The sequence below is a fragment of the Pipistrellus kuhlii genome, unplaced genomic scaffold, assembly GCF_014108245.1.
Source record: "Pipistrellus kuhlii isolate mPipKuh1 unplaced genomic scaffold, mPipKuh1.p scaffold_m20_p_2, whole genome shotgun sequence".
Classification (NCBI taxonomy): domain Eukaryota; kingdom Metazoa; phylum Chordata; class Mammalia; order Chiroptera; family Vespertilionidae; genus Pipistrellus; species Pipistrellus kuhlii.
The window spans coordinates 171,636,674-171,779,735 of NW_023425515.1; the positions used below are offsets into that span (position 1 = coordinate 171,636,674).

The following is a 143,062-nucleotide window of genomic DNA, read 5'->3' on the forward strand; positions in this document are numbered from 1 at the left end:
CTCTCTTCCTCTCTGTAAAAAAATCAATTAAAATATATTTTTTAAAAAAAGAATAGAGGCTGTTGAAGGAACTAAGAGGGGACATTTAATTCTACGGTGTCTGCTTTGTTTCCCACTGTATCCAGGGCCTCACATAATGGCAGGCACATAGTGGATGCTCAGGACAGTTTGGCAGAGGAGGTGTTCAGGACAGTCTTGAAGGGGGTGTTAAAACTTCACTGGGAAAACACATTGGTGAGGGAACATAGTCTAGGAGAGGGAGATGCTCATGAGAAGGCCTAGTGGAGGGAAGGAGCTGGAATTGCTGGGGCTCAATATGGCTGAAGGAGGGCGTGTATGGAGGAATGGCAAGCAATGAGTCAATAAATAGGCAGGGCTCAGGTCATGAGGCCCTGTGTGTCTTGTTAAGGAACCTCAGATTTATACCAAGAGCACTGGGAAATGATTGAAGAGATTAGCAGAGAGAGGACATGATCTGATTTGTATTTCAGAAGTGTGGCTTCTGTTTGGGAGGGGTCTCTGGGCCTGATGGGGTTCCTCCCTGTCTGAGGAAACAAGTCTTCATTTTTAGGACTTAGTGATGGTTCAGCAAGGGACTCCTGACTTGTCCTGTGTCCTGATTTATGGGTGCTTTGCCCTCAGCTGTACACTGGGTTACAGCTAATCTGTTCTTCCTACTGAAGGTACTGAAATTTATACATGATTTACATTTGTATAATCTGGAACGAATTCAGGGATAGACTGCATGCTAACTTGCAATCTTTTTATGCTTTTTTGTTTGTTTGTTTGTTTTTGGTTGTCAATGATGTTTAATTTAAATATATTCCTTTGTGGGTCTTAACTAACTGGACATTCCACTGTATCACTGTTAATTTATCTGTGATGTCATGATGGTGGCAGCCCATAGACTGGTTAGCCCCAGAATCTCAATGGTTCCAGAAAGTTCTCTAGCTAAAGATCGGTGCTGTATCTGTTGGGCAATGTTGACGATCTCACCAAAAGTGATGTTTCCACTGTGCTAAATATTAGTTTGTTTTTCTTCTTTCTGTCTCTTGGCAGTTCCTTGAGGGCTTTGATAATTGGGGCAGAGGCAGAAGGCACTATCCCAATCTGGGCCTGTCTGCAGTGCGTGGTTAGTTTCACTGTAATCTTTAGACCCTTCCAATCACTGGTTGCTTTGGTGATGTCATTACCAAACTTTTTTTTGGAGACAGGCCTGGGGGACCAGTCTTGGGGGCCACAACTTCCCCCCTGGTTTACCTCAGGTGTATGACTTTGATCTCCTTGGGTGGCATGGTGTGGGGGGGCGCGACTGGTCAGATGAACCCAGATTCAGGAGGATCAAAGAAAGTTTCCCCTAAGCCTCCACCAAGTCAGAAGCCCAAAAGTTAAAAGCTGTGCTTTCTTATGTAAGAGAGAAAGCGATGGAGTTGTAGATGTGACACCAGGATTCTACGGAGTTCTGGATGTGCCTTGGGAGTTTGTGCTCTGGAACTGGGGGGATGTGGACATGGATACTTTAAGGGACTCAGTTTCCAGCTCCTCAAATCCCAGAGGCACTCCTTCCTAAAAACAGTCTGCTTGTTTGGATTCTTTTAAATTTTCCCTTTCAGTTCTGCTTCCGTTGTACGTGGTGGGAATGGCACCAGGGGTCTGACTAGTAGGGTCAGACCAAACCTGGGTTCAGCAACCTCGGTACTTGGGTTCTGGCTAGGAAAGAATTCAGAGCAAGACCCAAACTGTGAGTGAACATTTATTGGGTAAATCTCAGAGGTAGAAATAATTCCTAGAGGAAATGGGTGCAGAAAACAAGTTATGGAGGCAAAAGAAGAGCCCTGGGAGCTTGGGAGCGGAAGCCAATGGTAACGTGCCTGGAGGGAGAGGGGAAGGAAAGGGAAAGGCACTGGTTCCTCCGTCCTAGGTTTGAAGGGCGGAGATTGTAGGGGAGGTCCCAGGAAAGATCTCAGGAGGACATTCAGTAGCTTTCCAGGTGTGTCCATTTAGGGTTGTAGTCTCCCTGATTGATTGGCCCGCACCAGGGCAGGGGGTCTTTACTGCAGCTGGTCCTGTCAGCTGTGGCTGGTTTTGTTGCTTATCTGGGCCTGGAGCTGAACTACAACGTGAGGCGTAGATGCTATCTGTAGGGAGGAAAGGTCAGGGTGTCCAAACCACATGACCAGCAATCTGCTAGTGGAGGAAAAGTCACCCTGGGGGTGAGGTCCTCACCTGCTATTGGTTGCCTGTTGCTAGGTTCCTGGGGCTTTCCACCTGGTGACCTGCTGTACCCATCATCCTTGCTCTGCTCCCGTCTGCCCAACGGCCTACAATCATGCCATTGTTTCCCTTCTCTGGCTTTACTAGATCCTTCCTGGATCTTTTTATGGTGAGTTGCTTGGGGATATAAAAACCAAAAGTATAACTGGGGAATGCTCAGTTCCAGGGAGAGCAAGGAGAGAGAGAGAGAGAGAGAGAGAGAGAGAGAGAGAGAGAGAGAGAGAGAGAGAGAGAGAGAAATATCAGGTAAAATAAACAGAAGGGATGGTGTCTTACTACAGACTCTTAGTGGTTATTTAAAAAAATACTGTTTTTAATGCTAATTATGGGCCAGACACTGTTCAAAAGGCTTTACAAATTAATAAAATCATTTAATACTCATACCAGTTTAAAAAATGCTTTTTTAATGCTAATTATGTGCCAGACATTGTTTGAAAGGCTTTACAAATTAATAAAAACCATTTAATTTTCATACCAGCTCTATACAGTAGATATGTATTATCTTTCTTTTAAAAAAATATATTTTATTGATTTTTTACAGAGAGGAAGAGAGAGGGATAGAGAGCTAGAAACATCGATGAGAGAGAATCATCGATCAGCTGCCTCCTGCACGCCCCCTACTGGCGATGTGCTCGCAACCAAGACACATGCCCTTGACCGGAATTGAACCTGGGACCCTTCAGTCCGCAGGCCGACGCTCTATCCACTGAGCCAAACCGGTTATGGCTGAATTATCTTTCTTTTACAGATGAGGTTCCCAAGGCACCCAGAGGTTTAAAAAGTTGCCCAAGGTCATAGAGCTCTTTAGTGGCAAAATCAGCGCTTGAAACCTTATAGCATTTGTGCACTGCACGGTTATGCTACTCTAAACGTAAGCGCTTTAGCCGAAACCGGTTTGGCTCAGTGGTAGAGCGTCGGTCTGCGGACTGAAAGGTCCCAGGTTCGATTCCGGTCAAGGGCATTTACCTGGGCTGCGGGAACATCCAAGAGGCAGCTGGTCGATGTTTCTCTCTCATCGACATTTCTAGCTCTCTATATCTCTCCCTTCCTCTCTGTAAAAAATCAATAAAATATATTAAAAAAAAATAAACGTAAGCGCTTTAGCTCTTTATCTGCGTATTGTAAAATTAGAATTGGGACCTGAGCCCGTTGTCATGGGGATGCAAATGAACTCATTTATAGAAATTTTAAAAAAATGAAGGTGGATTGTCTTACAAGCAGAAAATTATGCTCGTTTGGCTGATTGATTTGACAGTGAGGACTGGCTTTGACAGTTGGATTACATGGTAGACAAGTTCCATAAATTGAACGTGCTAAATCTGTAGCTCCGAGATATGGATGAGAATATACCTAAAGCATGCCTCTAATGAAGACTGTGCCCGAAGATTCCATCTTGGGACCTGTTTTTACTTGTGAAAAGTAATGTTAGTTATTAACTTAAAAACGAGAGGGTCATAGCTTTTTTAACATTGTTATGGGGACTCATGAGCAAACATCGGAGAACTTCTGGAGTGAGGCACATTATGAACATCACTAGCCATGTGTGTCGTGGTGTGCACAAGGATTCTGCTGAGGTGAGGTGACATGTCTTATCCATGGGTGCACAGGGGCGGAGTTAGAACAAGAACCCGGGTTTTCTGAGTGCTGTAGTTCCAGTGCTCTTTCTATTATTATTCCGCATTTCCTTCACTCTTCATTTACTTGCTGGTTTATTAGGGAAGACTTCTTAGGGAGGTGCTGTTGGTTATGGAAGAGCTAGCCTTGTGTGAATGTGTTGGGGTGGGTGGGAGGCGTAGAGAAAGGGTTAGGTAGAGGAAACAGCCAGTGCAAAGACCCTCAGGCAGCAGAGAGCGAGCGTGGGGTGTTCCTGGGATGGAAAGGCACAGAGATGTTGGGGGAGGGTGATAGAATTCCACAAGGAAGGCAGGAGCTGGGTCATGCAGGACCTTATCAGCCATAGAAAGGATATTGTTTTTATCTTGAAGACAATGGGAAACCATTGAAGGATTTTAAGCAGAGAGTTGCTATATTTTGATTTGAGGTTGTGTGTGTGTGTGTGTGTGTGTGTGTGTGTGTGTGTGTTTTAAAATATGTTTTCATGGATTTCAGAAATGAAGGAAGAGAAACATCAATGATGAAAGGGTATCATTGGCTGGCTGGCTGCCTCCTGCACCTTCTGCACTGGGGATGGAGCCTGAAACCTGGGCATGTGTCCTGGCTGGGAATCGAACCAGGACCTCCTGTTTCATAGGTTGACGTTCAACCACTGAGCCATGCCAGCCAGGCATGCTTTTATTTTGTTATGTTTTGTTTTGAAGGGGGGCAGGAGTGGGAACCCAGATGAAGACTAACTACAATCTATTTTATGGAGGGTTACAAAGATGAAGGATGTTAATGGGAAGGCAGAATGGTATGGGATGTCATTCTGTCTTCTAGTTCTGATGAGATGTGTTGGTAGCTATTGTATGATAAATCATGCCAACATTTAGTAGCTTAAAACAACAAACATTTTATTTTGTCACTAGAGGCCTAGTACACAAATTTGTGCACACGTGGGGTTTGGCCGGGCCCCACTAGGGGCAGATCTGGGCTGGGCCTGTCAGGAGGAGGAGATGGTGGGAGGTTAGCCGGCTGGCCCACCCTGATTGGGGCCCGATCAGGGCTGTGCGGCTTGGGGGAGAGAAGAGGGGTGGTGGGCTAGCTGGCCCTGTCCCCAAATGGGGTGGGAGGGCTGATTGGGGGTCAGTGGCTGGGGGAGGGACTGTGGAAGGTTGGTTGGCCAGCCAGTCCTACCCCAATGGGGTTGGGGGGGGGAAGGGGCTTCAGCTGATTGGGGTGGTGGGGGACAATCGGGGGTGGGTCCAGCCAGGGGGAGGGGCTGCGGGAGATTGCCCAGCGGCCCCACTCCTCGATCAGTTGGTTTGCTGCCCACAGTGGGCGTCATAGCGATCGTTTGCTCTGGTCATTAGGGTGTTCCGATTGCTGGCTTTTAATATATATATATATATATATAGATTATTCTGTGGGTCTAGAATTTGAGCAGAGCTCAGCTGAGTAGTCCTTCTCCATGTGGTGTCAGCTGGGGTCAATAACTTGGTTGGACAGATGGTTCTCAAATTATGATGGTTTGACTCATGATTTTTTGACTTTATAATGGTGAGAAAGTGATGTGCATTCAGTAGGAACTGTACTTAGAATTTTGATTTCCCCCCCCAGGCTAGAATATTAATATGCAGGAAGATTCTCTCTTGTGATACTGGGCAGTGGCAGTGAGATGAGATTGCCCAATTGTAGGCTAATGTAAGTGTTTGAGCACATTTAAGGTAGGCTAGGCTAAGCTATGATGTTTGGTAGGCGAGGTGTGTTAAATGCACTTTCAACTTGTGATATTTTCAACTTATGATGGATTTGTCATAAGTCAAAGAGTATGTGAATTCCGTTGGTGGATGAACTGGCTGGAAGGCCCATGATGGCTTAGCTAGGAGATCTGGCACATTGGTGCTCTTCTACATGGCATCTTTTCATGTGAATAGCGGGGGCTTCCTCACAGCGCGGTGCCTCAGGGTAGTCAGTCTTTCTTACATGGTATCAGGCTTCACAGAGGGAGCGTTCCAAGAGGAACACAAGTGGGGGCTGCAGATCTCTAAAGGCCTGACCTTGAGGTACCAGCACGGCTTCCACCATACATTACTGGTCAAAACCAGTCACAGAGCACACCCTGCCTCTTAGTGGGAGGAATGACAAATAACAGGCTCCGTCTTTACCACACAGGTTTTCTGGGAATGAATAACCATAACCATCCTGATCATGCTGACCCACTAGTGAATGCATGCATCACTAGTTATCTAACTGTGCTACACCTAAGACTCTCTGGAGGGTTGTTGGAAAAGTATGTATCCTGTTTCCCCGAAAATAAGACAGTGTCTTCTATTAATTTTTGCTCCCAAAGATGCGCTAGGTCTTATTTTTAGGGGATGTCTTATTTTTCCATGAAGAAGAATACGGTACACATTTATTGTTAAATGAAAATAAAGGAAATTTATTACCTGTATACGGTACGGTAGTACGATAGTTGTCAAGACAAACTGTGAATCCTACAGTATCAAGAATTTACTCATTTATTCAATGACAATCATGTCATCATCTTCTGGAACATCATCATAACAATCCAATTCCTAGTGAATTTCTTGTGACTCCATTTCTTTCAGAATCAGTGGACCAAATTTCTCATGTTTAGCCTAGGGGGGGCCTTATTTTCGGGGGGATGCCTTATATTTCACTGAGAAGGAAACCTGTAAGTAGGTCTTATTTTTGGAGGATGTCTTATTTTCAGGGAAACATGGTAGATTCCTGAGACCTGGGCCCAGACCCTCTGAATCCAAATCTCTGGGGCAGGAACTTTTAGTCTTGGCTGCCCATTAAAAAATACCAGTGCCCCAGGTCCTAGCTCCAGAGGCTCTGATTCCATCGATCTGCACTGAGCTCAGGCATCAATCCTTTGTAGTTTCCTCAGGCAATTCTGACGTGTAGCCAGGGTTAAGAGCCACTGCCCTAGGAAAGGAACCAGCCAGCTTCACGTGACATCTTCAGATGATTCTGATGTAGATGGCCAACGATAGGGTGACCAGCTGTCCTCAATTTGCTCAAGCCCCACATTCCAGGAAATCCATCGTCCCATGCATACCAGCATAGTTGATCACTATCGATGGGCCGCTGTTTAAGAAATGTTGCAGCCCTAACCGGTTTGGCTCAGTGGCTAGAGAGTCAGACTGTGGACTGAAAGGTCCCGGGTTCGATTCCGGTCAAGGGCATGGACCTACATCTTTTGTAGGGGGTGTGCAGGAGGCAGTTGATCAATGTTTCTCTCTCATCGATGTTTCTAACTCTCTATCCCTCTCCCTCTCTGTAAAAAGTCAATAAAATCTATTACACATAAAAAAAAAAAAAGAAAAAAGAAACATTATAGATGAGGCAGTGAAAGCCTTTTTGAAAAATACCTACAATTATCCAATAGAAGCTATGATTCTACCTTCTTACTTTAGAGACTGATATAGTGTCATAATGCTATAAAATAGCTCCTTGAGTTAAGGAGGAGATGGCGAAGGGTCAGGGTTTTCCTTCAGCTCTGTGCTCTGGTGTGCTAAGTCTGTTAAACTCGTTAAATAGTGTGTCCATCTTTGGGAATTCTTCCAGTGTCCATGAGGCAGCTTTGAGAACCTGACCACCATCAACAAGGACCATGTGTTGAGGATATTATAACATACTAGGGGCCCAGTGCACAAATTCGTGCACCTTGAACTGTGGGCCATGAGGCTGTAGTAAGCACAGGGGCAGGTCTCGACCCATCCTTCGTGCCCTCACCTGGCCCCTCCCACTGCACCCCCAGGCCCTGTCTGCTGGCCCCAATGGCCTCAGAACAGGGGGAGACGAAGAAGCCCTAAGGGGTGATCAGGGCTGGCAGCTGCTGCTTGCATCCACTGATGGCGCCGAGTGATAGAGACCGGTGCTGGGCACCAGCAGCAGGTGTGAGCAGCGGCTCTGGTGCTGGCTGCAGGTGCAAGAAGGGCCGGTACCCACTGCAGGTGCAAGTGGGGTTGGTGCCGGCAACAGGTGCAAGCGCCAGGTGGGACTGTGGTGCACAGGAGCAAAGAATTTTCAGTAACCACTAGAGGCTTGCCCGATGATAGCACCTGGTGCCCTGCCTTAGTCTGGCGTCCTGGCTCACCTGCTCTACCATCCCTCCACAACTGACACCTGCCATGTTCTGCATTCTGCCATTTGCTGCCAATGCCCACCATGCTCTACACATGTGGCTCTTCCCCCTCCCCCCCAGTGGTCAGTGCATGTAATAGTAACCGGTTATTTGGTTGTCCCGCCTTCAATCTATTTGCATATTAGGGTTTTATATATATAGATAAGATGAAGTTCTGTGTTTCTACACCAGTGTGTACTTTTATTACTATTTTCCATAGTATAATAGGGTACAAAAGCATATGTAATATCTTAAATAGCTCTGTGGGAAGGCATTGGGATGTAGCGAAGAGCCCAGGATTTGGCCTCAGAAAAATGGACTAGTGCCACAGCTTTGCTGTGACTTGGTATGTAAGTATGGATGCCTCTTTTTGCCGTATTTGTTCATCTGTAAAATGGGAATAATAATGATGTCTTTTTCATAGGGCCACTGGGAGCATCCATTAAATAGTATACATGGCTGGGCAGCTCAGTTGGTTAGAATGTCATCCTGATACGCCAGGATTGTGGGTTCAATCCCTGGTTGGGGCACATACAAGAAACAACCAATGAAGGCATAAATAAGTGGAACAACAAATCGATGTTTCCCTTTCCCTCCCTCTCTCTTTCACTCCCTCCCTCTCTCCCCTTTGGTTTCTTTCACTTTAAAATCAACCAATAAAAAGAAAATAGTAGAAATGAAAGTGATTCTGTAGACTGGGAAGAGAAGGTATTGTGATTTTCTTAGAATGGGAGGGAAACACAAAAGCACTATTCTGCTGTCAGGTCTTGCATATGACCAAGGCCCTGGCCCCCCCACCCTGAGCCACCGCCCCAGCGGAGGGAGTCCAAGGCAGAAGCTGTGCCATGCAGCGGGCATGCAGAGACCTTAGGAAGCAGAGGGTCCTTACCTGAGCTGACCTCATAATCGAGCCAAGGGTGCTTTGCTTCAGGAAGAAGGAAAACTTTTGGAAAAGAGGGTATTTTTTGTTTTTAAACCTTTTGCCTATTTATTCCAAGTGTATCCTCAGAGATGTAGCAAAAAGAAACAACCACAGCCACAAACCCATAATATTGAAAAGCGGGTTCTTACTTTCTGTAGCTAAAAAAAGCACTCTTTCAGGCTATAACCACAGAGATTGCTGCAGGCTTCTGGAACTGGCATAAGAGTGGTTTGCAGTGTGATGAAGGAGGCTGTTAACCTTTGTGGTCCAGAAGCTCAATACGTGGCCTCTCCAATTACTTACATTGCCTAGCAACACCACCAAAAGTCTGCACACCAGGCCCAGCTGGGGCAGCAGTTGGGTATACCCAGCCCAGCCTGTTGCCCAGCCTCCTGGGCTCCCCGGCCACATGAAGGCAGCACTCATCCTTGCCAGGGGCCTGCCTGGTACCAAAGAATGGGTGGGGCCAGCTGTAAAAAAACACAATTCAGATATTTAGAACTGACTTGTGTGCAGCGAGGAAAGCAGCACAAGCTCACAATCAAAACTCCCTTCGGCCACAGAAGAGTGGTCTAACGTGGTGGCCTTGCCAGTGCCCTTCTGGGCGAGGTGAAGACGGGAAGGTGAGCCTGACTCAGTCCTTTGGGTTCCAGAGAGACCAATCTTTTCCTTTCCTGGATGCCTGTCTCCATGTTGACTCCCTGTGGCAGCAATGGGAGTGGTGGGGATTCCCAGCCCCATCCTCAGGGCTGGTGACCAGCCAGTTCTGTGGCTCCCATTTGGGAACTCCCAGGGTCTAGTCTGGTTCAGTTTGAGAAGCTGGAGGAAGAAGAGAGAAGGTAGAGGGAAGGTTGGGATGGAAATAAAATAAAGATGTACACCTCTTTCACGCTAGGTGTATAGAGATCACACAGTAGAGGAACACCCGGGGTCTTTGGAGTCATACTCCCTGGGCTCCTCTGCCAGCCCTCCCCTCACGGGGTCCATGACCTTGTTCAAGCTTTCTGGAAGCCTGAGTTATGTTATCCATAAAATGGAGATGTTATTATCCTGCTGTACCAGGTGTTGGGAAAATGATTGAAGAGAACGCTCATGAAGCGTTGAGTGTGGAACCCGGCACATGGTTAGTGCTCATGAATGTGACAACTGTTCTTTCATTTGATTCTGAAGATAATCCTGTGAGATCCCGAGGGGAGAGAGGAGCTCTGTGTTACAGCTGAGGAAACTGAGGCCAGGGAAATCGAGTGTGGATGCTGGGAGTAGAACTCAGTTTTTTTTTTGTTTTTTTTTGAATATATTTTATGGCTTTTTTTTTTACAGAGAGGAAGGGAGAGGGATAGAGAGTTAAAAACATCTATCCTGCACACCTCCTGCACACCTCCTATTGGGGATGTGCCTGCAACCAAGGTACCTGGGACTTTTCAGTCCGCAAGCCGACGATCTATTCACTGAGCCAAACCGGTTAGGGCGAACTCAGGTCTTTACAGTGCCAGGTACAAGGAACAGTGCTCCTCAGAGACAGGACACAAACCCTTTGAAGCCATTCCAGCATGGTGGCTCCGCAGGTCTCCTCTGACAGCCCAGTGATGGCAGAAGGATAATGTGGTGGGGGTGGGGGTGCAGTGTGTTCGCGCAGAGGAGAAGGGGATGAGAGATGCTTCTCAACACACAGTGATACAAGATTCTTAGTTAATGTGGTGTGGAAAAAATTCCTCTTCCCCTTCTTCCCTCCTCTACCCTTCCTTCCTTCCCTTCCTTTCTCCTTTCCTTCTTCCACCCTTCTCTCTAGTATTCTTTTCAATAAATGTTTTATTTATTTTAGAATAATCTTAGATTTACAGAAAGTTTTCAGAGAGTTTCTGTTTCCCCTTTACTCAGATACAGGTATTTTCTGAACACTTCCTGTCCACCAGGAACTTTTTGGGCAGGAGGAATACAGCAATAAAACCATCTCTTCCAGGGTATGTGCCATGGAGTGGGCCATAGCGAGCCTTAGTTTATGGTTCTCAGAGGTGCTGCTGCCTCCACTTCTCTGGTATACTTGTCAGGGATCTACTCGTACTCAATCTGTTAAATTAGTTTCTTCAGGGCAGGGCCCAGGAATCTGTATGACCAATGAACGTCTGAGGGGATTCTAGAACAGCCAGTGTGGGGAACTACCTGTCTGGGGCAGACTGCTCACTGTGCACATGAGAGAACTGTTGCTTAGAGCTGAGAAGGGACTTTCTCTAGGCTACACCGCTGGGAAGTGGCAGTGGCTAGACCAGAAAACAGGTCACCCGGTTCTGAGCTTTCCTTACTCTATGTCTCCTCAATACGGAATAAGACATGAATTTAACTTGCCCCAGATAGTTTAGGAGAGTTTCTCGGCTATTCAGGTGTATTAATTAGGTTCTTGGTTGTAAGGGAAAGAAACCGATTCTTGTCTGATTGCACCAGTAAGTGAGTTTTATTGAAAGCACATTGGATAGTAAAAGAAAAAAAAATTTCTCTATTCTTACTCACACTTCTGACACCAAACGTGTGAGTTTTCCACACCAAGTTATCTGACACTAACTACCCCATAGAGAGGTGAAGGACTCAGTCCCCTAAGATTCTCCCCACTTCAGATGCCAATTCCAAGTCTGGGCCCCCAGTACTTCTGACCAATTGACTGTAAATTGGGGTTTCTCTGACGCCTCTCCAGGTTCACTAATTTGCTCATAGAACAGCTCATAGAACTTAAGGCGAGGGCTTTGCTTTCTTTTACCAGTTTACTGTAAAGGATACAACTCAGGAGCAGCTTCATCGGAAAGATGCACAGGGTGAGGTGTATGAGAAGGGACACGAGGCTCCCACCCTCTCTCTGGATGCACCACCCTCCCGGCACCTTGATGTGTTCGCCTACATGGAAGCTCTCTGAACCCCTTTGTTGAGGGTTTGTTTTTTTAAAATAATTATATATATATATAATTATATATATATATACATATACACACATGTGTATGTATATAATTATATATATGTATATGTATATATATTTATATATATGTATGAGTATATATATATATATATATATATATATATATATATATTATTGATTTTTCACAGAGAGGAAGAGAGAGGGATAGAGAGTTAGAAACATCGATGAGAGAGTAACATCGACCAGCTGCCTCCTGCATAGCACCTACTGGAGATGTGCCCGCAACCCAGATACATGCCCTTGACCGGAATCGAACTCGGGACCCTTGAGTCTGCAGACTGACGCTCTATCTATTGAGCCAAACCGGTTTTGGCTTGTTGAGGGTTTTTATGGAGGTTCCATTACATAGGCATGGTTGATTAAATTTTGACCATTGGTGATTAAACTCAATCATTAGCCTGTTTCCCTTCTCCAGAGCTTGGGGTTGAAAGTCACAATTTTCTTTTCTTTAAAAAAAAAAAAATACATATTTTATTGATTTTTTACAGAGAGGGACAGAGAATTAGAAACATCGATGAGAATCATTGATCAGCTGCCTCTTGCACACCCTAGGCAGGCGTCTTCAAACTATGGCCCGCGGGCCACATGCGGCCCGCAGAGGAGTCTGATCCGGCCCGCCAGGTTTTTTGGGCAGTGAGCGCAGCCGAGGTGTTACAGTAGGAATTAGTAGTTCATATAGTCCGGCCCTCCAGCTCTCTGAGGGACCGTGATCTGGCCCCCACTTTAAAAAGTTTGAGGACCCCTGCGGCCTAGGGGATGTGCCTGCAACTAAGGTACATGCCTTTGACCGGAATCGAACCTGTGACCTTTCAGTCCACAGGCTGACTATCCACTGAGCCAAACCGGTTTGGGCAAAGTCCCAACTTTCTAATCATATAATTGTTTCCCCTGGCAATCAGCCCCCAATCCTCCTAGAGTCACTTTATTAGTGTAAACTCAGGTAAGGTTGAAAGGGGCTTATAATAACAAAAATGTTCCTCTCACCTCTAACACTTTGAAAATTCCAAAGGCGGAGATGAAGACCAACTATATACATTTCTTAGTATACCATAATATTACAGGAAAATTACAGAAATCACAAGGTTTGGGAAATAAGCAGAAACGAAGGGAAATCAGGCACCTGGAACTCTACAAAGATCCCATCACAGAGCCACGTAGGTGAGGACAGCCTCAGTGTTGCTGCTGTGCTCTCTGCTGCAGCCTGTGGGTTGGATGCTGGAGGCCACGTTGACCCCATTAGCAAGGCTGGACAGCGAATACTGCCGCCACCCAGGACAGTCCACCGCTGTGAAGAATTCCCCCATTCCCAGCTCTGGCCTAAAAAATCCCAAGCAAAAGCAGCTGATGGGGCATGTGCCTTCGTCTTAGCTGCTTAGGGACCTGGAAAAGTGAGTCTTTTTAACCTGCGCTTCTGTAATGGGAAGCGGTCCCTGCTGCCCACCAAGATTTAGGAGATGAGGAATTCTCTAAGAAAAGTAACAAATGATCACTACACAAGTGTTACTACAGGAGTACACTGCAAGTCCTCCACATTTGCAGATGCATCGCAGTTTTTGTAGTTCATTAGCTACTCTCAGAAGGCCCATTGTGAGTGAGTGTGGATTGCAAGACTGGTTATATCTGGGCCAGTCAATTACTAGTTAGTGAACTAGGCCTCCTGTTCCACCTTGATGTCTCATGTGATGTGACTTCACTATTCTCTACTAGTGATAGCCTTCATGTAACCTGCATGGGGTGACTAAAATCTTTGCTTCTTGTTGCAGGAGTAGAAAAGACTCAGGAAAATAAATCAGTTAATAGTGCCAGTGATAAGCATGAAAACAAGTGAAGAAGCCCAAGAATAATTTTTTTTTTTTTTTTTTTTTTTTTTTTGCCACAAAGAGAAGTTCTGGATAAACTGGCAAGGAATGTCAGGTTCAGGGGTGTGCAGGATCTCTGATAATCTGAGATCTACCAGGTGTGTCACATAGATGCAAGGAAAAATGCACTGGCCAGTGGCTACAGTGAGTGAGTTTGTCAGCCAGTGCAGAAACTGCCCTTTGAGAGAGACTAAACCTCGTGAAAAATGAAAAGATGTACCATTAGCTAACCAAGTTTCCTTTTTAATTTATTTTAATTTTAATTTTTAAATATATTTTATCGATTTTTTACAGAGAGGAAGGGAAAGGGATAGAGAGTTAGAAACATCAATGAGAGAGAAACAGATCAACTGCCTCCTGCATACCCCCCACTGGGGATGTGTTCTCAACCCAGGTACATGCCCTTGACCAGAATCGAACCCAGGACCTTTCAGTCCTAAGGCCGACGCTCTATCCACTGAGCCAAACTGGTTTTGGCACCTTTTTTATTTTCTTCTTTGGGACATCGGGTGCAAAGCATTGAACATGGTTAATACTCCTCACACAATGAACTTTATAAATAAACGTTTCTTTTGCATTTATGGAATCAATTAAGTCTGAAATGGAATCACTTAAAACTTTCTGGCTATAACTTACAACGTGATTTTGGGAGGCACTCTATGAGATTTAGTGAATGAGGACACCCGAAGGGTCTTTGGAAAAATTCCTTGTTGATGTCAAGGGCCTCCTGGGTAGATCTCCTTATGCACATTTATATTTCCACAGATTCTAAAAAAGGGCAGACAGCTATTCTGGGTGAAGGAGCACAGCCCTGCTCTTTCCAGTCCTTGGCCAACACACTGACTCAGGGATTCCCACACAAGCAGTGCAGCTGCCAGAGAAGGCCGGGAAGTACGGGGGTTCTTTTCACTCTTTCGCTCTGAAGAGTACCAGTTGGCCGTGAAAGGAAGGCCTCTGGTTTTGGGGCACATTTTTAACCAGAAGGCTGTAAGTCCTCCAGAGACATTCTTTGTAATGTCGATGTAAAAACTTGTCCAAACCTGTAGATAATTTTTCTGAGTTTATTTGAGCCAAAATGATGACAATTTCTGGGAAGCCAGAGGTTTAATCTCTCTCAAAGGGCAGTTTCTGCACTGGCTGACAATGAGTTGAGAAAATGCTCCAGAGAATGGCAATTTTGTAGCTTATTGTATGCCTTAGAATCAAAGGGGGAGACAGAAGAGGTTTAAGATAATATACAGGCTCACTGAAAGGTAGAGATAGATTTTTGACAAGGAAGCTACAGGCCTAGGACATGTCTAGAGTCATGACCCACTTTTAGTTCGGCATTTTTATGTTCAGATCATCCTATGTGGTTACATTCAATCTCTGAATTTATAAGGTCCACCATACAGGTGTCTCCTGAGCTTGTCAGGCTTAGTATGTGGCTTTTTTGTTGTTGTTGTCTACATTAACAGTCTACCCCAGTTGTTTCCTACTGGTAGGATGACAATATTTTGATCTGAGTATATCTGTGTGTGAGATTTCATATATACATATTATTTCTTTCTATCTATCTATCTATCTATCTATCATCTATCTAAAAGGTTAAGCGACCGTCTGACTGGTAGCTACCCTGTTTCCCTGAAAATAAGACAATGTCTTATATTAATTTTTGCTCCCAAAGATGCGCTAGGTCTTATTTTCAGGGGATGTCTTATTTTTTCATGAAGAAGAATACGGTACACATTTATTGTTAAATGAAAATAAAGGAAATTTATTACCTGTATACGGTACGGTAGTACGGTAGTTGTCAACACAAACCAGACAAACTGAATCCTACAGTATCAAGAATTTACTCATTTATTCAATGACAACCATGTCATCATCTTCTGGAACATCATCATAACAATCCAATTCCTGAATCTCCTGGTGAATTTCTTGTGACTCCATTTCTTTCAGAATCAGTGGACCAAATTTCTCATGTTTAGCCTAGGGGGGGCCTTATTTTCGGGGGATGCCTTATATTTCACTCAGAAGAAAACCTGTAAGTAGGTCTTATTTTCGGAGGATGTCTTATTTTCGGGGAAACACGGTATTATGTACAATGATCACCAGACTCTGTATTATGTACAATGATCACCAGGGGCAGATGCTCCAACCAGTAGCTATGTCGCTCACTGACCACCAGGGGGCAGCTGCTTAATACAGGAGCTGCCAGGTTATGGTGATTTGGCAGCAGCAACTCTTGGGTAATGATGCACCTGGAACCAGAGAGGAGGGAGCACGATTCTGGGGTGGGTCACCTGAGAACCACTCTCTTGCAATTGGGGACCTTTTGGGGGATGTTGGACAGCCAATTTTGGCCAATTTCCTACAGACCAGGCCGAGGGACCCCACCTGCGCTGCCGGAGGGACCTTGCTCATTCTGCAGACGACCTTCAAGCCTTGGCCACCCCAGGTGCGGCCGGTTGGAGGGACCGCGGGAGGTTGGCTCCAGAGTGTGTCTGGCCCATCTCGCCCAGTCCCACCCTGCCGGCCACTTTCTAATTAATTTCCTTTCAATATGCATAAATCCGTGCACTGGGGCACGGGGTGTGTGTGTGTGTGTGTGTGTGTGTGTGTGTGAATTAAAAGCCTTAGTGACTGTTATGGCATAACAACCAAATGACTGGTCGCTATGATGAGCAATGACCACCAGGGGGAAGAGGCTCAATGCGGGAGCTCCCACAGGGGGAGCACCGCTCAGCCAGAAGCAGGGCTCACAGCTGGCTAGCACAGTGGTGGTGGCAGGAGCCTCTCCTGCCTCCACAGCAGCACTAAGAAGCAGCGAGCTAAGTGGTAAGGAGCGAGGGGTCCTGGATATCCCTTGAATGCTCCTGGACTGCGAGAGGGTTCAGGCAGGGTTGAGGGGCCCTCCCCCACCCTCCCACAGTGCATGGATTTCATGCACTGGGACTCTAGTACATATGTCTTATCTAATAAAGAGGGAATATGCAAATTGACTGTCACACCATCACAAAAGCTGGCGGTGCCCCACAGTAGAGGTGGAGTTTCCATAACACAAGATAGCTACGCCCACAGCAGAGGCGGGGTGTCCATAACACAAGATGGCTGCACCCACAGCAGAGGCCGAGTTCCCCTAATGAGCCTTAAGCAGCATTCAGCAGGGACCTGAGGTTGCGTGGAGTTAGGCCGGGGCAGGGGACCTGAGCCTGTGCCCCCCACCCAGAGGGGCTTGATGGGGGATCTCAGGCCATATCCCCTCTTGGTGGGACTTGATGGGGGTGAGGCTGGCCAGGACTAGATCTCACCCAATGGGGGTGGGGCTAGCTGGGTTTGGGTTTTGCATGATTTTGAGGCTCCACAGGTGGGCGGGGACTTGATTCTGGGTCCTGTAGCCCGCCCCAGACTCTGACAAGAGGAAGATTTTCACATGGATTTTCTGATACTCTCTATTACTGATACTCTCTGATACTTCTATTATAGAGAAAGGGCAAATAGCATTATTAAAATATTTCCTCTAATCCCTTTTTAATGTGCACAAATTTTGTGATATATCGAGATATATATATATATATATATATATATATATATATATATATATATATATATATATATATATATATTTTTTTTAGAAGCTTGGTGCATGAATTTGTGCATGGGTGGGGTCTGGCCAGCCTGACCAGGGGGAGGGGACATGGGTGGACTGCCTGCTGGTTGAACTCCTGGTTGAGGGGATAATTTGCATATTAGCCTTTTATTATATAGGATATACACTGAGTGGCCAGATTACTATTCATTCAGAGATCATAATAATCTGCCACTCAGTGTGTGTATGTTTGTGTGTGTGTATCAACACATTTTAAAAAAATGTTTATTGATTATAGAGAGGAAGGAAGGGGAGAGATAGAGAGAAATATTAACTGCATGTCCTGACTGGGAATTGAACTGGTGACCTCTTGGTTCATGGGTTAATGCTCAACCACTGAGCTATTTCATATAAGAATGTATTTCATCAGCTAGGCTGATTTCATATTTTTAAATCTTATTTTTATTTATTTTCAACTAGAGCTGACACTCATTACTGTTTTATATTTGCTTTGGGCATACAGCATAGTGGTTAGACATTTATATAATTTACAAAGTGATCCTCCTTGAGGTATGTGTGTGATGAATGGATCAGTCTTTTTCATTGTTGCCAGTCTGATTAGTCATGTTTCCAAGGTGGTGAATTGTGCTGAGAAATTCAGGTGTGGGAGCAGAAGGTAAACAGGAGTGGGAAGGAAAGCATGACAGGAAGCAGCACCTGTGAGCACCCAGATGTTGGAGATAAGATGAAGCAGGGTGCTCCTGTTCTCAGGGAGCAGGCACAGACAGGTATGAAAGTCAGAGCGTGACAGTGATTGTCTGAGAAGACAGGCAAAAACAAAATGTCGCAATCACTACCCATGCGCTCACCTGTTGCTAGAGCCTAAATTAGCTAGAATGATAGAGCAGGTCCTTTACTGTAGATGCCAAGGAAGAAGGCGGACAGACACACACCGAGTCTTGGTGAAACTGAATGGGTCAGGTATCTTTGCCGTCCAGGGAATATATTTCAGTAAAATACCTAAAATGGTGGGCTTGAAGTTGTGAAATGTCTGGAAAGTTTGGAAACCAGGAGAAAAGAGGAAATTGGGGAGGAGGGAATGTAATTCTCATTTTTCTAGCTCCTTTTATAGATATACAGTTGTATTGTTAACAACAGAGAATTTTATTTCCTCATAACGTGATCGTGTATGGTGCTTAAGTTGACAATGGAACTTGTTAGTACAATGTGAATCACCCTTAACTGAACCAATTTTTAAAATGCTTTGACATGTGTGGTTGATAGATGTGACAGTCCCCAACATCGTGCCTGATACCAGTTGATATTCATTAAATGACTTTTAATTCTGAATCAGAAACCTGAAAACAAAAGCAAGATGAAACTAAGAGATTGCTCAGATTAACTAGACGAAACTGAGGTCAGGTATGCATTGTGCGTGACTGGGGCCCTGAGACACATTACCCTCATGGCAAAGCTATCGGTTGACTTGAAAGTCCACGGCAGAGGGGAAGGAGTATACAAAGTAGTGTTGCCTTAAGACTATAGAGACAGCCGAAACAGGTTTGGCTCAGTGGATAGAGCGTTGGCCTGTGGACTGAAAGGTCCCGGGTTCGATTCTGGTCAAGGGCTTGTACCTTGGTTGTGAGCACATCCCCAGTGGGGGGTGTGCAAGAGGCAGCTGATCGGTGATTCTCTCATCGATGTTTCTCTCTATCCCTCTCTCTTCCTCTCTGTAAAAAATCAATAAAATATATTAAGAAAAAAAAAAAGACTATAGAGATATCTGTTTTCCCTGACATTTATATCCCTTTCAGGTGTAGGTGGGACCCAGGATGGCAGCTGCTCAGGATTTGCAGATGGAGGACATGGAAGAAGAGATGGAGGAAGAAAAGAAAATGAGAGAAGATGGGGAAAGTAAAGATCCCTTCAAGAATAAGAAGGTCCACAGGATTGTCTCAAATTGGATGCTTCCTGAACATGCCCGAAGAACATACCTGGAGAGAGCTAACTGCCTCCCACCCCCGCTGTTCATCATCTCCATCAGTCTGGCCGAGGTGAATACGTCAGGTGGTGGGCACCAGTGCACGTACCACTGGGGAGCGGCAGACAAACTGGGGGTTTAGGTTAGACACAGATCAGACTAGAAAGCATGTAAGAAGAGAGTGAGGTGGTGGCAAGTACAGCACACACAGGACACAACCGCACCCTCTCCATCCCCCTTCCCGGCTTTTCCTATGTTCCTAGTCACTTCCAGCCAAGCATTGAGCTTTATTTTTCAAACAAGGTCCCTGCCCAGCAGTGACTACAATTTCAGTGGCTTCATTTCATTTTAGTTGGTGGAGGAAGTCGGATAAGACCACATTTAAATGGTCAGATACACAGCAGGTAAAGTTAATTCCTGTCATCTTTTTGAGCACGTGGTATGAAGTGGCCAATGGGAGAGCTAACCATTGGAAACAAAGGTGGTGCCCACAGGCTCTAAAGGGGCCTCTGAGAAGGCGAGGTTAACACTCATGTCTGCCCTCCCTGACAGCTGGCAGTGTTTATTTACTATGCCGTGTGGAAGCCTCAGAAACAGTGGATCACCTTGGACATGGGCATCTTGGAGAGTCCGTTTATCTACGATCCTAAGAAGAGGGAGGAGGCCTGGAGGTTTATCTCATACATGCTGGTACATGCCGGGTAAGGAATGATAGTTAAGTCACTGCAGTCAGAGGTGTAACCCCTAACTTTTGTTCAGAGCTTTATTACTGACCAGAGGTCTGGTGCACGAAATTTGTGCACTGGGGAAGGGGTGGGGTCTCTCAGCCCGGCCTGTGCCCTCTCCCAGTCCAGGACACCCAGGGATTGGGGATTGGGCCTAAGCCAGCAGTTGGACATTCCTCTCACAGTCCTGATCCCTCTCGCAGTCTGGGACCCCACGCTCCTTACTGCCTGCCTGCTTGCTGCTCTTTACCGCTCAGCTAGCTGTTCCTTAGTGCTTCTGCAGAGGCGGAAGAAGCTCTGCCACCACCAGCTTCTAGCTGAGCAGTGCTCCCCCCGTGGGAGCAAACTGACCATCAGGGGCAGCTCCTGTTTTGAGCGTCTATTCCTTGGTGGTGAGTGTGCATCATAGCGACCGGTCATTCCATTCCGCTGGTCATTCTGCCGTTTGGTTGATTTGCATATTAGAGTTTTATTATATACAATAAGGCACTTTCATGTCCATAATCTTGCATGATCATCAGAGAACCCCTAGGAGGTAAGTGTTGCTCCCACTGTTTTATGTTTGAGGCTGAGGGTTAGGGTCACTTGCTCTTGTTACACAGCTAAGTTGTAGAGCTAGGACCTCAACCCATTAATGCTAACTGCAGGCCCATTGTACTTTATATTACATTATAACTGCCTAATATTGGTATGTATTGTATATGGGAATATTAATAAGAAGAGATCAAATCTTTACCAGACCAAAATTATGTTCCCCTGGTTATTTGATGTTGTTGAATGTTCCCTTTAGAAACTAAATATGAAGCATCCCTCCCAATTTTTCTGCTCCACCACATGCTTAAAAAAATAATTCACGGACCTGATGAATCTATAATACTGTTATCCACCTGGAATAATATAAGCCACATGAGCTGCAGTGCCTGGCTTTTAGTTTTGCTTATAGTTTCTTCTTTAAAAAATTCTTTATTATTGTAAGTATTATATATGTCCTCTTCTGTCTCCCCTGCTCCCCCATTGTCCTCTCCCAGCCTGTCCCCACCCTCCAGTCCTGACCTTCACCCATTGTCTGTGTCCATTGGTTATGCCTACATGCATACAAGTTCTTTGGTTGATCTCTTTCCCACAAGTCTCCCCCGGCCCACCCTCCTGCTTATAGTTTCTTAAGTGCTAATAGCCTTCTATGACCCCACTCAGAATCCACGATTCACCATGTCCACTGCAGACTTGGTGAACTGAAAAGCGTGCTACTTCCCCCACCTCTCTGGTGGATCCTGGGATTACAGATGAGGCCAGCTTTGTCTAAGAGACCTACATAGCCCTGAACCTTGAAGGAAGATTCTTGTCTTTGACCAAATAGGCAGCTATGGCAGGACACAGGGCCCAGAGACTGGACATCAGGGACAAAATCATCAACTGCTCAGTTTTTGTGGACACTTTGGTTTTTCATTTAACAAGTATGTTCTGAGCATATGTGGCTTCTGCACTCAATGACTTTAAAATGACAAGGAAGCAGTTAACTGATAATGCAAGGCAGTGTAGAATTATAGTATATAGTAGTTACTTAATCTCTTTGCACCTCAGTTTCCACATCTGTAAAATGGGGTAATAGTACCTACCTCAGAAGGTTGCTGTGATTAAATAAGACAATTGTTATAACAATTTTTATAGTGCTGGACACATACTAACCATTCAAAAAAATTTACATGTAGGACATGTAACATATGGGGTTGCCTAAATCCTTTTATATGTAAGTAACAATAATAATCTAATAGGACTTCAATAAATGGAGGCCAATGTTTTCCCATACAAAAAGCTCAGAGGTAGGTAGTTGGTTCATCAGTTTAATGAAGCCAGAACACTAGGTCCTGTGCTGGCACCTCTGCTTTTTCCTTGGCCTTTCTCTCATGGTTGCAAGTTGACTACTGTAGTCCGCATTCAAAGCAGGAAGGGGGAAGAGGTAACACCAGGCACTGGTGAAATCATCCCTTTTTTCAAGACAGAAGTGCTCTAAGTCTCCTGGCTGTGCTGCTTTTATTTACATCTCACTGACCAGAGTTATGTGTCCCTACCTAAGAGAAGCTGGGAAAACCCTAACTGGTTTGGCTCAGTGGATAGAGCATTGGCCTGCGGACACAAGGGTCCCAGGTTTGATTCCGCTCAAGGGCATGTACCTTGGTTGCAGGCACAACCCCAGTAGCGGGTGTGCAAGGAGGCAGCTGATTGATATTTCTCTCTCATCAATGTTTCTGACTCCCTTTCCCTTCCTCTCTGTAAAAAATCAAATATATATAGAGCAAGGTTGGGAAAGTTAACAAAAGCTTTTCCAGCCTCAGTAGAGGAGGTAGAGAAGGGATAGGGAAAGAGTGTTGGGTAAGCTACACTAATATAAACGGAAAGAGGGAAAGATCAGAATGGGGATGGCTTCACACATGAATGACATGGATCCTAGTTGGGCCTTGAAGGTGGATGAAATTTGGAATAAAAAATTGATATTTCATCCTAGCTCATTTGGCTCAGTGGGTAGAGCATCGGCCTGTAGACCAAAGGGTCGTGGGTTTGATTCTGGTCAAGGGCAAATACCTCGGTTGCAGGCTCCTCCCCAGCCCAGGCCTGATCAGGGCTCATGCAGGAGGCAACCAATGGTTGTGCTTCTCTCACATGGATGTTTCTCTCTGTCCTTCCCTCACTCTTCCACTCTCTCTAAAAACAAATGGAAAAATAAAATATCCTGGGGTGAGGATTTTAAAAAATTAGTATTTCTATTTTGGGAATATGACAGGATCTCATCTTTCTGCTACTTCTACTCTTGATGTTGAGTAGAAGGAAGAGTATTTGGGGTGATTCATTCGGGTCTTTGTGCTATTGGTCATCTTATCTTCTAGCTATTGCCAGAGGACAGGAATGGTATGGCTTTCTTTGACCTCGTTCAGATTGACAAAGTGCATATACTTCCAAATCTCCTTTATATCTGAGGTCTCCATAAGACTAGTGTAACTGCTATTGCTCGACAGTTCTGTGCTGAGCTATGTTGCCTCTCATATGTCTTTGAAGATGGCTTGCACAGTGATGGTTGGGGCTGGCTGTGCTTGTGGCCATAAAGGTAAGTTTTCTGTTCTGCTAGATATGCCCAGAAAACCTGTTCAATGGCCTGATGGATTTTTTTAAAGTAAATTATAATGTAAAACACACTCCCTAATACTAATGCAAAAGCTGTTGCACTTTGTGGAAGATCCAATAGCTATTATTATTATTATTATTATTATTTTGCTTTATCTGAAATATTTGAGAAAAAAAAAGGCATTGTGCTACATAGCAACTTGACTAAATAAATTGACTAAATTGATGATTATGGTAATATAAGAATTTATCAAATTATATTCAGAGATTATCCAGAGATGCTTGTGGGGTTTGACAAGCAAAATGATATGAAATGTATTTAAAAATATTTTTACCTATTTAAAAACTATAATAAGAAAACACCTGTACTCTAATGTGTTCTGCCAAATTGTGATACATGGTAGATACCAACTTTATTTATTATTATTATTTTTTAATATACTTTATCGAGTTTTTACAGAGAGGAAGAGAGAGGAATAGAGAGTTAGAAACATCGATGAGAGAGAAACATCGTTCAGCTACCTCTTACACACCCCCTACTGGGGATGTGCCCACAACCAAGGAATTGAACCTGGGACCTTTCAGTCTGCAGGCTGACGCTCTATCCACTGAGCCAAACTGGTTTCAGTCCAACTTTAGCTAAGTAATTCCCCCTATTCTGGTTAGCTTTTATTTTTATTGATTTCATTTACTTTTATTATTTTTAAAAAAATTTTTCTTCATTGATTTCAGAGAGGAAGGGAGAGGGAGAGAGACAGAAACATCAATGATGAATAATTGATTGGCTGCCTCCTGCACGGCCCCTCCTGGGGACCCAGCCCACAACCCAGGCATGTGCCCTTGACTGGAATCGAACCTGGGACACTCTATCCACTGAGCCTAATCCGCCAGGGCTATTTTTAATGATTTTAGAGAGGAAGGGAGAGGGAGAGAGAGATAGAAACATCAATGATGAGAGAGAATCATTGATTGCTGCCTCCTACATGTCCCCTTCGGGGGATCGAGCCTGCTGCCCAGGCATGTGCTCTTTACAGAAATTGAACCGGAGACCCTTCAGTCCTCAGGCTGACACTATTCACTGAGCCAAACTAGCGGGGTCTCATTAGCTTTTTTTTTTTTTTTTTTTAATATATTTTATTGATTTTTTACAGCGAGGAAGAGAGGGATAGAGAGTTAGAAACATCGATGAGAGAAACATTGACCAACTGCCTCCTGCACCCCCCACCACCGGGGATTCGCCAGCAACTAAGGTACATGCCCTTGACCGGAATGACCCTTCAGTCCACAGGCCAACACTATCCACTGAGCCAAACTGGTTTCGGCTCGTTAGCTTTTAAAAAAACCATTTTAATGCAGTCTTGGGAATGAAGTTCCTCTTGCCAGCTCTGTTTTATTAAAGAATATACTGAGATTGCAAGATACATTGCTTAACAGCCTACTGAAATTTAAACTCAATATGAATGAATTAGGTTTCCTCCATACTGTGCAAGTGAAACAAAATCAGAGGCTGAGCTGACCTAATTTGGCAATTGTCATCTAAACCTAATTTCAAATTCATGTTCTTTAGGCCGGCCTTATTGCTCTCTGATTTTATCAGTAATTGTTATAATAAAACAGACCTTATAAAATAAATGTATACTTCTAAAATGCCCTTTTACTTGCTAAAATAATTAGAATTTGGAATTTGAGTTAAGCAAGTCTTTAACTGGAAACACCACTTCAATGCCTATTTATCTCCCAAGGAAATAACTGCCTATCTCAGTCATGATATTTGACACGTGTGTTTGTCTCTGCAGAGTTCAGCACATCTTGGGGAATCTTATTATGCAGCTCGTTTTGGGTATTCCCTTGGAAATGGTCCACAAAGGCCTCCGAGTGGGGCTGGTGTATCTGGCAGGAGTGATCGCAGGTTAGTGTTTTCAGGGCAACAAGAAATCAACACCTCTGGACTCTCAGGAGGTTATAAACAAAATAAAGGTAATCAACTTTGATAATGGGCTTTTTAATTAAGATGTATTCTATTCCTAATAGATGCTAGGAAACCTGATAGCACTGGAGATAAGTCAATTAGAGACAGAAGAGATAAGGTAATCACATAGAAATGACATTGTGAGTGCCCTCAGGTGTCGCACAGACAGGGTTTTGCACATTTGGAAACTGAATAGATCGATGCCCAGGTGCATATACTGGGTAAAGGCTTACAGCCAGTTCAGGAAGGCCCTTATGTGCTCTTGTAAAGACTTTGGGAAGTAACATGATCAGATTTGCTTTTGAGAAAGGTAACTTCAAGAGAATGCAGAGAATAAAGGGGTCTAAAGACAGAGTGGGAACTAGGAGCATACAGCAGTGTCTTCTAAAATTGTGTGTGTACCCAAGATGATTCATTATGGTGTGGGCAGAAAATATTAGAACTCCCATCCATCCATTATTTATTTGTTGGAAACATTAAAAAAATAAATTTTTCATTTTGAGGTATTGATTTATGCTTTAGTGTAAGAAATAAAAACCTAGAGGTCCATGAATCATTTAACCAGCTACCCCCAATGGGTAACAGCTTGCAAAACTATAGTACAGTACCACCATCAGGATATCCACACTGATAAGAGTCAAGGTATAAAACATTTCCAACACCATAAGCTATACTCTCTTCCCTCCCACTTGACACTCTCCTTTATCCCTGGCAACCATGAATCTATTTTGTATTTCTACAGAGGTGGGCAAAAGTAGGTTTATAGTAGTAATACAAATAAATAATCTATATATATAAAAGCCTCGCAACTATTGTAGAATGGCAGAATGACCAGAATGGTGGCTAAGATGCACTCTGTGGCAGCCAAGTAGCCTGATCTGAGCCCCGATTGGTGCGGTGCGCCCCCATCCCCTCCAGCTGGCCCGGCCCTGATCAGTCCCCAATACCCTGATCGGGGATGGAGCTGGCCACCAACCGCCCAAGGCCCCTCCTTCTGATCAGTCCCTCCCATGCAGATTGGAGGCAAGGCCTGCTGGCCAACTGCCTGTGGCCCCTCCTCCCTGCTGGCCCAGTCCAATGGGCCCCCACTGGGGCAGGTCTACTGGACCCCACCCATGCATGAATTCGTCCACTGAGCCTCTAGTATAAGTAATAAATAAAAATACAAGAATAAAGTATTTCATGTACTCAAAACTAAACCTGCTTTTGTCCACCCCTGTGTAATTTTCTCATTTTAAGAATGTTACATAAATGGAATAATATGATAGGTAGCCTTTTGAGATTGGCCTTCTTTACTCAGTATAATTCTCTGGATATTCATGTAGGTTGTTGCATGTATTAATAGTTCATTCATTTTTATTGCTGAGTAGTAGTCTACCACCCACCCTTCAGTCACGGATGATATCTGGGTTGTTCCCAGTTTTTGACGATTACAAATAAAGCCGTTATATACATTTGTGGACAGGTTTTGTGAACATAAGCACAGAGTTTTGTGAACATGAGTTTTCATTTCTCTAAGATAAATGTCCAAGAGCACAGATGCTGGGTTGCATGGCAGTTGCATATTTAGTTTTGTAAGAACCAGCCAACATATTTTCCAGAATGGCTGTTCCATTTTGTGTTTCTCCCAGAATTGTATAAATGATTCAGTTTTCCACATTCTTCCATGAATTCAGTGTTGTTACTATTTTTTATTTTGGCTGTAGTGATATTTCTTCACAGTTTTAATTAGTATTTCTCTAGTGGCTAACAATGCTGAACATCTTTTCATATACTTATTTGCCATTTGTATCTCCTCTTTAGTGAAATTGTCTGTTCATGTCTTTTGCCCATTTTCTAATTAGATATTTTTTCCTGTTGAATTTTTAAGAGTTCTTTATATATTCTAGATCCTAGTCCTTTATTGAATATGTAGCTTACAGGTATTTTCTCTCAGTTTGTAACTTGTCTTTTGTCTTAACATAAGGAGTCTTTCACAGTGCAAAAGATTTCAATATTGATAAAGTCTAATTTATAAATTTTTCTTGGTTTATGAATCGTTCTTTTGGTGTTATGGCTAAGAACTTTTTACTGAGCCCTAGGTCTTGCATGTTTTCTCCTATGTTATCTTTTAAAGTTATGGTTTTATGGTTTACATTTAAATATGTGATCTATTTGAGTTTGTTAATTTTTATAAAAATTGTGAGGTTTAGATTTAGGTTCTTTCTGTTTGTTTATTTGCATATGAATATCCAATTACTTCAGAACAATCTGTTGAAAAGATTATTCTTCCTTCATTGAATGGCTTTTGCATCTTTGTCAAAAGTCAGTTGGCTGTAGTTGTGTGTGACTGTTTCTGGGTTCTCCTTTTTGTATCACTGATCAATGTGTCTATCCCACCACATACCCAGTACCACTGCTGCTATATATAATAAGTCTTGAAATCAGTTAGAGTGATTCCTCTCATTTTATTCTCATTTGAAAAATTAGTGTTTGTATCTTACTTAAAAAAAAAGTGTCAGGTTTCTAATTTGCTGGCTTTTTGTCCCTTACCCCCCCCCCCCCACCGCCCCATGAAAGTAAAAGGCTATAGTAGTAAGTCATCTAACAGATGTTGAAAAAAACAAACACCAAACGTGTCTCTATGATGATATTAATATCAGTTTTCTCCTAAGGAATAAGAATGTAACTGCTTTTCCAGAAATAGTTGTGCTATGAAAGGGCATTTTGAAAACTGGTCATTGGAAATCGCTAGATATTTATGTAATTTTGCTTCTGAAAATGATGCAACAACTCTTATAAGTTCACATTTAAAAAGTGAGGAAACGATTTCCTAATCTGTTTTAACGTTTTTCAGTAAGGAGTTTTAGTGCATTTTAAACTTATTTATTAAAACACTTACTAGCGCCGAAACCGGTTTGGCTCAGTGGATAGAGCATCAGCTTGCGGACTGAAAGGTCCCAGGTTCGATTCCGGTCAAGGCCATGTACCTTGGTTGTGGGCACATTCACAGGGGGGGTTTGCAGGAGGCAACTGATCGACGTTTCTAACTCTCTATCCCTCTCCCTTCCTTTCTGTGAAAAAAAAAAAAAAATCAATAAAATATATTAAACAAACGAACAAACAAACAAACAAAACCACTTACTAGTTTGGAAGAACTAATTAATAACATTAGGGAAGGTGGGAATTAATAGCCAAAATTACAACAAAAATTTTGCATAATTGAAGCTCAGCCAATGATGCAATTCTTCCATTTTAAATTACATGTCATTAAAAAAAAAAAAGTTATTTTTTGGCTATGACAGTGATTAAGAGGAAATTTCTATAGAAAAATAGCTGAATTTAGAAGTATATGTACTCACTCCTCCCTCCCCGCCTTAATCACAGGGAAAATGTTTCAAGATCCCAGTGGATGCCTAAAATAATGGATAGTACCAAATCATATGTGTACTGCTTTTTTTCTATACATACATACCTATGATAAACTTTTAATTTACAAATTAGGCGCAATAAGAGATTCAACAATAATTAATAATGAAATACAACAACTATAACAATGTCCTGTAGTAAAAGTTAAGAGAATGTGGTCTCTTTCAAAATATATTGTACTGTATGTACAGTGTGGATACACTGGACAAAGGCATGATTCACATCTTGGGCTGGATGGAGCAGAATGGCATGAGATTTCATCATGTTACCCAGAATGGCACTTGATTTAAAACTTAAGAACTGTTTACTTCTGGGATTTTCCATTTAACATTTTTGAACTGTGGGTAACTGAAACCGTGGAAAGTGAAATCATACATAAGGGGAGGGGGGGAACTACTGTATCTGTATTTCTGTGTCATGATATTTAACCAGGATTTTAAAAAGTAGTGAAGCTTATTTAATAACTTCATTGAAACATTTTCAAAAATTAAAGACATTTTTAAAAATGTATATTTTTATTTATTTCAGAAAGGAAAGGAGAAGGATAGAGAGACAGAAACATCAATGAGAGAGAATCATTGATGTGCTCCCTCCTACATGCCCCACACTGGGGATTGAGTCCACAACCTGAGCATGTGCCCTGACTGGGAATTGAACTGTGACCTCCTGGTTCATAGATTGATGCTCAACCACCGAGCCATAACAGTTAGGCTAATGAAATTTTTTAGAGCAGTTTTAGGTTCACAGAAAAATTGAGAGGAAGGTACAAAGATTTCCCAAACACCCTGTCTCCTATACACATGCATAGCTTCCTCCATTTTCAACATTCCCCAACAAAGTGGTGCATCCTATATAATAAAAGCCCAATAGGCTAAGTGTCTGGTAGATCGATCGGCCGTTCAACCAATCAAAGTGTAATATGCTAATGCTATGCTAAGACTGCTCAACTGCTCGCTATGATGTGCACTGACCACCTGGGGGCAGATAGTCAACCAGTTGACCAGTTGTTATGATGTGCATTGAATACCAGGGGGCAGATGCTGGGACTGATAGGTTAGCTTGCTGCTGGGGTCTGGCCGATCGGGACTGACTGAGGGAGATGGGTGGGATATGCCCTGTAGCCCGCCTGCGGTCCCTCCCTGGCTGGCCAACCTCTCCTGTCTTTCCCCTGTGGGGTTCCTTGGCCTGGCCTGCGCCCTCTTGCAATCTGGGACTCCTCAGGGGATGTTGGAGAGCCGGTTTCGGCCCGATCCTGTAGACCAGGCCAAGGGTGCACAAATTTGTGCACTGGGCCTCTAGTTCCTTATAATTGATGAACTTACATTGACACAACATAATCACCCAAGTGCATAAAATTAGAGTTCACTCTTATGGTACATTCTGTGGTTTTGGACAAATACTGACATGTATCAATCCCAGTATTGCACAGAGTATTTTCACTGCCCTAAAGCCTGTGCTCTATCTATTCATCCTTTCCCCCACCCACAACTCCTGGCAGCCATTGATTTATTTACTGTCTTTACTGTCTCCATAGTGTTGCCTTATTAGGAATGTCATATAGCCCTAACTGGTTTGGCTCAGTGGGTAGAGCGTCAGCCTGTGGCCTGAAAGGTCCCAGGTTTGATTCCAGTCAAGGGCATGTACCTTGGTTGTGGGCACATCCATAGTAAGAGGTGTGCAGGAGGCAGCTGATCGATGTTTCTCTCTCATCGATGTTTCTAACTATCCCACTCCCTTCCTTTCTAAAAAAGCAATAAAATGTTTAAAAAATCAATAAAAATATAGAAAAAAAAAGAATGTCATATAGTTGGAATCATATAGTATGTGGCCTTTTCATATTGACTTCCTGCACTTAGTAAAATGTATTTAAGTTGCCCCATGACTTTTTATGGCTCAATACCATTAATGAAGTAAAAATAATTTTAAAATATTATGTAATCAATATGTCACATCCTTTAAAATTCGATTTTTGTGTTTTAAAAAACCATGTAAGTGCCCTGCTGGCATGGCCTAGTGACTGAACACCGACCTATGAACCAGGAGGTCACAGTTTGATTCCCGGTCAGGATATATGGGTTTAGGTCTTGATCCCCAGTGTGGGGCATACAGGAGGCAGATAATTAATTATTCTCTCTCATCATTGATGTTTTTATCTCTGTTTCCTCTTCCTTCCCCTCTGAAATCAATAAAAATATATTAAAAAAAACAGTATTAGTGTAAGTAGTACATATACCTATATTACAGCGGGTGGTTGTATTAGTTTCTCAGTGCTGTCATTGCAAAGTACCACAAATAGTGGCATAAAACAGGATGGCAGTGTCTCAGTTCTGGAGGTAGAAGTCTGAAATCAAGGTGTGAACGGGGCCATGCTCCCTGCTCTGAAATCTGTCAGAGAGAATCCGTGCTTGCCCCTCTCTCTAACCTCTGGTGGCGGCCGTTGGTCCTTGGCATTCCTTGTTTTGCTGCTGCAGCACTTTAACCTCTGCCTCCGTTGTCAGGTGGTGTTCTTCTTTCATGTGTCCCTGACCCTTCTTATAAACACACAGTCATATTGGTTTAGGGGTTCACTCTACTCCAGTATGACCTCGATGGAACTAATCACATCTGCAAAAATTGTATTTCTTTTTTTGTTTGTTTGTTAATCCTCTCCTGAGAATATTTTTTCCATTGAAATTTAAAAATATATATTTTTATTGATTTCAGAGAGAAAGAGAGATAGAAACATCAATGATGAGAATCATTGATTGGCTGCCTCCTGCATGCCCAGTAGGATCAAGCCTGCAACCCAGGCATATGCCCTTGATTGGAATTGAACCCGGGATTCTTCAGCCTGCAGACCAAGGCTCTATCCACTGAGCCAAACCGGTTAGGGCTCCGTGGAATTCTTTAGGGAGAGTGGAAGAGAGAGGGAAAGTCAGAGAGAGGAACATCAATGTGAGAGGAACACATTGATTGGTTGCCTCCTGCATGAACCCAACCAGGGCCTGGGCCAGGGAGGAGCCTGCAACCAAGGCACATACCCTTGACAAAAATGGGTCCCGGAACCCTTTGGTCTGCAGGCAGACGCTCTATCCACTGAGCCAAACAGGCTAGGGTGCATCATATCTCTAAATAAGGTCATATTCTGAGGTGCTGGGGGCTAGGACTTCTACGTATCTTTGGGGGGACACAATCTGACCCATGACAATGCTAGGAATTTTTTTTTTTTTAACCAATCAAAACTTTGCTAGATTCCTAGATAGGGGCTTAATCACAAGAAACAACAACAGTCTGTAATTAATTGGAATTGAGAGTCTAGGTCAGTGGTTGGCAAACTCATTAGTCAATAAAGTGGTAAACCGTGGCTCACTAGCCACATGTGGCTCTGAGCCGCAGTTTGCCGACCAATATCCTAGAGCAGTGGGGATGGAGAGCAGGAGGCAGTCATGAGATAGACTTGCAAGGCTTACTGACATCTCCCCATCCTACTTCCCTCCTACTTAGGTGGATCCTGTTCTTCCATCTTCTACTTCTGTTCCTGAATACACCTTTTTCCTGACCTTTTGTGACATCAGGCCCTGCCTGGCTCCAGCATCTACACTCTCCTTTCCCCTACAGTTTGATTTCAACCTGTGGAATCAGCTCTGCCCCATTTGCAGAGAAGAGAGAAAACGTGAATAACCTGTTCAGATTCTTGCCTATTTTTGCAACAGCTTCTTGGCAGGTATTTCTTGATTGTTCTGGTCTGTCTTTCACACTGCTGCCTGGGTCACCTTCCTCAAACCATGTTTCATATATTCTGTCCAGAGCTTTTAGCTATACCATAGGTCATATTATACCCTTCCTAGGCCATTTCCAGCAGTCAAAAGAAAGTTGAAATGTCCAAGATTGCTCTTCACTACCCTCCACTGCCTGCCCTTTGCCTTTTTTCTTTTGGATAAAGAATGAACTTTTTTACTAATATTAAAAAAATAAATTAAATGTGAAGAGGTTAGAGGAAGACTTGGTATGTTTTTTAAAAATCTTTTTTGAGTTTGATTGATATACAAAAATTAGTACATATTCAATGAATACAACTTGAAGAATTTGGAGATAAGTATACACCCATGAAAATATCACCTATGCCATAAACATATCCATCATCTCCAAAATTCCCTCCTGCCCATTGTCTTTTTTGCCCCACAGCCCAGGGTCTTCTTCCCACTCCCCACCCCCCATCTGACTAATCATCAGAATCACCTGGAGAGATTATTACAACTGAAGCTACTCAGATCCCCACCCAAAGCTACCGAGTCAGAATTTCTGGGATATGGCCCTGGCATCTGTGTTTTTGTTTTTCTGTTCAGAGATGTATAACTGACATATAACAATGTGTACACATATTTTTGGCATACTGTAAATAGCACTGTTTAAAAGATTTCTATTTCTGATTCTTTATTGCTATTACATAGAAATATTGTTGATTTTTTACATTTTGATCTGGTATCCTCTAACCTTGATAAATTCGCTTATTATTTCTAGGAGTTAGTTTAACAGTTAATTAGCCAATTATTCTCTAAAGAGATTAAAATAAGAAAAAAACTTGTATGTTTTCCCATGTTTCTATCATTTCCAGTGTTCTTCATTCCTTTGGGCAATCCTGTGTTTCCACCTGTATCTTTCCCCTTCTGCCTAAAGATTCCTTTAGCATTTCTTGTAATATGGGTCTGCTGGTCATCAATTCTTTCAGTTTCTGTAAAACTGAAAATTTTTTCATTTTGCCTTAATTTTGAAGTATATTAAGGTATCTTCAAAAATGTATACACATACTTTTATTTTTAAAATATGTTTTTATTGATTTCAGAGAGTAAGGGAAAAGGAGAGATAGAATAATCAATTTGCTGTCTCCTGCACTCCCCCTACTGGGGATTGAGTCTGCAACCCAGGCATGTGCCCTAACCAGAATTTAACCCTGACCTTCTGGTTCTCAGGTTCATGTTAAACCACTGAGCCACATTGGCCAGCCACACATATATTTTTTGATAGCTCAATTGATGTTTTTTTTTTTCTTTTTCAGATTTAAACCATTGGAATTAATAATTATTCCAAGTGTGTATATATATATATATTTTTTGGAACACCTTAAATTTTTACTAAGTATAGAATTCTAACTTGGCAGTATTGTTCTTTCAGTACTTTAAAGATGTTACCCTATTGTTTTCTCATTTGCATTGTTTCCAATGAGCACCAACCCATGAACCAAGAGGTCACGGGTTTGATTTCCAGTCAGGGCACATGCCAAGGTTTCAAGCTCAGTCCCCAGTAGGGGGTGTGTGGGAGAACACTGATGTTTCTCTCATTGATGTTTCTATCTCCCTCTCTTTTCCTCTGTAAAAGCAATAAAAACATATATTAAAAAAAAAATTGTGCTAGCCAATTTGGCTCAGTGGATAGAACATTGACCCATAGACTGAAGGGTCCAAGGTTTGATTCCTGGGCACATATCTTGGTTTCATGCTTGATCCCTGGCCCTGGTTAGGGTATGTGCAGGAGGCAATCAATTGATGTGTCTCTTTCACATCGATGTTTCTCTCTCTGTCTCTCCCCTTCCCTTCCACTCACACTAAAAATCAATGGAAAAATATCCTCAGATGAGGATTAGCAAAAAAATATTTTTCTCTGTGCTTCATTTTGGATAGTTTTATTGCCATGTCTTCATGTTCACTAATCTTTTCTTCTGGAATGTGTAATCTGCCAATAATCTCAAGTTTATTTTTTCATCTTCAACATTGTAGTTTTCATCTTTAGAAGTTTGAGTCTGTTTATATGTTATATGTCTCTACTTAACATATAGAATATAGTTGTAATAATTATTTATTGCCCTTAACTACTAATACCTGTGTCAATTTGGGTAGGCTTTATAATGTTCTCCTTATTATGGGTCACATTTTATTGTTTTCCAGACAATCTTTGTTTGGATGCTATACATTTTACCTTTGAATGGTGGATATTATTGTATCCCTATAAATATTCCTTAGATTTGTTCTGGAACTCAGTTACTTAGTAGTAGTTTGATCCTTTCTGGTGAAATTTGCTAGGTAAAATTATGTTTCTGAGTCATGTTTAATGCTAATTATTCCCCACTACTCTGTTCTTTACTCAAATGCCCCATGAACTATGACATTTTCTAGTTTGAAAAGTTACTTAGCCTCGCTGGTGAGCAAGAGGTACTCTTCTCTCTATTCCTTTCTAGTAATTCTTTCCTTGGTTTGGATAATTTCTTCACATACTCCTCTCTGGAGTTCTCTAGGTCTTTCTGGACTCTAACCTCTAATTCATCAACTTAAAGTTTACTGAGATTTACTTGGTTTTCCCTTCCATGCACTGCAGCTTGTCATATTTCTTCAGGCAGTAAGCTGGGCAGTCAGACAACTCATCTCATTTATTTTGTATCTCTCAGGGTTCACTGACCTTTGCTATCTGATACCCAGTACTATGAAGACCATTGTTTCATATATTCTTTCCAGTGCTTTTAGTTATTTCAAGTGGAGGGGTAAATCCTAACCTTGGGACTCCATCATGGCCAGAAGTGGACATTTGTATATGTATCGGGTCTAGTAATAATTAATGTCGTTTTAAAACATTCGTTTAAAATCTTGCTTGGCGTTGACTTGTATTGACATAACCTTCAAACACGTGGTATCTACAGAACGTGTGAAGTGCAATTAACAAGTTTTGCTTGAAAAAGTTTGTGTTTGGTTTGGTTTTTGTTGCAAAACTAGGGCTAAGAAGATGGCGGATGAAGAGCATATTCGGCACTGCATGCTTTACGAGTTCCAATTAGGAAGAAAAGCAAGTGAGGCTGCAAAAAACATCTGTAGTGCTCTTGGTCAAGATGCAGTTAGCGCCAGAAAATGCCAGCGTTGGTTTGAGAAATTTCGCGAGGGAAATTTTTCGTTAGATGACAAGAGTGGTCGAGGCCGTGTGTCCAATTTTGATCAAGAAGCTCTTCAAGCTCTTTTGGTGCAAAATCCTCAAATTACCCAACAAGAGCTTGCGATAACTTTAAATTGTTCACAAAAAACAATTTCTAATCAATTGTGTGCACTTGGCAAAGTCCAAAAGTTTAGAAAATGGGTTCCTCATGAGTTGACCGACAACAACCGTAATCAAAGAGTCACAATTTGCAGTTCGCTCCTCTCTTGTCAAAACCGTTTGCCATTTTTAGAGCAAATTGTTACCGGAGATGAAAAATGGGTGCTGTATGTTAATTTGAAAAGGCGGCCTCAATGGTTGGACAAAAATGAGGCTCCGCAGCCCACGCCAAAACCTGACTTGCATGCGAAAAAAGTGATGTTGTGTGTTTGGTGGAATTTTAAAGGAATTTTTCATTATGAACTTTTACCATCTAACCAAACCATTACAAGTGCAGTGTATAGTGCCCAATTGGAAAGGTTAGCCCAAGCTTTAAGAGAAAAAGAACCCGCGCTGATTAATCGGAAGGGCGTAATTCTTCACCACGATAACGCACGACCGCATACTGCAAGAATCACTGCTGAAAAACTGCGCCAGTTGGAATGGGAAGTTCTCCCTCAACCTGCATATTCTCCTGATATTGCCCCTTCCGATTACCATTTGTTTCGTTCTTTGCAAAACTTTCTTCTTGGAAAAAAATTTAATAATGAAGAATGTCTCAAAAATGTATTGACCGAATTTTTTGCATCAAAATCACAAGAATTTTACAACAGAGGGATTAAAATGCTTCCTGAGCATTGGGCACAAGTAGTAGAAAACAACGGCAATTATATTGTTGATTAAATTTTGTTGTATTGTTTAAATAAATTCGATTTAAAAAAAGTATTAGAAAACGACATTAATTATTACTAGACCTAATATTTAAAAAATAAATTTCTTATATGATTAAGATGAACCACTGTAGCTCTACCTATAAGTTGAAAACCATTGCTTTAAATCTATTGAACTTATCATTATCCGTATACCTTTGTTTCTATGTCTTTGCTTTTCTAGATCCCTACATCCTGAATATCTTCTCCTTTACTTTTCCTGTCCACAATTTAAAGATTCTTCAGTTTTTAATAAAAAAAACTATCTCCTCAGAGTAGCACGGCCTATACCTCTCTGCTGAGAAAGTCATTCCTTTCTAGGTGCTTCTATAGCAAATTTATTACATTAAAAAAAAAATCATTTCCTGCCGGTGACTTGGTTGGAGCTTTGTCTTGTACAAAAAAAGGTTGCGGGTCAATACCTGGTCAGGGCACATGCTTAGGTTGTGCCCTCCCAGATTGGGACATATGGGAGGCAACTGATTGATGTTTTTCTCTCTCTCTCAAATCAATAAACATATCCTTGGGTGAAAATTAAAAAAAAAAATTGTAGTTGTTATATTCTGCATTTTATGATTGTTTGCTTATCTATTTGTAAGATTGCTAAGGTCATACACTTTATCTTTCTTATACAAAGTAGATATTATACTATACCCTAAGGATTGAAGGCGGGCCTCAAAAACAAGAGACCAAATAATGGAACTAAGAAGTGTAGAGAGATTATCTTAGAGTTTGTGTTGAATATAATTTTTTGTTGTTGTTTGTTTTTAAAAAAATATATTTTATTGATTTTTTACAGAGAGGAAGGGAGAAAGAGAGCTAGAAACATCGATGAGAGAGAAACATCGACCAGCTGCCTCCTGCTGTGACACCCCCCTAAAGGGGATGTGCCCACAACCAATGTACATGTCCTTGATCAGAATCGACCCTGGGACCTGACGCTCTATCCACTGATCCAAACCAGTTTCGGCTGTTTTTTTGTTTTGTTTTTTGTTCAGGCAATCTAAGATTACGTTAGCAAGTGGTTGGCAAACTGCAGCTCACGAGCACAGAGCTCTCGAGCTTCAGTTTGCCGTTCTGTTGACGAATGCGTTTGCTGGCCACTGGGTTAGCAAATAGATTTCAGCTTGCTTGGTGATTCTGATGGAATGGTATGTTAAGGAGGTTTTGGAAGCCACATCTTGATTCCATGAGAAAGCTAGCTATTAGATAATAAAGTGTTTGGCATGTCTCAGGTATTTTGAGAGTGTGGGCTAAACATGTAGAATGTTTTGAAATAGTAACAAGTATATAATACATTTCAGGCAGTGTTCTAAGGATGATGCACATGCATGGGAGGCAACTGATTGATGTTTTTCAGCTCATTTACTTTCCCTGACAACTTATTAATATCCCCATTTTCTAAGTAGGAAAACTAAGGCACATAGAGGTTAAGAAACTTGCTCAAGTCACACAGATGGTAATTCTGGCTCCAGAGTCTGTGCTTTTATCATTGTTATACTGTCTTCATATGAACATTCATTCAATGTTTCAGAAAAATGAGGTGGCTAGCCCACATAGCTATACTTTTATAGTATCTCAGGGACAAAGTGAATACGTTGTTTGTTAAATGGCCCAAACTCGGCAAACTTTTACCTTAGATTAGAAAGATTTATCTTCCATGATTCTTATAATCATATCTGATTCTTTGTGTTTTATTTCTTTAGGATCCCTTGCCAGCTCCATCTTTGACCCTCTCAAATATCTTGTGGGTGCTTCAGGAGGAGTCTATGCTCTGATGGGAGGCTATTTTATGAATGTTCTGGTGGTAAGAACTTTGGGAATGGAATCTATGGACTTTTTAAAAAACAAAAAGCTAGTATTTGGTATAGGAATCTTCATTTATTAGTATTTACTGAGTACTCATCTTCCTTTGACCACTATTTTTTTCCATTCATATTTTATCTTATTTTCCCCCTGATATCAAAAGTAATGAATACTAAATAAAATTTTAAATTGAAAGACAGAAGTCAAAATCCCCAATATAGTATGTTAACAGCTTAATATACATTCTTTCAGATCTTATACATGTATTCAAAATCCTATTAATTAATACAAATATGGAACTACCCTTATAGTATTCCGAATCTGAACATCAAGTATTCTATCTACCCATGTCATTACACAGAAATCCACCTCAATCTTTTCAAGTGCTCACAGCACCCTCCATAGAGCTCTATCCTGACTTATTTAATCTTTCATTGACAACAATGTGGGATGATTGCAGCTTTTCACATTTACATATAGTACCACAAAGAATGTTCTTTACAGGTATCTTTTTGCATTTTTGTGATTTTTTTGTAGGATAATTTCCTAGAAGTGGATTTCAATGTCAAATCGTCCTCCAAAGTTTGCATGCTATTTTACATTTCCATGATATAGTATGTAGGAATGTCAAGCACTTTTTAAACAGGCTAAAATCCTGTCTAGTTCTTAACCCTTTAACCATGTAGGTATACTTTAAAACAGGCGTCTTCAAACTGCGGCCCGCGGGCCACATGCGGCCCGCAGAGGAGTCTGATCCGGCCCGCCAGGTTTTTTGGGCAGTGAGCGCAGCCGAGGTGTTACAGTAGGAATTAGTAGTTCATATAGTCCGGCCCTCCAGCTCTCTGAGGGACCGTGATCTGGCCCCCACTTTAAAAAGGTTGAGGACGCCTGCTTTAAAATATAAAGTGTTTATATTTTATTTATACTTATATACATATATCTATACTTTAAAAATACTGCAGGACAGGGGTGGGGAACCTTTTTCTGCCAAGTGCTATTTGGATATTTATAACATCATTTGCGGGCCAGACAAAATTATCAACTTAAAAATTAGCCTGCTATATTTGCTCAAACATCTAATTAGCTCACCCCAAATGCCTTGGTAGGGCCAGACCAAATAATTTTGTAGGGGCCTTATACGACCTGCAGCCTGGACGTTCCCCATCTTTGCTGTAAGAGGAAAAGTATGAAACAATTATAAAACTGTTAAAAAAAAAAAGAAGTCATTTAGAAAAATGTTTTTCAAACTTTGGATTTAAATCCAAAGTAGTTGTGAACTCAGTTTAAGGGTTGTGAAAAATTAATCAAAAAGAAAAAAGTGAAAAATAATTTCAGTAATAAGTACTGTTCATGTGTGTACTGGATTGTTATATAAATTATTTCTTATTGTAAGTCATGGTCACAAAGTTTGAAAATAATTTACTAAGAATAAACAGAGTTATTCAGTATCTTTACTCCTTGGGGAGAGAGTGAATAACTTGAAAGGGATTGGAGATATAATTTAATATATTAAAGTGGCAATGTTTTTCTGACTTTGTTCTCTAGTAACACATGAGGTTACTGTAAGCTAGACTGAGAAGCATTTTTTCTGACCAGCGTTTTAATTTTTTTAAAATTATCTCAAAAAATAAGGTAGTATTCACATTTTAGTTCTTTACTAACTCCTACTTGGAAAGAGGATCAAGAAGTATCAAATGACTATAAGCCAAAAAAATGGGAACTATTTCATCCAACTTAGTTTGACAGCATATCTATCTATTTATCAATCTATCTATCTTAGGTTAAATGTCAATTTTATATTACTTATCTATATATATAAAAGCCTAAGTGACTGTTTGACCACTAGTTATGATATGCACTGACCACCAGGGAGCAGAAGCTCAATGAACAGGCATGGAAATATGGAACAGACTGATGAATCTCAGAGGGAAGAGGGGATAGGGGAGGATAGGAAGAGATTAACCAAAGATCTTATATGCATACTAGAGGCCTGGTGCATGAATGCACCAGTGGGATCCCTCAGCCTGGCCTACAGGCACCGGGCTGAACCCAGCAGTCTGACATCCCCCAAGGGGCCCTAGATTGTGAGAGGGCACAGGCCAGGCTGAGGGACCTCACTGGTGCATGAATCCGTGCACTGGGCCACCAGTATTTAGATCATTTCTGATAATAAAATTGTGTCTATCTAGTTTATATTGTGGAGTTAAATGTCATGTTTCAATTTTGTTCTTCTAAGCACACTAAAGTTGTACTTCCCAAATATATTCTCGTTTTTTGCAAATATTTTACATAGTACTTTATTCTACATGAAAAAGAAGATAAAGAGGGAGTACAGTTGAGGTTTCATTTGCCAATAGAGTGCTTATGTTAATTATTATTTATCTCTTTGCAAGAATTTTCGAGAAATGATTCCTGCCTTTGGAATTGTCAGACTACTGATCATCATCGCTATAAGTAAGTTTATTTTGTGAACACTTCACTCCTTCAATTTTCTTGGTTCATCCTTCAGAAGGTTAACCTAGATGCACAATGGACAGGGTTGGCTTAAAACCTTTCACTAAAGAAGTTATAGGTGTGGGGCATGACAACTCACAATGACCTGCCCAGTTAGGAATTGATGGTCAGCTCACCCTGTAGGTTACTTTCCATAGAACCTTTCTTTTAAATCCACAGAAACAATAGCAAAAGGAGGGCCAGTTATATTGTGTTTCCAGAGTTAATCCAGATAAAGCTGTGTCTGCTTGTAGGTGTGGGGAGAAGGGCAGATGTTGGGGTCACACTGTGGGTTCAGACTTGAAGGCCAAGACAGAGGTGACACTTGATAAGGCCTAAGATTTTTGCTGTCCACGTGGAAAGAAAAAAAGATTCTGCTAATTGGTACTGAGTTCAGTTATCCACAGGGACAACCACCTCTGAGGAAAGACACTAAATATAAAGTTTGACTGTAAAAAAAGCTTCATTTTGAGAGAAAATAAGTGACTTATTTATAGGCTATGCCATGCTCAATGTAATTTTTTTTTCTCTCCAGAAGAAACCCAAGAGATGAGGGACAGCTGTCAGCACAGACAGGAGAGCTGTGCAGGGAGGGAGCGAGGAGAGTTGCTTTGGGAGCTGAGGTGCCACCTGAGTTGAGTCACATCAGGAACCAAGGGACAAGTCCTTTGACTGAAAAATGTTGTTACACAAGTTACCTGGTCTTCAGTCTGCTTCTTTTGTGTAATTATAAATGGCTTTTATAACATTAGCCTCAAACCTTTGATGGGGAAATAATTTTTATATTATTCTTGAATACTCTTCAATGATGGAGTAAAAACCGTTTCCCCATGCTCAGCGTTTCTCCAGAGATAGGTTAGTAAGAATATATCATTCCTGAGGTAACTTGATAAAGCCATATTATATCCCACAACAGAAGTAGGATAGGCCAACATTAACCTTCCCCACTTATTTCTATTTTTGAAAAATATATGTTTTTATTGATTTTAGAGAAAGAGGAAGGGAGAGGGGTAGAAACATTGATGTGAGAGTGAAACATTGAATGGCTGCCTCCTGCATACCCCCCTTCTGGGGATCAAGCCCACAACCCAGGCATGTGCCCTGACCTGCACATGGTTCATAGGTTGGTGCTCAACCACTGAGCCACACCAGTCTGGCGCATCATTTCTAAATGTTCTTTGGCCTGGTTTACCTACTATTGAAAATTATAGAAAAGTTACAACACATACCAGACATATAAGCATGTTTTAATTTTAAATACATTTCCTTGGGAAAATGTATATACTTATATAATAATGATAAAAATTATTCTTTAAAAATTTTTTTTATTGATTTTAGAGAAACTATTTATTGTTCCACTTATTTATGCATTCATTGGTTGATTCTTTTAAAAATATATATATATATTATTGATTTCAGAATTGAGAATCATTGATTGGCTGCCTCTAGCACGCCCCCTACTGGAGATTGAGCCAGGAACCTGGGCTTATGTCCTTGACTGAAATTGAATCCAGGGCCCTTTAGTCCATAGGCTGATGCTCTATCCACTGAGCAAAACTGGCTAGGGCTCATTGGTTGATTCCCTTTTGTGCCCTGAGGATCAAACCTGCAAGGGATGATAGTCTAACCCAGTGATCGGCAAACTCAGTCAACAGAGAGGAAAACCGCGGCTCGCGTGAGTTGCACGGGAGCAGCAGTTTGTTGACCACTGGTCTAACCAACTGAGCTACCTGGCCAAGGCTAAAAATTATTTGTAATTGTGGATGACACTTGGCCTTAAGCACCTTTCTTCAATAAGCATTATTTGTTGGATGTGTTTCCAGACAAAGCTAATGAGCTTCCCTCTGAAAAAGTGGATGAAAAATCTCACTTTTTCATCATTTAAAAAAAGGTTGGTATAGAGACAACCTTCTTAGAGGGAGTGTTAAATTTTTAGTGAGGATAATGATTCAGTTTGGAATGAGGAAGGCTGGAGAAAACACGGATTTATTGGGAAAACACATCTCAGTTTAGAGATTGCCGAAACTTACAAGCAAACTCCCCGGAAAGCAGAAAGGGCCAGACAGAGGTGGGCGGAGGGGGGAGATAAAAGGGAAATGGGAAGGAGACACTGACCCGCTGAGGGTTACAGACACTTTTGGGGAGGAGGCCTCCGCCTACCCTGGAAGACTAAGTCGGAGTGACTGTTTCCAAGAAGTCAGCCCTGTTCTCTGGCAGGGTTTTCCTTATGCTTTCTTAGACTCAACTCTATTGGCTCAGGAAATGCAAATGATTGAAAATACCATCAGCCACATTTATCCAGAACTTTGTGTAACAGTCACTTACAATTACTATTGAGTACTTCCTCAACCTCGGTTCCTGTCCAGTGACTTTAACATCGGTTCCTGTCCAGTGACTTTAACATCGGTACAGTAGGGTCCTGAAGCTATTTCCCCGAAGGCGAGGACTGGGCCTTCCCATCTCTTAGGATGAGCAGGGGATTGGGGGATGGGTGTCGAATGTGGCAGCTGCGTGAGATGTTTCCAAGGAGGGTGGGAGTCCTAGGCCAAGAAACCCGAAGTCTCCTTTTGTAACAGAGATCTGACTTATTTGGAGGATGTCAAAGTTTTGGCTCTCACTGTTCCATTGGAGTGTGTGCACTCATTCCCTTTCCTGGCCCATCTTCGGTAATTAGTGTGGGAGGTGAGAGTGGAGTCACACTGCTTAAAGTTCAGATCCTGGCCCTGCTTCTGAGCTGTGTTAAGATCTTGGGCAAGTACTTAACCTCAGTGTCTTGGTTTCTTTATGTGTTAAATGCCACCATCCTTCCTCGCTGGTCTTCCTGCTCCTGTCCTTGCTCCGTAAGGTCTATTCCTTATATACCTGTCAGAATGAGCTTTTACAAACTAGATCATGTCACTCCTGTGTTCAAAAGCTTTCAAAGGCTTCCTATCCCTCGGAATAAAAGTCAGAGTCCTTACACGGCCCCTGCACGGTCTGGCCCCTGCCCATCACCCATCGCTTTATTCCTAACGGTAGTCCAGAATCACCCGGAAGTCTTGCTAAAACACAGACTGGGAGCCTCACCTTCAGTCTCTGGTTCAGTAAGTCTGGGGTGGGCCTGAGAATTTTAATTTCTAACGAGCTTCCAGATGCTGCTGCTCCCGCTGCTTTTGGAGGAGAACCACACTTTGAAAAACACTGACCCAGCCAGATCAACTGCTTTAGTATTCCTCAAGCCCACCAGGCACCTCCCTCCCTTAGGGACTTTGTATTTGCTCTTCCCTCTGCCTGGCTCTTATTTCCTAGGTCAGCATAGCTTACACCCTTATTGCCATCGAATACCATATGCTCAGTTAGATCCTCCCTGACCTATTTATTAAAAGTCACACCCTACCCCCAGCTTTCCCAGTTCCCCCCCACTCTCCACCCCCCTTGTATTTTTCCACAGCACCTAGCACCAATTGACACACTGTTTGTTTTCCTTGTTTGTCTGTCTACCTCCCTCAGCTCCACCAGACAGGGCTATGTGATGTAGTCTTTACTTCCTTTTTTCTCTTCTCTTCCCTCCCCTTGTATTTAGAAGCACCTTCCTTAAAACCTAAAACCTTTTATTAGAAGTCTGCTCACTCCAGTATGTCTACCACTGAGATAGTGCCTGGCACATAAAAGATAACAAATATTTGTTGGATGAATAAATCTGCAAAATGGGAAAATGATAGTCTTGACTTCATTGAGAGGACTGATACAAGGTTAATCATGTAAAGCACCTGGCGCAGAATAAGTCTTAATAAATGTCAGCTGCTACCATTATTGGGGGAAACCACAGCACTGGGTGTACTATTGTGGAGACCTTGGAGCTTCATCAGCTTGTCTTTCCTTCTAGTTGCATCGGATGTGGGATTTGCTCTCTACAGAAGGTTCTTTGTCCCTGCAAATGGGTCACCGGTGAGTTTGGATTATTATTATTTTTAAATAAAATATATTTTTATTGATTTCGGAGTAGGAGAGAGAGAAACATCAATGATGAGAGAGAATCATTGATTGGCTGTTTCCAGCATGCCCCCTACTGGGGTTTGAGCCTGCAGCCCGGGCATGTGCCCTGACTGGGAATCACACCGTGTACTCCTGATTCATAGGTCAATCCTCAACCACTGAGCCATGCCAGCCCTTCGGTTCTATGTTTTAAATTAGACATTTCATTTATGTGCGGTCAGATTATGCTCCTATAAAGATCCTTCGTGCAACTCAACTCTGTTCTCTTGGTTGGCTTTATAGAACCACCCAAGATGGGATGATGGTCAATTACTCTGCCTTATGCACTTATAGTGAATGAAATGACACTTTCTGGCTTTGCATATAGAACATCCCCTCTCTGTTTCTCTTGCCTGAGCTCCTTGTTTTTCATACTTTTAAGAGTCTTGTATGACTGGAATGGTATTTGTTGTTTGGTAAAAGGGATGTAACTGAATTATGTTATTAGCATTTTTTTCACTTATTTCCATTTCCTCCTTTTCTCCCAAGGTGTCTTTTGCAGCTCACATTGCAGGTGGATTTGCTGGAATGTCCATAGGTTACACTGTGTTTAGCTGCTTTGATAAGACGCTGCTGAAAGATCCACGGTTTTGGATATCAATTGCAGCTTATTTGGCTTGCATCTTATTTGCCGTGCTTTTCAACATTTTCCTATCCCCAGCAAACTGACCTGCCCTAATAGAAGCCAATTAATAAAAAAGAGTCATCTGGGGGAAAACTGGAGCACTCTATGAAGAAACAGAGAAGCCCCAGCAAATCTTATTATAAAAGAAGGAAAAAACACCACTGAAGTGATCAGTTGCGAGGACTTGTAACAAAAGGTTTTAGGTTTTAAGGAGGGGCTTCTAGATACAAGGGGAGGGAAGAGGAAGAGAAAAGGGAAGTAAAGACTAGAAATCTGGTCTTTCCCAGGCATATGGTGGGCATGCATGCATCCTCTAAAAGAGACTTGTTTTTCGAGGATGTATTATAGAGACGGCTTGCTGGAATCAAGAACACTGTACTATGCTGATAATAAAAACTTTTCATACCTGCGCCAGACTACTCATAGTCATCTCCAATCACTGTTCGGGCAGAGAGATCACTGGGGCGCTTTATATACATTATTGCTAACCATTTAAAAAATCCAATAAGGTAGCTATTACTCTGCACCTTAGAGAGGAGGACATGGAAACTCTTAAAAAAATCAAGTAACTTGTCTAAGAGGGAGCATAGTTGACAGATTGGCTATGATTTGCAAGCCCATACTCTCCCCCATGCTTGTATAACGATGCTGTATCCCCCAAATTCTGAAGGTTAAGAGTATGGTGGGAGTATGGGAATAAACATTTCTGTGGGTGCACCAGGGATGGAAGTACCACCTCAGAGGAGCAGATGGAATTCTCTGGACAACTAGCTTCAGATTCTAATGGCTCATTTAGGACCCCAAGGAACCCGGAACTGGCTTCCCAGTGCACGTGGCTCCGGACTCATCTGTGGTAACATTCTTATCCTTCACCTGGCTGGTGGCTCTCCTAGGAGTTGGGGGTGGGGTGGGGGGTTATTTACAGAAGGTAAAAATGTCAGGTCTGAAAGCTGAGATGCCTGTCATTTTCATGAAAAGGACCCAGATTGTTGGCCATTCTTTCCCCAAACAGTAGTTTTAGGTTATCTGAACATTGGAAGTACAAGTTTATTCTCCTTTCATCATCCCTTCGACATGTTTATTTATAAGCACCTCCACTTAATATAGTGAGGAGCGTATTTTAGCATTTTGAGAAAAGCTGGTCTGGCATTTGTTTAAAACACGTGTCAAACACAAGGCCCGCGGGCCAAATCCGTCCCGCCAGGCCTTGCAATGTGGCCCGCACCGCGCTGTCATCACTGCACTCCGCTGCGTTTCCATCACAATGACAGTTTATGACTGTTCAGTAAACCATTCGGCCCGCGATTTAGGCTGGATTTTAGATTTTGGCCCCTTCTCTGATTGAGTTCGACACCCCTAGTTTAAAACATAAAAAAAAAAAAAAAAAATTTTGAGTCTGAGTATTTCTTGGTTAAACAAATATTTGAATAAGAATGTAAAAAGGTACACCTCCCTCCCTTTTTACTTTCTCACCCTCTAAACTGCTATTTGCCCCTGGTGGTGACCACTGTCAACAGCTGGGGTGTGTATCCTAGGCCTTTTTCTATCCAGGATGAGCAGAGAGGGAAATGTATTTTAGTTGATGGCTCATTACTCACTGCACGGAATTGCACTGAATCTACACTACATCCCCAAAGGGACAAATTCAGAGAAATGCTCGTCTGCCATGGAGAATACACCAGGTCACAAGCTCCGAGGAGAGACCTCTAAGGACCTAAAGGGCAATGTAATGGTTAGCCATACAACACTGGACAGCAACAGGGCTCATCTATGAAATTGGACATGACCCATGGATTAGTAATAGTGATGACTAAATAGTTACTATCTAGTCAGAACGATGTTTTGGTACTAGAAACACAGTTCACAGGACCAAACACAGTGATTATCTAATTGGGTTCCCCAGAGGGCAAAATTACCATAAAGAGAGCACATACAAACATCTGGTGTTTTAAATTTGGTATCTCTGAATTACAGAGGAACCAATTTATTCACCTTAATTTGGGGTTCATGACTTTAGTCTTCCGAAGTGTGCTGGGTTTCTGGACATACTGTAAATATTATCTGTGCTGTTCAATAAAGTAGCCACTAGGCACAGGTGCTTACACATGTCACACTGCCAGAGCTCAAAAGCCGCATGTGACCAGGGGTTACCTTATTGGAGAGCACATATAGTCTATTTCATCATTGCTGCAAAAAGCTCTATTGGACAGCTTGTTTTAAGGGCAAGAATGGCTGAAAGGGAAATGGGTTTTAGCTGGTGGCTGACTCATTCACTGACTGCACTGAACTGAACCTTCTCTATACCTGCAAAGGCAGCACACGTTGAAAATGGCTGAGCTTCTAGGAAGGATTTGCTTCAGATTCATACTCATCTAAGCTAAGAAAGGTTTGTGCTAATTCCTCTCTTAGCTAATTAAGAGCCAACTGAAATGTTATTTTCTGCTTTCGAATTCTATAGTTATATATTTATGTACACTAGCATTCATGTCATTTGCTATAAAAGCTTTAGAATCTAAGACTTGTGATGAAATAATACTGCTTCTTTCAGGAAATACTATTCCCTTTAAAGGGGAAAAAATCTTTTATTTCTTTTTGTGATAGAAAAGTAAAGTGCTCATTGTAAAAAAAAATTATTAAAAATCAAGTCAATTGTACTCATACTACCCAGAGATATGTTAAGATTTGATGAATATACTTCTAGGCTCTTTTGTTGTTGTTAATCCTCACCCAAGGAAAGGTTTTCTATTGATTTTTTAGAGAGAGTGGAAGGGAGGGGGAGAGAAAGAGAAACATTGATGTGTGAGAGACATATTGACTGGTCGCGCCCCCCCCCCCCCCCCCCCCGGGGCCAGGGATCAAGCCTGCAACTGAGGTACCAGCTCTTGCCTGGAATCATACCTGCAGCTCTTCAGAGTGAGTGAGGGCTGATGCTTTAACCACTGAGGAATAGGCCAAGGCATGGGCTTTTTTTTTGGTATGCATCTCTACATTTAAGTAAATTCACAATGATGGGGCCATATTATTCTATTTTATAATATGAATGTCACTGAAACTGTTTATCAAATGTCTTTTTATATTAATATATGATTATAATTTTTACTGTTTGTATATTACCACACTGTGGGTGTACTATTGTTTGTTATGTAAAATAGTCTTTCTTGTACAATAATTATCAGTACAAGAAAGACTATTTTACACTAGAAAGACTATTTATGATTACTATCATAAAACCTGCTTACACTTTTTTATGTCTTTTATTTTATTACTAGAGGCCTATTCACGAAATTCATGTAAGGGACTTGCCTCGGTCCTTGCAGCCCTGGCTTCATCTGGAAGGTTGTCCAGAAGGTCGTTTGGCTGTCTGGTCTAATTAGCATATTGTGCTTTTATTATTATAGATTGTTTTTAAAAATATTTTTTAATTGATTTCAGAGAGGAAGGGAGAGGGAGAGAGATAGAAACATCCATTATTAAATCATTGACTGGCTGCCTCTTGCATGTCCTCTACTGGGGATTGAGCTGCAATTTGGGCATTTGCCCTTGACCAGAACTGAACCTGGGACCCTTCAGTCCACAGGCCCACACTCTATCCATTAATCCAAACTGGTTAGGGCCCTGCTTACAGTTTAAAGTAGTTTGGATTGTTTGGTCAAAGAGTATAATATTGTTAACATAAATATAAACTATCTCAGGAAGGTTGAATGCTTTTCCAAGTATTTTTTAACTACATAAAGCTTTCAAAAGGCTCTAACTAGGTATTTAAAAAAAAATCAAAACTATCTTTATTTAAATAAACTTTTAAGAGAAAATAGACAATTTCTTAATGTATGTGAATGGAAAGATCTGGCTCAGCACAGTTCATATTTCGTATGCTTGTTTTGAGTGTAGCAGCTGAAAATGTTTGGAATGATGAGCAGTCTGGCTTCATCTGTAACACACAACAACTTGGCTGCAGCAATGGATGCCATGACCAGGCTTTTCCTATATCCCTCATTAGATCCTGGGCTCTGTAGGAGATTTTCGTGTCTTCGCCATCCCTGGTCTACATGGCCCATGCTTTGTACTGACTGAGATGAGAGTTCTGGAGAAAGAGAGGCAAGCTCAACTTGGGAGAACTGAAAGGGGTTGAGTTTGATATGCCTGGGGGTCGGAGGAGATTGGAGCAAGCAAGTTGTCAGCTGCAGCAAAGGAAACGTAATAAAGCTCCACGCAGGGGAACCTGGCTTTCCATCTACTGCATGTGATACACATTTTCACTCGCTGTTGTTAAAGTTGGGTTTATGATTGGACAGTACCTTATATGGATTTCATTTACAATCTCTATTTAAATGCCAAGGCTACCCATGTCCAAATATAATTGATTGTTTTGTCTCAAGATCAACAGAAAAGACAATATTCCTATTTATGCAATCAATAGCCATTGGCTCACTTTTCTTAAACATTCTAGAAATTTTCCACCTAGGCTTTAAAAAGATTAAGAGAAGGCTCTGGGGACAATATAAATTGAAGGATGAGCATAATGAATTCTATTCAAACAGGTCAAGACAAAATCTTGCCGAATATCAGAGCACAGCTGCAAATTCACTAAAGCGACTCTCTTCTGCACCTGGTTATAATCTGATATTGGAAAAGCAAGCACGGGCAACAGTGCATCCTAGTTAAACTGCTCTGCATTTCAGGCAGGTCCTGATCATCACAATAGAAATGACGAGAAAAGCATTTTGGATGAACAGGAAACTATTTTCCAATGAGATGTGCACATTTAGTACTACTTATATTCAAAGCATCAGCTCAAGCACTAATGAAAACACTCATAAAAAAAACAGGAGAAGAAGTTATTGGTAAACAGTAAGGAAAAAAAGAAAAGAAAAAGAAAATAAATTGATGGCAAAAACAGCAAAAGGAACAGGTCACTGTTCTATTCCAGGTGTTGCTACAGATCTGGACAACCACATTAGGGCAGTCACTCCAAACAGCTTTCTCTGTCAGCTAACTGCACCAGGAACCCAAGGTGGCTTTGGGCTACAGAGTCCCCTCTACAGAAGGTGAAAATTGGGTGTCTCTTCCTAAAAGGTAATCTCAAGGGCTAGTTCAGAGAAAGTACAATCAGAATCCTTTTTCCTTTACAGGGAGAATTCCAGAAACTCCTAATTTTTTTGGAGCATTGTCCTCTGGATCTAAATTGGTCGGAACCTGCAATAATCCTACTGCTTGTCCCCCAACTCAATTACTGTTGCTGACAAGCAATCTCAGTAGGCGGGCTCCCACAGATCTTCAGAGCCGAACAGCTGTTGGCTTTTAGACATTTTGCATGTTACCACAGAAGTAGCCTAGTAATAGTGGAACACAGACAAAGCAGACAGGGCAGCTCTAAAGACCAGGTGTTAAAATGTACAATTGCAAATCCATTTCAAAAAGGAAAAACAGCTCTGAATCGGAATTGTGAAGGGGTATTTTCCAAAACAATGATTTAGAGTTACCAAATCAGGATTATTTGTTCACAGGTCCACTTCAGAATTTGTGAAAGCCGAGTTTGGGGAAATTATAAGTTCAGAATTGAGGCTAAATGGATTGGAATTGAGTTTTTCCTTGGAGGGACCACAGTACTGTGGAGATTGTTCTTAATGTATATAATCCCTCCTTTTAATTACTGATCTTTTATTTGCCCACACTGGTTAAGTTTTGTTTGCTCCTGGGACTTAGTTTCCTTATAGATTGCAACTTAATGTGTCATGAGTATAATCTTAATACTGTTACCCAGTAAATAAAATCTTAAAAAGATTTCTGGCTCGCTTGGACCAGTTTATCCGTGCCCAGAATGAACTTCTGGCTCTACTACTAACTGGTTATCTAATCTCACCATTTTACAGTACCTATCTTACAGGTATAAGTGTGAACACCAAAAAAAGAAACACACGTTTAATACAGTGTTGAAATCTGGGCATAACAGCATCAATAGGCGATCCGAAGTGCTAGCTAGCTCTCATTAACAGGTGACTGCTCACGCTATAGGCCCACATTCACTCGGCCACAAAGCTAGGACACTCCAAGTGTAAAAGCCAAAACTGAAATGTATGATTTTAAACACACTCCTCTAACCACTGGAAATCCAAGGGGCGCCCTGCGTCAGTCGTGGGCACCTTTTTCAGGATGGGAGCCAAGAAGCCATAACGTACTTGGTTAACCACCGATTCGGAGGTCCCAGTTGAGGCAGGTCCGCCTCCTCTCCGTATCTGAAGATCCTCCCAGTCCCCGGGCTCCCGAGTTACGCAGGCCCCACCCCCGGGAGCCACGCCCGCCTGGGGGCCCCCACAAGGACGCTGGGCGGGTCCCGAGTTACCAAAACCTCACTAGTCCCGAGGCAACAGACTCGCTGCGGGGGGACCGGAAGAGGAAAGCGGGTTGTCAGTCTAGCCGGATGGGCGGGCGTACGCAGACTCCCTGGGCTCGGCCCACCACGGGGCAGTCAGAGCGTCCTTGTCGCCATGAAAACAGACCACGCCCCGGCCGTTCCAGGCCGTGGTCCGCGAGTGCGCAGGCGCGCGCGCCCTCCCGCGCATGAGCAGTGCTGCTCGGAGCCCGCCAGCCACGGTCTCCGGCGCCAGCTACGCCGCCGCCGCTGTCACTATGGCCCATTACAAAGTGAGGGGGGCGCGGCGGCGTGGCTGGGGGCGTGCGGGAGGTGGCCAGCCGCGGGTCGGCTCCGGGTGGGCACGGGGGCGCGCGCAGGTTTTGTGGGGTGGGGGGTGGGGTGTCTGAGATAGCGATGCGGAGGCGGGGTTTGCCAGCCTCCAGAGCCTTCTTCCTGCTCCGGCCCCCGGCTCCCGGCCCCTGACCCGCCGCCGTGTCTCCTCAGGCCGCCGACTCGAAGCGCGAGCAGTTCCGGAGGTACTTGGAGAAGTCGGGAGTGCTGGACACGCTGACCAAGGGTGAGTGTGGGCGAGGAGAGGGTGCCTCGTGTCCTCGTCGTGCTCCTCGGGCTGCGCCCCTGCCGCTCTGTGACGCGGGGAAGGGAGGGTCCAGGTGGGACCCTTGCGGGGTTCGGCGCTCGCCCTGCCTCCGGACGCCGTCGGCCCGGCCCGCCTAGCGCTCGCTACCACTCGCCCGGCCGGGAGGGAAACTCTTGCAGCTGTTGCAAAAAGTCTTCAACTTCCGTTGCTTCGCCTCGAGCAGCCGCAGTGGGCATGTTTGCTAAAGACCTTGAGATCCCAATTCCTCCCGCCTTACGGCTTCTGGGGAGCCCTGGGATCCTGCTAAGAAACATTGAACCTCGAACCAAGTTGGACAATTTCCAGATTTGAAAGTGCGGCGTGAAGTAGCTAAGTGAGCCTAATCCCCAACGCAGGCGATTCGGTCCATTAGGCTTTTCAACCCGTTCCGTAGTCCAGATTCCTTTCTGGACTGTACAGGTTTCACAAAGTAGAATTACAGTGTAAGGGGCTTGAGAGCCCCTTACACTGTAATTAAGATGTTATGTAACATTAAGATGTTATATTGTTTTCACTTTTTCAAGTAGAAGCTGTTACACTATGTTTCTTCCTCCGGGGTTCAAGATCTAAGTGAGGGCGCTTGAAGCTGAGGGTTTGGAGATAGTTGGGGTACTGTTTATCTCATTAGCTCAGCAGTAATTTAAATGCCTATTATGTATCCCTGAACTCACTCTTAAGGATGTGTAAGAGTTGGCAGGATGAGGACCTAGGACTAAATGAGAAGAATAGTAAGTGTCTGGGAGATAATTTGGTTGCCGCTCTTTGGCCAGAAACAAAGATTAGGAGAAAATTGGAAGAGAAGAATAACTGTCTTAGCAGAAAGTACGACTTTTAATTCTCAGGTATGGACTGATAATTTTGATTTCCTACTTAACCTGGCGCGGGGTTCAGGTACTAGTTTCCCTGCCTCTTTGGAAACATTAATTAATTTCAGCAAACATTAAGGAACTGCTCTAGGAAGGGATTGTCCTCTGTTTCTGGAAGCGTTACAGACTCTTGGAGGCCCTCTCCTTTAAAAAAAACTCCACAAGTTAATTTCTTTTTAAAATATATTTTATTGATTTTTGTACAGAGAGGAAGGGAGAGAGATAGAAAGTTAGAAACATCAATGAGAGAGAGTCATCGATCAGCTGCCTCTTGCACATCCCCTTCCGGGGATATGCCCGCAACCAAGGTACATGCCCCCGACCAGAATCGAACCCGGGGCCCCTCAGTCCCCAAGCCGACGCTCTATCCATTGAGCCAAACCGGTCCCGGCTACAAGTTAATTTCTTTCTTTTATTTAACCATTTTATTTAGGTTAAATGGGGATATAATAGTGGAAAAAAACACACACCACACTCCCTGCTCTAAATGAGCTTATATCCTAGTTGGGGGAAGACATAATACATTGTGTCAGCCAGTGGTATTAGGACATAGCAAAACAGGGGCTAAAGGAGGGGGATGGGGGAGACCTCTCTTAAGTAGTAACATTTGAGCAGAGACCTGAGTGAAATAGTGTCCAATGTCCAGAGTTCAGGAAGTGTAAAGAGGCCAGAGGGCATGGATGGAGTGAGTGGAAAATAGAATGGTAAAGGCCAGAGAAGTGACTCTGGTGGGAGGTGACTGAAGATGTACAGCTTTGTGGCCAATCTCTCTTCCTGAGAGATTAGAAACCATTGGTGGCTTCTTTTCCCTTGCTCACATCTACTGGTATCTAACCCCTCACCACCTCCCTACATTTCCACTTCTCTAAATAACATCGGTAACATAATATCTACTGATGTGATCTGTTTCAAATTTGATTTTCAGCATCAAACATAGGTACTTAGATTAAATTTCTAAATTTTATCCAGCTTATTCCCAAGAGGATTTCAAACTGCTTCTAACATTAAAACACTAGAAAGACAGGATGGCTACAGACAAAAGGTGATAAACCATTAGGAAGAGGCATTTAAGAGTTATTTTGAGCATTTTATCAACCTCTAAAAATCCTGGCTGCTAAGGCAAAAAGGGGATCATCAGATATAGTGTTTTTCTTATCTGATTGAAAGGAAGTATATTCTATCTATAGAAAAGCACAGAAAACTTGACATTTACATTACGTTATGTAATTATCAATCTTTTAAGTACCACTGACAGAAATTTAAAAGTTGAAAAAATTGGGATAGAAGAGGAAGAAAGGATAAAAGTATTCAGGTTTTATAAAATTAGGACTCAGTGGAAATTAGTGGAAGAAACAAGTTTGAGTATATAATTTAAAGGAAAAGATAGTAAGTAGAGGAATTAAAGACTACTGTTACAAGGGAGGTTGAGGAGAGGATAGTAGTGATATTAAGTATATCAATTCCTCAAAAAATAAAATGTAAGTATATTTAGAGAGATGAAGAGTAGCTATCAGAACTCAAAGCAGTTGGCCATTTGAGTTCCCATACTGTCTTTTGATGAGTAATTAAAACTAAAAAATAGAAGGGAAGTATGGTAAGTTGGTTTACAACAGGAGTTAACTTGGGGTCTAGATATGCACATTTTGTGTGTGTGTAGTTACATTTTTGGGGGGCTTTTATCAGACTTTTCAAAGGGTTCCATGTACAAAAATGTTAATCACTGATTTAGAGAGATTTTTAGCTGAGTAGTAAATCTTAGTAGGAATCTGTTCAATAGAAGATGAGCAAGGTAGTACTGATATGAGCTATTGGACATGGAAACACTAAAGTATATTTTAATGTTGATTACTGGTAAAGTTTTTGGTTGGCAGTTATTTAGCATATTATGTATGAAAACTTCTTGAAGAACATTTTGAATTCCATAGCCATGGTGATATTCCTAAATTTTTCTCAAATTGATCTACTTTCTTATTACCCCTCTATCACTCTAGTGCAGTTGGCTATCTTTGTCAATAGGATTATCACATCAGCTTGTTAACTGTTCTTCCTGCTTTTATTCTCGATCACATCAGCTTGTTAACTGTTCTTCCTGCTTTTATTCTCGTCCCACTTGCTGATTTTCCACACCGAAGTAAATAGTGATCCTGTTACCCTACTGCTTAAAATGTTTATGTGCCTGTTCTTAGAATCAAAGTCCAACGGAACTTGCAGGACCTTCCGAAGTCTGCCCTCTACTCCCTTCTAGTTTCTTCAGCAAATCAATGACAGTGGATACTCCTTGTCCCGACTGACAACTCCATCTAGCCACACTTTAATTTCAGTTCCTCTGTACGTTGTTCGCTTGCCCCCTGCCCTTCCCATTTTTTCTGCGATCCTCATTACCTAGATCTCAGATCTTAGTTCCCTTCTTTTAGGAAGCCTTCCCTGGTACCCTAGTTAGGTGTTCTTCCAATGTGCTCCCATAACCCATTATCCTGATCGTTCCTTGATTCTCTTTCTGTGTCTATTATCTTTTGCACTAGACTGTAAATTCACTGAGAGTGGGGACCTTGTCCGTCTGATTCACCATGGTATGGATAGGCCTAGCAATGTGCTTGACATATAATAGGCACTTAATATATTCTAAGTTACAGAATATAATTTCAACCATTCAAATTTAAGACTTTAATTGTTGCTTTCTCTGCTTTTTGATTTGCAGTATTGGTAGCCTTATATGAAGAACCAGAGAAACCTAATAGTGCTTTGGAGTATCCTTTTCATCTTTCAAGTCAGAAAAAGGCCTTATTTTTAGAATTCTCATCCCCCCCCCCAAGATAACCTTTAAAATAGTTTTGATTAAGAAAAGAGTTACTTTCCTTTGAGTGTTTGGGTGATGATCTCTGGGTAAATATGGGTGGTGGGATGGGGTGACTCTGATCAGAGATGCTACTCTGGGCTATTTCATTACTGTCATTTAGCTCAAGTAAATTCTTAACTTTGAGATTAGTTTTTTAAAGCATCACTTAGGAGCTGCTACCCCAGAAAATCCAGAAATAGAGCTGCTTCGTCTAGAATTGGCAGAAATGAAAGAGAAATATGAAGCTATTATAGAAGAAAATAAAAAACTGAAAGCAAAGGTAAATTTTAAAAAATAATTCATGTTAATAAATTCATCGTTAGTTAATAATTTCACCTATCATTAACACATTCATGTTAATAGTATTAATATGATCCAAACCTCACTAAAATGGATAGTAGGGGAGGAAGGAAGGTGAATATCAATCTCAATTAATTGCAAAGCCAAACTGATGCCCTGTCTAGAAAACAACAGACACATTAGAAATAGGATAAGCAAAGTGTGGTCAAGAAGAGGTTCTCGGGAACCTGCATCAATAAAAAGATGAGAATATTGGTTAATGCTACTTCTAGTATGTGGAGATTTCAGAGAGTCTTACACAGTTGATTTAAGTTGCTTTGTGAGTGGCACCTCTTAGAGTTGTGCACTGCACAATCTACCTAGTCATGTGGTGGCTCTTGTAAATTTGTTTGCACTTAATTTTGTCTAGTGCTAGTTTTTTCTTCGTTTAAACTCCTGTGAGAATTTTAATAAACCTCAAATTAGTCAACTCTTAAGTCATTGAGGTTTCACCACATTCTGAATCACATAATGCATTTTATATTATTCAAGGAATTTCTCATGAGTTTTATTTTCTCAATAATGTTGTGAGATAAGTGAAATAGATGCACAGGTGAGGAAACTACAGCACAATGAAGCCTAGCTTCTCAAACCTGACAGCTTAATGGAACCAATCTTAGCCTAGTGTTCTTCCAAGGGAACAACTTGGCATAAAAGAAAATGCAGGATTTCCACAACGTGAAAATACCAGTTAACTCTTGGGCAATTTTAAATCAAAGACATCAGCAGGTCTTTATTATCTGGCTAGATTCATATATGTCACATAATTTGTTTTTTCTACTTTTTAGGAGAAAGTTCAGTCAACTTTTGGTAGAGGGGCTTATTATAATAAGCCACATCATCCTTGGAAAGATATAGATTATTGTATATCAAGTGTCTTGACAGGATAGCCATAAACTGGAATTAAAATTTTAATTTTCTAGTAATATTAAAGATTTATGTAAAAAACCTCCATTAGGTTTGATTGTATTAAATCTTAAATCATTAAATGGTTTAAACATTTAAACATATAAACTTACTCTGTCAGTAATTAAATTGAATATAATAGTGAACTCGTTTTGTTACTCTTAATTTTTTTAATCCATTTTAGAGTAAAATTCATCTAAACTCCTCTGTCTTTGCCCTATAGCTTGCTCAGTATGAACCACCTCAGGAGGAGAAGCGTGCTGAATAGGATTCTTCTCAGTTGAAAAGACACTGAAAAATGTTTTGTAAGACTTGAAATAGTTTGTATAGTATATAATCTTTTCTGAACAGATGCTATAGAACTTTTATATATATATATGTTAAAATCACCTATCACACTTTAACTGTTATAAACACATATTCTTATAATCACCAATAAAAACTAAATATAACCTTTTTTGGGTCTTAAAAGCAGGAGTATCGAAAGTGAATCCTGAAAAAAAATCTAAACACAGGCATCTAATTCATTACCTTAAAAGACATTCTGTTTACTCGTCTGACTAGGAATGTGGTACTGGTTGTATTTTAGCTGAGGAAGGTTAGCATGGAGCTGTTCCTTGGTTTAGTTCAGGATACGAGCACAGGTACAGTCATTCTTTAAAACGAAGATGACATGTTTATATTCTCCGTAGGCAGCTGGAGAGATCTGTGTGCCATGAGATGCTTTGCATGGATTCTTATGAATCTTTTGCTCATTAACATAATGCAGAATAAATAACTCCTCTTTGCCACCACTTTGCCTTAGATAACTGTGTGTGCCAGTTTGAACTGACACCACGTTTTTCTTCTATGCATTCATGCCCTATTTGATAATGCTGCCTTGCTTGCCTCTTGCACATTGTCTTTCCTGTGTTGATTTTCAATTTGCTGTAATAGCAGTTACCCTGTTGTAACTTATATAACATTAAACAGATCACACTGTTTCCCTGCCTTACTTAGTTGCTCAGTTGAGCACAGAACAGAGGGAACATAAAATTCTGGGTTCATTCACAAGCTGGGATAAGAAGGATAATAAGCCATTTATAGAGGAAAATTATAGTTTGCTGGTATAATTATATAGTACTTTTTTCCTCAAAATATTTTTCTAGCCTTGAATCTATTTCATCTTCATTATCCCTGTGAAGTAGGTAGGGCAAGTATGAGGGGAGGTTGGGTGTTGAGTTTTTAGGCCAAAGACTGATATTAATACAAATCACTTACTGTTGAACCTTGGGCACATAAGTTAACTGTTCTGAAATTCACTTTCCACATCTGTTAGTTGAGGATAATATCTGTGCTGCCTACCTCACAGGGTTGTTGTGAGGGTCAAATGGAATGTATGAAAGATTTGTAAATGGTAAAGCATAGATTCTTGTTCATTAGTCCTTTTTCATTTATTTTGCAAGACCTACAGACTTTAAAAACAAACTTGATTTTAGTCCTACCTGGTTTGGCTCAGTGGATAGAGCATTGGCCTGCAAACTGAAAGGTCCCACGTTTGATTCTGGTCAAGGGTACATACCTGAGTTGTGGACTTGATGCCCGGGTTGTGGGCTCGATCCCCAGTGGCGGACTTCCAGGAGGCAGCCAATCCATGATTATCTCTCATCATGGATGTCTCTATCTTTCTCCCCCTCTTCCTTCCTCTCTGAAATCAATAAAAGAATATATTAAAAAAAACACACAACACAAACCTGATTTTAGAGAAAGGGGAAGGAGAGAGGAAAAAAGGAGAGAGAACATAGATTTGATGTTCTACTTATTTATACACTCACTTATATGTGCCCTAACTAGGGATCGAACCTATAATCTTAGTGTATTGGGATGGCTCAGTGATGAGCTACCCAGCCAGGGCCTCTGTTTTCTTGATCATTTATTTTCCTTACTGGTTGATTGATGTTATTAAGAAGTAGTCACATTTCATATATCTTATCCTGATTGTTAGAGAACTTAGATTTTTTTTTGTCAAAACACACAGAAAATGAAACAATACACTGAAAGCTGGCTTAACTAGTAAGTCTCAGTACCTGCGAGAAACTGATTAGGCCAATTGAAAGGGAATTTTATTCAGTCATGTTGGTAGGAATGTGTCTCTTCTAATCACAAATTTTGTTTTTGGGTGGGGAGGGGCGTGTCAGATACTGTTGGAAGAACATTCACTTAAATTGGCTTATCTCCTACCAATCTGAGTGCCTTCTATATGGACAGCAGAGGGCTGAGTGCTGGGTGTTATACTTGAAATTAGTTGTAAGACATGTATATAAGCAATTACAATATGGTCTAGGATGTGCTAAGAATCTTCATCATAATAAAACATGGCCCCAAGGGGAGAAGAGAGGGAGACTTGGCTTCTTTAAGCCGTTGGTATGATAGTCCCCTTGTGGATATAGAGAGGTAGAAATTTTTTTCTGGCAGCTAACCCTCATTTGCTTTTTTCTCTTGGGACTAGTATTAATACATATGTAAGTCAGGTGGTTGTGTCTTGTACCATCCTTTTGGACAGAATGCCAATCTGGGTTGGATAATCACACTTTTTGGTGGAACTGACCTGCTAAATTGCTGTACCAGTCAGTGCTATTGAAGAAGTCAGAGCCAGCCTGGCCTCGAGGTCATCTTCAACATTTCTATCAAGGATTTGGATGAAGAGAGTATACAAGAAGGGACTCAATAGAATAGAAAAAGCACCCTTATCCATTCAGTTCCTGCTATGCATCAGCTAACTTACCTATACAATGTAGATTTCATATTTTGCTTACCTCACAAGATTGTTGTAAGGATCAACTATAATGGATGAAAAATACCTTGTAAATGATAAAGGACTACATACAGGTTACTGTAGTAATGCAAAATCTGTTAAGTGTCACAAAGTTGGAAGGGTGATTGATAGACTTATATTGAAACAAGCTTGAAAATGCTTAATGCTTAGCAACTTGGAATACCGAAACTTTTGTGCCTAAACCAGAAAGCTCAGCAAGTGTAATATTTAGGTTAAAAAAATGCAGTTATACAAGTCTGAGGCACTAGAATTGCTGACAATTTACTAGTTTCAGTGATTATCAGTGGGGAACTCTTGTACTTTATGAATATATTTTTAAAAAATATATTTTTGTTGAGAGAGAGAGAGAGATGCATCAATAGATGGTTCATAGGCAGACACTCAACCACTGAGCCATGGTGGCCGGGCTTTAAAAAAAAAAAAGTATTTTTATTGATTTCAGAGAGGAAGGGAGAGGGAACGGGGGTGGGGGAGGGGAGATAGAGAGAAACATCCATGATGAGAGAATCATTGATTGGATGCCTCCTGCATGCCCCCTACTGGGAATGGAGCCCACACCCTGGCCTGTGCCCTTGACAGGAATCAAACCTGGGATCCCTCAGTCCACAGGCTGATGCTCTTTCCACTGAGCCAAACCACTTAGGGCACTGGCTGGACTTTTTTATAAATATTTTATTAAAAAAATTAAAAAATATATTTTATTGATTTTTTTTTTACAGAGAGGAAGGGAGAGGGATAAAGAGGTAAAAACATCGATGAGAGAGAAACATCCATCAGCTGCCTCCCACACACCTCCCACTGGGGATATGCCCGCAACCAAGGCACATGCCCTTGACCGAAACCGAACCTGGGACCACTCAGCCTGCAGGCCTATCCATGGAGCCAAACCAGTCAGGGCGGGCTATAAATATTTTTAAAAAATCCATTCTGGAAAGCATTAATAGAAATACTCTCTAGGTGCTAAACAATCATTCTGAAGGCTGTATTGGTGGTATTGCATTGTAGGTGCCAGACATTTGATGGATGTTGAAAAGCTCAAATGCATATAAAGAAGAGTGACCAATAGAGAGAAGGCATTTGAAAATATAAGGCTGTACTGTCTAATATAGTAACCATAGCCACGTTTGGTATTTAAAATTCAAAATTCAGTTCCTTAGTCACACTAGCAACATTTCAAGTGCTCAATCCACATTGGCTACTATATTGACCAGTACAGATTAGAGCAGTTCTGTCATAGGATGCTCTACTGGGCATCACTGAAGGAATGGTTGAAGAAACAGAGTATATGTTTAGTGTGGAGCTGAGAAAAGATTTAGTGGATAACAAAGACTGCAATCTAGGGCAGTCATGAAAGAGAAGACTACTCCTGAGTTCAATTACAAGCTCAGGGAGTATGATTTTTTTGGCTGAAAAAGAGAATTTTAAAGTTTTACCAAAGTGGAAATGGCTCCGTTTTGAGATAGTGAACTCTTTTTTGAAACTATTTAAGTGTATGCTGTATGTCCATCAGATGCTGTATAGTGGGCCCTCTTTAGGTGAGAAGTTGGACTAGATCTCTACAAGATGTGTCCTACCTGTAACTTCTAGATTCAGACATAACCAAGTCCCAGACCTACATGAGCATGCTTTCCCTTTATAACTCGGAAGACCAGTACCACCACCACCATCCCCACTTTAAGAGGAAAATCCTCTTTTTCTCAACTGTCCAATTCCAAAACCTGACTGTCAAGGGTGAAAATTCCTCCAGCTTTCTCGAAACATTTGGTGATAGCATTTATCTTGATTTGCTTTCATTGTGTATTCTTTGGTCTCTGGGGGGATGCATTGTTCTCTAGGGGAATGGATTTACTGGAGTAGATTTTGACTAGGTGGGAAGGAGGGGAAATTGAGTCACGTTGAGTTTGAAGTGGCAGCAGTATCCTCTGTCAGTGATTTGCTGAAGAAAGATGTCCTCTCTGCTAGAATGAACTAGTATACTAGACTACACACTCAGGACTGCCTTGTTTGAGGTTTGCCCTCAATCTGAATGTCTCCTCCTCCATACCTTTGCATTTCCCAACCAATCCATCCATCCAACGACCAGCTCAGACCACAGCTTCTTGTAGACTTTCGCACCCTCTCAACTCCCGAGCATTATAGTCTATATCTTTGACCTTCCCACTCGTATCTCGTACCGAGACTACTTACGTTATTAATCTTCGAACAACAACTGGAGGGAAGCAGGCAGGGTCAGGGTCGGTTCCAGTTTTGTGTCCCAGGACTTCGCGGACATCAATCAATGTTGGTTTGGGCGAGTACAATTGTACCATCAATTCTCCCAAATGCCCAAAGAGCATCTCTCGTTGCGATGGCCTTTCGGAGCTCCGAGGAAGTCAGGAGAGCGGTGAGAAACAATGTGCGTGGCTGGGCAGGACGAGGTGCGGGCTGGGGCGGAGAAGAGCAGAAGGCTCGGCAGGCCGGCGGGGCCACCCTCCTCGTGACTCCTCCTCCCCCCTCCTCGGTTCCGAATCAGGTGATTCCGGGCACGTGACGGGCACCACCTACCCTGCTGCTCCCGAGTGGCAGTTTGTGCAGCCAGTGAGCGGCCGGCCTCAGAGCAGAGCCAATCAGGGCCGGGATGGGGGGCGGGCCGCACGGCGGTGGCGGCTGCCGGGGGCGGCGGCGGCGGCGCACTGGGGAGGCGGCGGCCTGGCTCGGCCTGGCCTGGCCTGGCCTGTCAGGGCGCGGGCGTCTGCGGTCTAGCACCATGTCCCTGCAGTACGGGGCGGAAGAGGCGCCCCTTGCCGGCAGCTACGGCGCGGCGGACTCGTTCCCGAAGGACTTCGGCTACGGCGTGGAGGAGGAGGAAGAGGAGGCGGCCGTTGCGGGCGGCGGGGTTGGGGCGGGGGCCGGCGGAGGCTGTGGCCCGGGGGGCGCTGACAGCTCCAAGCCGAGGATCTTGCTCATGGGGCTCCGGCGCAGCGGCAAGTCCTCCATCCAGAAGGTGAGTGGGGCCGCGCCGCGTCCCTCCGCCCCTCCGCGGGGGCTCGGGTGGCCGCCGCCGCGCGGGAGAGGCCCCCCGAAGAGGGCGGCGGCCCGGCTGGCCGCAGGGCTGTCCCACGGCACATTCATTTCCTCCGAGCAGCGGAGCCCCAGGCGCGGCCCGCGCGGGGACCCCGACCTGCGAGCCCACGCCCAGGTCCGCCGAGGCCGAGTGGGTCCCTGCGGGCGAAGCTGGCTGGCAGGAGGCAGGTGCCCGTGGCACCACCGCCTGGGACGGGCACCAGCCCCTGCGCCTTTCCCCAAACTGACCTCCTCCCCAGTTCCTACTTGGAGAACTTCGCGGACTCCCTCCCCTGCCCCGCTTTTGTGTGTTCCACTCGCTCCAGGTGACCCGCGTTTGCAGGGCTTCCCAGGTGAGCCCCGGGGAGCAGCAGCGCCAGAAAGGGTTGCGATTGAGTCACGGCCATTGTTTTGCTCTCGTGACCAAAAATACGAAGGATATCTTTCTGTAACAGTGGGGGCTGTGATTCCACTTAGTTTAGTACTTGTGGCTTGGCGCGTATGATTGCTGGTGGGATTACCCCTGGCTGCGTGGTTAAGAATATTTGCAGACCGTTGCCAAGTGCATTTGCTTCCACTTAGGATCCGTCAGGACCGAATGGAGGGCTGTGCACTTTTTCCTAAGGGAAGTACGGAGAGGCACGGTGACCCGGTCATAAAAGGCCAGATAACCTGCTCTTTTGCCCTTTCCACTGGGTTGCAAAGGTCTATCCAAAATAAACCTTCCTGTGATAATTTGCAGACATTTGTTTTTGAAAAGTAATCATCTTCCCAATTTACTGGATTGCTTGCTTTTTCACCTCCACAGCAAAGTCTGGGTGCATTTATGGTAGGTATTTAGCAAACTAATCTTAATCCTTTTCTTATTAATACATATTACTGACTAAATCTTGGGAGTGACTGTCCATTTTTTCTCTTTTAGAAACAGTGAGAGGCAAATTAGTTTTGTGTTAGAGTTGTATGGATTGCAATTATTGTGATTCTTAACAATTGTCTTTACCATTTCTTCTCTCATGGGTTTTCCCTGTCAGTGAGTTACTTCGGTATCCCCCACATATTACTTTCTACTTGGTATAATTACTGTCTTCGTTTTATTTCTTCCACAAGACTGCAGACTCAGTGAGGGCAGGGTTTTGTCATTTTCCATTTCTGATTTTCTTAGAGCCCAATAAGTGGGGATCCGGTTCTTTAAATTACGTTAATTCAGGGTAGATTTTTTAAAACTTTTGATACAAAGTTGAATAGTCATAAAATTGTCTTTCTTTTAACAGGTGGTGTTTCATAAAATGTCACCCAACGAGACCCTCTTTTTGGAAAGTACCAACAAGATTTATAAAGATGACATTTCTAATAGTTCCTTTGTGAATTTCCAAATATGGGATTTTCCTGGGCAAATGGACTTTTTTGACCCAACTTTTGACTACGAGATGATCTTCAGGGGAACAGGAGCATTGATATATGTCATTGATGCACAGGTAGTTGGGAATAATTGTTTATTTATTTCTCTTCTCTGGTGGCAAAAGAGGTAGAAACAAGGCAAAGCTATTTATCTTCTTTGTTATGTGCTTCTTGCAGCTTTTTTTTTGCTAGTAGATTCCCTAACCGTGGTTGGCAAACTGCGGCTCGCGAGCCACATGCGGCTCTTTGGCCCCTTGAGTGTGGCTCTTCCACAAAATACTACGGCCTGGGCAAATCTGTTTTGAAGAAGTGGTGTTAGAAGAAGTTTAAGTGTAAAAAATTTGGCTCTCAAAAGAAATTTCAATTGTTGTACTGTTGATATTTGGCTGTCGACTAATGAGTTTGCTGACCACTGCCCTAGCAGTACAAGAGACGACACTGTGAAGGCGTTTTGGGAGCAAGCATAGCATTGTGAGAGTCCAGAATAGCAGATGATTAGGAGATGGTGGTTTATATCCCTGAGTTCTAGTTCATGAGCAGTTTTCCACTTTTATTTGTTAATAGTAGATATTGCTGTACTTCGTTAACTATTGCAATAATGATGTCATTCACTGAAAAGATCTCATCAGTGCCCATAATGTAAGGATATGGGAACTGAGTAAATATTAAAGTGAGTAGTTTCCTTAATTGTCCAAATTGAGTTGAGCGTAACAAGCATTTATTAAGGGGCTACCAAGTGGTGGGCCCTTAGAAAACGGGACATGTTACCCTTAAGAAGCTTGCTTTTTATAGGAGTGCATTAGTTAGGAGAGCTTTCTGAGTGACGGGCTCTGGAATGGTGCTTTCGCACTCCTGATTTATCTTTTACATACTCTGAGGAATGTGCTGTGGTTCCAGCTTTATAGATGAGTAAACTGACGTCACGGTCTTTAAGCATCCTGCTTAAGGTCATACATCTAATAATTGGTAGAGCTGGGATTACTTTAAAAAAGTTTATTGAGAAGAAATGTCCATTTCCTTTTTTCTTTCCTTATATCATCAGTATCATAAATGACAGCATTTACTTGGTAATTGAGTTTTTTAATCTTAGATTACAGATCTATTGAGTGGTAAAAGTTTTGGGTCTGAATAGTTAGGATAATATATTTTCTGTGGTTGGGGAAAGAGGTGTTCTGAGGCTTTCTTAACTCATTACTTGACTTTTATAAGATTTCTTTTAAAAAAACTATTTTTTTCTGACTTACAGGATGACTACATGGAGGCTTTAACAAGACTTCATATTACTGTTTCTAAAGCCTACAAAGTTAATCCCGACATGAATTTTGAGGTTTTTATTCACAAAGTTGATGGTCTGTCTGATGATCACAAAATAGAAACGCAGAGGGACATTCATCAGAGGGCCAATGATGACCTTGCAGATGCTGGGCTAGAAAAACTCCACCTTAGGTAACAACATGTGTGTTTGGTATGGGAGCCCTGAAAAATGTGTCCGTGTATTCCCATCTCTGTCATTACAGACACAAAGCTTTCTGTTACCAGTACATCCTCCCCAATTCTATAATGTTTTTGATCTTTTCTTTGTTGAATTCAAGCAGTTTTGGGATCCTGAGTTATTGAGAAGTTACCCCCCCCCCCCCTTTTTTTTTTCTTTTTCATTTTCCTGGAGGTTGAAGTCATGTGAAGTCTTTCTTTTACAGATTCATCCCAAGAGACTGGAGTCAGGCTTTTTCCTCGTGGCATAAAACTGTTTTGGGACTCCCTTCTCTTGGTTTCATCTCTCTTCCCCCCCCCCCCTTCTTACCTTAGTTCAAGGACTCTCTGTCACATTTGCTATAGATCTCTGTAGCTTGAGTTTTTACAGTATTTTTCTTAGTAGAAGAGCCTTTTATACATTCAAGTGTGGACTCGAATGTATCTTGTTCATATTTTTTAAAACGCTGTATGCTTTTATGAAACTCTAAAGTTTGGATTAGGTGGGTTTATCCTATAAATCTGCTTAGGGCTGTAATTAAGTTTGAAGAACTACTGATTCATAATTAAAGGCCATTAAGAAATTATTAACATTGTGCTATAGGTAGAAATGAGTAATAAAAAGTTCCCAAGAAAATGTCCCCTCGATGATATAAGCAGCTGCTGCTACAAACAGCTTAAACGGGAAGCAGGGGAGCGATTCAAGTGTTGCTATTTCCTTATCCTTGGTCTGTTACCAAGTGACTTCCTTATGGGCTCCAGCCACCCCCACCCTGAAATACTCACTAGGGCCTCAGACTCCAGGGTCTTTCACTTCTTCTAGGAAATCTTACAGAAAAGTCTCGTGCTCCAGATTAAAAATTTTAAAAATTTATAAATAATGTCTGTATTTAAAAAATCAACGATATTTGTAAGAGAAAGTGACAGAGTCTCTCCAATCATTTTTTGGGAATCCACTATTAATAGTGGGTGTTAAGCCATGATTGTTTTGTGTTCCCCAATGCCCATAGGAATCCTAATCCTCTGCGGCTCATGAGCCACATGCGGCTCTTTGGCCCCTTGAGTGTGGCTCTTCCACAAAATACCATGTGTGGGCGATTGAAACTTCTGTGGCCTATGCACAGAAGTTGGTTTTCGGTTCTCAAAAGAAATTGCGATTGATTACTGTTGATATTTGGCTCTGTTGACTTAATGAGTTTGCCGACCATTGCTCTACACATGGCTGTGTCCCTTTACAGGGCATCCCATCCCAGTGGTACATACTGTCCCTTCCCCAGTGCTTTATAGGGCTCTAGGCCTTGTTAACCTCACAATTCTGCATCAAGCTTTTAATAATTACTTGCAGGCCTGTGGATGAGGCACCATTTGATTTCTGGTTTCCAGAAACTTGACATCCTAAAATGCCCTATTCTCCCTGTCCCTGCCCACCTCCAAGCCTCACTGCCCCTTCAGGACCTTCTCACATTGCTAATCTTTTTTGACTAAAGGAAACACTAGAATATTCCTGTGTCTTCAGTGCTTTGTGGGGGTCATCTTGGCCTCACCTATTCCATTGCTCTCACATCAAGTGTAGAGCCCCACCTTGTTAAGCTCTTAGGTCAGCTCCTTGAAATTATCTTTAAGTTACCTGTAAAGTATAATACACACAGTTCTGTGTTTCTGGCTTTGCAGTATGCACTTATAAATGTGTCATGGATACAACTCTAAATGAAGATTATACTCACTGAGTGAAGAAACAGGTGGGATTGTCCACACTGTTTAAATTGTTAAAGGTGTCTCTCTCTCACTCTCAAATACATGTTTCACTAAATTTGTAGATGCTACTTCTCCACCATACATCCTTTTAGGCTTCCATTCTCTCTGAGGCCCCAGCTGCCATCCGTCCTCATACGTTACTTACTTACATTCTAAGCACCAGATGTATCCATTTATTAATATTTATTCAGCTATCCATGAGCACTGTTTAGGGCAGTGGGCTTGCAGCTACAAAGAAGACTGACAAAGTCTCTGAACTTATGGAGCTTACATTCTGATGAATTAGACAGCTCAAAAGCACTGATAAATAGAATAAATGTAAAGTGTAATTTTAAGTTCTTGTCAGTGCCTTGAAGAAAAATTTGGGAAAGCAATGGTAGGGGGATCAGGAAAGAACTTTCTAAGGAGGTGACATTTTGGTAGAGTCCTGAATTATATACTTACTAGAAGCGTGGTGCATGAAATTCGTGCAAAGGAGCGTGTCCCTCAGCCTGGCCTGCAACCTCTCCAATTGGGTCCCTTGGGGGATGTCCGACTGCTCGTTTAGGCCCGGTCCCACAGGACATCCCTCACCATTTGGGACTGCTGGCTCCTAACCGCTCACCTGCCTACCTGCCAACCTGATTGCCCCTAACTGCTCCCTTGCCTGCCTGATTGATGCCTAACTGCTCCCCTGCCAGCCCTATCACCCCTAACTGCCCTTCCCTGCAGGCCTGGTCGCTCCCAACTTCCCTCCTCTGCTGACCTGGTCACCCCTACCTGCCCTCCCCTACTGCCATGCTTGTCCCCAACTGCCCTCCCTTGCTGGCCTGATCACCTACAACTGACCTCCCCTGCTGGCATCTTGTGGTGACCATCTTGTGGCAGCCATCTTGTGATGGACATTTTGTGATGACGTCTTGTGACGCCACCTCGGCTTTTATTATGTAGGATTTGCTAAATGTCACCTATCTCCTCTTAAGTTTTCTCTTGACTTTTGTAAATTATGAGCTTAAGAAACTAAGCTTTTTGGATCAAATTGCAAGGGCTTAGGTGAATATTCAAGTTTCTGCATCTTAAAATGCTTTCCCGGGTAGTACCTCAAATGCCTTTTGTGTAAATGCAATAAAAGGGATGGATGCATGTAGGGACACTGCATTTGTCATCTTGAACGATGGGAATGGGGGACAGGATAAAGAGCTTTTAATTGAATTTACTGAAATAAAATGTTAAGTAACTTAAGCTTTGTGTATTATGATCATTGTTACCAAACTTGAGATTTTTCAAATTAATCAAACTGTATTGTTTTTCAGCTTTTATTTGACTAGTATCTATGACCATTCAATATTTGAAGCCTTTAGTAAGGTGGTACAGAAACTCATTCCACAACTGCCGACCTTGGAAAACCTATTAAATATTTTTATATCCGTAAGTGAGCTATTTAATTCACTATAGTTTTGATTTAATTTTCATTGAACATATTTGTATTATCAAATTCTCCAAAAAATGGCTTGAATCAAGTTGAAAGACTAACGACACACTTAACAGATAAATAAAAACATTAAAACTGGCTTGTTATTTTCTGAATTCTTTCCTTAGAACTTACCCTTTTTATCTTAAAATGAATTGATGAAAAATTTCCTCATGCTTTTTAAATTAAAAAATACCTTCATGATGTCTGTTTCCTGAAACAGGTAACTGGAAAAGACTGGGTTTTTGGAATTTGGCTTAGTTTATTTCTCTGCATTAATGGAGGTCGCATTGAAAAATTGATCTTTTTGTTTTCTTGCTAATCTTAGTATCATTTTACATTCATGTATTTTGAGGACTCAATTTAAAGGAGGTGGAAACAGAAGGGGATCTTAATATGAGGTGACAGGAGAAGATTTGACTTTGGGTGGTGGGTACATGCTGCAATATACAGATCTTGTAACATAGACATCACGCATGAAACCTATATGTTCATGTTGACTAATGTCACCCCAATCAATTTAGTAAATAAAATAAAAAAAGGATATCCCTCCAATAAACTTAGTATTTTTTGTTATATTTTCTAAACATTACTTTGAAGGGCTCAATGTATAGTGATCTCGAGTTCTTTTGGGTTTTTGGGTTATGGTAGATGTTGTCATCTGATATAACTAATATTTTATTATCTTGCTAATGGTCATGTAAAGCCTTTCTGGTAGCAAGGTCATTCAGATCAGAGACTGATTATTGTAACAAGAAAGGGTTATTGAAAATGTAGCATGGCTTGATTTTTGGAGTTAATTTTATTTATGATGTCTTAGAAAATAATTCAAGTGAAAAGGAGAGAGAACAAACAAACTTGACTGATTGATGCAATAAGGTCAGTAAGGCAGCAGAGAAATAAGTTCACTTTTATTCGTTGGATTACAGAAGTGCCTCTTTCCCCAGTACTATTTGGTTATTTTGGAATTGGGTTGTGTCATTAAAAATGTCCTTGGAGTTCATCAATAATTCAAGATCTTTGATAAGTTGCAAACTGTAATTCTTAAAAAAAAACTGAACACTTCCTCTATTTTGTTTTTCCAAGAATTCAGGTATTGAAAAAGCTTTTCTCTTTGATGTTGTCAGCAAAATCTACATTGCAACAGACAGTTCTCCTGTGGATATGCAATCTTATGAACTTTGCTGTGACATGATTGATGTTGTAATTGATGTGTCTTGTATATATGGGTAAGTTATGTACATATTTCTGTAAGATCTCCGGTGGAAAACTACTAGTTTGATTTGTCAGGGGGATTCATTTCTGAGGCCCCCAGCAAGTATTACCTGAAGTGGACTCGTTCTGACCATAGTGCTGCAGCTTGGAGCATGATTTCTCTGTAGGTGGCTGCTGGGTTTTATTTCTTCAGAGAGAATGAACAAGAATGGTTGGAAAAGTGTGACTAGGGCCAGACTTTCTCCTGCCATTATTTGAGGGGTTTTGCTCTGCGTCTTCTCATTTAGGGAACTTAGCTAGACTAAAAAAACAAAACAACCCAGATTAATTTATTTAAAACATTTTGAGAAAGAATGAGTACTGTTCCTAATTTAAAGGCTTTGTGGAATGAGGGATCCTTAAGGAAGTTGGAATTTTGAATGTCAGAAGGATTTACGCATATATAATAAAAATTTGACCCAAGTATATGAGTTTCTCTAAAAGTAAATCTCTAAATTATAAATTCTTCCTTTATGTAAATTCATCAAATTATACAGAAATTTATAAAAATCAGTAAAGATGTGGTTTTGTATATTATCCCAGAGGGATGAGTGAAAACTGGTGAATTACTGGTATTTTATTTTTTTTAATTTTAATTTTTAAATATATTGATTTTTTTACAGACAGGAAGGGAGAGAGATACGAGAGCTAGAAACGTCGATGAGAGAGAAACATCGACCAGCTGCCTCTTGCACACCCCCTACCGGGGATGTGCCCGCAACCAAGGTACATGCCCTTGATCGGAATCGAACCTGGGACCTTTCAGTCCACAGACCAGTGCTCTACCACTGAACCAAATGGGCTTTGGCGAATTACTGGTATTTTAAAAACCTAAAACCTCTGTTGCCTCTGATAGCCCTGATTCCCTAATACAGTGATTTTCACCAGGTGTGCTGTGGCAGGCACACTGATGGCTGCAAGAATTTTTATTTTATTTTAAAAAAATATTTTTATTGATTTCAGAGAGGAACAGAGAGGGAGAGAGAGATAGAAACATCAATGACGAGAGAATCATTGATGTTTCTATCTGAACTGCCTACTGAATGGCCCCTACTGGGGATCAAGCCTGCAACCTAGGCATGTGCCCTGACCAGAAATCAAACTGTGATTTCCTGGTTCATAGGTCAACCCTCAGCCATTGAGCTACGCTGGCTAGGCTGCAAAAATTTTAGAATGTGTGATGCCTGATGGTTTAGTCAGGGGCACTCACCTCTTTTTCCCTCCGATTGTCAAGTGGACCCCTCCCCCCCCAAGACAGCCAGCACAACAGCCATCCGGTGTGAATGAATCAAAATTATACCTTTTTTTTTTTTTTTCCTATTGTCAGATAGTCAAAAAATATAATACATTTTTTGGTGTATTGCAGAATTTTAGTAAATAGTTTCTGTGTGACATGAAATGAAAAAGTTTTAAAATCGCTGCCCTAATAAGCACTCCCAACACACTTTCTGATGCTATAACAATGCCTTTGCTTTCTGATACCTGTGTCCTGTATCTTTTGATCTCTGCTCCATCTCAACTCCTCTTTTATTTCTCTGTTCCTACCCTTGACCTTGGTCTTTCTGCCTAATTTGTCAGTGTCTTTCTCCAACTGACTCTGAGTAGGAAATGCATTTGTCTCACCTGTGCTTGTCTATTCTTGTCTTCCATTTCTATTTTTCACTTTTGTGATTACATGTTCTCCTTTGTTTTGATTCTTTCCATAATGAAAAGAGATTTCTATTTATATTATTCAGTAAAGTTTTATAAACCCATTTCTGATTTTAAAAAATTGATGACGTGTCTCAGTTGGTTGGGTATTGCCCTGTGCACCAAAAGTTTGCCAGTTTGATTCTTGGTCAGGGCACAGGCTCGGTTGTGGACTTATTCCCTGGTATGGTGCATGCAGGAGATAGCAGATTAATGTTTTGCTATCACATTGATGTTTCTCTTTCCCTCTCTTGCGCTCTCTTCCTTTCTAAAATCAGTTAAAAAAAAAAAAAAAAAAAAGAAGAAAAAAGAAGAGAACATTTATTTTTTCTTTAAAACAAATCTAAACTTTATAAACCAAATTTTTATCTCATTATTATTAACACATTCTATGCATGCACTTTTAAAAAAATATATATTTTATTTTTTACAGAGAGGAAGGGAGAGAGAGTGTTAGAAACATTGATCAGCTGCCTCCTGCACACCGGCTACTGGGGATGTGCCCGCAACCAATGCCCTTGACCGGAATCGAACCTGGGATCCTTGAGTCCACAGGCTGACGCTCTATCTACTGAGCCAAACCGGTTTTGGCAATGCATGCACTTTGCACTTTGATGTGCTTTTTTTATAGTTTAATTTGCTTTCTTGACTATTAATTTACATTTTTTGAAGGGGGACTTCATATAACAATTCTAGAATGTCAATTCTACAATAGTTTAATAAATGAAAGCTTTCAGAACCTGTAAGACTCACTTTATAGGCATCAGGATTCCTCAGTATCTTTGATAGACTATTTTAGTTTTTTTCCCCTTATTCTTTCTTCACTAATGGCAGTTTTCATATTTTGGTCCTGTCAGTACAGATTAGCATAAGGGAAAATTCACCTAAACTGCTGTATTCCATGCATTTTAGCTAAACAAGATGGAAGGTGTGAACGCATGGGATGCTGCATCAAGGTCTGGGAGCCCTATACACCTAAACAAGAACTTCTGTGCAATATATTTAAGCCAGTATTCTTTCTCAAAACACATTTGGGAAACTGGGTGGAAAGAAACATTGTGCAAATGAAATGTGACAAAATACTTCGTTGGGAACCCTGTAATGAATAATACTTTCTTTTAAAACAGGTTAAAGGAAGATGGTAGTGGAAGTGCTTATGACAAAGAATCTATGGCAATTATTAAGCTGAATAATACAACTGTCCTTTATTTAAAGGAAGTGACTAAATTTTTGGCACTGGTTTGCATTCTTAGGGAAGAAAGTTTTGAACGAAAAGGTAATGACATTTTTAAGATGCTGTTTTTATGTGAAGTTCTCTTGTTATAATTTCTTAGATTCTTGAAAATGAGAAAATAATACTGCAGTGTTAGACCTGTGATGCCGCAAGAATTTTTAAAACATGCAGTACTGACTACTTAGGGCACTGACCTCTTTCCCTTAGATTGTCAAATAAAAAAATGACAACCGCCAACAGTAGCTGTCTTGTGTGAATGAATCATAATTATACCTATATATTTTTTCAGATAGGGGAAAAACATATTTTTTGATGTGCTGCAGAATTTTAGTAACTAGTTTATGTGTGCCATGAGATGAAAAAGGTTGAAAAATCACTGTTAGATGATTAAAAGCTCAAACTACTTTTTTCCCTTCCCTTCCATATATGGTCAGACTTACTCCTTCCGTTTGATCTATATTAAACCAAGATTTTTATTCCAGTCTCTTACTTCAGATCTTTTCTTTACCCAACTGCCTGCCATTCGGCTTCTTCCTGAGCCAGGCACCAGGTTACCTCCTTGCTGCCAATGGCCTTTTCTATTCTGCAGCTTCTTCAGCCTTCTGAAGCCTCTCCAGCCTTACTTGAAGCTTTCTTCTCTCTCTGCTTTCCTAAGGCTGAACCCTATGGGCTGTTTTATGTATTTGTTTCTCTAAGGACCTCTCCTGTTTCCTCTGTTTTTATCTATTTTTTATTTTTTAAATAAAATTTTATTGTTCATATTATTACAAATGTTCCTTTCCCCCCCACCCCCTTCATTGCTCTACTCCACCAGGTTCCCATCCCACCCTCAGCCCTTTCCCCACCCCCTATTGTCCTCATCCATAGGTGCACAGTTTATATTCAGTCTCTTCCCACATCTCCCTCTCCCCTTTTCCCCAAGAATCGTCAGTTCACTCCCCTTCCATACTTCTGATTCTATTTTATTCAACAGTTAATATTGTTCATCAGATTTTTAAAAAATTTTCTTGGTTTTTAGATTCGCTTGTTGATAGTTATGTATTTGTTGTTCATAATTAAAAAAATATATATTTTAATGATTTTGTACAGAGAGGAAGGGAGAGAGATAGAGAGTTAGAAACATCCATGAGAGAGAGTCATCGATCAGCTGCCTCTTGCACACCCCCTACTGGAGATATGCCCGCAACCAAGGTACATGCCCTTGACCAGAATTGAACCCGGGACCCTTCAGTCCCCAAGCTGACGCTCTATCCATTGAGCCAAACCGGTTTCGGCTGTTGTTCATAATTTTTATCTTTATTTACTTTCTCTTCCAAAAGAACCCCCTTCAGCAATTCATATAATTCTGGTTTGGTGGTGATGAACTCCTTTAGCTTTTTTTTTTTATTAGTGAAGCTCTTTATCTGGCCTTCGATTCTGAGTGATAGCTTTGCTGGGTAGATTATCTTTGGCTGTAGGTTCTTACTATTCATCACCTTGAATATTTCTTGCCATTCCTGCCTGGCCTGCATGGTTTCTGTTGAGAAATCAGCTGACAATCGTATAGGTGCTCTTTTATAGGTAAATACCTGCTTTGCTCTTGCTGCTTTTAATATTCTCTCTTTGTCTTTTGCTCTTGGAATTTTAATTATGATTTGTCTTGGCGTGGTCCTGTTTGGATTCCTTTTGTTTGGAGTTCTGTGCGCTTCCTGGACTTGTAAGTCTAATTCTTTCACCAGGTGGGGGAAGTTTTCTGTCACTATTTCTTTCAGTATGTTTTCGATATCTTGCTGTCTCTCATCTTCTGGGACCCCCATAATTCTGATGTTGGATTGTTTGAAGTTGTCCCAGAGGTTTCTTACATTATCTTCAATTTTCTGGATTCTCTTGCCTTCTAGTTTCTGCAGAGGAGTTTCTTCTGGTTCTTTATGTTCCAAATCTTTGACTTGATTCTTGCGATCTTCCATTCTGTTTTTAGGACTCTGTATAATATTTTTTATTTCAGACAATGTATTCTTTATTTCTTGTTGATCCCTTTTCATATCCTCATAGGTCTCATTTATTTTATCGGCCTTTTCTAGGAAACTCTTGAAAAACCTTATAAGTATCAGAGGGTCCTTCAGTACTCGTTGCAAGCACCTCTGAGAGAAAGGTACCCTCGATTTTTGCCTGCTACCAAACAGTCTAGGCTCTCCCCCAATGAGCCCGGAACTGGGGTTCAGTTCAGTTGGAAGTGGAGTTGGAGGTGGCGTTCAGAGCAGTCTGGAGCCCTTGTCTCCTTCCTGCCAGGGCAATCCTGCAGCACAGCCAACTGTCCCTTCTCTGCACGCAATGTGCGCGCCTCTGGGACCTCCTTTCACCGCTCCCCCGGGGTTCCGCCTTACAGCCCAGCTCCCTATGGATGAGCCTGGGTCTGGCCTAGAACTGGGATTCAGAGCAGTCGTAACGGGCCCAGCACAGTCGGAGCGTTTATCTCTTTCCTGCTAGGGAACGCCAGCCGGACACTCAGCCGCCCCCCCTCTCCAGCTCCATCCTCTCCATGCGCCTTGTGTCTCCGTACTTTAGGCTTTTACAGCTCCTCTGCTCTTCCTTTTGGTTTTCTCCTTTCTTCTTGTTGTAGAATTTCCAGTCAGTTGACTTTCCTGTAGTTCTGGGTATTTTATATTTTAGTTGTGTTTTATTGAAATTGTTGTGTGCAGCTGCGACTAGCTGTTTACCTGTGCAGCCATCTTGGATTCTCTCTCCTCTGTTTTTCTTTTCCTTGGTTCTGAGTGTTCCTCAGAGTCAAGTCTTTCTGCTTCTCTTATTCTCCAGGTTAGCTCATCCAAGCCATGGCTTCATTAATCTTCCCTATGTGTTGGTAGGAAAATTCACATCTGCAGCTCTGATACGGGCCCACGTCCCTGTCCCATGTTCGGAGCTGCTGTTAGTAAGACACCTACATTTAAATATTTGGTTATTATCTTACCCAGGTGTCAAAAGCTGTTGAACACTTTCCCCTTTGTTTCATGGCCTTCCTAGAACCCTACTTTTGTGATTAGTTTTGATATTTTTTTTGGTGTCCAAGCTTAGCTATCTTGTGTGGTGGTGATGCTGAAAGGGATCTTGCAGATAAGAGGGCATTCATTGTTCTCCTTTTTTCCAGTCTTTTCCTGTATGGCTTACATTGGATTTTCACCAAATCTTATCATTTGTTTCTTGGATTTTCTTTTGATTTTATTATTATTATTATTTTTAATATATTTTTACTGATTTCAGAGAGGAAGGGAGAGGGAGAGAAAATTATTGATAGACTGCCTCCTTCATGCCTCCCCCTCCCCCCACTCCTCTCTGGGGTTCAAACCCAAAATCTGGACAAGTGTCCTTGACAAGAATCAAACCCTTCCTTTTAGTCCACAGGCTGACATGCTATGCACTGAGCCAAACTGGCTAGGATGGTTTTCCTTTTCTTTTTACTCTCATAAGACTTTATCCCTCTAGGCTTATGGTGCTGCATCAACCTCATACTTAAGATTATGCATTCAATATGTGCAGGGGTGGGCAAAAGTAGGTTTCAGTTGTGAGTACACAAAAGAGTTTGTTCTTATTATTTTTAATTTATTTTTTATTTCAGAGAGGAAGGGAGAGGAAATTGTATTCTTGTATTATTATTTATTAGATGTATTATTTTTATATGAATAACTATAAACCTACCTTTGCCCTCTTCTGGATATATATAGAAGGCTTTGTATGTATCATCATTTATTCCAAAGGAAGACTAGAATTCAGAAAATTACTTAGGGAGCTATAATAGCTCTCTATTATTCACTGCAACAAGTCCCTGCTCTTCTACCTAAGATTAAATGTTAATTAATATTAAATGATTACTATTCTTTCATTAATGTTAGTATTAATGAATTATTTCAGATATGTTTAACTTTTTGGATACAATATAAATTTTTGTATTTCTTTGAGCTTAGAAAGTAAACACATGCCAAATGTATGTAGGCTCTCTGTGTCTTCTGTGTTATTTCTCAATTGAAAACCCCTCCTTTGCACTTGTAGTGTTTTATTTTTCCCATGCAGGATTTATTCCTTTACTTCACATCTATAAACAGTAAGAGTATAAATGATCTAAAAATGTAAATAGTGTTTCTGCAAAATTGTTTTTGAGATTTATCCATATTGATAACATACAGCTCTATCTAGTTCATTCATTTTTTAAAAATATTGATTTTAGAGGAAGGGAGAAGGATATATATAGAGAAACATCAATAATGAGAGAGAAACATCATTGATCGGCTGCCTCCTGCCCGCCCCAGCAGGGATCGAGCGCCCAACCATGACCTACTGGATCACTCAGCCACTGAGCCATGATGGCCGGGCCAGAACATCATCTTTATCAGACATTGCCCTCCAGAGTGGTCTTACCATTTTCACCCCTGTTAGCATTATGTGGTAGTTCTTGTCACTTTATGTCCTTGGTAATACTTGATGTCGTTAGACTGTGTAGTCACTATCAGTCTGGTAGGTGTGAGATAACATCTCATTTGGCTCTAATTTTTACTACTTTTACTAGTTAGGGCAAGCAATTGATTACCTTTTTATGCTTGATCAGGTTTCTTCTTTGGTGATTTACCTCTTTTCATTCCTTTGTTTTTTTATACTGATCTTTTTTGTACTTCTTAGGATTTCTTTATTTTTCTCCATTCTGTTTAATTTTTTAAAAAAACTCTTGGTTATGGAAATTTTCAGATATACACAAAAGTAGACCAGAACAATGACTCTTCATGTACCCATATCTCCCTGCTTCAGTAATCATCACATAGGGTCACTCTTTTTTTCTGTATGTCCTTTTCACAATGAAATGTTTTTTTACTCTTTTTTTTTTTTTTATGAAAACTGTCAAACATATTTAAAAAAGTAGAGAAAATCTTGTAATGATCCCTTTTTAATCTTTCACCCAGATTCAACAGTTTCAAAATTAAAGCCAATCTTATTTAATCTCTATACTTCTTTTTCTACTAGATTATTTTGAAGCAAACACCTGACATCAAATCACTTTGTATAGATTTCAGCAGATATCTCTTAAGGTAGTTTTCTTTTTCAAATGTAACAGTAACACCGTTAATACATGTAAACAAATTAATCATGATTTCAGGCCAGTGTTCAACATTTCACAACTGTTAATTTCACAATTGTTAATTTTATTTTACTATTTGCATACAAGTAAATTTTAATGTAGTTGAACTTATCAAAACTATTATATTTTTTCTGCATCTGAAGGATCTTCTTAATTTAGCTCTAACCTACTTATTTAGACTTAATTCTCAGTATTTTCTACCAAGAATTCTGTTTCTCCAGTCAGACTAGTTTCTTTCCATCTTTCACCTGTGCTGTGTTCTGATTGCCAGTTTCCTGCTGCTGTCTTTCCTGCTGTGTTGCTCCTCTTTCCTGCCTGATGAAATCTGACCGGTTTCCCCAAAGTGCTGCTTCATCTCTGAAGTCTTATTGGCTGCTTTTGCCCTGCACTTTGCTTTCCCTCCTTTGGACTTCTTTCACCTTGGTACTCACTGTGACACCAGATTGTTCTGATTTGTTTGTTGTGTGTCATCTTTCTGTTCCAGTGTCCCTGAGGGCATCATTTCTTTTCTTTCTGCCTTCTTAGCGCTGGCTTCTATTCTCAAGGTCACTTCGTGGTTTGGAATGGCTCCAGGAACTCTGGCCATTCTATCCAAATTCCAGTCATTAAGGAGGAACAGGGGTGAGGGAAGAATACAGCCTCTTCCTTTTTTAAAGGAGACTTCACGGAAGTCCCACACATTTCTCCTTATCCCAGTGGCCAGAATTGTTCATGTGGCCATACATAACTGCAGGGAGGTCTGCGGAGTGCAATGTTTCAGCTGAGCACCAGTATGCATGTGCAAAATTGGGGTTCTGTTTCTGAGGTGAAAGAAGGAAAATGGATATTTAGTGGGCAGCTAGCCATTTCTGTCATAAAATAGAACTGCTTGGTTGATCAAAATCTTATTTGTAAGCCAGTTCATGAAACATGAAGAAGGAGCTGCCTTGCCTGAGGTGGGGTACAGGCTGCCTGAGGCTCTACTGGGGGGCTTCTGTACCTCCCAAACCCCAGGGCTCTACTGAACAGTTTGCCAATGATTATTCTAGCTGTTTCCTTCAGTCTTCATTAGCTGTCCCCATGATGTGTAAAAGGAAAAGTTCGGTAATTAAAAAGTATTTTATTGTAAATTTACCTTCCTAACTCTTTTTTTTTTTTAACCTGTTTATTCCCAGGCCCCAAAGGTAACCAATGTTAACAATTTGGGCATATGCTTTATTTATTTTCAGTGTAGGAAATTCCTCAGCTGGATATGTTTTTTTGATAAACATCAATTTTTTTTTTCTGTCATCAAATGTTTCATAGTAGATAATTTCACAGTTGACATTCAGAAGGCCTAATCTTCTTTTTTCTCCTTGTTGCAGGTTTAATAGACTACAATTTCCATTGTTTCCGAAAAGCTATTCATGAGGTTTTTGAGGTGGGCGTGACTTCTCACAGGGGCTGTGGTCACCAGACCAGTGTCCCCAGCCTGAAAGCATTGGCACACAATGGCACGCCTCGAAATGCCATCTAGCCTGAATTCTAGTGGTCGGGCTCTGTGCCAGCTTACTCTTCACTCCAGGGTCAGATGCCACGTGCAGCAGGACATGGGAGTTGCCACTTGTGGGAATCTGGTGCCTGTCCCACTAGAGACGAGGGGTAGAGTTTCTCATTTGGATGGAAACCCCTTCAACCAATGGTCTACAGCCGAATCTACTATTTCTTCTTTTTCAAAAGTGACAAAAAAAGAATTCTAGAGACCGCAGAAGTCAAGTGTGTGTTTCTCTTCTTTGGGGTCCTACTTTGAGTACTTGGGATATTTCGGACCTGGAGATAACACCACTTACCCATCCTTTCCATGGAATGTTGCCACCATTACCAGTTGAAAATAATAGAACTGAGTTTTTATATGCTCTACTTAGGTTTTCAGTTGAGTAGTCTCTAAAGATGCTGCCTTGCTTACGTTCTAACACTGCCTCTCAGATTTCAATTTTGGACATTGCATACCTAAGACCTTTTAAATGCATTTGCCTGCTAGCTCAGAAGACTTGTGGTCTGACTGCAGCAAAGGACATTCCTGTATTTGTTACTGAAGAAAAGAGAACACTTTATGTTGCATCAGATCAAGGGCAAGGCTCAGCAGTGGAAGCACTGAGGAAACATTTTAAAACAGAAGAAAATGTTTGCAGCAGTGTTTAGGGTACCAGATATCTGGATTCTTTTCTCCTACATATGATAAACGATCATGATGAGTGTAACAAAGGGAATTTTTTAAAAATTGTTTTCCCCACAATCTCCTAAGAGGGGAGGAACTCATTATGTCATTGAAATATTTAACTCATTTTTCTTTAAACTCGATACCAGCAGCTACATACCTTTTGTTCTGTGCTGTCTAAATTCTTTAAGTACTGCTGTTCTGCTGACCATGAATGACCCTGAGGCACTGGTCCCCTGGGAGTTGGAGAGCACGTGTTGTTTAACACCCTTCGTCTTCAGTATTCTGACACCAAGTGTCACCTGTGGTACTTCCTTCGCTTAGCATATTAATTCATTTTTCCTTTTGTTGTTGGTTGATACCCTTTTTGTTGATTTAAACTTAACACATTACATTTACATCACATGCCCAGTAGTCATTTATTCCAAAGCCACTGGACCACTTGAGTACATAAGTGCCACTGTTGAATGAAATGTGTATATTCAGGTCTGTAAACCTAACAGTGCAACTTGGAGTGCTTCCTGCAGATGACTGACTGCTGAGTATTTACATGGACCATGGTGATATCCAAGAGAAAAGTGCTTTTATATTTATAGATTATTTCATTGAACTATATAAAATGGGTATCAATAAATGTATTTACATCAAAATCAGTTTTTTTTTATTTGCCTAAGATACGAGAGGGTGGGTGATAGAACATTGGGTTGTCACACTCGGTCATTTTACATCCATTTTCTTTCCTTTGCTGCCTCACATGGTTTACATGCCTATGTTTCAGGACTTGAAGTTCTATCCTGATGCAGGAATTTCATAGCTTGGGTCCAGACATCTCTCCTGGCCTGTTTCTGCTTAGGATAGGAGATCTAGGCTCAGGTGAAAATGGCTTTTTGGGTGTGGTGTTTCATACCAACAGATTTTATGATGGGGAATATCTAGGGCTTGGCATAATTGATGTATTATATCCAAGGTGGACGGAGATGAATTAAGCAGAATACCATATAAGAAATGTGCACTGCCCTAGCTGGCTTTTCTCAGTGGTTAAAGCAGCAGTGTGCTTAGGTTTGATTCCAGTCAAGGGCAGGTACCTCAGTTGCAGGCTCAATGCCCAGTCCTGGTTTAGTGTGTGCCAGAGGCAACCAATTTGTGTCTCTTTCTTATCAATGTTTCTCTCTGCCTCCCCCTCCCTTCCACTCTTTCTAAAAATCAATGGAAAACATATCCTTGGGTGAGGGTTAACAAAAAACTTGTACTGATTCCAGCTTGTGATTCATTTCTTCCAGTTCCTGAGATATTCATTACTGACTTTTATGTCAGTTGAATCAATGTTTATTTATATAGATGCTCTTACAGTTAGGCTGGGTCTAAATTGTTTGAAGTAAAGACTATGCATTAACTTACTAAAAGGGAGGGAGGTCAAATGATCTTTATTTCCATAATTGGGCTACTTTAGAAGTTCAATTTTAAAACTCTGAAATAGAAATCACAGAAATAGCTCAGGCAGTTATGGCTTGGTTGGGCTGTCCTGTGCACCAAATGGTTGCTAGTTTGATTCCCGGTCATACCTGGGTTACAGGCTCGATCCCTAATTGGAGTGTGCAGGAGGCAACCAGTCTCTATTTTGCTCTCATGTTGATGTTTCTCTCCTCCCTTTCTCTAAATATCAAGTTAAGAATTAAAAAAAAAAGTCACAGAAATACAGTGAAAACCATAAATCCTATATTTCAAGTTATGGAAACTTATCCAGAGGATTACATAGCCTGTGACCATATGGATTACTCCAGACATGGAACTGTTGAGAGTGTTGACACTGCAATAAGTGTAAACTGCACTGTCGTAAGTAAACCAAGGGTGGCCAACCTTGTCATAAGACCTAGTTGGTGGCCAACTGGGGCCACTGCTCCAGATCTGGCAGCCCATTTAGCCTTAAGCTCCCATTGGCTAAATGGGGGTTATGTCTCTAGATGAGTGTAACATGACCCAAGAAATAGTATTTCTTCCCCACAACTATGGAAAATTAAATTCAGAGAGTGATTAAGGAGAAAAGGTGAAATAGAAATAAAGTCAATGAGGAAAGGGGACAACAGGGAAAGGGGAATGGAAGAATCATATTGAACTCTTGAGGATTTGCCTGATATGCACCTGAGGGATGTTTATGTGTGCAGGCTACCTCAGAGAGCAGGGGCAGATGGTGAGATAAAACCTTTAAAATCTTCCGCAGCCAGGTGTTAACAGCTGTGTTATGCATCACGATCTCTCACACATTCATGTTGACATGCATACACATGCACATATATATATGTGTGTGTGAGTGCAGACATATAATAATGAGTTTTGCTAATTTACCTTCTACATTTTTAGTTCTGTGCTTATACGACAGAAACAAGTGATTTTAAAAATAAAATTCTGATAGTACAAACTTGTAGTTGGGGAAAACAATGTGTGTGATTTGTGGACTTTGTAATGGCTTTCTATTTGTTTTGTTTTGCTAATGCTGAAAGCTCTTCCAATTATATCTCAAAGAGATTAGTGAATACCATTCTTGTTCTCCATGTAATCTAGTAAAGGAACTTTACAGACTCCTGGTTCCTCCACCCACGTCTCTCCCCCTCCCTTCCCCCTTCACCAGACACCCCAAAGGAACATAGTCTTTACAGGGAATGTGAGCAGCAAGCAGTTGCACATAGCTAGAGTGTGTTTCTGTTAATAGTATCTTCCCGGGACTGCTCGCACAGAGCCGGGAGACATCAAGAGCATAAGGAAGGACCAATGATTTAGGTGGTTTATGAGTATTGCCTTATGTAATCTTCATAATACCTTGAGAGGTAAGTATATGTTCCCATTTTCCTGCTGGAGAAACAGTCCAAGAGAGGCTCACTTGTGAGTGGTGGAGTTAAAATGGGAATCTATGCAGTTTGACTCTAGTACCTTCATCCATAAACTGCCATTGATCTTGCTTCTCAAATAGGATTTGCTCATGACAGTTAAATTTTGCAAACAGTGTTCTATAGTCTCTTCTTGGAGATTTACTATATTCACACAAATATTAAAGGCTCTGCAATATTTGAGAAGATCTGTAATAGAGAATTTGACCTTGGTTTATATCCCACATTCCTAAATTTATTTGATCCTTTATGTCATATGAAATGCCTATTCAAGCAGCATATAAGTATCGATATACTGAAACTAGAGGCCTGGTGCATGAATTCATGCACTAGTGGGATACCTCTGCCTGGTCTGCACTTTCTCGAAATCTGGGACCTCACAGGCTAGGCCAAAGGCCCCTAGTAATGCATATAAGGGATCGTTGGTTAATCTCTTCCTGCCCTCTCCCCTCCACCTCTGAGATCATTCTGGTTCATGTTTCCATGCCTGTGCGTGGAGTGTCTGCCCCCTGGTGGTCAGTGCATGTCATAGCTACCAGTTGAACAGTCAAACCGTCACTTATGTTTTATATATAGATGTTTTCAATGGGATTGGAAATATGATTTTTATTCCATTTTCCCCACATGTTTTTAAAAAAATACATTTTATTGATTTTTTTTTTTTTTTTACAGAGAGGAAGGGAGAGAGAGAGAGAGTTAGAAACATCAATGAGAGAGAAACATTGATCAGCCGCCTCTTGCATACCCCCTACCGGGTATGTGCCTGCAACCAATGTACATGCCCTTGACCGGAATCAAACCTGGAACCTTTCAGTCCACAGACCGATGCTCTATCCACTGAGCCAAACCAGTTTCGGCTTCCCCACATGTTTTAACACAACATTCCGTGCACTTGTTGTGAGATAGAGTAAAGCTTATGTATTTATGCAATTGAGTTTAGTAGCTCATGCTGGCTGTTCCTTGAGCCTGGAATCCACTTCCCTTGGTCTGTAGAAATTCTATTATTCTATTTACTAAGCTTAGCCTAAACGCCACATCCTTCACAAAATCCTCTGACCACTCCCTTTTCTACTCTATTCCCCACCTCCCCAAACCTTGTCATGGGTGAGTCTGTTCTCAGCTCAGGACCTGTCCTTGTAGGTAATGGTGGGGGAACCATATTATTTTTTACTCTGTGGCATTTCCTCACTGTGTGTCATGTTGAAAACCCATGCTCATTTAAATTGTGAAGGCAGGGCCTGGGTTTGGCTGTAGTGACCAATTCTGTAGTGTTTGATCTCTAGGTGGCAGTGTTGTATCATTTAAACATGGCTTCTAGCTTTCTGGCTCCTGTTGTCTCTGTTCTGAAAGTTTGAATTGCTTCTATCACCCCTGTATCACTTAGCGATCCAAAGAACTGCTGATGTTATTTCCCCTGAAATAATATTCAGAGCTGATTTGAGACATCTTATTGGAACTGGAGCGGTTTGCAATTTTTCCATTTTCTATCTGTTAACAGCTTTTTAACAAAGAGTTGGATAGAATGAAGGTCACAACATCATTTACTTCAAGGATTACAGGTTACAAAAGGCCTTAAGAAGACTGCTCTGTCCACATTCCTACAGCGGGCAAACAGTTTGCTCCCCGTGCTTTCTGTTGTAGATGTATGTCCTCTTAAATGCGTCCAAGGAAGGAAATGCCACATATTTGAATGAAAATATCTGCTTCATCCCTTTCCTTTGCCTCAAATAAGTTTTGTTGTAATCATTTCACACTCAAGAGTTAAAATGTTGTAAAGGAAAAGGCTCCAGCCACCATCCTTCCATGGACACTTGTTTTTCTTTCTTAGAGCCGCATCATCATCTCTCCACAGTCTCCAGCTGCGCCTTTGCGCTTCAAAGACAACTTTCAGTGTAAAAGGGACTAGATACATCAGGACATCTTCAGAACTGTTTAAAATAAAGTGAGAACTGTTTAAAAGCTTAAAAGGACAGTTATAATGAGGAATTGAGTGGAAGGAAACTAGTAGGTTCCCCATCCCCCATAACTTGAAAGTGCCTGTTATTACCAATGTGCCCTAAAAGTACTGCGACTTCTACTTTAAGATCCTTACAGTATTATCTTCACATAAAAGTTCTTAGTTTATTAATCTTCTTGTGAACTATCTGCACAGTCACTGGAGAATCTTGACTCCTGTTGTCCAATCCCCAGCTCACTTAATTTTTAAAATGTTATTGATTTACCGTATTTTCCGACGTATAAGACGACCCCCTAATTTTACAGTTAAAACATAGGTTTAGGCCTACATTCGCTGTTTAGGCCTACATTCAGGTACAGAACATGTACACTGTGTTCTAGTAAAAAGCCTGCTCAGATTGGCTAGAGTCAGAGAGGTGGTCTATTAAAAAAAGAACTGGTGTTGCCTTGGAAGTGGGGGATAGTCTTATACAGCGAATGTAGGCCTAAACCTATGTTTTAACTGTAAAAATTAGGGGGTTGTCTTATACGCCAGAAAATACGGGTAAGAGAGAGGAAGGGAGAGGAAGAGAGAAACATCAATGATGAGAGAGAATCACTGATTGGCTGCCTTCTGCATGCTCCACACTGGGAATTGAGCCGGCAGCCCAGGCATGTGCCCTGACCGGGAATTGAACCATGACCTCCTGGTTCATAGGTCGATGCTCAACCACTGAGCCATGCCAGCCTGGCCCCGGCTCACTTCTGTCAGCACTGACATTGGCCTTTGCGGTCCCCCTTGACTGACTTGCTTCGTTTTGCATTCCTTTCTCTGTTTTTTTTTTTTTTTTTTTTTTTTTTTTTTTGAAGTTGTCTTCTCATATAGGCCACGTCTTGCAAGTCTATGTTTAGGCTCTTTTTTTTTTTTTTTTTTCTTTTCTTTTCTTTTTTCTTTTTTGCATAACCCAAGGAATCACAAGTCATAAGTCATACCAAAGTAAGTTGTCTTGCCATCAGAGTTCTGAATCCAAACGCAAAGGTCACACCTGGTGTGGTCTTACACGTTTAGAATAGTTTTCCCGCATTTCTGTCTTAGGTAGCGTTGCCTTCCCAGGGTGGAGGACGTCCGTGACCATTTGTTTCTGCTGAGGTTGTCTGTTGGCCATGAACTCCCTGGTCCGGTGAGTTGCTGTGTCGTTCATGATGGTGGCTGATTTCAAGCAGCCAGGGAGGAAATAGCCTTAAACTTTTAAAAATCCTCACCCGAGGATATATTTATTGATAGGTATGTGCCCTGACCAGGAATCGAACCCCCAGACTTCAGGTATCTGGGATGATACTTCAACCGACTGAGGCTACCCGGCCAGGACAAAATCTTTACACTTTAAAAAAAAGCATCTTTTGAGGTAAAATGATCAAATATCATAAGATTAATTTGACTTAATATGACAACCTACAGAACAGACAGATGCCTAGGCTTTAAAATGGAATATTAACCTACTTTTTTGTTGTTGTAAAAAGAGAGGTGCTGGTACACTCATTTTGGTACATTGTAAATATTCCTTCTTTTCCATGTCCTCTCTCTGGATTCTATTCAAATAGACATGCAAACTTTGTATTTCAGATAGCGAGATAGCCGAGAAAGGAATGTTAATTTATCTGAGCAAACAGGACCTATCTTATTTTGAAAAGCAGTGCTGCAACTCTCTGTAGTGGGGCTTTGTCCCCAAAAAGGCTTTACAGCTTTGGGAGATGAACTGAAAGGCAGACTTATGGCCCCACTGACCTAATACCTGTCTTGACGTTGGAAAGAGAGCTGTTTGCCATTTCCATGCTTGGAGGATGCCTTTTTGCTTCACTGTAGCTCTTCCTGGTTAGTTGTCTAAGACTGCAGAGCCTTTGGGCCCTGTTTCCGCACTATATGACCCCGGTGGTGGTCTATTGATAGACCTGGGATAATTGAGAAAGGCAAGCTATTTGGCAAAAAGGAAGTCATGTAGGTATCAGGGATCCTGCACATCCCGCACCACGAGTTGAGCCCACAACCCAGGCATGTGCCCCTGGTTGGAATCGAACTGGGACCCTTCAGTCTACAGGCCGATGCTCTATCCACTGAGCCAAACTGGCTAGGAATAACTGGTATTCTTTTTATTTTACCCCATCTAGGCCGGACCCTCACCACATTTTACCTCAGTTCTTATATGAGCTTGTCTCTTGGACTCTCTTTGTTTTAAAAATCTAGCCTTAGTCTGAAGGCCCAGTGCAAGAAATTCGTGCACAGGTGGGGTCCCTCTGCCTGGCTGGCGTTTGGGGTTGATCAGGGCCATCTTGCCTAGTCTTGATCAGGGCCAATAGGGGTTGGTGGCCAGGGAGGGACTATGAGAGGGCTCCAGGGTGTCTGGCCTGTCTTGCCCAGTCCCGATTGGCTGGACCCCAGCAGCAAGCTAACCTACAGATCAGAGCATCTACTCCCTGGTGATCAGTGCATGTCATAGCGACCCATTGGTTGACTATTCGGTCAGACAGTTAGCATATGAGGCTTTTATATATATACTAGAGGCCTGGTGCACGAAATTCATGCATGGGGGAGTTTGTCCCTCAGCCCAGCCTGTATCCTCTCCAATCTGGGACCCCTTGAGGGCAGTCGGACATCCCTCTCACAAACCAGAACTGTTGGCTCCCAACTGCTTGCCTGCCTGCCTTCCTGATTGTCTCTAACTGCTTCTGCCTGCTAGCCTGATCACCCCCTAACCACTCCCCTGCCAGCCTGATTGATGCCTAACTGCTCCCCCGCCTGCCTGGTCACCCCCCCATCTGCTTTCCCTTGCAGGCCTGGGTCCCCCCCAACTGCCCTTCCCTGCAGGCTTGATTGCCCCCAACTGCCTTCCTCTGTAGGCCTGGTCCTTCCCAACTGCCCTCCCATGCTGGCCTGGTCACTCACAACTACCCTTCCCTGCTGGCCTGATTCCTGCCAACTGCCCTCCCCTGCTGGCCATCTTGTGGCTGCCATCTGTGTCCACATGGGGGCAGCCATCTTGTGTGTTGGAGTGATGGTCAATTTGCATATTACTCTTTTATTAGATAGGATAGAGGCCTGGAGCATGGGTAGGGGCCAGCTGGTTTGCCCTGAAAGGTGTTCTGGATCAGGGTGGGGGTTCCCTTGGAGCTTGGGGTGGCCTGGGCGAGGGGCCTGTGGTGGTTTGCAGGCTGGCTACACCCCCTGACAACTCAATTGGAGGCCCTGGTATCTGGGACTTATTTATCTTCTATAATTGAAACTATGCAGCCTTCAGCAGAGGCCAGAGCAGGCCAAGAACTTGGCTTCCTCCATTACCGGTGAAACCCAAGCCTCCTGCTCACTCTGTGGCTGCAGCCATTTTTATTGGGATTTATTTATCTTCTACAATTGAAATTTTGTAGCCTTCAGCACAGGCCTGGGATGGCCAGCGTGTGCAGGAAGCTTGGCTTCTTCCATTGCCAGGGAAACCCAAGCCTCCTGTTCACTCTATGGCCACAGCCATCTTGGTTAGGTTAATTTGCATACTTGCTCCTGATTGGCTCGTGGGCATGGCTTGTGGGTGTAGTGGAGGTATGGTCAATTTGCATACTACTCTTTTATTAGATAGGATAGACTAGAGGCCTGGTGCATGAAATTTGTGCACGGGGGGGGGGGGCTTTCCCTCAGCCCAGCCTGCCCTCTCTCACAGTCCAGGAGCCCTCAGGGGATGTCCTACTGATGGCTTAGGCTTGCTCCATGGGAGGCATCCAGACTGATCAGGGGAAGGTGCTGTCCCCATCACCCTGCCACTGCTGTCACTGCTGGCTGCTGTGTCTGCCTGCCCTTTGCCCTTGCAGCCACTGTGACTTTGTCTGGAAGGACATCTGGAAGGACGTCCGATCTATTTATACTTTTATTATTATAGATTAACTCATGTGGAATTCTCGGCATGCACTTTCCCTCCAGCCCTGGTCTTGGAGACCTCATGTCTTCCAAGGCTCTGCTCACCCTCTTCAGCTGCCACACCATCGTGTGTGTGGAAACCCTTTGCTGGCTCCATGGGTGTGTCTTTACTTATCTGCAGTTCCGATTACCCCAACATAAGGAGAGACACCCTCATTATCAGGTAACACCTTTGTGGTAAGACCCCTGCCCAGCCTATTGCAGTGGTTTTAAATAGGCCATGGGTCGCCCTAGATGGTCTGGCTCAGTGGATAGAGCCCCGGCCTGTGGACTCAAGGGTCCTGGGTTCAATACAGGTCAAGGGCACATTCCTGGGTTGTGGGCTCAATCCCCAGTAGGGGGCGTGTGGGAGGCAGCCGATGGATTCTCTCTCATCATTGATGTTTGTTTTTCCCTCTGCCTTCCTCTCTGAAATTATTAAAAACATATTAACAAAAATAAAAATAAACAGGCCATGAATCAAATGTCGCTGTTCTCCATCCTCCAGTCTCCTCACACTCTTTTGTCTTTGCCTCCACTCCTCCCTAAACACACACACACACACACACACACACACACACACACACACCACACTCTGCCGGGGTCTGTGAAATGGGGTCAGGATTTCTACTTCAACCAAGGGCGATGCTTCTGCACGGCCCTCCTTCCCCGCCCATCTCTGTCCCCAGTCCTGTGCGGTCTCTCCCTCCCTCCCTCCATCTAACTTGGTGGGCCCCGCACTGCCCCCTCCTCCTGCGACCTCCTGTCTGCAGCCTCCCCCTTCCTCCTCCTGGGGGGAGGTGGAGCTCCCCAAAGGCTGTGGGGGGCTGGTGAGGCGGTGCAGGCAGGGCTGTGCGTGGGGTGAGGCCAGGCGGGGCCTCGGAGGAGAGCTGGGGTGACGGGTCACCGGAGGAGGATGGAAGGATGCGGAGTCTGTCCCGTGGGAGAGGCACCCTGCTCCTCGGCTGTCCCCACCCAGCAGCTTTTCTAGGCCCCTGCGCAGCTGTCACCCTCCGCCCCTCGCTGCCTCCCGCTTCCTTTCAAGTTTTGGACTCAGTTTCTCTGAGTCCTGCCCCCCTCTCTGCTGCATCCCGGGAGCCCTGACCTTCTCCCTGTAACGGTGCTACCTACCCCATCTCCTGGAGTAGACAGTGAAACTTAACTAAATTGCTACTGAGAACGCCACCGGCTGCGTAGGGCTGTGCAGTCCGCGACTCTCAGATCAAGTGTAGCAGCCTCCTGAGCTACCCGGTCCCCCCTGGCTCCCATCCCCGCCTGCCTCCGTCAGGGCCTGGGACCAAACCCTGGGAGCTTCCTGATGGCTCTCTTCTCACACCTCACTTTCCAGTCCAGGGCACCAGTGCCTGCAGCAAGCTAACCTATCTGTTGGAGCATCTGCCCCCTGGTGGTCAGTGCGTGTCATAGCGACTGGTCTAGCAGTTGAACTCCAGGGGAACTCCAGTGGGGGGGTGAGACGGGACAATTTGTATATGAGGCTTTTATTATATAGAATTATTTTGTTATAGTAATGATTAGTAGTATGACATTTGAGTGCTCACAACTTGCCAGCCATTATGCTAACAGCTTACTTGCCTTCTCATTTAACGCACCCAACGCCATGAGGTTGGAGCTATTTTGTGGTCCGTTTTACATGAGGACACCAAGGCTCAGAGAGGCCAAGGAATGTGCAAGAACATATTTCTAATTATTGGTAGAGTCTGATGCCAGAGCAAAGATCTGCCTTCTTGGGAGTAGCAGAGCTCTTGAGAAAATTGAGTCTACAGAAGGAGGAGGGATAACGGTTAGTGGGGATTCCGAGTTCTTCAAGGGTGCTGCAGACACCCATTGTGACAGGGAGGGGCGGGGAAGGGAGGGCCGTGCGGAAGCATCGCCCTTGGTTGAAGTAGAAATCCTGACCCCACAATGAGGTCAGCAAACTAGCTTCCTCTACTTCGTGGGCGCAGGGATAACAGGTTCAGCCTCCCGCCATGAGGGATGGCTCTGTGGCTGCGTTCTGGCCAATAGACGGTGAGTGGAAGTGAGGTCCATACCATTACCAAGCCTCGCCCATAAAGCTTCTCATGTATGGTCCTCCATGCACGATCTTTTCCCCGTCTAGCATGCTGCTGTCCGTACGAACAGCAGCGCTGCTGCAAACGCAGGGCCTTGACAGGGCAGAAGCCTGGATTCCTGCTCTCACTGTGGAAAGCTCAGCTGCTGACCAGAAATGGTTGTTACGTAAGCAGTGAATCCATGCCTCTCCTGTGAGGTCTTTAAAAGTTTGGGCTTTCTTTGTTCTAGCAGCTGGTGTCATCCTAATTGAACACCTAGACGCCATATGGGTCACGGTTCTTCTTCTTCTTCTTCTTCTTCTTCTTCTTCTTCTTCTTCTTCTTCTTCTTCTTCTTCTTCTTCTTCTCCTTCTCCTTCTCCTTCTCCTTCTCCTTCTCCTTCTCCTTCTCCTTCTTCTTCTTTTAAAAAAAATATATATATTTTATTAAATTTTTCCCCCCAGGGAGATAGGGAGAGGGATAGAGAGTTAGAAACACTGATGGAAGAGAAACCGATCAGCTGCCTCCCGCTGGGGATGTGCCCACAACCAAGATACATGACCTCACCTGGAATCGAACCCAGGACCCTCCGATCTGCAGGCCGATGCCACTTAGGGCTGGGTCACGGTTCTTGGCTAGGAGCTCAGGCAGGTAGGGAGTGAGAAAGGAAAGGATCTCTGGAAAGAAGTGAACCAGAAAGACCCAGCTTTTGTGGCCCGTTGCAAAATGCTAAAAATATTTTTATTTATTTATTTTTTTTTCAGGCCAACCAGATTATCCTGACTACAGAATTTGAGCCAGGGTTTACTGGATGCTCTTAGGGCATCCTTCTAATGCAAGGAGTTCCCTGTGAGACCCTAGGAACCCATGGATGAGCTGGAGGGGTTCTGAGAGCCCCTGAGTTTGTGTGCAAAGTTACATGTACCGTCTGGACAGAAGGCCTCAGGCTTTTCTCTGTATACTCCAAAGGGTCTGCTCTCAAAAAGGTGAAGAGCCAGTTTTGAATCCCAATAGAAACCACTCGGGAAGCATATTTAAAACAGAAAAGAAAAACTTGATTTGGCTGAGTGTTCTGGATTTCACTCCCCCCTCTCCCCATGGGGTTTCCAAACTTCCCTCTTGTCTGTGTAAAAACTATAAAAGGAGAGCTTTTCTTGAAACCAATACATTAGCATATGGTACAAGTGTCAATGAGCAAGTAAAACAGTCTGAGCGAGGGAAATCATGAATATAAAATGTACTGATCTGTGGTCAAGTAGCACATTAGACCCCCAGACTCAGGAATGAAAGTAAGCTCAGATCACGGTTTACCATCTGGCCTGCCAGCTTCCTCTTCTCTGTATGTCAGAAGTGTCCTCATCCTTCATGTCCCTCGGTGCTCCCTCCTCTAACGAGCCTTCCCTGCTCCCGCTTTCCCCTTCTTGATCTCGCTTCTCAGCGAGACTCCTGGCCCACATTCTGGCCCATCTCATCTCCTCTTTTAATTATTCTACGTGTATAATGAAATCCTGCAAGGGCCATCACGAGGCCTAGGCAGGGTCTGTGCATTTTGCACCCACCAGGGGTGCTCAGAACAGGCTGGCCTCATACTGTACTGCCGATACATTGCTGTGCTGGGGAATAATGGGAAACATGTAAATGGCAGGACTGGGAGATGCAACTTCTGACCCGTGAAGGACTTCTTAGGAACCGTGATGTCTGGGCTTGCCTGGGGGTGACCAATATTTACTGGTTGCCTGCTCTGAGCAAGGGTGCAGGCCAGAGGTTTATTCATCCTTTGAACAAATATTTATTGAGTACCTACTGGGTGCAAGGCTCTGTTTTAGGTTCTGGGGATCTGTCAGTGAATAAAATAGCAAAGTGCTTGCCATTCTGACAGGAGTTGGGATGTAGACGGAGGAAAACAGAGGCTCAGAGAAGTGAAGTGCACGCCCTAAATTGCATAGCTGGTCCGTGAGTGTCCGTCTTTGGATTCCAAGTCCCATGGGCTTGTCAACATGCAGAGAGGACAGGGAGGAGAGATAGAAAAGACAAGAGAGGCAATTTAATAAAGAGTTCTGTTTATTGCTCTTTTCAAAACAAAATGTACTGGTATATACAAAACAGGAGAAACCCTTAGGAAAAATGTTTGTTTATATATAATAGAAGAAGTTAATGTTCTTAGTACAATTTCACAAATCAGTAAGAAACACATTCCAAAATAAAATGAAGAAAAGGTATCAGTGTGACACTCTCATGCAAAGGAGAAGAGGCGAAAAACATGGAAAATCTTAAACCTCATAAATAATAGAAAAATGCATATTAAAATAACAATGGGCTTCCCTTTCTCTATCAAATAGGCATTGCTTTTCCCAAAAGATGATACTCCATGTTGATGCAAGTTCAGGAACAGAATCTTTCTACGCATGCTTTTGCAATCAATTTTTGGGTGTTTCAGAATTGATTGATTCTTGAAACCTCTTTAAAATAACATTGGAAAAGTCTCTTACTCTTTTGTACCTCTTTAACCATGGTTTCCAATTTTTCTACAGTGAATATGTATCTTTTTTTTTATAGTTAACAATTTACATATATGCGTTTTATTTTTATTTTTTATTTAAAAATATATTTTATTGATTTTTTTACAGAGAGAAAGGGAGCAAGATAGAGAGCTAGAAACGTCAATGAGAGAGAAACACCAACCAGCTGCCTCCTGCACACCACCTACTGGGGATGTGCCCGCAACCAATGTACATGCCCTTGACCGGAATCGAACCTGGGACCCTTCAGTCCGCAGACCGACGCTCTACCACTGAGCTAAACCGGTTTCGGCGCGTTTTATTTTTAAAAATATAATTTTATTGATTTCAGAGAGGAAGGGAGAGGGAGAGAGAGATAGAAACATCAATGAGGAGAGAATTATTGATCTGCTGCCTCCTGCATGCCCCCTAATGGGGATTGATTGAGCCCACAACCTGGGCATGTGCCCTTCACCGGAATTGAACGTGGGATCCTTCAATCACCAGGCCAACACTCCATCCACTGAGCCGAACCAGTGAAGGCCATATATGCATTTTAAAGAACCTTAAGAAAATTGAAGGGAAGAAGAGGAGGAGATGTTAATTGGTTTTTAATATGCAGTAGGGTATGGCCCTAGATTCAGAGAAGGGGGACGGAACTTATTGCCTGCAGTTTCTATCATGTCAAATTGCCCTTCTTCTGTGCATCCTCACCTGGCCGGTCTGTGGTTCTCTTCCTTCCAGCGCCTGGTCAGAGTCTGATCATCAAGTCTAGTTCTCCGAGTGTGGTCTGTGCAGTTCCTATTGGTATGCTGTGGTTCTCAATCCTAGCTGCACTCTAGAAGCTCTCGGGGTGATCTATATTATAAAAGCCTAAGGAACCATTACTGCGGAATGACCAGGATGACAGGTCACTATGATGCGCTGACCACCAGGGGGCAGACACTCAATGCAGATACTGCCCCCTGGTGGTCAGTGCACTCCCGCAGGGGGAGTATCCTTCAGCCAGAAACCGGACTCATGGCTGGTGAGCGCAGTGACACTGGTGGGAGCCTCTCCCGCCTCCGCTGCAGTGCTAAGGAGCAGTGAGCAAGCGGAGCAGTAAGGAGCGAACAGGTGGGCAGTAAGGAGCAAGGGATCCCAGATTGCGAAAGGGATGTCTGCCTGACAGCTTACATTATTGTTGTGTAAACTGGCAGGCAGATATCCCCTGAGGGGGTCCCAGAGTGTGAGAGGACACAGGCTGAGCTGAGGTACCCCTTTCCCAGTGCCTGAATTTTGTGCACCGGGCCTCTAGTTTTAAATAATAGCAATACCAGGTCCATCCCAAACCAATAAAATGAGGCTGACCCCATGCGACTTATTGTCAGTATTGTTGAGAACCACTGGCCTGTAGGCTGGGTCCAACCTCACCTAGTTGTTTGCTCAGGCCTAGGTCATGTGACATAATATAGGCTTGTTGAATTGACTTAAATAGGTTTGGTCTCCTCGTGCACAAAGAATTCTGACTTTTTGTTTGTTTTTGATGTGTCAAACAGATACACACAAGAGGTGTCAGATGTATATTTGTTAGTACACCATTATCTTTTCTTCCAAATTCCTGGATTGTACTAACTCAAAGTATCTACCTTTAGTTACCAGGTTTATTGTAAAAGTTTCAAAGCAAGAGGAAGGGAGAGGGAGAGAGAGATAGAAACATCAATGATGAGAGAGAATCATTGATTGGCTGCCTCCTGCATGCCCCACACTGGGGATCAAATCCACAACCTGGACATGTGCCCTTGACTAGAATTGAACCTGGGGCCCTTCAGCATGCAAGTAGATGCTTTATTCACCAAGCCAAACAGGCTAGGGCAAAGCAAGATGAATTTTGATTCACTTGGTTAGATAAAGAAACAAGTTGCAATGCGCTATTTGACAGAAGCTATAGTTAGCCACCATAGGACAATTACTATGTTTATCTACCTCTGGCACTTTGGTAGATAATATATATAAGATATATATTATTATGTATCCAATGAATATAGGATGAATGGAAGAATGAATGAGTGAATGGAAGAATGAAAAAATTGAAACCAGGGTGGTACAGGGTCTCTCACTTTATATTTATCTCTAATAAGGGTCTCTAGCTCCTTCTACTCATTCTACCATTTACTAATAAATTTTTATTTCAGACTTAAGTTGAATATCACTGTTTTGGTGGTGTTTTACCCCCAAACAACATGTAAGCCCTAAATAATCTTCAAAGTAAACCAATTTCCGGGCTAGGACATGTCCAAAAACTCATTCCAGAACTTGAGCATATAGCTATAGATGGTCTGTCATTTTCTCACATGCCAGCGTTTGCTCTCCTGCAAAATGCTCCCCTCCTCTCTCCTCTGACTAAAGCCTCGAAAACACAGGTAGGAGCCTCACCAAACTTCTCTTGCATCTACTCTGTCGGCAGGCACGGTACTGTGAAAGCAAATGTCACTGCTGCAGCCATAATTTAAGACGTCCTTTTAAAAAATTCCAATTTCATCATTTCACAGAAGAATAGATCAATATTTCTACAGTTAAGAGTTTAGTTAAAAACCCTGCTGTGCAATGAAATAATGCATCTGCTATTGGCGTAGAGCGACTGGGATGTTAATTCCCTGGTTTTGTGTCAGTTAAGGGCAAATTAGCCTTCCAGCACCAGTCATGACTCATTATGTCATTATGTAGAAGGCACTTACTGTACCTCCACTACTATGCAATTTAGATCCAATAAAAATTGTGACAGCGTTTTTATCCACTTCATTAAGCTACTAATTTCTTGTAAAAAAATGTACATTAATCTTTTTATAGCTTCATGCAGAGTGGCATATTTTTAGACTCTAACATTGATTAGGTCCTGGTTAAGAATAATTTTCACAGTACTTTTAAGAAATGTAAATAAAGTTACAATAATTTAATTTTTCAACATAGTTATGACAGTATTGATCTTAAAATGAACATGTTGGCTTGAATTAAATGTGTAGCCCAAATGAAATACAGACTGAATATTTAAACATGCAACAAATTACAAAGCACGGCTTAACAATACCCTGCAAAACAGAATGAAGAGAGGGAGCGTGAACCTCTGTGGAAAATATTAATTGCTCGTATTTTAAAAGATGTAAATGGGAATTTTTTTTTGACACCTGACTTTTCTCCCCCCAAATGTTTAAAAAATACAGTAAGAAACCGTCTTCCTCCTTTGATTTTTCATTCCTTGTGAAGTATTAATGACTCTTCTGCCTGCATACATTATGGAGAAGTAGACCCAGTGCCCTGTGCCAGGGTTGTGATGTTAGTCAGTCGGAGTCAGAAAACTGTGCCCAGGGCTTTCAGAGGGCACTGCAGGCAGTCCGGGGCAGGGTGTTGGCATCTTGTGGTGCCAGGAGTTGCTCCTATTCATTCCAAGCACCCATCCTACCCTGGTCATTATTAAAAAAATATATATATTTTATTGATTTTTTACAGAGAGGAAGAGAGAGGGATAGAGAGAGTTAGAAACATCGATGAGAGAGAATCATGGATCAGCTGTCTCTTACACCCCCCCTAGTGGAGATGTGCCTGCAACCAAGGTACATGCCCTTGACCGGAACCGAACCTGGGACCTTCCAGTCCGCAGGCCGACGCTCTGTCCACTGAGCCAAACCGGTTTCGGCCCCTGGTCATTTTTAGCCAGGTTGACCAGGCCACCAGTCACATCCCCATGGGCCTCAAAGGCGAGCTCTGAATGCTGGCTGACATTTAGTGTAATTCTGTGGATTTCCCAGTAGATCCTGACCTGCCTTGCTGGACCTCGTCTCCTTGCTCTGGACGGAGCTGCACTCTTACTTCGCTCCCTCTAGCAGTGCAGTCTTCTGCCCTCCCAGGCCAGGGAGTCCCGTCCTGTCCTGGGCTCCAAATCCATCGCAGTCTAGCGCTTGGCAGGTGTCCCCCACACCAGCCCCAAGAGGCCTGGGAGGAGTGAGAGGGGTGTGGGACAAGTGGACTTTGTCACAGGAAATGCAGTAGAACCAGTACTCATTTGTGTCAGAGACTTAAGGACACAGCTCTGTCCCCTCTCCAGTTCTGTCCCTGGCTCCTGGAGGAAGCCTTTGTGCTGGGCCGTTAGGAAGGGCTGGTACAGGACTGACATTCTCGGCCAGAAGACCCCTCTCTCTGTCTCTCTCTCTCTCTCTCTCTCTCTTTCTCTCTCTCTCTCTCTCTCTCTCTCTCTCAGAAATCCACCCTGGGGCCTCCCTGGTGGGCTGAGTGTGGATGCTCCCCACACTGGTAAGTCCCTTCTTTTCGTTTTGTTTTTTAAACCACGTAGCCCTGTATCTTTCCCGAAAGGATTTAAAGTTGGGGTAGAGATGGGCTTCCTGCCTTATAACATCTTCCTGTCATCGAGGTGGCACAGGTCAGAGCGGTTCTTGCCGGACAGCCACACCTCAGCGTGTGAGCTGCGGGCGCTGCTGCTGAGGGGAATGGTGTTCCTGTCACCTGGCTCCTCCCTGGTTGTGGGAGTGTGATTGTCCCCAAGGAGGTTTGTGTGGGACCCAAGGCCTCCTCTTAGCCTGAAGCTCAAACAGCCTCTTTCTGCCCTTGGTCGCTCTCTGGAGAACCTGCGTGGTTGGGAATGGTCCTTCTGCTTTTTCTGGCTGCCTTAGACCCTGGGTCAGACAGACAACCCTGGGTCAGACAGACAGACCCTGGGTCAGACAGATAGACCCTGTGTTAGACAGACAGACTCTGGGTCAGACAGACAGACCCTGGGTCAGACAGACAGACAGATAGATCCTGGGTTAGACAGACAGACTCTGGGTCAGACAGACAACCCTGGGTCAGACAGACAGACAGATAGACCCTGGGTTAGACAGACAGACTCTGGGTCAGACAGAGACCCTGGGTCAGACAGACAGACAGATAGATCCTGGGTTAGACAGACAGACAGACCCTGGGTTAGACAGACAGACAGACTCTGGGTCAGACAGACAGGCAGACCCTGGGTCAGACAGACAGGCAGACCCTGGGTCAGAAAGATAGACCTGGGTCAGACAGACAGACAGACCCTGGACCAAGCAGAGCCTTTCCCTAAAGCTGCTCCTCTTTGCCGTGGCTGCTGCTGCTTCCCCGCTGTTCACAGCTGGGCATTGCTGTTCCTCATAGCGAAGCTCCTGTTGTTGCTCTTCTCATCTGAGCAGTGCTTTACCCATTAGGACAGCATCCCTGAACAGGCAGGTAAACTGAGACCAGAGAGGCAGAGGGACTGACCTAAGGCCACACAGCCATGAGGCAGTGCAGCCAGGACTAGAGCCCTGGCCTTCTACCTCACAACCCTGTGCTCCGTATACCAGAGCTTACAAAATGCTGTGGTAGCAGCACAGGACAGGGGTCAGGAGCTTGGACCTTGCAGCTGGGTAGAACTGGATTCAAAATCCAGCTCTCCCATTTACCTGTATAAGCTTAGGTAGCTTCGCCAACTTTTCTGAACCTCTGTTTCTTCTTATATGAAATTGAGATGAATACTTTTTCTCCTCGCATGATTGTGGTGAGATTTAAATGAGATAAGATGTGGAGCACACAGATTTGCACTTGGCACATACTGAGCTCAATAAATGGTAGCCATCATCATCATCATCATTATCATCACTATTTCATTCAGATCTCACCATAACCCCATGCAACAGGCATTCCTTCATTCATTTAGCGGTACTTACAATCACCATAGCCAAAGCTGGCGGGGAGAAAGATGAGCCCCGGCACGGTGTGTTCGGATGTTTGCAGCCTGCTCCTGCCTTTTGTTCAGCCAGTGCCCACACCATTTTGTCAAGCCCCGACCTACGAGGCTCCTGGCTTCTTCCTTCCGTTCACAGGCCCAGGCTCCGAGATGCTGAGCCTCACGGGAGAATGGGAGGTCACCTGGGGGGACACCAGGGCCGGGGCTGGGCAGCAGGATCCGGCCCAGAGGAGGAGCTGAGCTGTGCCCCCAGCACCCAGCCTCTCTCTCCAGGAAGAATCAGTGTTCTGGGGTCACGTAATTACTCCCCACAGAAAGCTCTTTCAGCCTAAGTATAGGGCGTAAGTATAGGCTTCGGTGTGTGACGCTGTCTGCATGGCAGCCCGGGAACGGGCGGGAGGCGAAGCTCTGTGTCTCCTCAGAACAATGATTCCTTTGAGGTTTATAGAAATACTCCATCAGCTTCCTGTTATGACAACGTGAAGGAGCAGTTGGTTGCATCTTCATAATGTAGAAAGACTTGAAGAAAAAGTCAATGCCAGTGAATAAATTAGATTGGGTTTTTTTTTTTTTTTTTTAAAATATATATTTTATTGATTTTTCAGAGATGAAGAGAGAGGGATAGAGCGTTAGAAACATCAATGAGAGAGAATCATCGATCAGCTGCCTCTTGCACACCCCCTACTGGGGATGTGCCCACAGCCAAGGTACATGCCCTTGCCCGGAATCGAACCTGGGACCTTTCAGTTCGCAGGCCGACGCTCTATCCACTGAGCCAAACCAGTCCCAGCATAGATTGGGGTGTTTTTCACCCTCCCTGCCCTTGTTCCCCTGTGGGCCTTGGTACCCGCCCACAGACCAGCCTGCCGGCCTGGCCTCTCCTCCCCTCAGCCTCAGGGGTCGGGGGCGGATGAGGCTGTGAAGTAGGAGGGGCTTAGGCTTGCAGGCCCCTTAGCTAGATGGCATTTGATACGAATATTGATGTTGGTGGCGTTTGGATGCTGCTGCTGTCTGTGGCAGGGCCTTTCTTACTGTTATGAACGGCGCAGTCCTGGAGGGAGCCGTTCTGTTTAGTTACCTTTATGTGCCGGCTACAAATGTTTAACAGACAATTATCAGGAGACAGTGTTCTAGGGGATTCGGGTTTTTCCTGCATTCCCGGGCCTGCCCTGCCATCAGGGCTCAGGCATCTTGAACGTGGGCTGCCTGAGATCATTCGCTTTCCTGCATGATCTGGTCACCCCAACCCTTCCCATTTGTCCTTGAACGAGGCCTTCCCGTTCTCTGGGGGCTTGCTTTGTTGCAACCTCTCCATACCAGATACATCAAAACCCTACCTTTCACACTTCCTGGGGGAGTCTGAGCTTCTTCCTATTAAAAATGAATAATAAAATCCTCTGCTTTCATCCTAATGGGGTTAGTAGGAGGTGTTTAGCTTTTTATAGCTACCCAGATGATCGAAGGAGGCAGATGAAGCCTTCGCGAAATTAAGGAAGAGGTCATCATTGGAAGGCGGGGGACCCGGAGTCTTTTAAAAGCATTTCTGGTCTTAATTCAAAGCGTCTCTCCGGAGAGCTTCCGCGAGTAAAGGCCACGGGTCTCCTCGGTTGGAGCCAAAGCTTTGGCAAGGTGGGGACTATGCAGAGCAGGCTTCTCTTCAAGTCCTGTGGGAGGACCCGTCCCTTCAGAGCAAATATGGCGCTTTCAAGATGGATTATCCGGAGAACAGCCAGGCCTGCTTCTGCCTGGCGCGCACAGGGCCGCGTGGGAAATGGATGAACGAAGGAGTGGGACCTCAGGTGTTTTCCTGGGCCCTGGGAAATGGTTTCAGAGGCCGGGCTGGCGGGCAGTCCCTACCACCTACTCCTCAGACCCGAGCTCTCAGGCAAAGTGGGAAGTCAGGAGGCTGAGCCGAAACTTCTGGAAACAGCACAGAAATGGATTGTTGTGTGTGCTCCCAGCGCAGCTCTAAATCTGAATACAAAATAGAGAAGATGCTCTTTGGCTCCTTTCAGACTAATGATTTTGTCCTTTTTCCCTCTCCTCCTCGTTTTATTTCTTCATCTATAACATCTGCAAGAGGGCAGCCAGACTAATAAAACTGTGCTAAGCTCGCCTAATGCCAGCCATTGATCCAAGGGTGGGACCCGATTAATCAATAGGATTTTAGCCGCGTTCATGTCCCCGAGGGACATCAGGCCCACAGACAGCTCTTGCCTCAGCAGAGGGGAGGGACCTGAGAACTGATGGAGCTGTGATTCTCTGTGTGTGGCTTCTGGGAGGTGGGAAGGGGCGGGGTGCTCACCGGGGGTGTTTGATGGCCTTGCTCTGGAGATGCTCGCGTCCTCTGCAGCGTGACAACACTGCAGGGTTTGCTGGGCTCCCGGGTGGGTGCAGTAGGAGATGAAAAGGGTTTCTAGAACAGAGGAAACCTCACTCAGCAATGGGCACCGGGTAGACCTCTGTAGACCTGGGACATAATTGTAGGCCTGGGACACCATCTTCTCTAAGCCCCCTTCTCGTGCGGTAGAGGAGACAGCGCCGAGGGCCAGAGCCTTGCCGAGGCGGTCCGGTGAGGAAATCTGCAGAACTGGAATCCAGGTCTCCTGGGCCAGCGCTTCATCCGCCCTGCATCTACCAAGATGAGTCAGGACCGAGCTCTGTGGCAGTCACATGAGAGAGTAAAAGGGATGATATAAGCAGTTGTAGGGAATTCAGGCAGGGTACGGATGCCCAAACTGAAGAATTCAGTTTCAGAAAAAACCATAATACATTTTAAAAAATAGACCACATATTCCATCCCTACACCCCCCCCTCCCCCCCGCCGTGTTCTTTAAAATAATACATTTTTATTCATTTCAGAGAGGAAGGGAGAGGGAGAGACAGAAACATCCATGCTGAGAATCATTGATCATCTGCTTCCCACATTCCCCTTCGTGGGGATGGGGCCCACAACCTGAGCATGTGCCCTGACCGCAGTCCAACCACGATCTCCTAGTTCATAAGTTGATGCTCAACTACTGAGTCATACCTGCTAGGCTCCCTTCCCTTGAATGTGTTTTTAATTTTTTAAAATTTTATTGTATGCTATCACCTTTATAAAAAGTACATGAAACACAGATACAATTTGACAAATAAATTATAAATACCTTTGCAACCAACACCCAGGTCAAGAAATAAAGTATTACCAGTCCCCCCAAAAGTCCACTGTGTGCCCCTCCTATCTCAAATTCCCCCTCTTAGAAGTAATCGTTATCTTGACTTTTGTGATGACCATTTCCTTGTCTTCATAATTTCCCCACAAAAGTAGCTTCTTGCTGCCTGCTTTTGAACGCTGTGTAAGTGGAACCATCCTGTATGCATGTGCTCTTTTTGTCTTCTTTCTTTAATTGAGAGCGTCATCCATGTTGTTATCTATAACTGAATTTCATTCACTGTCATTGCTAGTATTTTTTTTTTACATGAAAATAATCTTAGCCGAGACCTGTTTGGTTCAATGGATAGAGCGTCGGCTTGGGGACTGAAGGGTCTCGGGTTCGATTCCGGTCAGGGGCATGTACCTTGGTTGCGGGCATATCCCCAGTAGGGGGTGTGCAAGAGGCAGCTGATCGATGACTCTCTTATCGATGTTTCTAACTCTCTATCTCTCTCCCTTCCTCTCTGTACAAATCAATAAAATATATTTAAAAAAAAAAAGAAAAGAAAAAAAAAAGAAAATAATCTTAAAGACACACATTGAACCCTGCCCTGCCAAATACATGTGACTCATAAAGTAGTTCACCCTAAGGGATGGGTGCTGGAACAAAGGTGCCCCTAAAAGGTTGATTTTGAACTTTTGGTTCTGGCTGCCCTAAGGGCTACCAACTTCTTTTTATGTAGCTTTAGGGACCTGATTGCCTCAGGAATTCCCTCAAAACAGACAGTAACTGAAGGGGAACAGGATTGTGCTAGGGTCCAGATCTCCCTGAGGCTGGGCAGGGGGAAAAATCCCAGAATTCCTTGCTCTGCCAGTGGGACACCTGATCTAGACCCTGAGCCCCTGGAGGCAGCTGTTGTGTTATCTGTCTCAGATCTCCAAGGCCCGGTCCAGAGTCAAGATAGTCCGGAGCAGGAGATGATATAGGTCATTCAGTATAGCCCTCCACGGGAAGCCTGCATCCCCTCAGCGAGAGGGTCTTCATGGCCAGCGACTGAGGAAGTATTTCCCTGGTGGGCTGGTGGAGGCCCCCAGATGCAAAACATCAGCTTAGCGGTAGAGGCAAGGCTCTGGGTCAGCCCTAGTGCATCGGCATCTCAGAAAGGTCAGCGTGAACCGGAGGCGCGCCGCTTCTCAAGAAATTACATAAGAAGGAGCGTGGGAAGAGCCGCTCTTATTAAAAACAAACAAAGCCGGCCGGCCGCGTGCTTCTGCAGGGAGCCGCGGGAGAGCCGGAGAGCCGGCGGGGCTGCTCCAGGCTCCTGCTCCGAGGTGCAGGGTTTGTGGCCACGGACGCCTCCCCAGGGGGCTCTGAGCCGGGTCTGAGAGCCTCCTGCTCAGCTGGGAGAGGAAGCTGAGAGCGAGCCCATCCCTGCGGCTGCCCTGGCTGAGGCTGGTGGACAGCAGTCGGATGGGCGATGTGTTCTCCACCGGCAGGTGCTCAGGGACCTTCCCCTCGCCCGGCCAGGCCAGGCGTCAGGACGGCTACCACCACAGCCGGAGATGCACATGCATCTTGTTTGAATGATTTTGCTTTTAAAAATTTAATAAGCTCTTTCTTTAAGGAATACCGTAAAAATATTTAGGACAATCAAGGCTTATGGCAGGATCAACTCTTCCCACCTCCCTCCAGGGCCCCTGGAGGCTCCCTGAACTTGCATGGAATTCATCCTGTAAGTTATAATCTAGACTTATTTTTTGGAGACACTCATTTGTAATTTGCATATATTTATTTGTTGGCTTGTTCATTACGTCAACCTTTACCACCAGCGATGAGTCCCACCTCAGTTTCCTAGCTCTATTCCGCTACCTCTTTACACACAATATGCCACAATTGCCTAATCCAGTGGTCTGCAAATTGTGGCTCGCGAGCCACATGTGGCTCTTTGGCTCCTTGAGTGTGGCTCTTCCACAAAATACCCCGGCCTGGGCGAGTCTGTTTTGAAGAAGTGGTGTTAGAAGAAGTTTGAGTTTAAAAAATGTGGCTCTCCAAAGAAATTTCAATCGTTGTACAGTTGATATTTGGCTCTGCTAACTAGTGAGTTTGCCGACCATTGGCCTAATCCTCACAGCTTCCAACTACACGGTGACATTTAGTCTACGGATTAGTAGGTATTTGGTGATGCGCACATATCTACTGCATGAATGAGTGACGGGGGATTGCTGAGGAGTCTGACTCGGCTGTGCATTGAAGGAAAAAGACCTCTCACCCCGTGCAGGTCTCGGAGGGACAGGCCAGAGCTCTCAGCCAGAGCCACAGCCTGGGAGCCCCGGGAGCCCGGGCAGGCGCGTGGGGAGGCCCGCCTTCCTGGAAAGCCCTGCTTGGAATTGTCTTCAAAAGCTGCGACGACGCAGCCCCCGGAGTCTGAGCACGAATAAATCATTAGCATTTTATTTACAATTCTGGATTTACAATTCCTAGAAAAGGATCCTGCTGTTCAGTGCGGATTCCTGCTTTGCTGGCTTTCCGCGGCGCCTCCTCCTTCTCCCGGCTTTTGGGGGAACCAGGTTTGCTCCAGACTCGGATGGACAAGGGTGAGAAGCGTTGGGGTTGGGGGTGGCCTGGAGGAAGGCGGGCGCGCCACTTCCCAGGTCTCACGTCGTCCGACGACCCTGAGCGGAGCAGTCGTCTCATCCCCGTTTTCCCGGGAAAGGTTTGATGGAAGAGGGCCGGGAACGTGTCCAAGGTCACACAGCTCGTGCTGAAGTTTGCACGCGAGTCCTCAGCCTCCGCCCCGAGCCGCGCTGCCGCAGCCCCGGGGCTCCCCCGCCCTCGCCGGGCTCCGGCCCCGCGGCGTCTGCGCGGCGCGCCCGCTAGATGGCAGCCTCGGTCTCCGCCGCCAGCGGGCCGGCCCGGCGGGTGGGCGGGGAGGCCTCTGTGGGCGCCGCGGGACCACGCTCCGGCTGGTCTGGCTGGAGGCCTCGCGGGGTGCTCCGTCCGAGGCGCTGCCGGGGGGACCCAAGCCCGGGGTTGCAGAGTCCAGGTGGCCAAAGGAAGAGGGTTGCTGGGAGCAGTTCAGGCTCTCCTGCCTGGAATGGAATGGGGGCTTGTTTCCTGGATTGGAACTGGGGGTCCGAGGGCACGGCTGCACACCCCCCTCCCCCCGCCCCGGAGAGCTCTATGGGGTGGCCGGCACCTTCAGCCCTGGGCCATTCGGGATGCACGCACAGGGCCTGGAGGGGCGGCGAGGGCGGGCTGGCGAGGTCGTGCCGGGTGGAATCCGCGGTGGGAAGCCACTGGGCCTGTCCTGGTGTGGTGCCTTTGGAGGTGACCCTCAGCTAAAGCCTTCTCCCTTCCCTCTCTCCCAGCCCTGGGCGTTCTGAAGTTCGCACTGGCTGCGAGGTGACCTGGACCAGCCACTGCCGGCCACTCCCTTGACCCAAGCCCTCCAAAGGCAGGCGGAGTTCATGTGCCCCCTCCCTGCCTGTTCTCAGGGGCACACCTTCAGGGAGCAGTGACTGGGACTGGTGTGTCTCTGAGCTGGCACACCAGGGGACCTGGGCCCAGCCACAGGAGGGAGGAGTCCGTTTGGGGGGAGGAGATAGCCAGGGAGGGAGTGGTGGGGTCAACCATGCCTTTCCCACAGTGGAGGGACCCAGGGGCTGGGCCAGTCCTGTTGTCTCTGGCGTGTACGAGAGGAATTGTGGACCCCAAAGGGGCCACCTGCTAAACCCGACAAGCTCAGGGCAGCCACATTGGATGGTCTGAAATGAAAACTTTCTAACTAAAGCGAGTCATGGTGGTAGCCATGTCTTGGGTCAGTTTTTTTCCTGACAGAAGTCAAACTTTTTAGAAATTTTATTAAGGTATTATATGTGAACATATTTTACCATTGCTTCTCCCCTCCCCACTTCCATACACGCCCCACCCCCCAGTGTTTTGCGTCCATTGGTTATGCTTCTATAAAAGTCAATCTTTACAGTGAGACCACAGTCTTTTTGCATTTAGATAGCATACCTTTGGAAACCGAGGGTGATTGCCTTTTTCCAGACCCCTCAGGGCAAAACCACTGCAGGGAAGCACAGAACCCCTCATTGTTACTGTTTCCATGTCAGTAGTTAACTAGCCTAGGCCCACCAATGCCAAAGAAGTAGGGGGTCTAGTCAGTCTATTTAAATTTTTTTTTTTAATTGAGTTTTTACAGAGAGGAAGAGAGAGGGATAGAAAGCTAGAAACATCAATGAGAAAGGAACACCCATCAGCTGCCTCTTGCACACCCCTTACTGGGGATGTACCCGCAACCAAGGTACATGCCCTTGACCTGAATCGAACCTGGGACCTTTCCTTCCGCAGGCCGACGCTCTATCCACTGAGCCAAATCGGTTTCAGCTAGTCAGTCTACTTTTTATCCAACCCCAGAGATCTCTCTTTGCTTCTCCCTCCTCCCTAATCAATCACCAATGGGTTTCATGTGACCTTGCCTCGTTTCCTTTGATTCTAATGTATAAAATAAGGTGCAAAACTGCCATTCTCAGGAGCATTTTTTTCAATCTGTTGAGATTTTGCTTCCTGTTTAAACTCAAACATTCTCTACAAGTTTGATATTTCTTGTGTCGACAGAATTCACGGATTCATTTTATTAGACCCCCCGCCCTCCCCCCTCCCTTTTTTTTTTTAAAGGGTTTCTGCCTTTAAGGGTTCAGATAACTCTGCTGAGAGCTGCCTGCTGGGCAGGTGAAGTCTACAAACACTCTCACCTCCCTTCTCCTGTCAAGTTCCTCCTCAGGAGGCCGCTTCTCTGCTTTCTAGGAGGAAGGGGGCTCAACCAGAATTTGTCTTGGCCCAGTGGCCAGCTTTATGCATTGGCCAGGGACAGACCTGAGCTGCTCTGGGATCTGAGGATTGGGCCTAGTCAGGGCACTGGGAGGTGAGGGCACTGTTGCTCGGGGAGGGGGGTGGGGAGAGAAGGCCTTTGTCGAGGTCTCTCCAGGGAATCCAGGTCTCCCACTTCAGGACTCTTGCTGCTGCAAGACCTGCTCAAAAGACTGTTCTAGCTGAGATCCCACTAAGTTCACATTTTGCATTGATTTTGAGAAGCATCTGAGGCTTTGTCCTAGAATGCATGGGTCATCGGGCCCCTGGAGCGGGGTCAGGCATTGAGGGGGCATTGTTCCCTCCCACTGGTGGGTCTCCGGGCCATGCCTTCCCCAGCTGGGGCCCTGCAGGTCAGGTCCAATGAGAGCAGGCCTGTGGAGTTAGGGAACTGTGGTGTGAACATCCGCTGACCCTGTAAGTTAGGGGTGTCGAACTCAATCAGAGAAGGGGCCAAAATCTAAAATCCAGCCTAAATCGCGGGCCGAATGGTTTACTGAACAGTCATAAACTGTCATTGTGATGGAAACGCAGCGGAGTGCAGTGATGACAGCGCGGTGCGGGCCACATTGCAAGGCCTGGCGGGACGGATTTGGCCCGCGGGCCTTGTGTTTGACACATGTGCTGTAAGTTATCCCCAGGAAAGGTCCTGCCAGGTGGTGTAGGGAGCTGTAATTGCTACCTACCACCTGGCCCTCTGCTAAGATCACAACTTCCATGGCAGAGCCGCTCTCTGATGGGGCCTGCCGATTGGCCTTAGGCTGAAACGGCTTAGAAACACCCGCCAAGAGTCCCGTGACTGTGGGATCCCAGGAGGTCAGGGTGCCTAGCTCCGCGGTAGGCAAACTGTGGCTCGTGAGCCACATGTGGCTCTTTGGCCCCTTGAGTGTGGCTCTTCCACAAAATATAATACCCCGGCCTGGGCAAGTCTGTTTTGAAGAAGTGGAGTTAGAAGAAGTTTACGTTTAAAAAATGTGGCTCTCCAAAGAATTGCCAATCGTTGTCCTGTTGATATTTGGCTCTGTGAGTTAATGAGTTTGCCCACCACTGCCCTAGCCCATGGTGGGCAGTGACTGGAAGCGGGCTTGGCCCTAGTGCCTGTCCCGCCATCAGATTACTCGGTCATTATTCCGCACAGCCCTGCCATCGGCTGGGTGGCGGGCCAGTGGCCGCAGATTGGGGGGCACAGGGCGTGTCCCTGGAGCCCCCTGGCCCGCTCTGGGCAGAGAGGGCCTCTGAACCCCCGGATCAGGCCCCCTCTGACCGCCTGCAGGGGCTGGAGCAGCGGCTGACCTTACTGGCAAGCGTAGTGGCTGTTTGGGGGAATGGAAAAACCCATGTGGGCGGGGACCATCTTGCAAAGGGGGGTAGCCAAGCAGTTTGCAGCGCGTTCTGCTCCTCGGGCTGCCGCCGCGGAGCCTGCGGGGCGGGGGCGGAGGGGGAGGTGATGAGTTCACGTCCCGCCGCCGCCGCATCTCGGGGATGATGGATGGCTGTCGGCTCCGGCGGGGCCGCCCGCACAGCCCGCTCTGCAGGGAGCGGGCTCAGCCGCCCACGCGCGGCTCCGTCACACCCTCTTCCTCCCCTTCCTCCCGCTGCTCGGCCCGGGGCTCAGGGCCGGTCAGCCTGGCCCGTTATTTGGCGTTAATGAGACCATCCTGATCTGTGGCAATGTTGCACAAACGTCCGTCTCCTCCTCGGGGCTCCACCGGCCCAGCCCTTTACAACAAGCCCCCATGGTCCTCCTTCCTCCAGTGCCCGAGGCTCGGGAAGGGCGGGACTCACCCGCGTTTTCTGTGGGGGGCACATGCCTTTGGGCCGGGGGACAGCTTACCTCTCTGCGCAGACAGATCGGAAAGCGCGGCTCATCTTTCCATGAAAAGACAGCATATTTAAACAGCCCCATTAAACGGGGACTTTCCTTAACCAGTTAATTACAGGAGTTAGGTTCTATCTGGACTTTCTTCTTCCCCTGCTCCAAAATGTCCCTAGTAAGTCATTGGTCGCTGGGGAGTCTGAAAGAAGAATTTGGGGTGGAGGTTAAGGTCGGGGAGGGAGTTCCTCCTACGGGAGGGGCCTCTATTTCATAGTTTGCCTCCTGTCAGGGGGTCCTTGGACCCAGTTGGTAATGCAAAACCAAATCACAGTGTGGGTTCAGCGGGAAAGGTGTGGGTGCTACCACATTTGGGGTGCTTGGAAAACTACCTCACCAGCAGTAACGATGATGATAATGATGTACTGTGGGTAACAGTTCTTGGGCACCGACCATGTGCCAGGTGCTGTGTACTTTATCTCCATTGTCTTACGTAATCTTCAGAGCAGACGCATAAAGAGGTGCTTTTGTTATTCGAATTTGGAGAAAAAGTGAGGCTCAGAGAGGTGAATTAACTTGTTTAAGGTGATACAGCTGGCCCTAACCGGTTTGGCTCAGAGAATAGAGCATCGGCTTTTGGACTAAAGGGTCCCAGGTTCAATTCCGGTCAACGGCATGTACCTTGGTTGTGGGCACATCCCTAGGAGGGGGTGTGCAGGAGGCAGTTGATCGATGTTTCTAATTCTCTATTCATCTCCCTTCCTCTCTGTAAAAAATTAATAAAAATATATATTTTTTAAAAAATAAGGTGACATAACTGGAAAAGAACAGAGGCAAAACACAGCCTGAACCTTTCTGATTTCAAGGCCCCTGATCATCACTCTGCTCCATTGGCTCTCAGACTTGCAGTTATCTTGATGCAAAGCACATGTGTATGTTGCTCTCGCTCTCTCTAAAACAGAGCAAGAAACAAAACAAAAATACCAATTCTCATTTTCCAATGGGACAACCAGATCAAAGGGAGTCTTCTGAGTTCCATTGCTGGCTTCTATAAAAGAGAAGTTGCCTTAAAAAATGATCCATTAATTTAACTAATATTTAATGCACTTACTGTGAAGTCATCTGAAATGTCTTCCTTTTGTCACTCTTCCCAGCATGCCCCAGAGTCCAGCTGGGGCTGGACAATCTGTCCTCCATCACCCAACTCCCATCCCCCCCATACTTGCCTTTCACCTGAGGATGGCGAGGGCTACCCCATGAGACGCCTGCACACAGGCTGCTCAGTCAAGCTGGCTGTGAGTTGGCCCAGAGCCATTCAGAGTGAGAAACTTTCAAATTTCAAAAACTGCCCTGGGCCAATTTAATAAACTTCTGCCACCTCCATCCTCTTCACATTTTTGAATTCTCAAAAATTCATTCCCATCTAAGACGCATACAAGAGTGGAAGGGTTTTGGAATGTTAATAATGCAGAATTTTACAGCATAGCAAGGTGAAGTCTCAAGGGGTAACGGTTAACATCTGCTTTCTCTTTTCCCAAGATAACAATGGGGAAACCTGTGCTCGGCGCACACACACACTACGCCAGGATGGAGAGAGTGAGTTTCTCTCTCGCTCTCTCAGCAAAGAGGTAAATTTCCCCAGATCCAGCACCAGGAACAATAACCAGAAAACTTGCATGTAGCAAGAGTGACAGGGAAAGAAAAACAAAACAAAAAAGCCAGTCTCTCAGGGGGCACTTTCTGGGCTGTGAACAAGACCCTTTTTTCCAGGGGGTCTGGGAGATGGCAAGAAGCTCTCTGCTTCCTCGCAGCGGGGCAATTCTTAGCAATCAGCATCAGAGCGGTGGTCCTGACATGTCCCCCTGGGAAGCAGCACGATGCTTTGTATCAGATGGAGACAAGTGGAGAGAACTCAGTCTTTAGTTCGAGGTACAAGCCCTGGAGCACTACTGGGCTGTGGGTGTGGGAAGGGGGTTGTCTTTGCTTGTTCTCTATGAGGGTTAAATATATATATATATATATATATATATATATATATATATTTGATTTTTTTACAGAGAGGAAGAGGGATAGAGAGTTAGAAACATCAATGAGAGAGAATCATTGATCAGCTGCCTCTTGCACACCCCCTACTGGGGATGTGCCTGCAACCAAGGTACATGCCCTTGACCGGAATCGAACCTGGGACCTTTCAGTCCACAGGCTGATGCTCTATCCACTGAGCCAAACCGGTTTTGACATCTCTGTGAGGGTTTCTGTGCTGTTGCCATTATATCAGCCCTCCACAGGAAAGGATGGGGACTGCCAGTGAGCTCTGGAAAGAGGCACCTGGGTCCCAGTCCCAGATCTGCCCAGGTGAACCCGAATAACTGAACTCCTGAGCCTCGGTTTCTCATTTGTAAGATGGAGATGATGATACTGGCTTTATGAGACATGTGTGGGTTGCTTAGCATAGAGACTGGCCCAGTATGCAGTAACCGTTTAAAAAACCCACATATATTATAGTTCACACTTACTTCCTAAGACCTAATTCATATCCTTTGAGCTGCTCATTTCAGGGAATAAAATGTTCTGTGACTTGAAACCAGGTGACCCAGGAAATAATTGATTTAGCCTTGACCTCTAGGTTCACTTGAATAGATCTATGGAAATGATCCAGATTCAAGTCTAGGAACAGTGAAGGCACCCTTTTAAAGGGAATCTCTTGGTTGGTTAAAAAAAAAATGACCCAGAAGTTATTATTAAAAATGAAAGGTGCTGCTCTAGCCGGTTTGGCTCAGTGGATAGAGCATCAGCCTGTGAACTGAAGGGTCCTGGATTTGATTCCAGTCAAGGGCATGCACCTTGGTTGCAGGTTCCTCCCCAGCTTGGGCCTTAGTTAGGGGCTCAGCCAAGAGGCAACCAATCGATGTGCTTCTCTCTGTTTTCCCCTCTCTCTTCCACTCTCCCTAAAAATCAATGGGAAAATATCCTCAGGTGAGGATTAAGAAAAAAAAAAAAAAGGGTGCCAACCTTATTTTTGTAAATCCCTAGGGGTTTTTATGGTTTGGTTTTGGGGCGGAAACAAATGCTTCTCTACGTTGTAACAGCACCTTGCAGCTCAGAGCGATGTGAGGAAATGGCCAGGCCTCATAGTGCAGATGCCGTTCCGGCTGAATATTGGAAGCCCTGAACTGGTGCGCCGGCTTCTCTTGTTCACTCGCATAATGCAATTTAAATCCCTTGTTAATTTCCAGGTCGAGTTTCATTCATGAGGATAATCTTTAATTGATGTTAAATATAGGGATCAAGTTAAGTGCATTATTTCTTTTTTACAAAGTGCTAATTGTTCATGTTCTCATAAATTATTTTCTCTCCTCGTGTAGCAGGTTTTATGAAAGAACTTTTCAGCCAGTGCTTTTAACCTCATTGTATGAATATTATCCTGTAATCAGCAGGTCGTTCAGATCCTTCCTGTGCTGATGATTTCTGTGTCACCCTTCAGAGCAGAAGGGAGAAGAAAAATGAGCTCGTTTTGAGTGTATGCATATTGGGGTGGCTCACAGACATTAAGAATTTTTTTTTTATACCCAAACATTTAAAACTCTAAGCACATCTTTCAGCTGCTCTGTTCCTAGTGAGACCTGTGAGGGATTGAGCCAAAATCTACTACTTTCAAAAAGGTCCAAACAAGTTATTAATTTAATATTTTTATTAATTTAACCTTTTAGCAAAATGGACATAGCATAAAATCTACCATCTTAAAACCATTTTTTTCTATCTTAACCTTTTTTAAGTGTACAATGAAATACATTCACACCATTGTGCTGCCTGTCTTCAGAATACTCTTTATGCTGCAAGACTGAACCTCTGTATTCATTAAATAACAGCCCCCTTTCCCCACCACAGGAATCCACCTTTCCATGAATTTGTTTCTATGAGTTTGACTACTCTAGGTACCTTACATAAGTGAAATGACAGTATTTTTTTTGTTTTGTTTTGTTTTGTTACTGGCTTACTTTACAGCACAATGTCCTCAAGTTTCATCTATCTGTATGTCAGAGTTCCCTTTTAAGGCTGAATAATATTCTATTTTATGTCTGTACCACAATGTGTTTATTCATTTATCTGTTGATGGACGCTTGGTCCAATTCCTCATGTTGGCTGTTGTAACACTGCTGTGAACTTAAGCATGCAGCCTGAAATGACTTTCGATTGTTTCACCTGTTCTAAAAATGTCTCACCATGTTCAGAAAGGACCCTGTGCTGAGCTTCTGTAGGAGATGAGAGAGAGGCATGTACCTTGGTTGCATGTTCCTTCTCAGAAGCTGCCTAAAAAGAAAGCAAGACAATAGCATACTACCCACTATTTCTTGAGCTCTTACATGCATCCTATTATTTAATCTTTGCTACGACCCTCTTAGGGAGATACTGTGTGTTATTCCTATTTTGTACTTGAGAAAAGTGAAGTTCAGAACCGTTAAGTCGCTAGCCCAAGATGATCACAGTCAGGGGAACTGGATTTGAACCTAGATCTGTTTGACTCAAAAACCTGTGCTGTTAACCTGAACAATGTTATGCCTCTTGCGAGGGCGTAAAACTCCATAAAAAGAAGTGAGGGAATCATGTCCCTCAAGAGAGCCACAGACATTGTGCTGGGAAAGTTCAGGAGGGCTGAGATAGCTTCCTTTTTTGGGATCAGAGCAGACTTCTTGGAGGAAGTGGTGTTTGGGCTGGAGCTGGGAGGATGAGGAGGAGTTCAGTGGTCAGAGATGGGAGGGAAGGGCTTCATGAACAAAGATCCAGAGGTGAGAAGGCATGAGGAGTCCAGGGCAAGGCAAGGGCTTCAGTAGAGTATGAGGGGACTTCCCGTGAGATGAGACTGCAGAGGTACTCGTGGAATAACTCAGGCCACCTGAGCTGGAAGGGCTGAGAGCTGGGGACTCTCATGACACAGACCAGGAAGCCAAAGTTCCAGCAGGAAAACAAAACCCAGGTCTCCAGACGACAGGCCAGGACTCATTCCCCAGCAGATTGGAAAAGGGGGAGGGGGCTGGTTGTGGGGGTGATGGGAAGCCACCAAAGATGTTTGAACAGAGGCTCGGCCTGGTCTGGGCATTTTGACTTTGTATTCTGAGCCCCAGAGCCACAGGGCAGTCCTAGATGGGAGGCTGTGTCAGGCAGTAGCACACAGTAGGGCTGTTGTGACTCAGGAGCCCTACTGGGTCTGGCTATGGGCCTGTGCTGAGTGGACAGGGCAGCCCCTTCCCTCCAGCTTCTGCTGGTAGCCAGTAGTCGTCTCCCTGCACAGTGACTGAGTTTGCTCCTTCCGTCACGGGTACATTCGCAGGCTTAAAACGAACCATGGGAGACGGCATGGCAAGTGTGGTTGAGACACACAGGCTCCGGAGTCAGGCAGAAGTAGGTTGGAACCCAGTTTTCTCAGTGTAGAAAGAGGGATGCAGTGGGACTCTCACGCAGTTTAAATGGAATGCTGTATTGAAGACAGGAGGTACCTGGCATTTGCAAGCCCTCGTTCAAGGTGAGGACTATTGTGGGTATTCCCAGGATGGCTCAGCATGTCCTGTCTCCTAAGTAGCAGCCCCGTCGGGGCAGTCTGCACCGGCATTGGGGCTGCAGATCCTGCTTGGTCTGGAACAACAGAGAAACCAAACAGCGCCCAAAGGCCCACGACAGGTGGCCAGCGTCAGACTTTTGGATTTTGACAGCCCTGCTTAAGTCAGAGAAGCTTGCTGCCTAGGAATGAAAAAGTCAGACCGTTCTGTCCTTTCATCCGTCCCACAAGTTGTTATTTGTTAGTGGCTTACCATGGCGGCACTGCCCAGCCGACGCCTGCCCGTGGGGGGGCCGGGAGCACCGCGCAGGCTGGCCTGGCATTGTGTCACTCCTACTCCCGGCATGGCCCTTCACGGCCCATAAAAGCTTCTCGGTGTATGCTTGTGGCAGGATCTGTTTTTGACATCTGAATGCATTTTTCTTTCTTTCTTTCTTTTTTTTTTCCATTTGCCAACCCCTATGCTCCAAGTTAACAACCTGGCCCTTTCAATTCCTCTGCCTCAGGATTTCTTGCATGGAGCAAAGCAGTTGATTGAAGGGAGGGCTCTTGATTGGCAGAAGCCAAACCTCCTTGCATAAATGATACTGGGTGTCTTAGAGTGGACAGAGCCTTGAACCTGGGATGGGAGAAGGCAGTGGGTCCCTTTAAGGCAGGGTGGGGAACATCTGGCTGTGAAATCATTTGGTCTGGCCCTGCCAGGGCCTGAGAGTTACCCGGGGCTTTCTGCTCTGGTAACCTGGCCTATTTTTTCCTACTCTGCTTATGTCTGTCTAACTGCCTACTATTGAGCCACTATCTAACTCCAGAACATTCCTGGAAAGAGAGATAAAAACATCAATGATGAGAAAGAATCTTTGATTGGTTGCCTCTTGTACACCCCACCCTGGGGATTGAGCCCACAACCTGGGCATATGCCCAGACCAGGAACTGAACTGTGACCTCCTGGTTCAGAGGTTGATGCTCAACCACTGAGCTATGCTTACTGGGCATCACTCCAGAAAGAAACTTGTACCTATTAGCAGTTACTCCCTGTCATCTGTTCTGGTCTTCACCTGAGCACCCTCCCCCACCCACTCTCCTGGTCACTACTAATCTATTTTCTGTCTTTATAAACTTGCCAGTTCTGAACATTTCCTATAAATGGGATCATATGATATGTGGTCTTTTATGACTGGCTCCTTTTACTTAACTTAATGTTTTCAAGTTTTTCCCTATTATAACATGGGTCAGTACTTCATTCCATTTATGGCTGAATAGTATTCCTCTGCATGGAGATCCCGTAGTTTATGTATTCATTCATCAGCTGATGGATATTTGGTGTTTTTTTTTACATTTTGGCTATTATGAATATGCCACTATAAATATTCATATACAAGTTTTTTTTGTAGATATATGCTTGTAATTGTCTTGGGCACATATCTAGGAGTAGAATTGCTGGGTCATATAATACTCTATATTTCACTGTTTTCTAATGACTATACCATTTTGCATCACTACCAGCGGTGTATGATCTTAGTGGATGTGAAGTGATATTGTAGTTTTGATTTTTCATTTTCCTAATGACTAATGATGTTGAGCATCTTTTCCTATGCTTATTGGTCATTTGCATATCTCTTTTAGAGAAATATCTATTCAAAATTCCCCCCATTTTATTTATTAATTTTTTTCTTGATTTCAGAGAGGATGGGGGTAGGGAAAGAGAGATAAAAACATCAATGATGAGAAAGAATCTTTGATTGGTTGCCTCTTGTACACCCCACCCTGGGGATTGAGCCCACAACCTGGGCATATGCCCAGACCAGGAACTGAACTGTGACCTCCTGGTTCAGAGGTTGATGCTCAACTACTGAGCTACGCTTACTGGGCATCTTTCCCCATTTTTATAATTCAGGTATTTAGCTTTTTATTATTAGATACAAGTCACTTAATAGATATATGATTTGCAAATATTTTCTTCTGTTTTGAGGATTATCTTTTCACTTTTTTTTAACCCAAAAGTTTTAAATTTTGATGTAGTTCAACTTATCTTTGTCGTGTGTATGTGTGTGTGTGTGTGCCTTTGATATCATATCTAAGAAACTATTGCCTAACCCAAGGTCACAAAGATTTACTCCCAGGTTTTCTTCTAAGAGTTCTATAGTTTCAGCTCTTATATTTAGGGCTGTGATCCATTTCAGTTCATTTTTGTGTACAATGATGTGGCTATCCAGTAGTACCAGTGATGCTGTTATAATTAACTAGATAGTAATAATAGGAAGAAGGCGAAGGGAAGGCCAGACATGAGCATGTCCACCTGGGCAGCTCCCCAGGGAATCACTGGTCCATTCCCTGCAAATCGCTGGAGGTAGGGGTCCAGCAAAGGAGAGCTGGTGCGTGCACAGTGAGGCAGAGGTGAGATGGGAAGGTCCCTGTCAGTGTAACCTGGAGACAAAGGTAGTTGGCTAGAGGGGGGTAGGACCATGGCAAGTGAAACCTTAGAAGGGTGAAATTCCCAGACAAAGGCATTCTCTCACTCTTGTTGCTCTCTTGTTCCTCTGTTTTTGTTCCCGCTTCATTGCACTTGCCCATGTTCCCAAAGCCAGGCAGACCCCACGCACAATTGACTATTAGCATAGCTGGGAACACAAACTATGCTGGCCAGAGGTTGGATTGGCCTGTGCAAATGCGGAATGGAAACGCTAGGCAACGACTTCCAACCTAGCTCCGCTCTAGGAGGCGTTAGACAGACACAGCTGGGCTTCCTCCACGGCCGGGCAGAGGGAGTGGGGACCTTGGACACTCCATGCAAATAAATGCCACGCGTTCTCCCACGCCAGTCTCGAGAAATTCCTCTTCTCATGACATTGCAAGAAGCCCCCTTCCACTGGCAACTGGTGCGGACCCGGAATTTTCCCACCGATAACACCCGCGCCCTGTGTTGAAAGGACTTAATTTTCCCGTTGAATTATCTTGACACCTTTGTAAAAAAAAAAAAAAATCAATTGACTGTAAATATAAAGGCTTATTACTGGCATCTCAGTTCTATTCCATTGATCTACATATCTATCCCTATGCCAGTGCCATCCTGTAGCTTTGGTTACTGTAGGTTTGTGGTAGGTGTGTGCCCCCTCCTTGTCCCATCAGGTCATTGCAGTTGCCCAGCCCCTACTAGGTGCACGAATGTTGAAAGAGGCAGCCACTCCCTTTGACGCTGGGGCACAGGTGCACGCGCACACGTACACCGGGACCTCAGGGCTTCGTAGCTCCTTCGGAAAAGCACAGGCTTCCTCTCCGGCCGCCTGTGTGAGTTCATTTCCTCCCCGGATCCTTCCAGGGTGAGGAGGCTCCAGTTGCACACAAAGGGCAGACTGCAGGCTGCCTCAGAGACAGGCTCTTCTGCTCGGCGGCTTCCCCTAGCAGAGGGAGCTTCACAGCTGTCAAGACCTCTGCCACTTCACCTCCGGAGCCCCACGTACTCTGACAGTGTTAATACCTACCTCTCAGGGCGGTGGAAGAATAAATTAGATAACGTGTCAAGCACCAAAGATAAGTGCTTTAGAGGCATTCACTCCTAAGAGATAGGCACTCCGCTTCCTTTACAAAGCTGGGGAAACTGAGGCACACACAGAAGCGGCCGTAGACCAGCGCTCCGTGGAATTCCGTGGTAAAGCCAGGACTCACCGGTCTGACTCGGAGCCGTGCGTCCCGGACGGCATGGCAGGGACCGGCAGCAGGAGCTTCCCTTGGAGGAGACCACTCGGGGCTAATCCTGGGGCGAAGTCTGCCCCTGCCCCTGCCCTGGTCTCTGCCCCTGCCCCTGCCCCTGTCCCTGTCCCTGCCCCTGTCCCTGCCCCTGCCCGGCTCCCTGCCCCTGCCCCTGTCCCTGCCCCTGCCCCTGTCCCTGTCCCTGTCCCTGTCCCTGCCCCTGCCCCTGCCCCTGTCCATGCCCCTGCCCCTGCCCCTGTCCCTGCCCCTGTCCCTGCCCCTGCCCCTGCCCCTGTCCCTGCCCCTGCCCCTGGCCCTGTCCCTGCCCCTGTCCCTGCCCCGGTCCCTGTCCCTGCCCCTGCCCCTGCCCCTGCCCCTGGCCCTGCCCCTGGCCCTGGCCCTGCCCCTGCCCCTGCCCCGGTCCCTGTCCCTGTCCCTGCCCCTGCCCCTGCCCCTGCCCCTGCCCCTGCCCCTGGCCCTGCCCCTGGCCCTGGCCCTGCCCCTGCCCCTGCCCCGGTCCCGGTCCCTGTCCCTGCCCCTGCCCCTGCCCCTGCCCCTGCCCCTGTCCCTGCCCCTGCCCGGGTCCCTGCCCCTGCCCCTGTCCCTGCCCCTGCCCCTGTCCCTGTCCCTGCCCCTGGCCCGGTCCCTGGCTGCCGTCCCCAGGAGGCCTGTCTGGCTGGGCAGAGCCGGGGACAGGGGTCCCCCGAAGCCAGCGCGGCTTCTAAACCCGCGGAGCTGCGTTCTGCTTCGGTGGCCCCGCCGCTAGGCCCGCAGCCGGCGGAGACGCACAGAGAACAAACAGGGAGGCTCCGATGCTGATGCTGATGCGGCCCCGCCGGGCCGGTCACGGCGGAGCCCCATCACCGCCGCCGGGGCGGGCGGAGCAGCGGGGCGCGGGCCCCACGCGGCGCGGCTGATGGCGGCGCTGATGGCGGGGCCGGGCTCAGCGGGCTCAGCGGGCGGCGGGGCAGCGGGCTCAGCGGGCTCAGCGGGCGGCGGGGCAGCGGGCTCAGCGGGCTCAGCGGGCGGCGGGGCAGCGGGCTCAGCGGGCGGCGGGCGGCGGGCTCAGCGTCCCCGCGGCCGGAGCGGGAGGCCCGGGCCGGGGCAGGGGCAGGGGCTGCGGGGCTGTGCGCTCGATGTGGACACCTGGGAGTGGGCGCCTGGCTCCTAGGGCCAGGCCGCGCTGCAGACCTGCACCTGGTTCCTAATTCCCATTAATAGTTTAATTAAAAAAAAAGTCTTTTAAAAATCAAAAAAGCGATCAACGCTAGTCGTGAAAAGCTCAAGCAATACAGCGATGCATAAAGTAAGACGCGAAAGTCCCTCCAATTCTTCCTTCTCAAACCTCTCCAGGATAGCCACCCTTCACAGACTGGCTTGTAGCCTCCCAGGCTTTTAATACGCACAGCAATTTGATTAAAAAAAAAAAAACCAAAAAACAAAATCGAAACTACAGTTCCCCGCCACCTCCCTCATCCCTGTTACACACCCTGGTCTCTCGCTTGCCTTTTTCACATAAGAATGTGCCTGGAGATCTCGCCACGGCTCACCAGGCCCTGTCCTATCTAATTCTTTCCAAAAGCCGAACAATAACCCAGAATACCACGGTGCAATGATTAACTGAACCTTTTTCCTGCTACTACTAATTAAGTGATTGCTACACGCCAGGCCTTTAACTAAGCCCCTTACCTGTATGCATCGTGTTATTTAGTCGTTATAACCGAGGCAGTGTAAGAAATCCCCTTTTAAGAAATGAAGATGCAATAAAGCATCTCCTACTGCTGGCATTGCTTCATCCATCTAACGCCAGGAATGCACAGTAATAAAAACAGCATGCCCCGAATAGGAGACAAAAGTAAACTGTAATCTAAAATGAGACTTAAGAGCAGAAGTGCTAGGTAACCAGTAATGTCACTCACAAAAGTCACCCTGCACTGTGAGTCTTTGAAGATTTGCTTTATCACCTCCACTCAGCCTCCCCCTGTGTCAGGGGGCACAGGTTTCTAAGATGCGACAACAGATGCAGAGAAAAATGGCTAGTAAATTTCTTACCTGAATATCTGTTCTTTTTTTTTTAGGTCTTCTACTTTTCAAATGTAAGCATGAGTTTCTCTGTTTTTTCAATCATTAGTTTTTGAAGGGTAGCAACTTTGTAATACAGACTTTTCTTGTTTAGTAACTTTATTACCGAAGATTATACCATTATTTCTAATACATTATGAAGTAATTTTTATATGTAAAAATATCTAATTAATATGGAGCTATTGTTTTCTAATTAGCAGTGATCGTTGAACTATGGTCTTGATTGTTTTACATACATATATTTAAAATTCTTGTTATCCTTTTAAATGATCACCCCAGTATTTTGATTAAAAAATTCGAAAGTTTGGGAATAAAAAAAAAGAAAAGAAAAAAGAAAGAAACAGGTGCAGAGAGGTGAAGGAACTGGCCTGAGGTCACACAGTAAGTGGTGAAGGCAGGATGCAATCCCAGGAGGAGCTGGCTGGGAAATCTGCTCTTCTCCCAAAGCTCAGTGCTCAGCCCCAGGTGTCCTTCAGGTCACGGAATGCTGGCTGAGGCTTTTCCCTACTCTGTTAGTTCTTTAGCCCACAAGCAAGCGTCTGCCTATGTGTTTCTATGAGATTCTGCTGATTTCATCCTGATGATTCTAGCACAATGATTTTGATCTAGGGATTAAAAAATTGCAATTGTATTGTATATACTTGGTAAAAAAAAATTACTAGAGGGTCTGAAATGAAAAGTGATTCTTTCACTGGAGATTTCACTTTCCTCTTTAGAGAAAAACTTGTTAGCTTCTTATGCATCTTTCTAGACATTTTTAATGCAGATATTTTTCCATATAAATAGTAGCATACTAGACAGGCCTCTGTACCTTGCTTTTGCCAATTAACATTATATATATATATATATATATATATATATATATATATATATATATATATATACATTTTTTTTGTATGTATTTAATATGTTTTTATTGATTTTAGAGAGAAAGGAAGCGACAGGGATAGAGAGAGAGAAACATCGATGCATCAACATAGATCAGCTAGCTGCCTTCTGCATGTCCCCTTCTGGGGACGGAGCCTGAAACCCGGTCATGTGCCCTGACCAGGAATTGCACCGGGACCTCTTGGTCCATGGTATGATGTTCAACTACTGAGCCACACCAGCTGGGCTCACATTATATTTTGTGATAATTTTGTATTGGCATATAATAAACCGATCTCATGCTTGTTGTTTTTAAAATTCAATATTGTTTTTGGAGTAGGTAATACATGTAAAAGATTCAAAAATCAAAATACTAGAAACAAGAATATATTGAGAAGTCTGACTCCAATCCCTGACTCCCCTGTGGGCGTTCCTCTGCCGCCCTTGACGTCTGCTTTCATTAGTGCATCCTTCCACGTTCTCTTCATACAGCATTCACTATACTTACGTATTTAGCTATCCTATTGATGAATGGTTAGGTTTTTCAGGTTTTTCCTTCTTTTCTTTTTGTGTGTGATCACATGAGAAAGCTGCAGTGAAATGCTTGTATATACAGTTTGCATTAGTGTGTGAGTAGGAAAAAATTCTTAGAAATGAAATTTCTGGATCAAAGGGCACGTAGCTTAAAAATGTGGAACTCGCCCAAACCGGTTTGGCTCAGTGGTAGAGCGTCGGTCTGTGGACTGAAAGGTCCCAGGTTCGATTCCTTGGTTGCGGCACATCCCTGGTAGGGGGTGTGCAGGAGGCAGCTGGTCAATGTTTCTCATCGATGTTTCTAGGTCTCTATCTCTCTCCCTTCCTCTCTGTAAAATATCTATATCTATATCTATATCTATATCTATATCTATATCTATATCTATCTATCTATCTATCTATCTATCTATCTATATATTTATATAGATGTGGAACTTATATAGCCAATTTGTCCTTCAAAGAAGTTGCACCTGTTTGTATTCCTGTTGGCAGTGCATGTTGATATCTTCATATCTTCATTTACACTAGGTATTAATACATTTAAAAATTTTTGCCAATCTGATAGATGAAAAATAATAATTTATTGTTTTAAAGCTACGAGGGTGGAAGAAACATTCCTTTACTCCCAAGGTGCTTTTGGGTGGTCTGATAATCAAATAGATCAAGACAGATTAGCAGGAGAAGTGATGAAATTTAATTACATACATACGTATGGGAACCCTGCATACAAGAGAGGTTACGAGGCATAAAGGGAAAATGACAGATGACATTCTGAGCACCTTGGACTTCAGAAGGTCATTGCAGGGAGAGCACATGTTTAGTAATCAGTAGTTTGCCTTGCCATGTAGATAGGTTATCTCTGATAATCTCTTACTATGGGCAAGGCCCGTGATTCAGACTCCTCTGGACAGCACAGGGGAAGGCAGGAGTTTCTCTCAAGTCCACAGGATTTCTGTTGCTTTTAGTTTAAAATAATCTGAAAACCACTGAGGCACTTCTTGGAGTGGCTTCTTTTAAGCCTTTACATTGATGACTGAGGCTGAACATCTTTCAAATGTTTAAAAATCATCTGTATTCCTTTCTTTGTCTGTCCCTATTTTCCTATTGGATTGTTTGACCATTTCTTATTGTTTTTTTTTAATATATATATTTTTAATTGATTTCAGAAAGGAAGAGAGAGGGAGTGAGAGATAGAAACATCAACGATGGAAGAGAATCCTTGATTGGCAGCCTCCTGCACACCACACACTGGGGATTGAGCCTGCAACCTGGGCATGTGCCCTTGACCAGAATCAAACCCGGGACCAAATTGGTCTGCAGGCCGATGCTCTATTCACTGAGCCAAACCAGCCAGGGCTCTTATTGATTTTTGGAAGTTCTTATATAACATGGAAATTAGCCTTTCCATGTTATATAAGTTTGCCATTTTAAAAATTTTGTTTTCGTTTTGTCTGACAGAAAGTTTCAAATTATTGTGTAATTAAATTCGTAATTAAATTTGTTAATTTAAAATAATTAATGGGACATGTATCTTACATTGATCTTAAGTACTTTTTCAAAATTTCAAAAATATTTTTCATGTTTTCTTTTGTATTTTTTATAATTTTATAATACTTAAATCTTTTATCTATCCAGAATATGTCTTAGTGTAAGAAGTGAGGTAAGAATTTAGTTTTTCTCCCCCAATGGCCAGCCAGTTGTCCCAACACTATTTATTAAATAATCAAAAATGTCTTCATTGTTTTGAAATGCCATCTTTATTTTATATCAAATTATGATATATGTTTGTGTCTATTTCTAGATAATCTATTTTTTCCATTGATTAGTTTGTCTATTCATGTTTCAGTACCAAATTGTTTCAATTACTGATGCTTTGTAATATGCTTTAATATGTTAGTAAAGCTAGTCCCCACTCTATTTCTCCCCCCACTCCCCTGAATTTTTCTGGCTAGACTTACGTGTTTATTTTTTATTTATTTATTTATTTATTTATTTATTATTTTTTATTTTTTTTAACGTGTTTATTTTTACATATAGTCTTAAGATTTACTTGTTCTGTCCCAAGAAATATCCTATTGGTACTTAAATTGGGATTATATTACATTTATAGCATTCTTCAGGGAGAATTGATATCTTTAGTGAGTCTTCTTTTTTTTTTAATATAAATGATTTATTTTTAAAATATATTTTATTGATTTTTTTTTTTACAGAGAGGAAGGGAGAGGGATAGAGAGCTAGAAACATCGATGAGAGAGAAACATCGACCAGCTGCCTCCTGCACACCCCCCGCTGGGGATGTGCCCGCAATCAATGTACATGCCCTTGTCAGGAATCGAACCTGGACCTTTCAGTCCACAGACCGACGCTCTACCCCTGAGCCAAACCGGTTTCGGCTAGTGAGTCTTCTTAATCAAGATTGCAATCTAACTTTCATTTACTCTGGGCAGAAGCAGTTCATGCTCACCAAGTATTTAATTTGTTCCGCTGAATTTTGCTGCTTCTTGCAGATGGTGTGCAGTAAAATATGAGCAGGAGTGGCAGGTGACACTTGGGGGCAGAGGCAATGACAAACTCAAATCTGAGTCTCTACTTTCTCTTCCCTTGATTCAGTGCTCATGGAACTATGAGGCGATACAGGATCAAAGCAAGCCCATTGCTGGACAGCTGTCTTCAACATTTGCCCAGATACAGAACTGTCTTCAGGGAAGAAATATAAGCTGGTTTTGTGTGAAGCCACTGAGATATTTGGGCCACTTGTTTCTTCAACATTATTTAGCTTAAACTGACTGATACACCCTCAGGAGAGGGTCCCCCCCTCCCCCCCTGCCCCCAGGAGAGTTTTAAAGTTTTACTCTTACAGAAGCTGCAGAGTGCTCATTAGGCTTATTTCTTTTTTTTTGTTGCTATTGTAAATGGGATTTTCTTTCCTTCCTGTATAATTCCTAATGGCTTTTGATACAGGAAAGCTATCAATTTTTATAAGGATATTACATCTGTAATCATTCATTTTACTGACACTCTTACATTTTTTCTAGCATATTTTCAGTTAATTACCTTAGGTTTACCTTTCCTTTTGAAAAATGTATTTTCTAGTACGGAGGTTGAAAAGGAACTGCTGTCGAGTCAGGTGTATCTTCTGTATTTGCAAAAACAATTACAACCGTCTTTCCACAAAGCATAAGGCATGCTTGGGTGTAAAGGTTTCATATGAGAGGGTTTAGTGTACGGAGGCTGTGTCCACAGGATCAGACACAGATGCTGCCACTAGGACTGGGTACCACTGTGTATTCGGGTGGCTTCTGTGATAGTTGGCCTCATTGTCTATTTCCCCCCAATTTTGTGGATTAGTTTTGTGGGCATCCTTGGGATGTCCAATTTAGCAAAATGACCTTTCTTGAACTAGAAATGCAGTTGCCTGGTGAATTCTGCGATGGGCCCGAGGAGAGCCAGGTTTGAATATTCATTCTCTTGTGCCAGGAAAAAAAAAAAAAAAAAAAAAAAAAAAAAAAAAAAAAAAAGAAAGAAAGAAAAAAGAATGCAGTTGAATACTGGCCCAAACCACTACATTTTTGAGTGTTCAGCTAACAATTTCTGATGGAGACATTTCCAAGAGAGGAAAAGATTTGGAGCTTAACGTACAAGCCTATCTTGAGGTTTGATGGTTAAATATTATATTCTAGAACTGAAAGATGTAATAATAAAAAAAAATTTTGGGAAAATTTCCCTATAATGGCAGATGGAGATTAAAATGCATTTGGGGACATTTCCAACATACATGAACATAGTAGAGGAAAGCGAGTCCTAAATGAGCTAACCTGTGGGAGCCAAGTCTGCCCTACGTCTCCAGCTGAAGGGTGTGTTTAAGACACCCAGGGGTCTCTAGCTAAGGTGATTGTAAAGGGCCGGGTGGAGGTGAGGGGGGTGGGGTGGGTAAAAGTGAAACAGCTGCCCAGCAGGTTGGTGAAAGAAATGATTCTGGAACAAAAGTCGTTTTTGTTTGGAGTTTCAGATTCCAAAATGCTAGCACCAGTGAAGATCTAACCGATATCCACACAGATGTGGAAGGATGCCCATTCTGCACGGAGGTAACGAAGGTGCGGAAACACAGAGATTTCCACAGGCTTGTCCGGAATACAAGGAGTCAGGCGTATTTGGGACAATAACGCACATCTCCTTGTCCGGTCTCCCACACGGAATCTCTACCCTGCTGTTCGGGCTGGGCTGGCACCAACACCATCAGGCTTAGAGACCCCCCCGGGGCAGGCGCTGATGGGCAACGCGGAGGACAGAGACCCTCACCTTCTGGCCAAAGGCTGCGTGTAAGGGCGATTTGGCCCCAAACCCTGCAGTTGGTCCTCCCAGGAGGCCAGAGTGTGACGATTCCCAGTGCTTTGCCTTCCCGATGCAAAGACACGGGTTCCTGTGGAGAAGCGTCCCTCGGGTGGGGAGTGCCCACTGCTGCTTCTCAGCGGCGGGCTCCTCGGTCAGCTGGGACTGAGGGACGGGGCGGCGGCATGCTTTTTAGTATCTAATGCGGCCGCTCCCCTTCCCCTCTCCCTGCTCCCTGTGCCACTTCCAAATCTTGGTGAAATCGATGGAAACTCACCAAACGCCCCGTGAAAATGGATTTCCAGGGGACCTTGGTCAAGGAGCTGATCTTTGGACCCTGAACGTGGCCCAGAGGTCAGCTTCCCCTCCCAGCACCCTCACCAGGCCTTCCAGGCAGACGTTCCAGTGCTAACGGCAAACGCAGTAGAGAGCGGGGGCTCTTTTCTCCGGAGCCTTTATTATGAGGGGCCAGCGGTACCTGGAGAGAAAAAAAATTACCAACTTCCAAATTCTGTTCTGGAAACCAAACCTAATTTAGGGAAGTACAATGTGCTGAAGAAAGATTGCCTCTTAATTTTAGATTCATGCGGAATGCAGGCAGGAAGGCAGCGCCCCTTAACATAACACAGGCTGTGTGGTGGTGTAACAGAATAATAAACCCTGGAGGAATTCCCCAAGCAAGGTAAAGCAGGGTAATATACATTTCTTAATATCGCAGAAGTTTCCTTAATCTCATTGTTTAAACTTTTCAATAAACCGTAATGCTTATTAGTAGTTTTTCATTTCCAGCTGTCAGGTAATCCCTTTTGCTAAGTTGGGATAAACAGGGCATCTCTCTCTTTCCCCCCCACCCCCCACCCCGTGCCTCTGCTTTCCGTTTCCTGTGATATATATCTGACCAGACACTTGATGTAATAGAGAAGTATTGTGTCTCCCAGTGTTGAACTTGGAGGTTCAAATGTGTTAATGCAATCGAATTGATTGTAATATTTTATAAAAGTTTCTCCGGCGGAAACATGGTTAGCGATTCGAGTTGTCAGGGGTTATGAGAGCACAGAGAGAGGCCTGCTTGCCACTCTGCAAGTTTCGGGCTAAGTACCGGGGGTCAGGCAAGGAGGCTTGGTGTCCGGGCGTGCGTTCTCCGTTTTCTAGGAAGAGATGCAGCTGAAGGACAGCCAGGCTCCCCCTGCCAGGCCCCGCGGGAAAGACCAAACGCATTGTGTTTGGTACAGGGTGTGCCCTGCCCAGTGAGCACTGGGGCTGGTTCTGCAGAGCACCCAGTGGGAGCAGGTCGGGAGGGTGAGGAGGCTCTGCCAAGCTGGAGATGGCACATGAGGACTCCAGCCCCCCATTTTCAAGGGAAGGGCGGGAGATGGCAACATTAATCACCACTGAGAGAGAACGTTCTGGATCCAATGCCTTAGAAGTACTGTTATTTTTCGCAATATCCCCGCAGGGGAAAATCTTATCTTAGATGATCAGTGCAAAGTGATGAAGAAATTCATTTTTACCTTCTCCCTTGACTCCTTTTAATTGATTTTTTTCCCCCTCTTGGAAATGGCAAATAATTTAACATTGTTACGAAATTTCTTCCGCTCGATAGCAGATGGGAAAAAAACGACACAATCACAGTAAGGAAAAGGGTAAGAATCCCACTCGCCTAATGAGGTCTATAACGGAGCCATTAGTTCTGCTTGAAGCCCCTGTCAGCCCCAGATTAGGTTGATGGCCTGTGTTTTCAGATTCCTTTGGTAGCACACTCTGCATACCCTTTTACCACCTGCTGGGTGGCTCTGGCATTCTGGTCTCTCAGAAGAACTAAAAGACAAAAAATTGGCCCCGGATGTTTCTTTTGCTTTCCGTGCAGGTGCCGGTATAATGGAGAGGATGCTCAAGGCAGAAGCCTGTGGGTTTTCTGAAGCTAAATCCCAGCTCCCAGCCTTCTAATGTTTAGTGAGAGAGGGCATCTGGGTATGATTTTCAGAAAAGACTACACTGAATGGCGCAATCAGCAGAGAAGGGTCCTGCACTCACCTTTTTGCAATTTCTTCTTTTCTAAATGATACTCCAAGCTGGTTAGGACCCTTGGGGGCTGGAGGCACAGGGGTGAGCCTGTCTTCCCCAGGGTTGTCCTTGAGCCTTGATCTTTTTCCTGCCTTAGGATTTAGACCTGCTCCCAGGCCTGAGAATGGAATCTAGGCTGTCCAGTACCGTAGCAACAAACCATCTGCGGCTATTTACGTGTAAACTCAAGTTAATGAGATAAAACGGAATGAAAATTTAGTTCCTCAGTTGCACTAGCCACACATGATTACTGAGCACTCACCACATGTGTGCCTCATGGCTACTAAACTGGATCGTGCAGGACATTTCTGCTATCGTCATAGAAAGTTCTACTGGGCAGTGTCTGCGGGAGGCTCTGGGTCTGGTTACCCAAGCTGGAGGGCTTGACTATACAGTCACCCACCGCGTAACTAAGGGGATACGCTCTGAGAAACGTGTTGTTAGGCGATTTCATCCTTGTGTGAACATCACAGAGTGCACTTACACAAACCTAGATGGTCCAACCTACTGCACACCCAGGCTAAATGGAATAGCCTATTGTCCTAGCTACAAGCCTATACAGCATGATGCTGTACCGAATACTGTAGGCCAGCGTTTTTCAACCGCTGTTCCGCGGCACACTAGTGTGCCTGGTGTGCCGTAGGTGCAGACAAGACAAGAATTTTATAATTTTTCACTATTTTGTCTACTTAATATTTCATAATAAAGTAATTATAAAATATTTTCTTTGTGTTTATTTGATTCCTATTCAAGAGAATTACTTTATATATAGTCAATATAGGCACAGAGTTACATTTTTTAACATTTTCTAATGGTGGTGTGCCTCGTGATTTTTTTCATGAAACAAGTGTGCCTTTGCCCAAAAAAGGTTGAAAAACACTGCTGTAGGCAACTGTAATGCAATAGGCAGTATTTGTGTGTCTAAACATTTAAACATAGAAAAGACACAGTAACAATGTATATCTATATAAATGTAATCTCTCTATATAAAAGGCTAATATGCAAAGTGCCTCCTTGGGAGTTCAATTGGAGTCTGGGAGTTTGATCATTCACTATGATGTGTGCTGACCACCAAGGGGCAGTGTGGAATGAAGGAAGGCCCGGGATCAGCCCTGATCGCTGGCCAGGCCTGGGGACCTTACCCATGCACGAATTTCATGCACTGGCCCTCTAGTAAAAGATAAAAATGGCACAGTGTAGGGCATTTATCATGGATGGAGCTTGCAGGACCGGAAGTTGCTCTGGGTGAGCCAGTGAGTGAGAAGGCCTAGGACATAATTGTATACTACTGTAGACTTTATAAACACTGTACACAATTTATGAAACAACACAAGGTTAAATCAAGCCCAAGAGACAATGATGCAATCAAGAGACATGGTAAATACAAGAAGTATGAGACTGCTGCTGGTGGAACAGGGCACATTGTTTTACAGCAAAAATGTTTCTTACAAGTAGGAAGAGTACACACTCTAAAATAATGGTAAAAAGTATAGTCTAGTAAATACATAAGCCAGAAACATAGTCATTCTTTAAAATCATTTTCAAATATTATGGACTATATGTAATTGTATGCACTGTGCTTTTATATGACTAGCAGTGCAGGAGGTTGGTTTACACCAGCATCATCACAAACACATGAGTTCTGCATTGTGCTATGACATCATGAGGTGATACAAATTTTCAGCTCCTTCCATTATAATCTTATAGGACCACTGCCATAGAAGTTTAGCCAGCAAGCATTGCTGTTTATTGGCAGAGAGCAAGAAGGAGTCCATATGTATAGCTCATGTAAGAAAGAACATATGAACCTGGGTTCTCTTTGAACAAGGCTGCTGGCAGCCACAGGCTGAGGGGGAAGTGTGACCCGGTCACGTGACCATGCTGGGTGACCATGTTGTGATGCTGTGATTCATATGATCCCTGCTGGCCTTAAGGATTTTCAGCAGAGGGAATGGAACATGCAAAGGCCCCAACATGGTAGGAGAATGACACATCATAGGAATTGGAGAGCATCAGTCATTGTAAGAAATTGACAGGGTAAATGGTAGGCAAAGGCATGGATGGCTGTGCACCCCAGCTAAGCATGACATCAAGATAGCACCCTGAAACCTCTTCCTGTTCAGGATTTCAGGGCGTCTGTCCTACCTGTGATCTTCCATTGAGGCCCGGGACTCTCACCCTCTTCCAGAGCTGGCTGGGGTCACCGGAGCCTTCCCTAGAGATGGTGTCAGTGTGGTTTCCAGCCTGCAGGAGAGCACTTGTGGAAGGTGTGGCAGACTGTAACTTCCAAAGCCGGCTGCACCAATATACCTCCCACTCTTTCACAGCCTGAGGCTGACCCTCCCCTTGGCCCTGGGTGGACCTTTGTGATTGCCTTGACTAAGAGAGCATAGAGGAAGTGAGACTGTGTGAATTAGGTCATAGCAAGTAATAAGTGGCTTCTCTTTCCCCTCTTCCTGTCTCGAGCTCCCTGGCCATGAGGACAGCCTCTCCTGGAAGCCACTCACCCCTGGATAATTTCAGGGGTGCCTGATCGAGGCCGGATCCTAGGGGGTCACTTGGCCCTCTCGTTCCCGACACCAGGTAACAACACTGAGCAAACACAGGTAACTGTGCCATCAACTTAGCTTTTATTCCTTGCAGGTTCAATCCAAATTAAACACATCAGAACACACACACACACACACACACACACACACACACACAAAACACACACAAACACACACAACACACACAAACACACACAAACACACACACACAAACACACACACACAAACACACACACACACGTATTGGGAGTTAACAAACTGAAAGTCGAAGAGTCTCAAATGTCCCCTGGACCTGGCTGTTCGTACAGCAGTGGTCACTAGTCACTCAGAGCCACAGAAGCCTTGGTGTCCAGGGGCCCACGTCTTGCAAGGAAGATTGCTGAACCAGTTCGAGACAGCAGGGCCCGGAATAATCCATGGCCACCAAGCCTGACACAGGAGGGCAAATAGCACATGTCCCTGTCCCTAGTTTCACTCTTTCCCATCTTGTGGCCGTGTCTCCCTTCGTCTGCTTGTGGGCTCCTGAGCTTGGCCCTCGAGGTCCAAATCCAAATACCTGGCACCGTCATGGAGGTGCTGGCCACGGTTATCACTTGCACCTGTGGGTTGCCTCCCTGTGACGGGCAGCCCAGGACTTGCTGTTGGCCCAGGCGTCTATGTGTTCAGATGATAAGGCTTACACTCATGTTGGAGCTAGTTCTGCCAACTCTGCTCTCCTCACTTCTCCCTGCCTCTCCTCCCCTTATTCTCCTTTCCGTTCTCCTGGGAGCCCTGGGATGCCTTGTAAGCAATCTGACTACCATGGAGATGACGTGCTGGAGAGATCGCGTGAAGAGGCTGCTTGGAGAAAGAGAGAGGTGCCCGAGGAGCCTCAAATGGTCCAGCATCTAGCTGGTTCCCCAGAGACTATGAGGCAGACACAAGCCATCCCTGCTGTGCCCAGTTCGAATTCCTGACCCGCAGAACCCTAGTGTAATAATTGCCTGTTTTATACCATTTAGTTCTGAGATCATTTGTTACACACCATCGTAACTGTAATGGTGGGTCTGGTGGTACCCTTGGAAGCAGGGAAAAGTACCAGCTTTCCATCTTCGCTGACCTACAGGGTCCCTGGTAGGTGCTGGAAGCAATAGGGTGCTTTTTGCAAATGCAGTCAGACCTTGTGAATTTAGAATTTGGAATTTGTTTTGGCTTCTAATCAGGATTGGACTGGAACTTCCCTGAGCATCTTCCATCAAGAGAGAGTTTGCAAAAGCAAATAGGAATGGCCACGGGGGGAGGGAGAGTGCTTTAATTACCTCAGAGGACAATTGATTTTGGAGAGACTCAGCCACGTCTGCATTGCTATTCACACACCAACGATTGATATGCTTACCATAAGCCCTTGTCACTCCACCAGAGCGGTCCTCGGAGGACCTAGTTATGGGTACTCTAACTAGGTTTGTTAGGCTTAACGCGTGGCTAACGTCAATCCAGTCACTCGCACTTTAAAAAAATAATAATTGATGAGTGTTTCCCAAAGGTTCTTAAAATTCAGTTTTTTCCTTTTTGAGAATAGACCAGTCCCTGCACTGGCCTGGTGCGGACAGTCGTTACTGTTTTTTTTTTTACTGAGAGCTTCAGAGGTACCAGGTAAGCTCTGTGCTGGGTACTTTAACCTAGAATATTCTCATTTAACTCTTAGCATGCCTTTGAGTAAGGTTCTAGAATTATCCTTATTCTGCAGACGAGGAAATCATGGCTCAGAGGGGTAACGTGACTTATCCAAGGTCACCTGGCAGTCTGACGCCAGCGCCTGAGAAGGTGACTTCCTGCTAATCCAGCCTCTTCAAGGGGGCTTTGCCCATCTTCCCAGAGGGTCTGGTGGAGGGCAGCTGGCACCGCACCCAGGGCCTCCCCAGCTCTCTGTGCGTGCACCGGTGACAGGTCTCCTTGAGGTGCCTGTGCAGTGGGCTGTGGGCTGGTGGACAAGCCATCTCCCCACTGGGAAAGGTTGGACTTGAAGGTCTGGAAACTCCCTTCCCAGTCTTGTCAAGAGAGGCTCTCAGAGCCCAGGTAGCCAATAACCCCCTTAGGTTGCCGCTCCTGTTGGCAGAGCCTGCTCCAGGTGCTTTAATTAATTATCCAGGCGGGCACCCCCAGCTCCCAAATCACAGGGGTGAGAAAAGATCATAGGACTATAATCAACGTGAGCTTGGCTGGTAATCGCTGGTCCCAGGGTGGCGCGAAGAGAAGAAACCCCTCGGCATCATCCGGCTTCTCTTACCCTTTGGCCCTGGTTCTGCCAGCGGCCAAGATAAAACCGCCTTCCCTCCATAATTAATCAGCAGGAGCGCCGGGGGCCTGGGCCCCTGGAGGAGGCCCCTCACCGTGGCGGCGCCCACAGAAGCGTGTGGACCAAGCCGGCCAGGGGGCGAGAACACTGAGTCACGGCGCTGACCCAGCGAAGGGCCGGGAGTGTGACCGGAATGAAGGGCTGCTCTGTCTGTCTCCGAGGTGGCGTGGCAGATCAAATCACAGCGGATCAGGCACCGGGATGTTGCCTTGCTCTGAGTGACAGAAGTTAATAATTAGTGACAATGATTGACAGATACACTCCATCTGCTGCTCTGACGCCTAGGAGCAGTTATTCCACAACTGTCTGCGGGCACAATGAACTCCCCCGGGGAGCGCAGGCTGGCCCGTGATTGACAGCTGCCTCCGAGAGAGACAGGCCACTGACGGGAAAGTCACTGTCAGCAGAAGCGCTCGGTCCCCCCACCGTGTTACCGGGGAGGCTCAGGCGCTGTATACATTTATTCTGTTTCATTTATCATGTCAGCGGCGGTTTTAAATAGATTACCAGCTAGCCTGTGTTTTTAATGGGAGGAGGAGTCTGGGGGTAAATTAGGAATACCTGCGTACGTGGCCGACTCCACGGATGCAGGTCTTCCTCGGGCTTGTTCTCTGGGCAGATGGAGGAGGGAGACGGGAGCTTGCTCGGGTGGTAGATTTCACTGATCTTTTCCATTAAAATCAAAATGCCGTCTTTAACCAGAAGCGCTGCGAAATGGTGCTGAGCATTCCTGGGTGCACTTGGGCTCAAGAGTCCAACCGAAAGCACGCACACCCCCCGTTTCCCCCCCCTAAGAAACAGACGTGCCTCCCAGAGTGCCTGTACATGACGTGACTCGTAACAATTGCTCCTTAAACGCTATTTGCATTTCTTGGACGATGAGAAGAATTCCCTGACAATTCAGAAGCCTACTTTTCTCAGGATGAACTGTATATTCCCTTGGGATTTCATGGTCAAAATCTGGAACTAACAAGCGAGGTGTACTTAAGTGCGGGTTACGGTTCTTTCTAGACCAAAGTCCCTGCCCCATTTCTTCCCTGGGTATTTTTATCCTAAATTAAAGCTCTGCTTCAAACCAGCCCACATGTAACAGGAGGACTCTGACAGCTCCTGGCCCTATTATAAATAGGAAAACAGAGTTAGATGCATATATATATGTTTATTTACTGGAGGAATTGTCATCACCTAATTGTTCCTACTATTAATTTGGCTTTCTGGAAGAAAATGCATTTTAATTTTGCTTCATTTAGGATCTCACTGCTAGGCTTTCTGGGCCATCACTTACTCCTCCTCTCTTCTTTTGTCCTCCCCCTCCGCCCCCCAATGCTTCAGCATAATTTAAAGGACTGTCCATCGTGGTTATGAATAAAAGCCTACTTAAATCCCGCTATTTAAAATACAGTGAACCCTGTTTATATTGATCTCATTCAGAATGTTTTCCCGCATATGATGTCCATCCTTTAAAGTATGGGTCATGTTTCCTCTTAAGATGTTTTCTTATCTTATTCCCCTAAAATGATATAAACAGTTTCAGTATTCTTGATAATTAGGTATGCGGGTAAGGAAAAGACATCCTGTTCCTTTTTATAAGTTTTTAAGCCATCGGGATACCAGAAAATGAAGTCATAGGGAGTAAGATGTTTGCCTCTCATCCAGGAATCTGTCTTCCTCCCCGTCTCTCTAGAAAGGAAATGTACTAGGGACACAAGATGGCAGCGGTGCCTTCGCTTACCCCGAGGGTGCGTGCCACCTCTGCAGTGTGGCCCCAGTGGCCCCATTGTCTGTCCCAAAGGCTCCGAGGGGGAGTGGGGTGGATGGGGCTGGATGTTGGAGAGGAAACATTTAAGTATGATTATCCGTCCAACCCCCAACCCTCCTTCCTGAGTTAAATGTGTATCTGCATGTCCTGTAGCAAACGTGTGCATGGCATGTGAGTACATACATTGTGGTGGTTGGTGTCTCTCATGTCTTTTCAGAGGGACTCTGAAAAAGGCGTGCTGATGCAGCTTGTTTATCTATTTATTTTTGGTTCATCAGTTGGAAGGTCGCCATTCTCCATTTTCCTACTTAGAACCAGCCCCAGTTAGAGCTACAGTGGCCCTAAGTAGCCAGGCCCTGTGTCAGTCCCAAGAACGCAGAGAGATATCCTCAATAGCTTACTCCCTACTGGGGGCCTGGGCCAGCAAACAGGAATTAAACCATTTCATGACGAATGCTGTGATGAGGGAAGAGCAAGGGCCGAGGGTGCCAGAAGAGGGAGGTCAGCTGGGTCTCCAGGGCCAAGGAAGCTTTCCAGGCAGGCAGAAGCCTGATGAAGGGGGTAGGGGTGTGGGCAAGAGCGAGGGTGATTCAGGCAACCAGAGTGGCACCTGGGAAGGATCCCCACGAAGTGCCAGGGCTGCCTTGCATGGCTGGGGAAGGGAGCGGAAGTCACATCACTTGGGCCCCATCTGCCGTATTGAAGAGTCGGGACGCTGTGCTAAGGATGTGCCCCCCAGGAAGGTCACTCCGCAGTGATCGGGGGCACGGCTGGGAGTGGGTGTGAGACTCAGGGGGCAGTCAGGAAGCTGTTGCAGGAAGGACCGTGGTCAGGTGAGGGGAGCATCCCAGGGGAAGGAGAAGTGTAGGTAGACAGCAGAGGCCTCTGGGTAGCAGACTCAACGGGCTTTGATGATGAGGACAGGGTGAAGAACTGCCCTGTGACTGGACTGGGTGCGGGGAAGGAGGGCCTGTCCATTGAGATGAAGACTCAGGAGAGGTGCGTGTTGGGCTGGGAGGAAGCTGCGTTAGATTTTGGACACGTTGAGTTTGAAATGTCTGCAGGCAAGGCCAGCTTCGTGGCTGCCCTGGGCTCAGAGGGCGCTGCACTGGGTTGAATGCTCAGCTGTCACGGTCTTGGAATTCATCCTACATTTTGAATGAGGTGCCCATGTTTTCATTTTGCACTGGCTGTGCAGAGCTCATCCAAGTGGAAAAGCCAGACAAGCAGCTTGATATCCGGCCCTAGAAGCCAGGATGGGAGAAGGAGGTCTGAGATTCTTCAACACAAAGAAGTATTTAACTCCCTGGGAGCGGATGAGGTCCTGAGGGAGAGTGTAAGGAATGAGAAGAGAAGAGGGTCAAGGATATGAGATGCACAGCCTGGTAGGCCATGCTCTAAGGAGAAGAGCCTTCAAATGCACAGACGCTGCTACCTGTTGCGATGCGTTGCCTTTGAGGTGAAGCACTGAGGTTTAGCTGTTGCCTTAGGTCTGAGGAGTGTCTGGCTCCATGCCAGGGCCTCAGCTAAATGGCAGATCTAATCAGAAAAAAATATTATATATATAAAATATTATATATATAAAATATTATATATATAATCCTGTGATCAACCATCTGTAGTTATTGTTATAGACATTTGTAACATTCTCTAGATTTCAAGGTACCTTCATTTATTCATTCAACAAACATTTATCGAGCACCTATGATGTATTGGGCACTGTGCAGGGTACGAGGGATATATATCAGTGAACTAAAACCCTGCCCTCATGGAGCTTCCATTCAGGTGAGGGGAGAGAGAGATGGAGAGAGAGAGAGAGAGAGAGAGAGAGAGAGAGAGAGAGAGAGAGAGAGAGTAAACAATAAACACAGTAAACGAGTAAGTTATATAATATGTTAGAAGGTGATACTGCCTTGGAAAAAACAAAACCTCAATTTTCTTTTTAAACAAAAATGACATTTTGTCTCATGTAGCATGGAGCCTCGTGGATGGGGACTGGGGCTCCAGTGTCCCCCTCAGGTCTGGTTTCCTTCTGTTTCCTCTGTGCCGATTCTGTTATCAGAGGGACCCTACCCCAGTGGGTGGTCAGAGATGATGCCAGCAAAGCCCTGTGCAAATCCAGCGGAAGAGAGTGAGTGTCTGTTCCCACCTGTTGGCGAAAGACAGTCGCACGAACTGGCCCGGCCCCTCTGCCCTCCTCGGAACCATCCTCTGCCCCGTGATCTCTGCAGTGGCCCGGGAGGAAGCTGCCCTCACTCCACTTCACAGTTGAGGACTGCTGAGGCCAGGAGCGCTGCGGCCCTCCCAGGGCCCCACACTCAGAAAGTGGCAGACCTGGCACTGAGCCCAGTTCTCTGACCCTAACGCCTGAGCTCTCTGCAAGAGGTCCCAAGCCACAGTACTAGTTTACATACATGTAAAGTATACATACATCTCTCCCCAAATCTACTCTAAGGCTTGCGGTGACAACTTTGAATAACTATGAAAGACTTAATTAGGGATGTGATTAGGTGACCAGGGGAATGTATACATGACAATTGCCTAGGAATTTAACACAGTCCTTAGCTCTGATAGGCAAGGAAACTGACACTAATAGAAGGGAAGGAACTTGTCTGCTTCCCCAGCAAGGAGAGGAAGGCCAGGACTGCCTGTTATTCTGGACCCGGAGGAGTGACCCTTTCTGTAAAAGAAGAAAAAGGGGGTCAAGCCTTCCTATGTGTGCCTGAGCACCCAGGAGCCACTTAGTTACCCGTGTTTGGCTAATGACTACCAACCGGCTAAACAGCCTCCTGGGTGGGTTGCCTAATGAATTAGTCACAGCCTCTTAACAACTTTATAGCTTGCTAATTTAACTCCTTCGTTTTTGTTGGTGATAATAATATCAGGCTCTTGTTGAGTACTCACTGTATGTGAGGTGTTATGCAAAGAGCGATCTCTGCATCATCACGTTTACTCTCACCCAACAACCCCACGAGGTAGACTCTTTTTCTAACCCTCTTCACAGGCCACAGAGTGACTTGCCCTTGGTCATAGGTAATGACAGGTAGGGCCTTATTTCAATCCAAGTCTGTCTGATTCTCCAGCCTAGGTTTTCAAACCCCGCAGAGCAAAAGTTTTTCTGTTTTTCTTGTGAAAAAGAAGATTAAAAACTAGTAATGGACACCAAGCACAGCCCGTCACTTTCCCAAACCCTACATGCACTGTTGTTGTTTTTCCTTTTCTGGCGGGGCAGTCCCTGCTGGGAATAGAAGGCATCAGCCAGGTAGCAAAGATGCGGAGTGTGAAGGGGCTCAGGGCAAAGACCTCCACGAGGTGCCTGACTGGTTCAAAGGGACTTTGAGGAGGGAGGAAGCAGAACACTCCAAAGCTCTGGGACAGAAGCCCCGCTGTCCTCTGGGCTGGGTGGGACGTCCCCATTGGGAGGGAACTTGTGTATCTCTGTCCGAGTTTTCCCAGGTCTCACGGTCATCAAAGGTGCCAAGAGAATTACAGTTATAACAGCTCCACTTACAGAGTGCTCATGGGCCGGGACTGGCTGAGGGTTTTCTGTTGTGGCCTCTCTCAATCCTCAAGAGCTGGTAGGAGAACAGAGGTAGGTAAATCCTGTGAGGTCCGTACCATTATAATCCCCGATTCACACAAACCAGTTGGTGCTTGCTTAGGAGGTTGGATAACTCGCTGAGGGTTACAGTGTCTAAGTGGTGGAGCTGGAATTTGAACCCCATAGAGGCTGCCGTCTTAGCCATCAGGCTGTAGGACCTGCCCCAGAACTCAGAGGCACATCTGAGGTCACGGAGGCTACCGAGGCCAGAGCAGGGCAAGGACCTGGTCAAGGTTGGGAAGCAAGCAGCCGGCCGAACAGGGACAAGAATCAAAGTGTCCTGCCTCCTTGTCTAGTACCCATTCCACATACTGTCGAGCTTTTGAGCAATTTGTTCTGCGGGGATTCCTAAAACTGTCCTGGCGGAAATATTAATGGAAGTTCTATTCCTAAAACACTTTCCCAACTCAATATGCGATTAGCCACTATTACTCAGAGAGCCTGGCTTCCACCCGGCCCCGCGTCCCGCATTTTTCAGCAGCTGTCGATGACCTCATCTTCATCTTCCTGAGTTCATCTTTGTGGAGGGACAGTGGCCAAAGGACCTTCCACCCTGGGCCCCTCATGCCACCCCCTTCAGTAAGTCTCTCTGGGACTCTAGGGGCCAAGCCCAGAGTCAGGGTGATGAAACGGATCACCTCCACGGCACTGCCCTGTCACTGTGAATGTGCACACCGCTGAGAGAAGCCAACATTCACCCGAGATTCATTACGTGCCAGGCTCCCTGTAGAACTTGTCTTATTTAATCTTTACAACGGCCCTTTGGAGGAAGTTCTGCTCTGAACCCCACTTTACAGATGAAGACAACGAGGCCCAGAGAGATGATGAGACTTGCCCAAAATCATGGCCAGGAAGTAGCGGAGCCAGAACATAAGCCTCTAGGGTTTGTGTGACTTAAGATCTTGTGCTTTGCCCCATGACTCTTGGCTACATTTATGGGATGGTTATCCCAAACAGTGTGTTGGGGGGAGGAGGGAGAACCTAAGGAGCCATTTTTCTCACACATGGCTCACCTTATTCTTTGGCCATGGGTCCAAGACTCCTTCATGCCCCCGAACAAGGACAAGGTGATGAGCCTGAGAGTTGCCCACCTTAAGGCCTGAAGATGATATAATTGAACTGCCAAGCCTATGGGCCAATATTTCAGTGAGATGACCGTCTGTCTTCTGCTTGAACAGATATTTTTTTAAGCCCCTTGTGTGTTGGGGATGGTGACAAGATTCATGCTTTCTTCCTTCCCACAGTGCCCAGTATGGTGTGGGCATCACACAATGAAAGAAGTGATTGTAGTGTGAGGGGAATATTAGTGAAGCAAGTTCAGAGTTACTCAGAGGCACACCCAGGAAAGCATTGATACCAGTCTGTACCATCAGAGAAGGCTTCCTGTAGGAGATGAGGCTGAAGATCATTCCCAGAGGAGATAGGTGTGTGATAGGCAAAGAGGGGGTGGAAGAAGGTTTCGGCTAAAACCTGGGGAGAAGCGCCTTTCAAGCCAGACCATTTCATCACTCCTACAGCTTGGCATCCTCCTAACTCGTCTATGGTCGTATACCTAGGAAGGAAAGCTGTTCGACTCCAGAGACAATGCTCTTAGCCTCCACTCCAGTTCCCCTTTTCTCCTGGACATTGTTGTATAAGGATGCGATGGCTGGAATTGTTGCTGCTGCATGAAGGGAGCCAGTCCGAGGGGAGCCAGCCCGAGGGCTGCGCTGATCCCTGAGGATGCGCAGTGGAGAGATGCAAAGGACCCGAGTCTTTGATGACATGGTGCAGCTTCTGAACAGCCAGCCCTGGGATCCAGCTGGCCTCAGCTGATCTTAAGTGAAATCATGTGAGGGCCGAGGGTCAAATCCCAGCTCTTACACTCGCCAGCAATGTGACTTTGGACAAGGTAACTTTTCTGAGTCATCTATAAAATAGGGGCGATAATAACTGATAATAATTGCACTTACCCAGAGAGTGAGGTTGAGGATTACAGGGGTTACTGCCTGTCACCAGCTTACAGTAATGCCTGGCCTTAGGAAGTGCCCACAGATGGAAGCTATCAGTATTGCCAACACCATTTCCGGACAGGCATTAACCTTTTCAAAGCTCTCAGTTACTAACAGAGACTTGGGCAGGTCGATCGGTGCTGTGACTGAGCCCAGAGCAGGGAGCAGATCGTTTTTGCAGGAGGAGTAGGTGGAGGTCCACGGAGGTCACGTGTTTGAGCGAGGACTCCAAACAGGAGTAGATGTTTGAGGAGGAGGAAGGGCATGCTGGTGGTGAGAGCGGCCTGAGCAAAGGTGCTTTGGAAAGGGCAAGGAGCTGGTGTGGTTACAGCTTCAGGAGTGGCGCTCAGCCGGCATGGCTCAGGGGTTGGGCATTGACCATGAGCCAGGAGGTCATAGTTCGATTCCCAGTCAGGGCACATCCCAGGGTTGTGGGCTTGCTATCCAGTGTGGCGTGTGTGGGAGGCAGCCAATCAATGATTCTCTCTTATCATTGATCTCTCTCTCTCTCTCTCTCTCTCTCTCTTTCTCTCTCTCTCTCCCCCTTCCTCTCTGAAATCAATAAAAATATATTAAAAAAAAAGATCTTCAGGAGTGGGTGCATGTGTGGGTGCATGTGTGTGAAGGCAGGACACGCATGTGGGTGGAGGCTGGCTAGGGCTGGAAGGCCTGAGTACCAGACTGAGGCATTTGCTGCCGATCTTGAGGGGGCTCCCTGGTCCTGAGGGATGCTGCTTAAAACAAGGACGCTGAGGCAGTCACGTCAGGATGGACACGCTGCACACCTTGTAGGCAATAAAGAATGTGTGTCCATGTACTAAGGGCTCTGACGAGTCCTGTAGCAACAAAACCCATTTAACGTGGTGTAAGCCCAGTGTTTTACGAACATATCCAACCACAAGGAGCCCTTCACTCAGCACTGCCGGCCGCACTTTGGGGAAGGCAGTACTAGGCACGGGGCAGCTGCCCAAAGGGCGGGAGGGGTCGGTGTTACATGGCCCAGAGGTTTCTTCTAATTACTTAAACAACAAGGGACCACATTAAGTCACCAGTAGACTGTTTTAAAGGACTGGCCTGCTCAGCGGAGGCTTTTTATTTTAAACAGCTGACCTCTTCTGTCTGGGGCCCTCTGAACGTCCTCTACCTTTCAAGGATCCGAAGCGGAGAAACTTCCTGCCGCTGTAGTTTTCCTTCTGACCTTTTTGCGGTGTCTCTTTAAAGCTGATGATTCAGGCTCAGCACTGGGATTGACACTTGAAAGCCACCAGGATGCTTTTTTAGGGGTTAAAGGTTCCAGTCACGAGCTACAGTTTGACCTGAGAGAATTTTTGAAGTTCTTTCTTTTCATTCCACTTCCCTCCCTCCCTGCTACCTTCCCTCCCTCTCTGCCTCCCTTTTCTCCTCCTCTCCTCCTCATTCTTCTGCTCTTCTTCCTCTTCCTCTTCTTCTTTCCTTTCTTTTTTTCTTTCTCTTATAGAAGGGCCAATTGAAAATGATGCTTCCCAGCTTGGCAAATTCTGCAGAACGTATGATAAACACACCCCACATCACCTGTAGTTACCTACCCCAGAGAAATACTCACCACGGTAATCAGAGCAAGGATGGTCATTGCAACATGGTCTGCAAAAGCAAAAACTTGGGAACAGCCTAAGTGCTCACGAACAGGGAATAACTAAGTAAGCTGGGTGCTTTCCTCCTATGGGCAGTGCAGTGAGCCCAAACAGCCGGGCACAGCCTTCAGGAATGACACGAAAAATCCTCCTTTGTGGGCTGCTCATTGTCTCTCTCCCAGAGCTCTCTCCTCTTTGCTCCCCCTCCTCACTCCACACTCTCACTTTCTTTCTTTCCTAGCCCACCATTTCCATGCGATGCTCTCTGTCCTCTGGGACTATTCCTGAAGGTTCCCCTGAGCTCTAGACCTGAATGTCCATCTTGGGTGGCCTGTAGGACGTCCAACCCCGGATGCTGCTCTCTGCACTCCGTAGTGGTTAAGGGAGACAGCACTGGTGGCAGCTCAGGACAGAAACCACAGAGCCCTCCTGGGCACTGCCCTTCCCTCGACCCACACAGACCCATACATTGCCAAGTTCTGTCCGGACAGCCCCGGGCTAGGCTGAATAAGGGCCCCCGAAGAGATTTGCGTCCTTTCCTTGAACTGGAAAATGTTACTTTAGATTAGGGGTGTCGAACTCAATCAGAGAAGGGGCCAAAATCTAAAATCCAGTCTAAATCACAGGCCGAATGGTTT

At 44.4% G+C, this 143,062-nt stretch overlaps 4 protein-coding genes across 9 annotated transcripts; all 4 read left to right on the forward strand.

The window, feature by feature from the left end:
- The first annotated feature begins 7,862 nt into the window (after positions 1-7,862).
- Positions 7,863-45,689, forward strand: RHBDL2 (rhomboid like 2). Of its 4 annotated transcripts, XM_036446795.2 has the most exons (9): positions 7,863-7,867; positions 9,512-9,515; positions 19,203-19,394; positions 19,874-20,022; positions 24,960-25,072; positions 38,049-38,149; positions 40,542-40,602; positions 44,507-44,568; positions 45,145-45,689. In XM_036446795.2, the coding sequence occupies exons 3-9, from the start codon at positions 19,206-19,208 to the stop codon at positions 45,322-45,324; spliced, it is 855 nt and encodes a 284-aa protein (XP_036302688.1). In that variant the 5' UTR covers positions 7,863-7,867; positions 9,512-9,515; positions 19,203-19,205; the 3' UTR covers positions 45,325-45,689. The 4 variants fall into 4 exon arrangements, with proteins under 4 accessions (XP_036302688.1, XP_036302689.1, XP_036302687.1 ...); XM_036446796.2 differs by lacking the exons at positions 7,863-7,867; positions 9,512-9,515 and adding an exon at positions 18,849-18,853; XM_036446794.2 differs by lacking the exons at positions 7,863-7,867; positions 9,512-9,515 and having other exon boundaries at positions 19,158-19,394.
- Positions 45,690-49,113: 3,424 nt separating this feature from the next.
- On the forward strand, positions 49,114-51,143 carry GJA9 (gap junction protein alpha 9). Its single transcript, XM_036446798.2, is given in 4 exon segments — positions 49,114-49,574; positions 49,576-49,937; positions 49,940-50,021; positions 50,023-51,143. Coding segments are annotated over 4 exon segments (1,008 nt in total). The 3' UTR covers positions 50,126-51,143.
- A 105-nt stretch (positions 51,144-51,248) lies between these two features.
- Positions 51,249-58,637, forward strand: LOC118723960 (MYC binding protein). Of its 3 annotated transcripts, XM_036446799.2 has the most exons (5): positions 51,770-51,922; positions 52,137-52,209; positions 55,834-55,882; positions 56,122-56,251; positions 57,440-58,637. In XM_036446799.2, exons 1-5 carry the CDS (start codon positions 51,839-51,841, stop codon positions 57,482-57,484), a joined length of 381 nt encoding a protein of 126 aa, XP_036302692.1. In that variant the 5' UTR covers positions 51,770-51,838; the 3' UTR covers positions 57,485-58,637. The 3 variants fall into 3 exon arrangements, with proteins under 3 accessions (XP_045440784.1, XP_045440783.1, XP_036302692.1); XM_045584827.1 differs by lacking the exon at positions 57,440-58,637 and having other exon boundaries at positions 51,266-51,987; positions 56,117-56,232; XM_045584828.1 differs by lacking the exons at positions 55,834-55,882; positions 56,122-56,251 and having other exon boundaries at positions 51,249-51,987.
- Positions 58,638-62,661: 4,024 nt separating this feature from the next.
- On the forward strand, positions 62,662-81,250 carry RRAGC (Ras related GTP binding C). The gene is made up of 7 exons (XM_036446793.2): positions 62,662-63,014; positions 64,345-64,548; positions 65,718-65,917; positions 68,989-69,103; positions 70,233-70,375; positions 73,217-73,365; positions 79,768-81,250. The coding sequence occupies exons 1-7, from the start codon at positions 62,778-62,780 to the stop codon at positions 79,917-79,919; spliced, it is 1,200 nt and encodes a 399-aa protein (XP_036302686.1). The 5' UTR covers positions 62,662-62,777; the 3' UTR covers positions 79,920-81,250.
- The last annotated feature ends 61,812 nt before the right edge of the window (positions 81,251-143,062 follow it).

What these genes read in the sequence shown, in the direction of transcription:
- RHBDL2 (XM_036446794.2), top strand. Translation starts at nt 19,173, where the DNA reads ATGGCAGCTGCTCAGGATTTGCAGATGGAGGACATGGAAGAAGAGATG. An exon ending in ATTTTATGAATGTTCTGGTG is followed by an intron (nt 38,150 to 40,541) that starts GTAAGAACTTTG and finishes TCTCTTTGCAAG; the next exon opens with AATTTTCGAGAAATGATTCC. An exon ending in TCCCTGCAAATGGGTCACCG is followed by an intron (nt 44,569 to 45,144) that starts GTGAGTTTGGAT and finishes TTTTCTCCCAAG; the next exon opens with GTGTCTTTTGCAGCTCACAT.
- LOC118723960 (XM_036446799.2), top strand. Translation starts at nt 51,839, where the DNA reads ATGAGCAGTGCTGCTCGGAGCCCGCCAGCCACGGTCTCCGGCGCCAGC. An exon ending in TCACTATGGCCCATTACAAA is followed by an intron (nt 51,923 to 52,136) that starts GTGAGGGGGGCG and finishes GTGTCTCCTCAG; the next exon opens with GCCGCCGACTCGAAGCGCGA. An exon ending in AAACCTAATAGTGCTTTGGA is followed by an intron (nt 55,883 to 56,121) that starts GTATCCTTTTCA and finishes CTTTGAGATTAG; the next exon opens with TTTTTTAAAGCATCACTTAG.
- RRAGC (XM_036446793.2), top strand. Translation starts at nt 62,778, where the DNA reads ATGTCCCTGCAGTACGGGGCGGAAGAGGCGCCCCTTGCCGGCAGCTAC. An exon ending in CTAGAAAAACTCCACCTTAG is followed by an intron (nt 65,918 to 68,988) that starts GTAACAACATGT and finishes ATTGTTTTTCAG; the next exon opens with CTTTTATTTGACTAGTATCT. An exon ending in TATTAAATATTTTTATATCC is followed by an intron (nt 69,104 to 70,232) that starts GTAAGTGAGCTA and finishes TGTTTTTCCAAG; the next exon opens with AATTCAGGTATTGAAAAAGC.